At 35.5% G+C, this 144,179-nt stretch overlaps 1 protein-coding gene and 1 long non-coding RNA gene across 4 annotated transcripts; one reads left to right on the top strand and one right to left on the bottom strand.

The window, feature by feature from the left end:
- Nucleotides 1-27,444: 27,444 nt before the first annotated feature.
- On the bottom strand, nucleotides 27,445-103,383 carry LOC149532558 (ABC transporter E family member 2). Its single transcript, XM_089807419.1, has 13 exons — nucleotides 103,162-103,383; nucleotides 76,163-76,286; nucleotides 58,223-58,308; nucleotides 57,815-57,912; nucleotides 57,597-57,714; nucleotides 57,375-57,464; nucleotides 56,586-56,890; nucleotides 56,292-56,487; nucleotides 56,013-56,198; nucleotides 55,588-55,857; nucleotides 28,357-28,602; nucleotides 27,936-28,067; nucleotides 27,445-27,792 (listed from the first exon to the last, which is right to left on the bottom strand). Exons 2-12 carry the CDS (start codon nucleotides 76,263-76,265, stop codon nucleotides 27,948-27,950), a joined length of 1,818 nt encoding a protein of 605 aa, XP_089663545.1. The 5' UTR covers nucleotides 76,266-76,286; nucleotides 103,162-103,383; the 3' UTR covers nucleotides 27,445-27,792; nucleotides 27,936-27,947.
- An 11,869-nt stretch (nucleotides 103,384-115,252) lies between these two features.
- LOC149532557 (uncharacterized) lies at nucleotides 115,253-118,361 on the top strand. Of its 3 annotated transcripts, XR_016356907.1 has the most exons (3): nucleotides 115,253-115,715; nucleotides 115,807-115,942; nucleotides 118,108-118,361. It is a non-coding gene; the product is annotated as an uncharacterized LOC149532557 (long non-coding RNA). The 3 variants fall into 3 exon arrangements; XR_016356905.1 differs by lacking the exon at nucleotides 115,807-115,942; XR_016356906.1 differs by having other exon boundaries at nucleotides 115,253-115,942.
- Nucleotides 118,362-144,179: the final 25,818 nt, after the last annotated feature.

The raw sequence follows: 144,179 nt of genomic DNA, 5'->3' as shown, positions 1-144,179 counted from the left end.
TTGTATGTCTATGCTCTACTACTCTAATTTATTTTTCCTCTAAGTTAATACATTCCTCTATTGTATATCTTTCTTCCATTAATATACTATGCAATACCTTCTTTTCTTTGTGTTAATGTATTGTTTTCATTTCTCAAATTGTATGATTATATCTACTTGTCTCTTGAATGATATAAAGTGAAGTCTCTTCCTCATAGCATTCTTTTGGTTTATGATCTACATATGGTTGTTGGATTAAGAAAGGATTGAATTTTTATACTTTGAGGTTATATTGATGAACTGTGTATCCTTGCGCAGAGATAGGGTTGAACATAATATTTGGTGTATCACCTCCTTTTAGATTAGATTAGGTAGTTTTCTTTCACATATTCCTTCTCCCTTTTCCTCTCAAGAAATAGTTAGGTGCATCCTGATAGTAAGGAAGTCAGCCTTCTTTGGAGATTCAATCTCAAGTCGCAAAGTCCTACACTTTTGAGATTCTTTCCATGTCACATGAGGTTGCCTTTAGGTAAGACTTTAGGCAAAGGTGCAAGCTTTTGTGTCAATAGGAACATCAAACTTCTTAGTTTCATTATGATTCTTGTATCATATCTTTGTTATCTGCAATGTTAAGTGGTTTAGGAACAAAGGGCTTAAACCCATTTGCAACTCCTTAAAGTTGTATGTCTCAATATACTTTATTGTTGGAACAAAGAGCCAAGTAAATGCTTGATATATTTGACAGGGTTACAGGTTACATCAAAGGATATTTTATGAGATATGTCACTGATATCATGGATGTATGTTTGTGATTTGTGAAATTTCCCAATAGATAAGGCACTGATTAGTTACAGGATCAACATGTTATTTTTGTTTCATATTTGGATTTTGTTGATATTAAACTTTAATCAATTATCCATTTCCCTTTTATTTTGAAGAGCTGAAAGGATTTGCCCTCACTTAGTTTATCAAGTTCATAGGTCATGATTTTGGTTGTTTCATGTCTATTTTATTTGCATAAGCATAGAAGATTCAAGGGTTTTTATCTTCTTTGTATAGATTCAGATTGTATGCTTTGGAATTGGTACTATATGAATGAATCTATAGGTTCACCCTCCTAGGTCTTGCAGAGCTTGAAGAGTATAGCCTTATAGCTGGCCCCAATGTTTGAATTGGTATGTTGAAGATGGGAATTAGCTACCCCTAGATATATATGTCTATATCATTGGGTTATTCAAGAGCTATGAATTCAGCAGCCAACAAGATCTTCTTTGAATTTCTCTAGTTATTGATTTTATAACAAACATTATTCTTATTTTTGAAACTTATTGAACAAGCTTTATTTTCATCAAATGTTAGCCTCAGATTAAATATTTTCTTAAATTGTTCTTTCTTTTTATGCTCGATTAACATTACATCTTGTTTGGTCAACATTAGACTCAATTAACATTAAAATTTCTTGGTTGACATTACACCTTCATTTCTTCAAGTGCTTAGTGACAACTATAGTAGCTTGATTAATGTTGTATTTCTACATTCACTAGTGAAACTATCTTTCTTATACATGATTCCAACACTTAATCAAATCATGTAAAACAATCAAATGAACATTATACTATTTGATTCTAACTCATTTAAGTGCCCATTGATTTATATACACTTATCAACACTTACATCATCATACTTTCTTCAAATCCTCTTAATCAAAAAAAATACATCGCACTCTATTGAATTAGCATAATGTCTAACCAGCTAAGGCTTGACATCAATGACAACATAAAACCAGTATGACTCCTTCACATACATTAACGATATTATCAATTAGGGCTAACATGAAGACCCATTAGAGTCTATTCTTACGCTTTCCCTTGGACTTCTTGGTATGCATAATGGTTGGTATATCACTTGATTTATTTGGACACCTTTGGCTCCTTGAAAATGTGTAGATGTTTCTATAAATTTCCTAACATGATTGGGGAATTTTGGCCAATAGTAGGTTCTTCTTACTAACTCGCTAGTTTTATCAATGCCAAAGGGGTCATCGAGGTTGGCACAATATTTTTCTTTAAGGATGTTACTTCTCATTGACCATTTAAGTAGGCATATTTTTCCTCCCTTTAATAGAGACCATTCTACAAGAAATATTCAAAGAATTTAGAGTGATAAGTGTCTAAGAATTGAGAGAAAACCTTGAATGCATCACCAAAGTCTTGATCATCCTCGTAAAGGTGTTTCAATGGTTAAAGGGGAAAATCTAAATCAAGGAAAGTAAACCTAAGTCCATCACATCACCACACTTACACAACTCAAAGAGGGAGTCAACAAAATTGATCCTTTCAATCCCATTCTAAAAGACTAGATGTAGGAAGATTAGTTCTACCCAAGAGATAAAGGACCACCAATACAAAGCTAGGATCTAGTGAGTAGAAAAAGGGAAAAGATGCAAAAGTCCTTGAAAACCCTAGTTATAATTAGAGATAGGACAAGATATGTAGATATCATAAGTAGATTTGTTAAAATGACAAAGAGTATAGAAGAATCACCTTTTAGTTCTGCTTCGTTGGCTTTTGTGGTGTTCTAAACTGACAAATAAGGTCAAATTTGGGCCTAAAATGTTGAAATATAAAAAACCTAGAAATCACTGGGCAATCTGGAAGGAGTAACTTTTGTGCAAGGGTGACTATCTCCTAGAGCAGAGGTGCACTGCATCCTTGATCAACTATGTCCAACCTTGATTTAGATTTTGTAGTTCCATATAAGGAAGAAAAGGGTATCTAAATTTATAATATGTTCACCAATCCAAGATCTAAAACCTATAATAAAAAGGATTTTTTGTTTGTTGATAGGGGGTTTGCCTCAATCAGACCCCAGTTTAGGAATTGACCTTGAATTGAAATAATTTAATTGCAGAAATGTAAAGTAAATGTACAAATTCACCTTCTAATAGTAGGATCTCTCAAATTGAATGGAATGATATTTCTTTACTAATTGACTTGTGTCAAGAATACATATGAATTGATGTAGAAGATACAATAAAAGACCTTGAATGGATTGAAGGATATATTGAAGATAAACTCCTTCAATTGCTTTAATGCTTGAATCCTTGATCTTTAATGGAGGGATTTTCTTGACATATTCTTAAAGACTTGAATGCTTGAGAACTTTAATTCTTGAATGATAATGCACATAAATTCTTGAAAACTTGAGTATTTATGATATGCAAAATTGAGAAAATGGATGGTTTATAAAGGGCTCAAAATTAACTTTCTCCCAAAGGCCAACCTACCTCAAATTCTCCATTGTGGGTAAACCCAAACTTGAGATCCAAAAAGGCATCTAAAATAGGGACCATGTAGGGATGCATTGTGTCCCTAATGGGTCTATCAAATATACACTACATCCTTGATAGGAAAAGAACACAATATGTCCCTGCTAACCAAGGCCCAAAACCCTAGAAATGCCCTCAAGGTCCCAAAATATGTCCCAAATATTTCAAATTAGGTACAATTTGTGATATATGATCATTATAGAAAGAAAAATAGATTTTGAGTGATTGGATGAAGGAATTAGATGATTAGATCCTACCTTGATTTTAACACCATGAAAATAGGAGCTTTAAAGAGGATCAATTAGGTCCTACCTAAATTCCACTTAGGAGAAATGATAAGAAGAGGGAAGAAAGGAGGAGAGATGCAAAATATGATGGATCTCACATCAAAAAGGTTTTAAACCATCATTACATTAAAGTGCTTCTAATTTAAGATGGTATCTTTAGCCCCCACTTTAGGAAGAGTGTTGACTCGATCCAAACTCTTGGTAAAGTAGAGCACAAGGCATAATATTATCTTATCATAAACAAGGATACCAAGATTACATCAACCCCCTAAGGGTTTCAATCTTTGATAACACTAATATCATAGTAAGAGAGAAATCATTGACTAAAAGAAGTAGAGAGAGAAGGGGTGTGATTAATTCTCCAATGAGAAATGTACATCTCATTGTGAGTTACAGAAGAAGAAGAAATATGTGTTTTTCGTGTATGGAACTTAGCATGTAGTGATTTAATGTGTTACCTATATATGAGATCTAGAAAATTCTTATGTGTTACCCATATATAAGATTTAGCATATGTGTCTAGATTTAGTACCTATGTATAGACTTAGCAAGCATGATCATGTAATTCATGTAATCCACATACAAGATTTATCATATGTGTGTCCGAGAGAGAGAGAGAGAGAGAGAGAGAGAGAGAGAGAGAGAGAGAGAGCTAATGTCAAGGATGATCACTTCCTAAATTGAAGGTATTCATGAGGAATCCATTCCTTAAGATTGTGCATAATCCATAAAGGGATTCACAAGATGTGTGCAAAAATAAGGGATGAAGTAGTAATGCATAGATTTGAGAGTATCCTAGGAAGAATACCAAGTATCTAAAGCTAAGGTGCCCTAAACCATAATTATAATTTGTATTTACTACTCCATGATTTGAAAGTAGAATGAGTGAAGTGCATGCCCCAATGTTCAATTTATTGCTAACACTTTAGCAAGATCAATGGATTTAACGGAGTATAGATACATCTACTAATATATTTTTCCACTTTGAAATACCCCCAAGAGAAGAGAAATCAAGAGAAATGAGCACATAACATATTTAGAGAGCATAAATGGATCTACTAACTTTGGGGTCAATGTGATAATATGATAACATGTAAAATATTATATCAAGTATGAAATATCATCACTCCTCAAAGGAAGTAGAACTACACTACAATGGAAGAAAGACACGTAAGAGTTATGAAGAAAAGTCTTTTTGGACTACCATCATGGAGACCAAAAGAATTTGTGCTACAATTTCTCAAATCCAAGTAGAAAACATAAGGATATAGTTACAAACACTAGAACATGTATGACATAACATAGAACAACATATAGAATAAGTGAGATAGAAATAGAAGAATGATACAAAATTTTGATTTCTTTATCACCTTGCACAAATAGAGCAACTAAGGTCACCTAAAGAAATATAAACAAGAATATAGAAAATATAGTCTAGGATAAGCACGTCGTAATATGATAAACACACAAAATATTATTATGCTAGAGCACTGACTCAAGCACATTGCCCTCCTCCCCCATATCAGTCAATAGTATGTAGAGAAGGTGGATAACTTTCAAGAGGAGAAATGTCCAACATAGTAGGAACAATAGCTTTCTAAAAAAAGACTCCCTTGAGAGTCATTGTGTTCAAGACTAGATGTAAGAATAAGATGCATAGAAACCATGTTAGGTAAATCAACATCAAGATCAATAATCGCATGCTCATCATCATTTAAAGTATCATCTTAACTAATATTAATACTAATAGAATCCAAAATATGAATATATCATTAGTATGATTAACTTCCTCTACATGCATGGATTGATGAGAAGCATGCATACGAGCTTTAGCACAATCCTAGTGATTCTTTTGATGTTCACAAACATGTTGATTGCACTTAGTCTTACAAGAAATTTTTTGAGAAGAAGATGGATCAAAAACCATAGGTTCCTTATTAGCATTAGACGGGTTTAAAGGAGCAATAATAGGTTGAAAACTAGGAGGAACCACACTAGAAGGATCATTAGATGTAGGAGGTGGTTGCCCATGAGCAATCAAAAAATTAGAAGAAATAGGTGTAGAAGGTGTAAGCAAACTACCATGAGAGATATCCTTAGGTATACTCAAATTGGAAATATTTTGACATTTATGAGCTTGATAAGATTGAAAAAGATAATCAGGACAAGTAGGAAGTGTAGCACAACTTCGAGGCCTAGAAGGATGATAAATACCATGATTGGTCATCTCAATTTTTCCATCATTAGGAAATTTAATACACTAGTGAATAGGAGAATCAATGGCTTATATGGTATTCAACCAAGGTAAACCAAGCTTTACTTTAAACTAATTGGAAATAGGAATGACAACAAAGGTACTATTCACCGCTTTAGCATATAGCTCAATAGGAAAGGAAATGGAACCTTGAGGGAGATACAAGAAACCAGTACAAGTATAAATCCAAGTATTAGTTAAATCATAGAAATCACGATGTATTTGTTTAGCATACAAATGTTCCTCGATGATAACATTAACCATGGAAGTAGGATCAACAAGACAACTAGAAGAAAGTTACTTAGCAATCCGAGTAGCAATATAAAAAGGACCATCATGAGCCTTGAAAATATCGATCATTAAATGAAATAGAAAGGTCTCTATCAAACTTAAGGTTAGGTTTAGGTTTAGGTTGATCATGAGATTTAGATGGTGCTTGCTTCTTAGGTGGAGGTGGAGGTTAAAGTATGCATTCAATAGTGTTAACAGCACAATCATTCTCTTCCCGGAAGGTATCATGAGAAACATTCAAAACAAGAGAAGAAGAAGGTTGAACAATTGTATTAGTAGTGTGTTGAGGTAAAGGATTGGTATAGATTTGAAGGTTTTGATTAGGAGGTGCCACAAATTTGTTTCCATTATCATGACTATCAACAGATAAAACATTAGAATCAATCAAGTCTTGAATTTTATGTTTTAAAGTATAGCACACCTCAATGTCATGGTCAGGTTGATGATTATATTGAAAAAAGGCTTTAGGATTAGAGTGTAGACTTGATGTAGTAGAAGGAAGAAGTGGTTTAATAGGAGAGTGTAATAATATTAGCACTAACCAACCTTCCCATCATGGAATGTAAAGACTTAGAAAGAGGAGTAACATATGATTAAGCCAAAAATTTGAGGAAAAAGTAGTGGCACCTCGAGATGTGGTAGCTACTTGTTCATCTATAGTATTTGTGGCTTTGTTAATCTTGAAATAGTTGTTAAGTTTATGGAATTTCTTGTGATTAGGTGCAACATCACTCTTATCAATGGGTATAGGAGCCATTAGAGTGGTGCTCTCAAATTGACTCACTTGTAATTGATAATGATGAAGGGATACACAAAGTTGTGAAAGGAAAGTAAACTCAGTAAGAAGAATATTATCTCTAACATTTTTTTCTAAATTTGCAATAAATATGTGCTAAATATTAATATTAGACATAGGATAATAAATCTAATTATGTGGATACTTAAATCTACCAATAAAACTAGTAACTTTTTCCTTAGCACCTAATTTACAATGCATCAAATCAATCAAAGACACTAAAGGACAAATGTTATTTTTAAAGGAGTCAATAGAATAAGATGGCAAAGAGAAATATCATTGAAAATATTTTTTCATGAAAGGTGTGAGAAAACAAATTAGCTAAAATCCTATGATCATGATGAAATATCCCTTTACTAATTTTATATGATATTTCCAACCTCTAATCAGATTTTCAAGATCAAACAACTAATATCACAAAGATCCACCAAATTTCTCAAGAAACCCCAAATCGGGTATGCTGAAAATAGTGCCAAAAGCATCACAACTTCACAAATTATTAATAAATCTGAAAATGAAAATTTTTACAGAAATTTCAGCAGCATAAAAACCTACAAAATAAAATTTCCAGATCCGTATAGCCTTTACACAACAGTTCACAAATGTAGGACAAAAACTATGCTCATCGGGCTCCCGAAAATAGCACAAAATAGCCCAGAATCACCACAAAAACTTAATAATCTATCTCATAAGTTTAATCATGTCCCAATACATATATTCAAATCTATTTTAACATTTAAAATTCTGATATACAGCAGCAACCCAAACTGATATGAAATACTCAACTGAAAACACCAAACTCATACAAAAAACACACCCGAAAACTCACAAATCTGCACTGTTCAGCACAAAGGCAAACTCTGTATGAGCGTGCACATGGAATGGCTTCAAACTCTCATCCTTATCCTTCCTGAAAACTTGCAAAATCTCGTTCTTGGGTCTCCCTAGAAACCTGCAAACTCTCGTTCTTGGGTCTCCTTCTCCACAAGTTTGGCAGCCTCTGAAGAATAACAAAGAATGAGCAAAAATCAAGTTCTGGAATGAGCCCAAAATGCCTCCAAACCCATTAAAAGAGGGTATAACCCTAACTCACATCCAAGAGGGGTTAATGAAACATATTTTAATAATAATTTTCATCTATTAGTCCATTCGCTTCCAAAGATTATCCCCCTTTGCTAAAACTTCACCTTTTTGGGCCTGCCTGCATTAGCAAAGATTATTATTTTTAATTATTTGAAAAGGGGACATGACAAGTCCTCCCCTCCCAAATATTTCTTGTCCTCAAGCAATGGCTGAACAATAAACCAATCAATCCACCTAGATCCCAAATGTAGTCATGAACTATACTACTGCCAATTAACACAGGCTCCTGCAATATCCTCTGCAATATGACCAAGAGAAATCCATAATCAAACTGACAATTACAGCTCAACCAAACTCTAAAATCACCACTACCACAGTCAAAAACCCATGAGACACAAACTCTTAGAACATCAAAACCTAAGTAAAGTGGACAAATCAAACTACCAATACAGTAAATACCATCAACGCATCCCACTAGCCTATACGGAATGTACAATCTAACTCTGCAACAATGGTGAATGCTCTCGAATGAAACTGTACCAAGTATGGAGAATCCACACACTTTACAACTCATGCAGTCAACACAACTCTTCAAATCACCAACCACTATCTCATAACCATAACTCCCATGCACTACTGATGGTGAAAAGACATTACAAGATAAAGAGTAAGAAATGGACCCCAAACCAAATTTTCCATGAACAAGTGATATAGCCCACTGTGACTGACTACCAGCTAAGCTAGGAGATGTCATAGCCAAAGGAGTAGAATCAAAAACAACAACTGCTAAAGCATCACTCCCAAACTCCTGCTCTAAGTCATGTATTATCAAGCTGTCAACTGCAGAACCTATCACCATGTCATGCCCATCACAACTCTCATCCCGAGGCGTCAAACTGTCCCATAACTGATGACAAGCACTAGGAACCAAAGTACATCTTTGTATCATCATCTCATCAACATGGTCATCAAAGGTAAATTGATGAGCGTACCTCTTAGTGTAATGCTGATAGAATGCGCCAATCTCAGTCAGTGGCTCAGACTGTAATCCAGATGAAACTAACTACAATTGATCATTAACCATGTTGGAACTAACTACTACCTCTGAAGATATCACCAAGGGAGTAGTATTACTAGTAGGAACCATGCCAACTGCCAACTCACCGACATCACACATGATCTTTGATACATCTCTAGTCTTCGTGCCATCAGTATTAGAGGCCACCACCATGTCAGGCATACAACAATCTGCTACAACACCCAACTCAACTAAACCTGACTCTAGTGGGAATGAACCTGATATGCCAATGTTAGTATCAAGGATGGATGCATCCCCATCTCCATTGTCTCTGACAATCTCGGCCATGGACATCCTCGGATCACCAAACACCACAGCTTGTGACTATATAGAATCAGGTAAAGGTTGTAGTCGCTCTAACTCCATAGTCACCTTAGCCAAATGAAACTGTGACTCCTTGAAAGCCAACTGTGTACTCTCAAGAATCTCAGAAGTCACCTCAAGCTGCTCAGTAAGCTCACTCACCTCATCTTCCTTGGCCAACAATGCATCATATGCTGTACTACCCCACTCCATAAGATAATCTTTGTCGGCTACCAACTGCATATAATTCTGTCTCAAAATTCGAATAGCCTCCCATAAAGAGTGGATCTCTGTCAAGGAAAGATAACTGCCTTCCTGCTCATCACTAGTAGGAGAACCCCATCCATAAACTGCTAACAACTGACGAGCAGCATCAAAATGCTGGCAAGTGATAGCAATGTCTCGGTCACTAACTCTCAACTAATTAGACACATGATGGCACTAGCTTGACTGTCTCCTACAAACCTCCTCTGATGCACTGTCTAAAGGAGTATCCTCAAATTCACTAGTCTCTAGAGTATTACAATCCATATCCTGTGAATCAAATCTAAAGCTCATATCAACATACGGAGTATCAAAAATATTAGCACTGCTGTCCAACTCCTCTGTACCCAAGGAAACTAAGTCTTCAAAACTGCCCACTGCATCCTCTTGGATGTCATCAATGCCAATATGATCCTGGGACTCATCTGTACACACTGCAAAGTATGAAATATCATCAACACATTCCAGCAAGTATGGTCGACTGGATATATGAACAAAGCCCAACACCGGTGTATAAAAACTAATACCAACATCGGACAAGCTGCTGGCACAAGAAAAGACAACACCGTGCAATCTGCTAATCAAATCCATGATAGCACCCAAACAATCACTGCTACCAAAAAGTGTTAAAGATTTCCAGTCAACTGAATCCCAAATGCCAATATAACAATCTCGAGTCCATATTCGTAAACTACAATCAGCTAGTAACTCAAGCAAAATCCTCACCTGAGTAATATGACCAATACCAACTAATTCCACATACCTGTCTGGCATTATCCCTATATCCTGGATGTGAATGCAAGATGAACTCGCAACATTATCAATGTCCACATATGATCTACCATTCGCAGAAAGCGGAGTATTAGGAGTGCAAGATGAAACCAAACTCAATTCCATGCCATGCTTATCCCCATGTCTCTCCTAGTCTTGTAATGCCAATGGAGTATTCACCAAAGAAGCTCGAGTGTCCTCAAGCTCGTGAGAAAGCCTGTCCACTTCCTCCTCCTTCCTCCTCAAGGCATCTGAATAGTCTCTGACAAGGCTAAGAAGATGGTCACGATCTGATAGAAGATGTAAATAACTCAACTTCATCGTTCCCATTCCTTCCCTAATCGCTTGTAAGTCAACACAAGGAGAGTTTTCCTGAACTCCCTTATGTCTACCCTGTAACTGAATCATCTGAATGTGATCCTCTATCATATCCCGCATACTGTCATGATGAGATAATAAAGTCACAATACTATCTTTGTTCACCTTCAGCTGGCTAGACAAATCATGTGGAGTACTACCTGCCTCAACCTCATGTGATGAAGCATCTAACTGTGCCTGGTACTCTTTCTCAGCAAAGTCATGAATGCTCAATGTCTGCTCATCTCTACCAGGTATCTCACCATCCTGCACAACAACATCCTCATAATCATCATCTAAACCCACTACCTCCTGTGGCAGAGTAGAATCTAAGACCTTTGCTTGGCTATAAGCTAGTTTCTCAAAATTCTCATGCAAGTTCTTGGTAATTGTGTCATCTGCCCTATGAGAAAATTTGCCAAATAGAAATCCAGTCAACTTATCCACCTTAGCTAGGTCAGACAACATGTCATTCATTATATGGTGGTGCTCAACCAACTGTTCAGACATGTCATGGCTTATTTTCTTAAGTTTATCTCGAATGTCTAAATAACCATCCTTTCTACTGTTCTGACTCTGGATATCAATTGTCCAAGATCGTGTCCTCTGAGACTCTGTACTATACCTGTCCATTCTGGATAAAGTAGAGTGTAACCCCAATAGGTTATAACTTCTTCAAACACCAAGAACTAACATGCAATTGATTAGAAGTAGCATGCAACCATAGATTTCGACATGCAGCTGATTAGAAGCAACATGCAACCACCAAATTCACCAAGAACTGACATGCAAATGATTAGAAGTAGCATGCAACCATAGATTTTGACATGCAACTGATTAGAAGCAACATGCAACCATAAATAATGACATGCAAGATCTGGGTAATTGTCAAAACTGACATGCAAGATCTAGGTAGTTGTCAAAACTGACATGCAAGATCTACAAACCCTCAGGCTGGCAAGACCATGGCTCTGATACCACTGAAATTTCCCTTTACTGATTTTATATGATATTTCCAACCTCTAATCAGATTTTCAAGATCAAACAACTAATATCACAAAGATCCACCAAATTTCTCAAGAAACCCCAAATTGGGTATGCTGAAAATAGTGTCAAAAGCATCACAACTTCACAAATTATTAATAAATCTGAAAATGGACATTTTTACAGAAATTTTAGCAGCATAACAGCCTACAAAATGGCATTTATAGATCTGTATAGCCTTTACACAACAGTTCACAAATGTAAGACAAAAACTATGCTCATCGGGCTCCCGAAAATAGCACAAAATAGCCCAGAATCACCACAAAAACTTAATAATCTATATTAGAAGTTTAATCATGTCCCAATACATATATTCAGCTCTATTTTAAAATTTAAAAGTCTGATATACAGCAGCAACACAAACTGATATGAAATACTCAACTGAAAACACCAAACTCATACAAAAAACACACCCGAAAACCCACAAATCTGCACTGTTCAGCACAAAGGCAAACTTTGTATGAGCATGCACATGGAATGGCTTCAAACTCTCGTCCTTAGCCTTCCTGGAAACCTGCAAACTCCCGTTCTTGGGTCTCCTTCTCCACAGGTTTGGCAGCCTCTAAAGAATAACAAAGAATGAGCAAAAATCAAGTTCTTGAATGAGCCCAAAATGCCTCCAAACTCATTAAAAGAGGGAATAACCCTAACTCACGTCCAAGAGGGGTTAATGAAACATATTTTAATAATAATTTTCATTTATTAGTCCATTCGCTTCCAAAGATTATCCCCCTTTGCTGAAACTTCACCTTTTTGGGCCTGCTTGCATTAGCAAAGATTATTATTTTTAATTATTTGAAAAGGGGACATGACACATGAGGGTTGGGACTCAAAATTGAAGCCCTAATTTTGAGTACCATCCTAGAAAATCAAGCCCTATAAACACTTTTTGATGCATGTCTACACAGTTGTCCTTCCAAGACTTAAAAGGTGTTTAATATTTTTAACACCTTGCATTCATTATATCCACTCATCCTATGAAGATAAATTGTCATCCTGTGAAGTTTCATTTTGAACAATGTCCAAATCTGCATTTTTGCTTGTGTCAAATAGCGACAAGAGGTCATGTTTGCATTTGAATATCTTGCACCTAGTAATGTTTCATGACTAGTTGCTTTGGGAGTGTTTAGTATCCATATCACAGGACCTATGTTTCAAATTTTGAATTGTTTTGATATGTTTTGACTAGGTTTTGAATCCCTCAAAGTTGGTCATTTATTGTTGTCATGTTGATGCAAATTGTTTTGAATTCTGGGAGGCCCTATTTGAATTGTTATAACTTTGACCCAATTCACTAAAATGAGAAAAATCTTTTTGCATTATATTCTAGAGGTGAGAGACTTGCTATTTTTTTTATTTGAGCTTGTGAAAAATCTGTTGATCAGTTTTTCAACGCAATTCCGTATGCAATTTGTAACTTTTTACTGGTGTCATAAAGTGCAGATTGGTCGGTACCCTTGTTTGGGATGTCATAAATCAAAATTCGTGATAGGTGAGATCAAATGGATTGTACCGTTGTGTTCTTCTCTAAAAATTCTTCAAGTGTGCCAGTTTGCAAATCTTGACAAATTCATCTGCACACTTTCCTAAGTCCATTTTGTTTGCAAAAGCCACTTTTTTACAAGCGTTTCTAGTCTGCAAATTTCGAGTAACCCACTTTGACCATTCTCCAAATATGCCCAGTTATTCATCATGAGCCCTAATCACAGTTTCATATTGTCCTCATGACAGTGAACCAATGCTCCAATTTTTGTGCCCCCAAGTATTCGTTTACCCAATTTTTGAAGCCAAAACAAAACACGATTTATTGTTTTCTTGCAGGCAGTTCTGAGAGAGCAAGTTTGACAGTCAATATCTTTTGACTAGGAATTCTTCATGAGACAAGATTCAATAGGGTGCAAAAATGTGGAATAGAGAATTAGTATGATTGATTTCAGAACCTGGTTAGGTGTTTTTGTTAGTTTTTAAAGCCAGTCAAAGGACCTCTTAGCACGAAGTTGACAGTTCGCAAAAAGATGTAAAGTGAGTTTTAAAAATTTGTTTCAAATTAGAATCAGATGACTAATGGATCAGTTTGAAGGGTCAGTTGTATGAAAATAAAAAAAATGTTTAGTTGGACTTGCTTTGGGGCCGACTAAATAGAATCAGAATGGTAAGGTGTATTAAGGATTAAAGTTTTTTTAAACTGAAAGGGTTATAATGATTTTAATAATGGCACACATTTTTCAAAGTTGAAAAGGTGAAAAACCATGCTCAGAGTTTCCCACAAAGATATTTGCTAAAGTCAGTTTGCACGAGGTTGTTATTTTTGGAGTGGGTTGTTCAAGTATGTATCTTTTTCTTGGTAAGTTGTAAACTTTGTATATCGGTGTCATAAACAAAAGGAGAGAGAAAGATCTAGTTCTACCATCTAAGATTTATGAGAGAGTTTTGGAATGTTTATGTGTGCCCACAAAAGATCCTTACTATATATGGGAGCCAATAAAATATCTTTTGATAGAGCCAGTCTTGTAATGGAGGAAGGTCATTACCAAAGAGGGGCAAATGATCCAATCGACTCAAATTTTCTCACCAATGTTATTTGCAATATGTAGGAGATGGGACAAAGTTTCAAGTATGTGCTCAAGGAAAAAGCAATGTTGGAATGGATACAAGACATAGATGGCGCTTCATCAGAGAATGCGGCAAAACAGGGCAGTCAACATTGAAGCAAGGATGCCTGGGAGTCAATTTCAAAAGGAGCAGTGGGTGCTTAAGAAGGTTGCCCACGTTAAAGGAGACATTCAAAATGAATGAGATAGTGATTTGTCATGACTAAGAAGGAAATCGCACAAGGCATGAGGGAGCTGGCAAGCTAGCAAGGAATAGAATCGGCCTTAGAAGGCAAAAGTAAAGCAGTAGCAAGAATAACATAAACTTGGAAGCCCAATGGTCTCTCAATGTAAATCCACTTGAATGATCCTCCTCTCTCACCTGAGGGCACGAGCATATAGAAACCTATAAATTTAAAGGGATCTCTTAGGTTCAGAAACATGTTACAGCCAAGCACTACAACACATTCAAAAAATGGCACCCAATACTTCATTGTAAAAGTCCTTACGACACTCAATTTATCTTGCCTACAAAAATGGAAGGTGAATGATGACAGATGAGGCTACCTTATTTTCCCGCCCACCAACTAAATGGTCAAATTTGATGAAAAGGAGTAGTTCCTCCATCACCAATCTTGCAGAGCAGACAAATTAGGAGAGCAATTGCACACTTTATTTGCCTTGAATTAAGGTAGATAACAGATTGGAAGTGATACTAAGAAATCTAATTGCCTTGGAAATCTACTCCCAAGAAGAGGAAAAGCCCATTACAAGGTATGCCATTTTGATGAATGGACTGATTAACACCAATGAAGATGTGGGTTTGTTGAGGGGAGAGGACATCATCACCAGCAAGCTTAGAAGTGATGAGGAGATTGTTAAGACGCTGCTAGATGCCTAATACCACTAAAAAATGAGAGGGAAAAGAGCGATGTGGACACCTACAAAGGAAAATAGGGGAACTAATGGTTTTTAGATTATCCCACATTGCCCGTGATGAGAGATTTTCATTTGTTTAAATACAAAACCACACAATAACCTGAGTGTCTAAAAGGCAGAATTCTTTTGGAAGCTTGACCATGTGTGTGGCGCCTAGGACAGGAATGAGACACCAAAATAAATAAATTGAATGATCTTAGCAAGACGTGGTAGTTGACTAGACTTGATGGAGGAACAGGGTGGATGATCGGGCGATGGTCGCTATGTCATCAAACGAAGATGCACGAACAATAAGTATAGTGACATGGCAATCGGATGAGGTGGAAATGATAGGCATGATGATGGAGCATTGATGTGGTGGAAGACTTGGTGGTGATAATGGCGGCATGAGCAAATCAAGCGAGGACACATGGTGATGAGGCGTCGAGGTCAGACCAATGGTATAGTGCCACGTGGCACACATTTGGCGCCTGAGTAGATTTAAGATTAATAAATAAATAAAAAATTTAATATTTTATGCAATGAGTGAAATGAGCGTTCATGAAAAAAATCAAAGGTTATAATTTTAAAACCTATAGTTTATACTATAGTATTTTTAAAATTTTCACATATTTTGCATTTTAATGTGCAAAACTGAAGTTGGAGCTTGGAACTTTGAACGGCTATCAGGGTGGCATTTTTTGCCTAGAATATGGACTCCAATATATCGTTAGAATTGGTAGAAGATGAACCTTCCAACTCTAGAGTTATTTTTTGCATAGGTGGTCACTGGTGCAAGCTAAAGAGGGATTTGTAATTCCTAGGAATCCATGGTTTTTAATAGGTATTTCAGTTGCAAATATTAGTTGTGGTGACACTTGGCATGTTTAATTGTTCCAGTATCTGATATTTTGATCCTAGTTGAAATATTTGGCTTTTAATTAGCAATTTGATGTATATTTGGTGAAAAAATTGGTAATTGTTGTTTCCTGCCAAATCAATTATATTTTCCATCAAGTGCTGAAGATATTTTCAACTTGGGAGGCAAAATGATTGAGGATTTGATTTGCCAATTATTGGGAGAGATTAGAGAGATGTTTTCAACTTCTTGGGGAAGTTTTCCAAGTGGACACATGGCAGTTCTAGAGTATATCCAAGAATTATTTCCTTGTTTATATCTTTATTTTCTTCTTCCTCTATAGTTGTTGGTTGGTTTTTCTTCGTGTCTATTAAGTAGAGCTCTAGCTGTGAAGGCCAAACATCCATTCTTGTGCAGGTTTCTAGTTTCATCTCATGTATTGTTTCTCTGAGATAATGAAAATTGATGATAGATCATGTAATATATCTTGAGTTTCATTTATTTTTACCAGTTAATATATTCAATCTTTCCAAGGATAAATACACAAAGGGGATTTACAATGAATTATCTGTGTTCTCTCATTCTGTCTCCTAATTCTTCATATGTCATTAACTTTTTGATGGAATGAATAAGGTTCATTTAATTTAAGATAGCTTGGATGAGTTGTGTGTCAGATCTATTGTTTCTTTTAATTCAAGGAGTTAAGTAAAAGCTTCAATGATTTGATAGGGTTTATGGGTGTATGGAGGGGATGCTAGTAAGAATGGAGTTTGGGGACTTCAGTTGATAAACTTAATTGTAAGGCAATCAAGTTAGGTCATCTTGCTAGTAGTGACTCTATGTTGGAATGGATAAGGCACTGGTCACTAAATCAGATGCAAGCTAAGATGAGGGTCATATGCAAAAATCATTTTAATCAAATCAATTCAGTTTTTCATGTTTTGTGGTGGGTTAAAAGGAATTAACCCTCACTTAGCTTATGGGTTCATAGGTTATGATTTGTGGCTATTTCATTCCTATGTTATTGGATAAGTATCAGACGATATTTAGGGTTTTTATTTGCTTTGTCAAGATTCAAGTGTATGTTTTAGCACTAGTACCATATAAGTGAATCTAAGGTATACCCAGCTAGGTTTTGTAGAGCCTAAAGTAGAAGAAGGGTCTAGCCTTATAGTTGGCCCAAGATTGACGATCAAGTGCATCCATCATAGGAATTTTCTAGCCTTAGATGTATTGGTCTGGTTTCTTGGTTATTTTTTAAATCTATTAAATTAGGAGCCAACAATGAGCATAATCACTGCATAGAACTTGGAAAATCTTAAGATGAATCACAAGTGAACCTTTACCATTATAAGTATCAAGGGGAGGCATATCATCTCGTTGAGGAGAAGCAGTATGAATAATGTCAAAAGACAAAGGGATACAGATAACACATGTAGGCACATTAAACTTGGATTGAGTAAGGGAAGCAAGTTATTATTTCAAAGAAGAAATAGTTTGAGAAAGACTAAAGATAGTGGAATTATTAGAGGAAAAAGGTGGCATTGACACATTCGATACACTAGAAAGAGTGCATGAATTAGCTAGAATAGAAGGTTCTACGAGTGGGACACTAGGAACTGCAGTTGAAAGAATAGGATAAGTGTAAGGAACACTATCGTATGAAGGCTATGAGGTAAGAAATGAAGTAGGTGGAACACTCACACAAAAGAAAATATAGGAAGACTACTAATAGGAGGATTATACAATTGCACAAAATTAGTCACAATAGGAGCAACATAAGTAGGAATGCTAACTAGAGATAGGTGTGGAAATAGGCAATGCAGGTTTAAGAGTAGTGGCAAGAGTGATTCCTATTTCAGATGTGGCTTGAACCAAGGATTAACATGATAATGGACAAGGTGAAAGACCACACAAAATATTAACACTGTATTCATTATTACGGATCACTTTCTTAAGAGCATCAATAGTATTAGTATTGTGATTCTCTTGAAGAAGCCAATCATGTATTTTATCAATCTTAACAAGCTTATGAACTTGTTTAGGAGGAACCCTTAAAGCCTCATCCTTGTCATGAGATGAGTGAGAAGGGTCGTGCTCCATAGAAGGATTAGGATCATTAGAAACCATAGGGTCGCTAAGGTTCCTAAAGAGGGGAGAAGATGAATCTAAATCAAAATGAGTCACGAGTCTACGACTTCTCCTATGGGAATATTATAAGTAGGGTTGAAGGTAATAAAGCTCATATACTAAAGAAGGAAAGAAGACACAAAACAAGTTTTACCTTATGATATAAACTAAATCAAAAAGCAAATAGTATAATCTAATGAAATTAAATATATAAAGAATGCAAAGACAACCACAATAAAATGCAATAATCTAACTCCAAAATCAGAAGAGGAAATGTCAAAAGTCAGGTTCACCAAACAAAGATGAACACACAATACAAATAATCTCACTCTAATAAGAAAGGCACACTATGTCGGGTTCACCAAATATGTTAAGAGGAAAATGTTACATGTCAATTTTAAATGCTTCTTATAGTGTTTGTTAAATTTTCAAAATTCATCGAGGATGATGAATCACAAGGGGGAGGATATCTTACATCCCATTTTTTGGCGTCATTTGAAATGTTCATATAGCCGCTGAGGTATCATGTGAAGTCTGTTGACAAGTAAAATTAGTTACTATCATGTGAAATGATAAGATGGTTAATCGTTATAATCTCATATAAAGTTGGCATGCTAGTTAACCATTATGATGATATTTTAATGGTATTTTGGAAAGTTGGTTATTTATCATGAATTCATGGGAAGTGAAAAGGTGATGATTCATTATGATTGTTTATGATTAGTAACTTGTTATGGTAATATGATTTAACAGTGGAGAATTTCTTTGTAGGGAGCACGTCAAAGGGGTGGAAGTATTGTCAAAAAACAATTGGGCATAGGGGCACCACCATCACTTGACAAATAGGTATGAATCTTGAATCACCATGGCTAAGGGTAAACGACTAGTCAAACAAGAGTGTACGTTGGGCAATACCATGAGCTACTTGGTGAAACATAAAAAATATATATATAGCTATCATTATCAAAATTCATGTTCAGAACCATTAACTTTGTTGTTTGGTGATGTCTCCATTTTTCTTTTATCATCACCTATATATATATACACATATATATAAATATATGATACCACCAGGATACTAAAATAATATCTATAGTTCGTACTTATATATATATATATATATATATATATATATATATATATATATATATATATATATATATATATATATATATATATATATATATATATATATATATATATATATATATATATATATATAGACACACACACATCAAGAGGATATGATGTTATAATAGACCATATTCTCTGAACTACACATGTATATAGGTAAACATATTTTAATGAGTGCGAGTTTAGATACAATAATAGAATGATGGAATCATTTAAAATTTGTGTGTGTGTGTCTATATATATATATATATATATATATATATATACATATATATATATATATATGTATGTATGTATGTATGTATGTATGTATGTATGTGTGTGTGTGTGTGTGTATATATATATATATATGTATATGTATGTATGTATGTATGTATATGTAGATATGTATATATATACATATACATATATACATATACATACATACATACGTACATAGATATATATATATATATATATATATATATCTATGTACGTATGTATGTATGTATATGTATATATGTATGTATATGTATATATATACATATACATATATATATATATAGGTATATGTGTGTGTGTGTGTGTGTGTGTGTGTGTGTGTGTGTTTTTCAATGGAGTTCTTTAATAAATTCAACTTATATTTCTCCATGTGAGATGACCAAGTACACTTGGTGTCACCTCTTTATTCTTTCTTTTAAAATCTCAGTAGCTTGAAACTGATGGTCTTGTAACTATTACCTTGAGTGAGCAAGGAAATGCCATGACTTATTGAGCCATAGGGATATTATATATACATCATGGGACATTTGATTCAGACGAGGGTACTTAATTCTTTCTCAACAAATATTTCCTAATTTAGGATGTTGGCTTTTCCTCATTTTGCATCCCTTTTCATATCACAGCAAGAGTCATTTTAAGCCCCTAACAATGTTTCCCCTCTCCACAAGATGTTGGGACATGCACCAAACAAAGACAAGTTATGAATTCAAACATTTGTCGGTAATAGGTATTTTACTTTTATGATGTTTATACAAGTAGAAGATATGATGGATTGATTTATATCATTGATTTAGTTATTTCCTTTAATGAAAGTAACTTTTCTCATTAATGTAATTGGTAACTAGTTAGATCGGGTGATCTTCCAACTAAACATGGAATATATCTATATGCAAGAGATAGGTTTATCTGATGGATTGTTATTTCAATCTTTTATTTATGTGAATAATGAATATGAGTGTATCTTCTAATTGTATGTTATTGCCATAGTTAGCAATGGAAAGAGAAGGGACAATACAGTGGTATTTGATGCCCTAAATGATACAATTGTATTTGATGCCATAAATGATACAGTGGTATTTGATGCCCTAATTGATACATTGGTATTTGATGCCCTAAATGATATAGTGGTATTTGATGGTATTTGTCATTTCGATAAAGTGGTATAGTTATTTGTTCCTAAGCGGTATATATGGACTATCCTAAGTTTTACAGAAGCACCCCTAGATGGATTTCGGTTTTGAATTCTACGATATGTAGATTTTAAAGTCCTTATTAAATTCATTGATGGTCTCTTCAATTGTTAGTTATGAAATTCATGTTTAACTAATTGTAACCATTAATCTCATTCACATGAACATATATGTTATAGCTATGTTCCTATGAATATGAAGTATTAATTGCATTCTTTGATATGACTAGTTGTTAGTTAAGACCTAGTAAAAGTGGATGTTACATAAAATGTGAATCAAGGAAAGTAAGTCTAAGTTCAACACATAACCAAACTTACATGACTCAAAGGAGCATGGAAACTAATCCTTTCAATCCCAATTCTAAAATAATAAATCTAGAAATATTAGTGTTAGCCAAGTGATAAAGGAGCAACGTGTTGGCTCAATATTCGTGTAAACCTTAATTGCCACAACACTGAGTGTGGTTATAAATGAGCTCAACCCAATAGGCTCAATCAATTGGTGTATTTCCAACTAGAATTTGTCACATCACAAATGATTGATTTCTTTACTACCAATACTAAATTTTTATGTTGGGTCAATACTTGTGTAAACCTTGATTGCTACAACATTGTGGTTAGAAATGAACTCATCCTAATAGGCTCAATCTATCTATCTATTTGTAACTCAATTTTGTCACATAACAAATGCATAAGTTACTACTACTCCTAGATTTATACATACGCATCTCACAACATTCTTGACCCAAAATCCCTCAACCTTAGAACTAATTTTGATGATCCATAAATTAATATAACTATAGTTTGTTTCTCTTTTCCCAATTTGTCATCCCACTATTTTTAGCTCATTTACTTTGATTAGTGATTTTCAATGGCATGAATATTAGGTTCATATACTTCCTTTTGTCACAACAAAATTCCTCGATCCCCATCGTACAATGGAAGCTTTGATCATTTGAATCTCTAACTTAACCCTTCATTGACAAGTTTGTGGTGCCTTATTTGCAAGGAGAAAGTACATACATCTATGTACTCTCTTAACACTCTTCACACACAAATCCTTAACCTTGTAAGAAGTTTTAGCAATCCATGGGTAGTATAATCCTCTTAACACCCTTCTCATCACTCCAATTCTTTGTCCTCAAAGCTCATCTCACAATGAAAGATTCTATCATTTTACACCTTGTATTGAACTCTTGGTCAATAAGGATTGCAGTCCATTCTCTAAGAAGGAAAAATGTATACCCTTCGTCAATAAGGTTTGTGGTGCCTTCTTTGAGAAGAAAAAGGTAATACATCTTCGCAGGTGAATGAATTGCAAGATAGTAGCCTCTTGATTGATTTATGTTAGCTTATTTACATGAATTGCATAAATAAGAAGTCTCTTGATTGATTTGTGTTAGCTTTTTTTCATAGAACTATAGAGAATAATCGAGATGAAGACTTTTTGTGGCCTTCGATTGGACACTAGTCTAATGTATAGATCCAAAAGAATTATACAAATTTGATTTTAATCGATTTTAGACCATTTCAGAAGTTTGAGTATTTAGAACAAAAAATTGTTGGGTTTAAATATTTTATTCATATTTACAAACTATACTCAAGGAAATACAAATGTAACTCATAATTATATCCTCATTATACTAGAACCTAAAAGTACATGCAAAAGACACTATAACTTCATCCAATTTAACATCAATAATCTTTCATGAGCATAATAGGCAACAAATAGCATCAACTAATCCACAACCAGTGAAGCTACACTACAACATATTAAATGAGATTATCCTCTAGAGAAAGGGGTGGCATCCTCAAACCTTTAAATCAAAATGCTTTAAATTCTCACAAATTTTTCAACTTTCATCCTTAGATCTACATATTCAACATAGTTGCTAAAAAAAAATTGTAAGGAGTTTGACTAGTTGTAGATGATAATTGTAGATGAAACATTCACTTTTTCATATTGTCAACAAAAGCCATTACATACACCTACAACTCCAAATTTAAGCAATGATGGTGGGAAAGAACATATTTTAAAATTGATGATGCCAACAAATATACTATTGGAAATTGTAAGTTGGAAATCAAGAGGGAAATGGAAAATATAGGAAGCAATATCAAGGATTTAGGGTTGGCCCTATCAAACACTCAACTATAGGAAGAGACAATGAGGGTTGAGAAATGAGCATGACATTAAGGTGAGGTTTAAGTTCTAAAACAAAGAAGAGCATAGCAAATATGGAAGAAAAAGCACACTAAAACAAAATACACAATAAGTAAAAATATGGAACTAATATATACATAGACCTAGATTGATTGGAAACAAGATTGACATGTAGTTGTCGCTCTCTAAGTCGTGAATACTTTTACACTCGTATCCTTCAAGTTATACAAGTGGTCCTTGGTTGAATGGCCTACCAATTGGCACATTTATTTAACATCTTTTGTGACAGATAGCCTTTGTGTTTTCCTCTATCTTGCACTCCATTTAACTTTTTGTTTTGTTTTGTACTACACTCATTTTGTGTTTTAAGCTACCCTGATTGTAGGATCTTGTTTGGAGGGTTTAAGCTATCCAAGTTCACAATTATCACTTACATCAAAATTAGCATTCTCTTTAATTTTTTCTTATAGAAGGGAAGTACCTTTTACTTTCACTTCCAAGTGTCCATTGCTTAATTATTTCTTGATCTAGTTTACAAGTTACCTCTTTGATTTTCTAGGCAATTCCTTGAGCCTATGACTATATATTCATGTGTTCCTATATTTAATTTTTCTAATTTAAATTTCTACAACAATCTCATTGACATCCCAAAGGTTTTTTTTAGCTTTTCCCATGTATTTCAATGTGTGGGCTCAATATTCGTGTAAACCTTGATTACCACAACATTGAGTGTGGTTAGAAATGAGCTCAACCCAATAGGCTCAATCAATCGATCTATTTCCAACTAGATTTTGTCACATCACAAATGATTAATTTCTTTACTACCACTCCTAAATTTCTCTATTCATTCAATGTTTGTGTAAACCTTGATTGCCACAACACTAAATGTGGTTAGAAATAAACTCAACCTAATGGGCTCAATCTATCTATCTATTTTCGACTCAAGTTTGTCACATCACATATGACTAATTTCTACACTGCCACTCCTAAATTTTTGCATGTGCATCTCACAACATTCTTGACCCAAAAATCCTCAACCTTGGAACTGATTTTGATGATCCATAAATTAATATAACCATAAGTCCTTTTCTCTACTCCCAATTCGCCATCCCGCTATTTTTGGCTCATTTACTTTAATTAGTGATTTTCAATGGCACAAATATTATGTTCATATACTTACTTTTGTTACAACAAAATGCCTCGATCTCCAACTTACAATTGAGGCTTCAATCATTTAAAACCTATAACGTAACTATTCATCAACAAGTTTCATGGTGCCTTCTTTGCAAGGAGAAAGTCCATACATCTTTGTACTCTCTTAACACTCTTCACACACAAATCCTCAATCTTGTAAGAGATTTTAACAATCCATGGGTAGTATAATCCTCTTAACACCCTTCTCATCATTCCAATTCTTTGTCCCACTATTTTTTGGAGCACTTTCTATGATTAGTAATTTTCAATACTACAAATATTGCATGCATATACTTTTCATTCTTTCAACAGAGTCCTCAAAGCCCATCTAACAATGAAAGCTTCTATTATTTTACACCTCGTAGTGAACTCTTGGTTGATAAGGATTGTGATGTGTTCTTTGAGGAGGACAAAATTTGTACCCTTCGTCAACACGGTTTGTGGTGCCTTCTTTGAGAAGAAAAAGTTCATACATCTTCAGAGGTGAATGAATTGCAAGATAGTAGTCTCTTGATTGGTTTGTGTTGGCTTTTTTCCATAAATTGCATAAAAAAGTCTCTTGATTGATTTGTGCTAGCTTTTTTGCATCAATTGCATAGCGAAGAAGAGCCCCACCACCGCTACCTTTGCCTATTAGTCGTGGTGGGCTATAGTTTAACACTTGGATTCATGTTGGACCATCCCCCCCCCCCCCCCCCCTCCAACCTACCTTACATTTATGTTGGGCCATCTATTCCTTATGAACCAAAGATATAGCGTCTTATTTATTGTTGGAGTACAAGGCTCCATGGATGGAAATTTGACATAAACCAGTTTTGGATGCTACTACTAATAGGGTCTCAGTTTCCTCGTGTAATTTGTGTTGCCACAAATATTATGTTCATATACTTTGTATTCTTTCAACGAAGTCCTCAAAGCCCATCTCACAATGAAAGATTCTATTGTTTTACACCTCTTATTAAACTCTTTGTTAATAACCCTATGTCAATAAGGTTTGTGTTGAGAAGAAAAAGTCCATGCATACATCTTTGTAGGTGAATGAATTGCAACATAGCAATCTCTTGCTTGAGTTGTTTTAGCAATTTTTTACATGACTTGCATAGAGAAGAAGTCTCTTGATTGATTTGTGTTAGCTTTTTGCATCAATTGCAAAGTGAAGAAGAGCCCCACCACCCTTGCCTCTGCCTACTAGTCATAGGGAGGTTTTAGTTTAACATTTGGATTCTATAGCTACCTTGCATGCATGTTGGGCCATCTATTCCTTGTGAACCAAAATTATAGTGTCCTATTAATTGTTAAGAGGCAAGGCTCTGCTGATGGATATTTACTCAAACCGCTTTCACAATAGGGTCTCAATTTCCTCTAGCTAAATAACAAGAGGCTTTACTGATGATAAAATAATATCACTTAGGCCCTTTTCCACACTCCCTTTGTTTCATCATTGTTAGTTTACTTTCTTCGATTGGTAATTTTCAATGCCACACATGTTCATACACTCATTTTTTAATTTATAGCAACTAGTCCTTGAACCCCATCTTACAATGAAAGATTCAATGGTGGGAGCCAAGATCTAGTTTGTCTCGCTCTTTTACTTCAACTCCAAGTTTGTTGATAGACTTTATTCAAATAAGCTCACAAGCTACAGTACTATTGATACTGTAGAAGTCTTCCCTATCCTCTGAATTCTTGTCCTTTGCTTTGACTAGGTGTTGGTTTTATCCTAATAATCTTTTTTACTTTATGTCGTTTACCTTTTGAGGCAACAACATTCTTCGCCTCTCTTCTTCCTCAATAGCCTTCAGAGAGCGATATGCAAACTTTGACAACCGAGTCGTAACACTACCAACTGGAAAATAAATAGAAGCTAGTATAACATATCAAATGATCGTAGATGGAAAACAGTGCTTGTCAGTACATGTACAATGAAAATGATGATTTAACGACCATGTAAATACCAAACTCTGGAAATACGGGAGGCATATTTAAATTGCCCACTGGTTATCATAATCCACTTACAACTAATTCCTAGGAACCATACACAGGCCTGCAGATACTAAAAGGCAACACTTGCATGGATTCAATGTGAACAACTAGAGCAGGCATGTGGGAAAATTGGGTAAAAGCAATTACTGATACACTGTAGTACAACAATGCAACTTCACATCAATCCATGATGACAACTTTGTACCATCATATTATGTACCCTAGTCTCAACTCTTAAAAAGAGTAGCATTTTACATTAGTTTACAATCAACCAAAGCTGAGCATTTTAAATCAATATATGGCAGAAAATGGATTTACTGTTACAAGAAATGCAAAAGTTAGTTTGCCAGTTTATATCCCCACATATTTCATCAATGTTTTAGATCTCATATTAACAGTTGTACAAAATAGTGCCAACAGTGTCGGTGCGCAAATTTTGGGATGGGATTGAAGCTCATCATTGAGACTATGCATACGTCAGATCCTCGTGTCTCAAATTTCTACCATTCCCACTTGCATCTTCCCTTCAACTAACCCTAGATGCCAGAGAAAAAATTGACCAGGCATGAAAATGTGACAGCAAATAGTTAAACAAATCCATCTTTGAAATAAAAGCATTTATTCATTTTCTGAAATTCAAAATGGTGTGGAAGGTATTAGTTGTATCTCTTAAAATTTCTGTTTCTTAAGACTTCATTGTCAAAACATAAGTACATTTCAATCGGAGGGAATTAATATCTGGTTGTAATTCTTGGTTGAAGTTTGTTCATGGGTGTTGGCCCCTTCAGAATCTCCCCTTTTCCAGCCTAGGATATAAGATGGAATTCCAATCGCTACACTGCCTTTGAACAAAAAAAAAAATTTGAACCAATCACTTTTCATAGAGCACAATATAAAGATCCAAATGAAATTCGGAACAATCAGCTTTAAGGTCTATATTCAGCAGCTGTTTTTTTGAACTGTATTGGCTAAGAAGCCACATTGCATTGAATACCAAAAAGACTGAATGCAATAAGGATCGATATTAAATTCATTCACAATCATAAATAACAACCAACTTTCGAGACCACATAATCCAAACATCTCCAAAAAATATTTAACAAAACATGGGAAGTGACTTTGAAGTCAAATTGTCTTGGACTATAACGCTTTGGCTTTATGTATAATTGTTTTAAAGCCACTGAACTTGCCAATATAATTAAAATTTATTTGATAAAATGAAAAGAAATAGCGTCTTGACTGCAAAATTAATACACATGTATGCAGGGATGGTTCTAATGAGATCCCTGTTATAAGGAGCAAGCTTAAGTTATTCTCACTTGTTTACTTGTAATATAATACCAGAACAATTGAATATTAGAAACTCAGATTACAATTTCAACAGGAAATAAAAGTCTAGTGAGCCCGGTGGTGTCAATTCACTGCAAATCTTGAAAAGATCTCTTCCTTTTTTCAATTACGCCTGACACAAACAGGAGAACGAGACACCGGCCCCTCGTATCTAACTTCTTTCACTTGCAACTCCTCCGAAATTCTTGCATTAAATCCAGAACAATAAATTCAAGATAAAGTAATTAACAATTCCAATCCCACAAGCACTTCATCCAATTTATGTCCATATACCGAGTGTTGCAAATTCTGTGTGTTGTCAACCTGCAGCAGAGAATTATCCAATACCTTAAGACACCTTTAATCGTCCAGATAATAGTATGATCCTGCATTCTTCTGTTCCCTATCCTTTGTTGAATCCAATTTATTTATACGAGGCCTGTAGTTTGTTGGATCTCGCCTAAATGTAATATCCAGTTGCTGACAAGAAAAAACAAAACCATTGTAACTAATTTAAGTCAAAATTGTGCACTGAAGGGAATGAAATGATTTACATTTGAGTAGGTTAAATTCCACAAATTATTTGTAGTCTGAAAAATAAGAATGCCAAATGAAGATTCAGGCACTTTAAGCAAATCAGATAGGCCTAGAAGTGTTAACTTTAAATGTTGCCTAAAAGAATAAACTTTAAAAGTTTCAAGTGAGGCATTTACCGTAAAAACAAGTTCCTAAAAGAGTGAACTTTAAATGTTTCAAGTGAGGTATTTACCGATAAAAACAAGTTCATTCCTGTCTGCAAACTCTGTGGAGCATTTGCAGTACAATCTACAGAAGCTTGTCCCTCATAAACAATAACCCTGTCTGCCAAATATGTGGCCATGATAAAATCATGCTCAACAACAAAAGCAGTTTTCTTTGCATGAAGAATAAATCTCTTTATAACCTTTGCTGCAACAATACGCTGCTCAGAATCCAAGTATGCACTTGGCTCATCAATTAGATATATGTCTGCAGGCTGCAAAGTAACAGAGAAGCTTGTAAAGATCCAGATGAGCACTTGGTAAATAAATAGTTTCAAACAGCCTTGATTTGCATTTATAACTGTCAACGAAAGACGTAAACTGGATATGGATTGTGCATTGACAAGTGTCAAAAAAAAGACTTGAAATGACCATTTATTTCCTTCATTTTTGTGGGTACTACCGTGAGGTTAGAACCTTTGAAATTTTTCTGTTAACACATTTAAAAAATATTTGAAAGTGATCTCAGATCAGCAATTAAAAAAGATTTTTAAATGAGTTTCCAGACAGATCCAGGATTCCCTTGTGCCATGATATAGGGTAGAGATTGTGAACTGAGCATGGTCAGGCACTGCATTTTGAAAAAGCTATTGTGGCCCATACAAAGCATGTATACAGATTGCATCTGTAATGTTCCACATTCATGGTAATGCATTACTTGCAAGATAATTTGATCACAGGGCCCCTCCATTTTGTAGTACACTGCCTCGACCCCATTTTTCCTAGCTCCTAGTTATATTCACATTCATAGACCTTAATATAGCTTCTCTCATTTGTTTCCAGTTCTATAAATAATTAAACAATCAACTATTACAGACGTGTCTGCAAATTAGATAAAAGTGTTTATTATCCCTCTTCTGATATTTTCCTCTGGGAGTCTTGCTCATGTTCCACTCTTCCAATCAAGTACAGCATTGACTCCTGCAGTCTTTAACTATGGGGATTGAACTATCGGTGAATACAAACACATGAAACTGAATACTGTTATAGAAGACAAATGAAACCAGGACACGAGCAGTTTCCAACTAAAGGCAAACAGGATCCAAATAATCTTTCAGCACAATTAGAGGGAAGTAAAAGTAATCAAGAACTCCCCAACAAAGAAATATCATTTTATAAGAGCAATAGATTGAAAAGGAAAGATACAAAGGCAAGAAGAGCTGCAATATGTGCACACAAGCAGCCAAGGAGATTAATGAAAGAAGCGTAGACTTACAATCCAAAAGCACAGATGTCTCTACAAATAAATAATTGGGCAAAAACCTGCAAGATGAGCAAACAGAACTGAATTTCCATTGAGAGATGGATGAACCCTCTTTATGCTAAAGGTAGCAAATCCTCAAATTGGAATATTCAACATATATTTCAACATTTGCCGAGTGTCAGACACCATCATTGGAATATTCCTCTATAGTGGAAAAAGATATAAATATCACGGATATAACCAGTATAGCACAAATGAAATGTGGAATTACAATTTTGGGAAATGCCATTAATCAATTGTTTATAAACTGAGGTTATGCGGCAGATAATACTCAATGCCACATTTTTAATTAATTGACTGATTTGATCAGGTTGTGTCATGACTGAATGACTACTACTATGAATCACTTTGCAGCACATATACCCTAACTGGATTGTGCTCTCCGGCATTGCCAAAGTATGAGCGTACATTAAGAACACAGCAAAAGCATTTGACCTAATTCATGAGAAGGATAAGAAAGAGCCCTATTAAAAATAGAAGCTAAATGTAACCAGAAATCTCACCAAACATACTCTAAGACATAATGATCACTGTTAGCAGGGCAAATTTTTCACCTTCATTCTAGATTTAAAAATCATTTTTTGCATTTTGATATTTAATTCTTTAATTCTTTATATATTTAACATAGCGTGCAAAGTGATTAATGTTGTAGTATTAAAGATCATTTTCTGCAAATGTAATAACACTGCTATTATTTTTGGTGTTCCAAATGTAGATTTGAAGACTCATAAATATGAGGGGAGACATGTCTCATGAATGGTTAATCATCGTTACTTAACATATTAATAATATAAATAACCACATATATAATATATATTATATTATAATATAATCAATCTGACTGAAGCTACAAACTTAACACTCCCTCTTAGCTAGAGAGGGGTTTTATAGGACACAGTATGCTCTCAAGTATATGAAGAATAATCATCTCAATAAGATATTCCTAGGATGGCATACTTGAAGATATTAACATATATCCATCAACTTAGATGTTATCTTTCAATATAATCCAAAGTATGATTCAAGAAGAAATATCAATCATATGATATTCATCATACTTCTATTCTTTTGGTATGTGCACTAGTATCAAATCCTTGATGCCTACCAAAAGAATATGTTATATCCTAGTAGGATATGAGTTATCTGATTTCCAGCACTCGAGGACAACAACTTAATGAAGTCGATCAGATAACTACTAATCAACATGTCATGAACTCTATCATGACAAGTATCATGATCTCCGACACTCTGGGACAGCAAGTTAATGCAGTCTGATCATGATATGTTCGTTATCATGACTACTAGCACTCCGGGACAGCAACTTAATGTAGTTTGTCATGATAACAAGTCAAGCTATTGATAAGATTGTCACCTTACAATAGCAATCCTCTAAAAAACTATCAATGAAAGATTGCCACCTTTCATGACATAATCCACATATGCAAAATAGCAACCACCATGAACCAAGTCAGAGAGTAGAACAAGAGCTTTCACCTCAACTTCTCTCTCACAGAGAAGAATACATTACAATGAATTTCACTTCGAACTTCTCTCTCATAGAAAAGATGTCATTCACAAAGGATTGCATCTCAAAAATTCTCCCTCTGAACAATGATCCTGGGAAGTCAGGTCCTGTAGTTACTCCCTTAAGAGACTCTCTTCACCCAAGGATGCCTATCAAACTCCCTCTAAATCTGATATTAATCTTTCAACCTTCAAGGGACAAGTTATTACTTCCTTGTGATGTACATAGGAGTAGGCCCATCACAATCATGTAGTCATACACATGCATGTTAGACTTAGCCTAAATATCAATCTTCTGAGCTCCTTGTATAAGGTTGTCTTTGATGAAGTATTGAACTCCTTGATATCAAAAGATACGCATAATCTCAATCATCAAAGATATTCGTTTCTTGAGCCTCACTTTAACCAGCCAGATCTTCAGATGACAAATGAATTCTAGATCACAACTTCTTTCAAGCTACTACCATAAGATTGAGTCTGCACAATATATGGTAGCAAGTGTAAAGTACCAGTCTACTTTTCCTTTAAGATTATCCCTACACATAAAGGAAAAGATCAAGACGAATAGATTTGTGTAGTATGTATAGAATTACAAATAAGAGAGAGGCTACAATAAGTAGATAAATATAATACTCAAAGTTATAAATACTTATCTCCACCAATGAAGGCCCATATGCATCAAATCCGAAACATCCTCCATATAAGCATTTGTGAAACAATGGGAATGGAACATTGGTTATTATTCCCCCTACAATGTAAAATTCCCACTTATTCCATATAGAATTTGCAGTCACCATCTCTCTTAATAACCAAAATGTGGTGAACATTCTTCATATGAATCATCAATCATTGATTTAATGTCTCTCAATTACTTGCAATCAATTTAACTTATGAGTATGCATATATCGAATCCTTCAAATGATTAATCTTTTGACTAACTCAAATTGATTCTCCAAGCCTCCAATCATCATCATTGCATTGCTGTTGCATTTAGGTGATTTATAAAAGATAACTTATGTATGTTAGTCACTGAATATAACGAAATGTGCAGTGAAAAGGCTCTTCTTACAATTTTCTCTAGCAGATGCACCCTACCATAGATAATTTCACAGAGATTACTGAAGTTGTGACTCCCACTCAGCTCTAAGCACTATCCCTTCTTCATAAACGTTGTCACACATGGTGATGCCGATGTCTTCCTCTTCCAAATTCTTTGAGTATATATCCGTTTGAATAGGTAGTCTTTCTGATTTAAAAGAATACTTATTCATAACGCTTAGATAGCACCATTTAGTAATTGCTAGACTATGCATTCCTAAACATAATATTCTTCTTGAGGTAATTTCAGCCTTTAGCATTCGCTTTTATCAATGATTTATGATAATTATATTATCTATGTATCTCTTCATTGAGATTGACCTCTCATAAGTGTTGATCACTGAGTAACTTAATAATAATCATTATCTAACTCATTCATATGATAATCATTGGTGACTATTGATCGTTGTTTATTACACATTGATATCAACTAAAGATGATTACTAATATCGATTCAAACATTATCTTCCAGTGCCTTGGTACATGCCTTAATAGACTAAGATGATGTTTGATTTTTGAAATGTTGGTAATTGATACTTGTCAGATGCTTATCAATGCCTTCTCACAATAGAATTGTTATATAACTATCATTTGCTCAATAGATTCCTTCTTTATGAGATGAATATACTTTAATTTGTCGCAATACCAACCCTATCACAACAGTGAATGGATTGCAATATAGGAGAGTTGAACTTTGATTTAAGCATTCTTATAATCTTTAATTTCTTCTTCCAATAAATTACAAACTCTGGTGAACCTCCTGTGATGTAGGTGCCATGATGGTTCTCTTCTCCACACCTATCATCTGGTATTGACAATCCCTCAAGTAGCTCGAGGATCTTAAGGGGAATAGAGAGCCCATAGATGTCTCGCAGCAACCAGGCAAAGTGCTATTTTAGGTAAGGATGGATGTCATTAAACATCTTTTCAAATGCAAATCCAAGGCAGTTCAAAGTGAATGATGGAGTGCAAATGTGAATCAAAGATGTCAAACTAGAACCCCTGATGTTTGTTCAATTTTCCCAATATTGAGGCTAATAGTTATGCATATCCAGAGACGATATGTGATGTCTACCATGGACCTTGAATTTCAATAATCTCACTGCTAGCTGACTCCACATGTCATCTGCTAAATACTTGTCCAGTGAACATTTTGCCTTGGTGAGTGCACAAATGCTAATGACGTGTCAATTGTTGAGTTCTGCTGCTGCTAGCTAAGGAATATTCATGAAATTCTGTGTCCATGTTGAGAAGATTCGTCTCCAAAAACCATTTAGAATGGGATCACTAAACGCTGATGGAATTCTGTATTCGATAATAATACCCTGGAAATAATAGTTTATGTTCCATTATTTAGATCTCAAGTCAATACAATAATTTATTGCTTGAGATTGATGACTTCAACAGTCGATCAACTGAAAGAATAAAACCATGATAATCTCCTAGAGATATAATATAAAATATGCAATTCAGAAAATAGAGAATGTCTGCTGGGCTATATGAATCATAACGTTGGTACAATCTTTTGAAGACATGCAAAAACACCAGCCGCTACAAGTAATGACAAATTCTTCATTTTCTTGGTATCTGTTAATAATTTAACCGAAAAAATTGATCTGACCATGAACTGACAAGAGCAATATAAAATGGAATCCACAATGCCCAGATGTATATAGTAGCAGCAATTAGTGCCATTCTTTAAGCCAAGAAATATTCCACTCATGAAATTGATATTAGCACATATTATTGATTCCCATTCATTGATTTTATTCTAATCCATTAGAGTATCGAACCTTGTTCTTTATGGCTGCCTAAATATTGAATCAAATTGATGATATTCAATTACATTTCTAGTCTCAAATACTGCAAATCGGCTGCCAATCTAGCGTAACTTCTATTACTCATTTTTAAGTCCTTTGCTTGTCAACTATAAGGGAGTCAGTGTATGGAAAAGCATTTGATTGGATTCTCCTCTGTAATACGATGATTGAATCCCCCATGTTGGAGCATATATAATATTTGCATATTAATCACGCCACTTAGATAGTCAACACTAATATTTAACCATGGTCTTCATTTGATCGATTGAAATGATTTGTCTTTGTTTTACTAACTTTAGACCTGGACGTTTACTCTCTTGGATTCTCCCTATTCGATATATTTATATGAGTTTATGTATCATGATTAAATCTGCAGATGTATATTTACAACTGATGCAATGTCACTCGGGTTCTTTCAGATAAAAATGTAAGGAAGTCTTAGGTATATGTTCATCACTAAACTTCCATATATTCCTGTTCTATATTTGTCTGCAATTGCTCTCCTCTGACCAAGATATGTTAAGTCTGAAAGTACTGCCCATACTGGTATTTCTCCTGCATTTCACTCCACGCTGGTATTGTCCTTCCCTTCCTAAGCTCTTGTTAAAACTTGGAGCACTTGCATTCTGCATTTTTCCTGCATAGATTGCTTTCATCTTATCTATTTATTTTATTACATATGCATTTGCAAGAATTTATTTTCTTGAGGAGAGATTATTTTAAATACAAATTTAAACTTGAGGGAGTTGTACCTTTCAATTCAGAGGAAAGTTATTAATTCCATAATAATCAATCCAACTGTAGTGTTGCTTGTTCTTCTTTTTGGGCATTTGGAGTTGTTCTGTGCATTTATCTTTAAAGAACAATTTTGTTTACTAACAGATTTTTGACGACTCTGCTACGTAAAAGGCAAGAAGATCGATGTTTTCTTGTTTATATTCGTGTCTTTTCTGGAAATAAGTCTGGCGACTCTAAGTATTTGAAGATTTAAAAATAATGGTTCATGACAACCCAGAAAATGAATCAGTTCAAGAGGTCTCCACCAACTCTTGTACAAATAATGGCTACAGATGACTAGATACGTCATCTATTTTGCTATGCTTGTAAAGAAAGCATAAGCGAAGCCGAAAGGAGAAATTTGAATCTTTGTGAAGACCATCAATCTGCATGGTTGTTGAAGTGTGTTATTTTGTGGTGACTAATCAAGAAAGTATTGTACATACTTCATAATTCTTTGGGGCTCGAGATTTTGGGCCGACATGTAATTATTAATTATAACCTTAAAGCGGTCAAAATACTTGTATAAAAGGGTTAGGGATTTTTCATTGTGTGTGTTGCAAAAATTGCTTCTTGCGGCAGTATTGAGCTATAAGGGATTACGGATTGTAATCAAGTTGTAATCATTGGATCGTAATAATACTGGATTGTTGTTTGGTGGATGTAGCCTAGGGTTTGGGTGAACCACGTTAAATCTTGGTATCTTGTGTTCTCTTCTGTGCGATCTATTAGTTTCTAATATTGTTTATATTTGCATGTAATTGTTATTTATGTCAGTGGTTTAAGCCTAACAAGTGGTATCAGAGCGAGGTGGGTTTTTGCAGTTATCCTCTGCAAGAAAGTCTCACGGTTGAGTGGGAGTCTCACGGGGTAGTGGGAGGGATGGCAAACGAGGGTAAGTTGAGGGTTGACAAGTTTAATGGGCAAAACTTTCAGTTATGGAAGATGCAAATGGAGGACTATCTCTATCAGAAAGATTTATGGAAGTTGTTGGAAGGAAAAACTAAGTACCAAGGAACTATGACAAATGAGGACTGGGAGATTTTAGACAGGAAAGCACTTGGAAGTATTCGGTTATGCTTGGCACCATCGATGACATTTAGCATTACAAAAGCGAAGACGACGAAAGAGTTGATGGAAACTCTAGCGAAATTGTATGGAAAGCACTCTGCTTCAAATAAGGTATTTCTCATGAAGCGTTTATTTAATATGAAAATGGCAGAAGGTGGATCTGTTGCAGATCATTTAAATGAGTTTAATACTATTACTAGTCAGTTATCTTCTGTGGGTATTAATTTTGATGAAGAAATTAGGGCTCTTTTGATTTTGTGTTATTTGCCTGAAAGTTGGAATGGCTTGGTAATGGCTATGAATAATTTTGTTTCTAGATCTAATACCCTCAAATATGATGATGTGATCGGTCTTATTTTGAGTGAGGAAACTCGTAGGAAAACCTCAAATGGATATACATCAAGAAGTGCTTTGAACACACAAAGCAGAGGCAGAACGACTGAGGAAATAATTTCGAAAATCGTGAGAAATCAAGAGGAAAGTCAAAGGGGGAGAGGTCTCAATCTAGATGACCGAGAGATTGTTGGTACTGTGGGAAACTAGGGCATAAGAAGAAATATTGTTGGACTTGAAAAAACAATGAAGGAGATAAACCAGAAGGGAACAAGGAGGCAAATATGGTAAGTAACAAATTCGATGAGGATGCTTTGCTTCTGTCTTTAAAAAATGTTGATGATTCATGGGTTTTAGATTCTGGTGCTTCATTTCATGCTACACCTCATAGTGGTTATTTTATTGATTATGTCTAAGGGGATTTTTGGACTTTTTTATTTGGAGAATAATGAACCTTGTCAAATTGTTAGAAAAGGAAAAGTTAAGATTAAGTTGCAGAATGGAAATCATTGGCTACTACATGAGGTAAGACATGTTCCAAGGCTGAGTAGGAATTTAATTTCAGCAGGGCAACTCAATGATGAGGGTTGTTTAGTTACTTTTAATGATAAAAATTGGAAGGTTTCAAAAGGCTCCCTTGTAGTAGCAAAAGGTGTGAAAGTAGGCACCTTATATCTTTGTATAGGTCATATTGTTCCTTCTACTTTGATTGTTTCAGAGAAAAATGAGTGTTCAAAAATAGTTGAGCAGGGAGAACAAACAAATGTTGTAAATTTTGATACAGCGCTATGGCACAACAGACTTGGACACATAAGTGAGAAAGGTATGGAAGTACTTCATTCAAAGAAAGTTTTACTAGATTTGAAATGTGTTAATATGGATTTCTTTTAAAGTTGTGCGTATGGAAAACAAAAGAGAGTGAGTTTGTGAAGACTAGGAAGGAAAAGAAAAGTGAGAGATTAGAGCTTGTGCATACAGATGTATGGGGACCAGCTCAAGTATCTTCCCTTGGTGGCTCTCGTTATTATGTTACATTCATTGATGATGCAACTAGAAAAGTATGGGTTTATTTCCTTAGACAAAAATTTGATGTATTTCAAACTTTTAAGAAATGGAAATGCTTGGTTGAAAATAAGACTGGTAGGAAATTAAAATATCTCAAATTTGATAATGGTGGTGAGTATTGCAGTTATGAATTTGAAGATTATTGCTCCACTAATGGTATTCGTAGACAGAAAACTGTTCCAAGGACTCCACAGGAAAACGAAGTGGCTGAATGCATGAACTGGACTATAATGGAGCGTGCAAGAAGCATGAGATTGCATGCAGGGTTGCCCTTAAACATGTGAGCGGAGGCTATCAATACTACTGTATATTTGACTAATAGAGGTCCCTCTACTCCTTTGAGTTGTGGTATTCCAAAGGAAGCATGGACTGATAAGAAAGTGAGTTATTCTTTTCTCAAAACCTTCAATTGTGAAGCATTTTCTTATATAGATTCTGAAAATAGAACCAAAGCGGAAGCTAACTCAAAGAAATGTGTATTTGTTGGATATGGCAGTGATGAATTTGGTTAAAGGATTTGGGATTTTGAAAATCATAAATTTGTAAGAAGCAAGGATGTCATATTCAATGATAAAGTGTTGTACAAAGCTCTGTTACAACAACATAAGAAGAAAGAAGATGATTATGTAGTGTTGGATGATACTCCAAAAGATGATGTTCCAGCAATTCCTCATGATGTGTAACAATCACAAGAACAAATATCACACACCCCAGTGAATGTTAGACGGTCAACAAGGCTGCGTAGACCTCCAGAAAGATTTTCTCCTTCTTTGTATTCTATTTTACTTACTGATGTTGGTGAGCATGAATGTTATGATGAAGTTGTGCAGGTGGATACTAAGATTCAATGGGAGTCTACAATGAAAGATGAAATAAACTCTTTGTTGAAAAATAAGTCTTGGGATTTATGCAAGTTGCCTACAAGTAAAAGGGATTTATAGAATAAGTGGGTTTACAGGTTGAAAGAAGAGGATGGAGGTAAGAAAAGATTTAAAAGCAAGTTAGTTGTAAAATGATTTGCACGGAAAAAAGGCATTGATTTTTATGAGATATTCTCTCTTATTGTTAAAACGACTTCTATTCGTACTATTTTAAGTATTGTGGCTATTGAAAATTTGCATTTGGAGCAACTTGATGTTAAAATAGTCTTTCTTCATGGTGATTTGGATGAAGAGATCTATATGGCACAACCACATGGATTTGAGGTCAAAGGTAAGGAGAACTTAGTGTGCAAATTGAAAAAAAAGTTTATATGGCTTGAAGCAAGCACCTCCGCAATGGTATCTGAAATTTGACAATTTTATGCACGAACATGGATATAGTAGGTGTCATTCAGATCATTGTGTTTATTTTAAGAGGTTGGATAGTGACAGCTACATTATTTTATATTTATATGTTGATGATATGCTTGTAGTTGGGTCTAACATGGATCACAATAAGCAGTTAAAAGAATAGTTAGCACATTCATTTGCTATGAAGGATTTGGGGGCAGCAAAACAAATCTTTGGCATGAATATTTGTAGAGATAAGAAAAACAGGAAATTGACATTATCTTAGACTGATTATATTGCAAAGGTGTTACAATGTTTCTCTATGGAGAATGTTAAAGCTGTCAACACACCTTTACCTGGTCATTTGAAGTTGACTAAGGAGATATGTCCCAAGAAACAAGAGGATAAGATGTCTAAGGTACCTTATGCTTCAGCTGTAGGAAGCTTGATGTATGCTATAGTGTGTACAAGGCCAGATATTGCACATGCAGTGGGAGTCATTAGTAGGTATATGATTCATCCAGGGCTTGAGCATTGGAATGTTGTTAAATGGATTCTTAAATATTTGAGAGGTACATTCAGTAAGTGTTTACATTTTGGGGGCTCTACTACTAATTTATAGGGATATGTTGACTCAGATTTCACAAGGGATATTGAAACCAGGCGGAATACTACAGGTTATGTATTTACCGTTGGTAGGGCAACAATGAGCTAAGTTTTCAAATTACAAAAAGTTAATGCTTTATCCACTATAGAGGCAGAGTATGTTGCTGCTACAGAGGCAGCCAAGTGGATGATATGGCTTCAGTTCTTTCTAAAGGAATTAGGACACCCTCAGAAGGATAATTATTTGTTTACAAATAGTTAGAGTGGCATTCATCTTGCAAAGGATTCAGCTCTACATTCAAAGACAAAACACATTCAGTTGCGATACCATTTCATTCAGTCAGTTTTGGATGATAGACAATTAAAGTTGGACAAGATACATACAGATGACAATCCAACAGATATGTTTACAGAGGTAGTGACAAGGAAGAAGTTGAACTCCTCTTCAACTTCGGTTGGTCTTCTAGACTGAGCAAAATAAAAGAACAGCAGAGTCCAGGGTGGTTTGCTCCAGTGGGAGTCTCATGGAGTAGTGGCATAGCTACAAGATTAGTCTTCAAGTGGGAGATTGTTGTCTAGTGTGGAGCCTGATCAGTCCCCAAGTGGGAGATTGTTAGTTTGTGGTGACTGATCAAGGAAGTACTGTACATACTTCATCGGCCCTAGTTTATCGGGATTCTGGACTGACATGTAATTATTAATTATAACCCTAAAACAGTAAAAATACTTGTATAAAAGAGCTTAGAGTTAGGGGTTTTTCATTTTGTGTTGCAAGAATCACTTCTTGCAGCGGTATTGAGCTGTAAGAGATTACGAATTGTAATCAGGTTATAATCATTGGATCGTAATAATATTGGTTATTGTTTGGTGGACGTAGCCCAAGGTTTGGGTGAACCACGTTAAATCTTGGTGTCTTGTGTTCTCTTCTGTGCGACCTATTAGTTTCAAATATTGTTTATATTTGCATATAATTGTTATTTGTCTATGGTTTAAGCCTAACAGTGTGTGCATCAAGGATATTATGTACTGAAAGATCTTGAGCATGAGAAATATCAGATTGTGACACAAAATTTGCACAAGGCTGAAAATAAAAGATTTGAGATTCCTTTGGTATGCATGCAAACAGATGAGGCAGAACAACTATTCATTACACCCATGAAAGAAAACAACAGATGAAAATAAAAATGTCTTTGTCCCTGACGGTTTCTTGAAAGGGTCATAGGATGATTTTTGTGTGGAATTGTAGATGCAAATGGCAATATCACCGAAGTCGGGGTAGATGTATTTACTTGCAAATTTGGAGAATCAAATTAAGATATGAACGTTGATGTGTTTGAACCTTCCTTTCTTGCTACACTAGAAACTTTTGTTTTTTATATTAAAGAAAAAGAGAGAAGCTTGGAGAAAGTTTGTGATGAGTCTCTTAAAATTTGCAAATCCTAGTTCAGAAATAGAAAGTTTCATTTTTAATGATCAAGATAAAGGAAAGGTTAGAAATTTGATGGTCATAGAAGCATGTGATCAGGTAGAGTGTTGAGTGTTAAAGACCAAGCAGTCACCTTTCAAATATCTTGAGCAAGAAAATGAAGAAGATAGGTTACCCATAAAAGGTAAAATGCTCTTATACTTCTGAAAATGGTTTTTATAAGAAATCTTTTAAGGAAGGTGACAACCTTATTTGTGTAAAAGGAGAAGAAATCCCAGCAATCAAATCTGATTCCATGCTGGAAGAATGTAACTTACATCGATCACAGCAAGCCATTGCGTGTGAAAAGACGGGTGCATTATGTGTTCCTAAAGAAGAGGATCTAGCCTTTGATTACTCTACTCTATATTCCAGGGCTACAATTTTTGTTGAACAATGTCACTTTGCAGAAGTCATGCATGAAGCTGAAATTGATTCAGAGGTTTATGATGAAGAATGGCTATATGGGCAATGAATATATTTTTAAAAACTTTTGCAGGCAACCAGTCTAAAATATGAAAGCCCAAGCAGTCACCAGAGCGTTGATGTTCTTGGCTGTACTTCATGTCCATAATATGTTGCTAAGAAGTGGATCATATTTTCCCAATCTGTCAATGGTTTTGCGTAAAACCTCTAATGCTTTCTCATGGTAAGGTGTTTTACCCCTATTAATAACCGTAAATGAAATTTTGGTTTGCTTACTTTTTGGTGCGTGTGCCCAGTGTTGGTTCCGAAAACCACAGATTGGAAATCCAAGAGCTTTGTCAATTCTCCGACAGGATTCCACAATCAGTTCTGGCCAACAAACGGGAATACTTCTTGATTCCCTTGCACTCCAGGCTCCACTACACCTAGGTGGCTAAACCTTCACTTACAAACCAATCACCTAGTTCAAAGCCTTTATATAGCAAATTTTAAGTCTTGCGAGTTATAAGTTGGCAAATCTTTAAAACTTGTTCAAAGTGAAATTTGTATGAATGCTTTGATATTTGTTTTTGAAATGAACGTTATTTGAATGGAAGGAATAATTTTTATGAATTATGGATATGAGGGAATATTGAGCTTCAAGACTTCAGACATTAACCCATTTTCTTACCATAAAATGCAGCGCAGTCTCTTATTCCACCTTGGGCAAATAGAGTCAGACTTCTTCAGATCTTTATGTACAACCCTAAAAGACAGTATTTATACCATCCGCTACTTTATAGGCTAAAACTTCAATTGGCAACACAAATCCTAGTCTAATTGAATTTCATTTCTTTGGAAAACCAATTAGACAAAACTCCCATAGGCAACATTTCATATGCAAATTTTGATGATTGAAGATATTGTATTGAAATCAAACTTCTTCACCGTTAGCAGCAATTGATTTAAAATCAATAATCACAGAGGACAAATCTGAACAAAATATTTGAACTTCAATTTTCATGACGAATAAGCAAAGCAGGGCTCATGCATTAAATTTATAAAATGAGTACAAATGGTCTTTACTTATTTAAAACAATCAACATATCCAAATAACAAATAATATTTGTATTCCTCTATTTTATAATATCTCCTTCACTACTCCTTTTTCTATAATTTTCTGACTTAACTTTTTTCCGAATGTCTTCTTGTTTTTTTGTTCTCAATTATTTACATTCCTTTTATATCTCACATGTAGCTTTACATAAAAGGCCATGACCCCTCGAATTGACACATCTGACCACGGGTAACATATCTTCCAAGTGTAATCAACGTTATTTGCAGAAACTACCACCAATTTAGTTGATGGTTTGCTTAATGATAATTGCATTTCTTCATATTTTATTTTCTTTTGCAATGTTAAGTATTTTGGAATTTATTCGCTCCCGGTGGGCTCTTTGCACAACATAAAAATGCCTTATATTTGCACATCCCTATCCTTTTAATGTGCTCTGTATATTTGGCGTCAAGTAGTCTGTATACTCATGACATGATGTAAAATATATTTGAAACATCATTGCTTCCTGCAAATAGTTTTATTGGCAACATTCCTTGCATCTTTCTTTTAGAATCTTTTGTATGACACAAGCCTTTACAAACATCATTAAATGAACATTGTCGGTTTAGGCTATTATAATGTTTCGCATGGCTTCCTGAAGATATCCACCGTTGAGTAGATTGTATCCAATATTTATTCAAAATTAGGTTTCTTCAATTAAGAGTTTGCAATGCTTCTTTGTATATGCATGGGAAACAAGCTCCATAAAATTGTAGCCGTTTGGATGGATTATCGAATGATAATGAAACACTGAGTAAGCGTTATAACAACGGCTCGAGCTTCATCGGGTGAATATGATGAGGTAATTTACCAATTGATAAGGTGACCCTTAGTTCAAATCTTCCAATAAAATGATGGTCGATGAATAGTGAGGACAAATTTATTGCATTGTTAATCACTCCCCTAAATAATTTTGTTCATTCTTTTGTTATCACAAAGCCCTCTAATTTCCTGAAGGTACCACAACATTAATCTACAGCTCATTATCCCAGTCGTTCATGCCTAATGAATTGTTATTCAACATTATTCATGCTTAGAAGCCATAAATAGTGTTCGCAGCATATCATTATTGAAATTTATCACCTATATTTATTAATCCTTCATCGTTGCTCTGTGCTTTTCTAATTTCTTTGTGAGTCCATAGTTGCTATTGTCTAATGTTGCCTTTGACACTTCCATAGCATCGCAAACAGTCTTTTCTGTAGGAGTTTGATCTAAGGAAAACCTCTTGGGGGCTGGTTGAAAGGCATCAATAGGAACTGGTGCCCACTTGTTTTACATCTCTCCCTACAACACTAAGATAAGTGACGGAACCATATCCATTTAAATTGAAGTTTATTAAAAAATTCAAATCAGTCTTCGACTTCTCTTGACAATCCCTTTGCATACTTCACAACTCCTATTATCAATGCCATCTCTGCATCATTGGCTCTGAGATTGCTTCATCCTGCGCACATGTTTTATCCAATTCATTTCCCGGCGGCATACATCACATCTTTCTTTACTTTTGGAAATTATTTGACTTGAAGCAATTTATTCTTTTACTGCATTTATGTGATACTGAAGGTGAGTCTTCACCGCAGTCTCTTCATGATCACATTCAATCTATTCATATGTCTGAACTGCGACATGCGTTTGACGGCATGACTGTCTTACCCAGTGTCTTCTTTCTACAATACGTTCTCCTTTTATATTGTCGGGTTCTTCCCAAAAACATATCAAACTGTATATGAATAATCACTGCATAAGCATCTGTGTTGATTTGCGTGTCAGTGGTATCTGCTCGCTATCATTACCACTTTCTGCTTGCATTGTCTTGGTCTTCCAAATTGAATTCATTTTAAGTGTATGCTGCTTTTACCTTATCAGAAATTTTTCACTATGCAATATAATCTCCTGTTTAGTTGCTGGGTGCATATACGTGGCTCTACACATGCAAACTGATACGAATTTGTATACTTTTTTGTTTATTATTATCTTCAATATATACACTGATGCCTCATAGGAAGAGGTGCATTATTAAAAATGTTCATCTGCTTCTGATTACATATTCGCTGGTTGTCTGTGATGTGAGAGCGTACTATTCTGTTGATCAATAAAACACAGTTGCATCTTGTGTTGCAAAATTAGTTGTGGAAATGAGCTTTTCTGTAACTGCTGTTGTAAATTCTGAGCCTGTTGCTGAAGGATATGATGTTGCTGTAGCTATTGCCTAGTAAACATCTGATTGCACCCCCAGTACAGAAGAATCAGATCTCTGTTGCATGCAAGGATTCACACTCATTCCTGGGAAATTTAATGCCTGAAGAGTATGCTCTCCATTATCTCCTCGTATCCACATAACAGGTGTATTCATGCTACCATCGTCTCCCTTTATACATAGTGAATGCCTCTTTGAATGTGCTTGGATTAGATGCTTATGATAGCATATTGCCAATTGCTCACTCTATCAGCAAATATGTAAGGTAAAATATAAGATTAATCATATAATTAAGGATTAGATAGGATTAGATAGGATTCTAAAATGGAGACCCTAAATTTTGCAAAATTTAGGGCTCCATCACCCAGTGGCCCCTCTGCTCTCTGCAAGTTACTCCCAGTATTATGTCTCTTCATGGCTCTATGCCCAATGGACAAAGCATTGATCCACTTTCTGAGTTCTGGGTTTCCCTTTATTCAGAGCCTATGTTTACCCTTAAGGTTGAAACCATTTCCACTTCTAAATTTGGCTTTGATTTCCAAAGATTTGCATGATCAAAGTTTCCAACCATTCTAAAGCCCAACTACTCCTCTTTCCAATAAGCAAATCTGATAGGGTCCAATCCCCTATGCCCAAGACATACCATTTAAGCAAATTCCCGATCTTGAATAGACCAGCTTGACCATTCTGAAGGTTTTTTTTTAATCATCCAATGGACGAGCATAAACTTACATCTCTTGAAGGTTCTGCTAGGATTACTTCCAGTGTGATCTCAGCCTGTGTTGAAGTTTGTATAGGCGGGTTTGTACAAGTTGAAGCAGGAGTTGAGTTTGGTGATCACATTTGCATATATTTGCAAACTTTCCTGATTATGTGAATGAGATAGACTCCAGAAATAGAATGTGGTTCTGTAAATACAGATTCCATATTGTTCAGAGGTTTCAATTGATGTTTTTATAGAGCCCCAAGAATTCAATGCCCATATAAAATTTATCATCTGAGAGAGAACTTTTCCATGGAGAACAAATCTTATCATCCTGTGAATGGTGGCGAACTCCACAGTCATCTCAGGAGAAAGTGTATAATTTGTTTTGGGTTCAGTAATATCGGGTGATGACAGAAGTTCAAAGCTGACCACCGAACCAGACAAGAAGTTTTAAAATTTCCAGACCAAGCTACCAGCCAATTATGAAGGATGTCGGCATCTCCAAAGAGCTCTCCAAAAGTCCTTCGCATGAAAGCATAACCAGTATCGAGCTGCATACTTGTAGGTGGTTTACAATGAAGAAAGGCCACGTTGAACTACAGTCGAGTCAGTTTTACATTTATCAAAATGAGGTCCACCTGGAAGGTCCTCGGTGATAGCTCAAGGCCCCCAAAATCAATCACAGGCCTGACAATCTTAGTGAGAGCAGTACAAACCTCCTTGAAATTCATGATTCGGACTGTTGGTACTCCCGGGAACTTCATAAGGGGTTTCAGATTTTTGAATTGGCCTGACTCGCCGATAACATATCGAGCACCTTATCAAATCCTTGATTTCATGAAAAGAGTAATCTTCCGATAATGGGATGTCCAAGAATGGTACTGTGCAGCTTGTCTCGACGTTTACCATAACTGTTCCTATTCGCTAGGTTTACATTGTTGCTGGTTACGTTGTTGCCAGAAATATGAGTCCTCATGGATGCTTCAAAAAAGCAGAAATGGATGGAGTTCTCCATAGGAGGCAGAGGCGAAGCATGATGAGGAGCCTGCTGAGCGCAGTTTTTTTCACATGAAGTCCTAAATGAGATGCCATCACTGAATAAAGTTGACAATGTCAATTTCGAATATGAGGGATCATCCTTAGTATGTTGTCTTGGCCCTGCTGAAAACAAGCTCATTCCAACATGGAAACCCCTGCAGTAAGATGCTCTAGAGTTTGCCTGGGTATCAAAGAATCATCACTTAATGTGGTTGTTGCATTGGCCAGGTTGGGAGATAGAACAATAGTCATGAATGAATTAGAAGATGATTCTTTCGGACATCGGATTTTTCAGACTATGGATAAGGAGAAAGTTCAGCTTGCGGCATTAAAATTGATCCTTATGCAGTAACAGCAGTATCTTATATGAGCCTAACTCACTCAAATAGGAAAGTCAGAATAGAGTGCATCAAACAGAACATTAAAGACTGTCTCCATAAATCCTGAGATGGACATTGGCATATTGAAGAAAACTAGGAAGTTTCACTCCAATTCCATGGCTCTACTTGAACAATCTAAAACTACTCTTTCGACAATAAAATTTCTACCATCATGCCATGATGACATAAAAATTCTCATTGCAACTGAAAGAACTTTTCGGATACCCTTCTACAAACAAATATTTTTGGGCCAAGTAACAGAGACCGGATATATTGGTTGCGTAATGAAACATGTGATAGGACTGGTACTGGAGATTCTATGGTAACAGTTTTAATCAATAATCAAGCTGAATTAGAAAGGCGGATAATAGAAAAGCACAATCATCAGCACAAAATTCAGCAGGTTCTTTATGTGAACTGAAATCTAAATCTGCGTCAAGAAAGGTACAATCAGAGATTCTGGAGTTCTCTGCATCCTGGTACAGAACGCAATCCCCAGACAGAGCCAGTGTTAGCAGGGCAAACTTTTCACCTTCATTCTAGATTTAATAATTAAATTTTGCATTTCATATTTAATTCTTTTAATAAATTAAACATTTAACATAACGTGCAAACTGCAAAGTGATTAAATGTTAAACATGGGGAGGTAAAGTTGGGTTAGAATCTTCTATTTCCTCATATATTAACTCTTTCATGAATTAATTTTAATTCAAAATGTGAAAACATGTGAAATGTCGGTAAAAAGAGGGGGATGACCCCGCAGCGTGATGGTGAAGTCACGAGCCTCGTGGGATGAGATCTAGTGTTCAATTCTTGGCAGGGTTGCTGTTGTGATGTGCAGGTGGGCCGTTAAAAAGGCTAAAAAGATTTCCCTCCGCCCTTGTGTGTTCATTGGTGGCTTGTTCATGTGCGCAGTGTGTTGCAGGTGTCAGCGAGGAATGCGGAGGTCCACGGCTGTTCGACGATGTTTCCCCCGTGTCGTGTTGTGTTTGGTGGTCCCCAATACTTTCTGCCTGTGAAGGAAGCCAGTGGTAATTGGAGTTGGAGTAATAAGGGGTTTCCTGTGCTTTGAGGGGGACACCGCAAATTATTCAGGAGTTATAAGGTGTTTAGTGGCAGTCATTTCGGAAGTCATAAGGAGTGATCGGAGGAGTTTAGAGTGATAAGGTAATGGAGAAATAAGGTGAATTTGTATGGAGAGATAAGGAGGATAATGTGATTTGGAGCTAGAGTGATAAGGGTTTAAGAGATATAAGGTGTTTGGCACGGGGGTAGTGGACGGCAAAAATAGAATGCCGACAAAATATGAGGATAAGGTCCCTCAAGAATGTGGCCTCACTGGTTCAAAGCTCCAGTCAACAGCAATTATCAACCAAAAAAAAAAAGTCCATAAAAAGAGGCATTAGTGAGAAGTTAAATTCATAGAGAATCTCAGAAGAGGAAGTTGAAAAGATGGATGTTACTGTTAGAGTAATTATTTGTTACGCTTATTAATTAGAGCATGTTGATTTAATTAATTAAGACGTTTATTACTCTAGTTACTTAAGCTTTCTCTTAGGTGCATATAATTAAATATAATGCGCAAATCTAGTTTTCTTTCCCTTTAGGTGCATATAATTAAATATAATGCGCAAATCTAGTTTTCTTTCCCTTTAGGATTTCGTTCACCTTTAAGGTTGAACTCTTGTACTTTTTGTTATCATAACTTGGAATAGAATTTCACTCTCACACCGTTGAGATTTTCCAAGCTCTGCTTTTTCCTTTTCTGGTTTCTCTTCAATACAAGTTATTTGCATGCAAGTGTTCTTGGCGATCTGTGAAGTTGGTTTTCACAACTTCTACATGGTATTGGAGCGTCCCTGGTGCTTCCTAGTTTGAAGATTTTTGAAGCTACGATTTAGAGTCGGAAACCTCAACTTTTTCGAGGTTTTTTCCTCCAATCGGGAGAAGGGCATTTTTTTGGCTCACTTTACGCCAAAATAGACACTGCCATCACGCTTAGAATGCCCGGTACAGTCAAAAATAATATAAAACTTTCAATTTTTGGTCATTGTAGCTTCTGGAAAAAAAATCGTCCTCCCAGAGGGGTCGTACAAACGAAAAAAAATTTTAAAAGTAGTCGCACAGGCCACCCCGCTGCCATCGGAGCGCGGCCCGCACTCAACCGCCACTGGCTGCGCAACCGCGGCACAGCCCGCTCCCGCCAGCAACCCTCCAACCACCTCCGCCCGGCACAACCGCCGCCACCACCAGTGGCGCCACCCTGTTCAGCCACCAACACCGCTGGATTATTATTTCACCTAGATGATTTGAATGCACCCAAGGCAATGTGGGACAAGTTTTCCACCTTGTTTGGCACAATGAATCAATTTAGAGTTCTACAGATAGATGCAAAGTTCACCTCCTTGGATCCTGAATCATTCACCAGCATTGAGGATTTCCTGATGAAATTCAAGTCTCTTCGATCTATTTTACAAGCTGCTGGAAAGACAAAGTCAAATGATGAGTGTATCTTTCCGATACTCTCAAAGCTTCGAGGTCCTTATCAAATACTCTCAAAGCTTCGAGGTCCTTTATCAGATTTTCACTTCTACCTTCTACTCCACTATGGATGCTCTAGGTGCACGACATGTTATGCCCTCTTTTGAGACATTCTGTGACAAGTTAACTCGTGAGTAGTCCAAGCTCACTCAGATGGATTCACTTACAAGTTCACAGTCACAAGCATTGCTTGCCAAGTCACCTCAAGATACACAATAACCGAAGCAAATATCAGATTCCTCTTCTCAGCACTCTACTGGTTCATCATCTTCTTCTAAGAAGGACAAAAAGAAGACTGAGACTCCTACCTGTACCTATTGTCAGAAGGGACCTCATGATGAGTCACATTGTTTTCGGAAGAGATTTGATGGCTATGAGAAATAGATTGCAGATTTGCAAGCTCTTCTTCAAAAGAGCATTGTTTCATCTCCATCCTCTTCTACCTCACAGGGGTCTGCCTTTCAGTCTTCTTCCATCTCTTCGAAATCTACATCGGATTCTGGACAGGGTCATGCATTACGGGCTTCCATTGCATCCCCTTCCCAAGTCCCTTGGATACTGGATTCAAGTGCTTCTCACCATATGGCATCTTCTCAAGAGGTCTTCTCCACTATTGAGGCTTCTCCCATTCCTCATATTCTCATGGGGAATAACACTGCCTTAACAGTCTGCGAGAAAGGTTCAGCTGGCATTCAGGGTGGCACATTGAATGATGTATTGTAAGTTCCATCTCTGTCTACAAACCTTCTCTCAATTTATTAGATTATGCAATGGATCAAAGAAGACAATTGAGTTCACAGCAGATTCAGTCTTCATCCGGGATAGTACAATAGGAGGCCTTATTGCTGCGGGGACAATAGATCATACCACCCGTCTCTACACTTTTTCGTACTTTGGTCCACCATCTCTATTGTTGGAGCACAGCTCTTCTCTTTCGCAAGAGCATCATGTGCTGCAGTCAGGACACTTGAACCTTTGTATTGTTCCCAAGATCTCTATTTTAACTACCACACCACATCTAGTTGAGGTTTTTTCTCTTCAGCAAGATTCTTCTTCCGCTCTGCCAAACCCTCCAGCTCCATTCATCGAGCTTCCAAGTGCACTTGTTGAGGATTCTACAGAGGACATTCATCTCCTCCTTCATGACAGTGTCAGTGCACCTGCCTTGGGGATTCCCTTTCTGGATCCTCATGTTTTCTCCTTTGAGCATCAGTTAGGCCTTCCAGTCTTTCAGGGGTTTCCTTGTTCTGTGCCCTTGTTTCTTCCGAATTGGAGTTCCATTGGTTCGCTCATTTCTACAGGGGCTCCATCATTCTGGGGGGGCTTTGGTGTCTCTTCTCTCTCTCGTGGGGGGGTGTTGCACTTATGATTTTGAGAGTTTCTCTTGAGCCATTTATTTTTGTTGTTTTTTCATCTCTTTTTGGAGAGGAGTTTTTCCCACTGGGTTTTCTCCTTTGTCTCCGGTTTACAGAGATTTCCTTGTTTTGGGTACCTGATCAGGGCTTGTTGCCGGGACCCATTTTTTTGCTTTTATAGCTTTGCCAGGTTAGCTTACCTCTTGAGCTTCGCTTAAGGGGGAGTGTTAGATTAATTATTTATTACGCTTATTAATTAGATCATGTTGATTTAATTAATTAAGTCATTTATTACTCTAGTTACTTAAACTTTCTCTTAGGTGCATATAATTAATATTTTATATTAATTATAATGCCCAAACCTAGTTTTCTTTCCCTTTAGCGTTTCATTCACCTTTAAGGTTGAACTTTTGTACTTTTCATTATCATAACTTGGAATACAATTTCGCTCTCACACCATTGAGATTTTCCAAGCTTTGCTTTTTCCTTTTCTAGTTTCTCTTCAGTATAGGTTATTTGCATGAATTGGCAATCTGTGAAGTTGGTTTTCACAACTTCTACAGTTACGAGAAGTTAACAACTTTTTGCGGGGGAAGTTTCTTTAAAAGGGACTAATTTCATTGTAAAGGGGTTCAATTTTAGTTTTTGGAATTTTCTCTCTCGGTCTCCAGAAAAAGGAGTTATGTAACAAAATTTTCAGTTTTTCATTGAAATGAAAACTTAGTTAAGCACTTTGCTTTCTTGTGCATTTATTTCCCTCAATGGTCTTTGTCTTGATAAAGGAGAGTGATTTGTGTAGTACTATTACAGGAGATTATTGATGAACTGTGTGTTATCAATTTTTGCAATTGTGCATTTGAAGGTTCGTGGATGTGTTGCGAGACTGTGTCGTCAATATTGGCATGTCTTTTCAATGATAATATTTATCTGATGTTCTTGATTTTTAATGGACTTTGTGCCATTGATAAATATCCAAATGTTTTCCAGTTGCAAGAATTTATTTTCTTGAGAAGAGAGATTATTTTAAATACAAATTTAAACTGGAGGGAGCTGTACCTCTCAATGCAGATGAAGGTTATTAATTCCATATTAATCTAACTGTTAGTGTTGTCTGTTCTTTTTTCTGGGCATTTGGAGTCAGTTTGCACATTTATTTTTGAAGAACAAATCTGTTCACTAACAATCACATAACTTGCATAAAATTTAAACTATCTCAATCAAAACAATTGTTTAAAATGCTGCTTGACAAACATGCTGGTACCCCAAGCTATGCCCTAGAACTCCAGAAGACATGCCTAAGGACTAATCACAAGGAATAATAAAATCAGCAGTTCAAAGGTTTAGAAAAGGAACATGAAGCCCTTCCTACCCAGAGTCATGGGCAAAACATACCACCCCATTCATAAAGGCAAGTAACCTCTACTTATAAACACATCCACATAGACATTAAAATTTCTATTTCAACTTATTAATATGCATTCACCCACATAAAAATATTCATGCCAGTCCACCTTATTTTAATAAGGTAAAGCATTTGGACTTAACAGACACATCAACAGTCAAGAAGTTACATTAAAACAATCACCAGCTTTGGAAATGTTTGCCTGGTCATTAGACGATATGTGGAAGTCCTTGAACGCCACCATGGCCAGGGATAATAAAAATACCCTGCAGCCCTCAAATGGACTCTTTAATCAACTTCCCCTCTTTATGGAAGCCAGCTGCTGAAAATAAATCCATGATGGATCAAAGTCGGAAGATGTGGCATATGTAAGTAGAGCCAACTCTTTTGTTCAGGGCTACTATTCATACAAAGCAGCCATGATAAGGCTAGTTACATGAATTGGATCAAACAAGTCCCACATGGCAGTGAGACAACCATTAACAGACTCCAATGACAAGCACATCCAATGCAACCTAGAATTCATCAGGAGTTCATTTTCTAGAACTCATCAAGAATTCATTTTCAAATAACAGATATGAATATCCCTTGAAACAAAGCAGGCCCCATGCAATCATATATCCAAACCAGTCACAGCTCACTTTCTACAAGCCACGCGGATTTTATAAGATACCCAAGTCAGATGATGTGTGCATACAAACCCAGCTGCTAATAAAAGACTCATCTGTGCAGACAACTCATTTATACAAAGCGTCCATGATAAGGCTACTTGCATGGAATGCATTAAACAAGTATCACATGACAAGGAAGAAACAGTTAAACAGACCATGATAACAAGCACAGTGAATGCAATCTAGAACACATTGGGAATTCATCTTCACGTCTCAACAGATATTCCTTCATGCCAAGCATGCCCAACACCACATGCCACCCAAATTTCATAATTCTAGTTCTTTGGGAGATTGATGGCTTTGAGAGAAGCAGCAAGGTGATAGACACATGGGAGAAAACTCCTTCCCTTATATCAGTATCCAGTCAAGATCATAAAGTTTTGACCATGCCAGTTGAAGTCCATCATTAAAGCCTCAAGCTTGTGCCAATCAAGGGCCTGAGAAAAGAAAAAAAAAACTGGAAACAAATCACTTGAGATTCATTAAACATGCATAACTCAGCCTTAATGTATCTCCAAGAAACTGATAATTCAAATGACCAATCAGAAGCAGAAAATGTTAGAAGCAATCTCCTCCAGACAGCAGGTAATTTATCAACATGTAATTTCCAATAGTTTGCCTCTGAGCTTAGAACTGACTCAAGAATCAGAGGAAGAAAATTTCTTGGCAAAAACCTTGGGAGCAATTATTAACCAGGAAGGAATAGAATTAGCATCACTGGCCAACTAAAAAGACCAAAAACCCTATCTAGTTAAATTGTCACTAAAAGATCCACTTGGGAACTGATGCCTCAGCAGCTGAGTAAATAAATGATTGTCATTTAAGTACAGGAACGAAGCATATGTTTGATTCAAGTTTTTTACAATTCTCGTGATGGGCCACATGTTTTATTACTATGCTTTTTCCATTCCATGATAGAGTTTTAACAAACTTGAATTACTACTGAACCAGCTCCTTTTTGTAAGAAAAAAATGCCGTGATATAGTGATGTGAACCACTTTGGGAGCTTTGCATCAAACTCAGATAGTGATAACATCAGAATACAAGAAGTTGCACTGCCAGAAAATAAATGGTCTGAGCGCTACTCAGAATTTGGAATTTTCTACCTTTTAGCAAGACAGCATCTAACACTCAACTTTGATCTCTCAAAATAAGCTATAGAGTCTTTGTGTGCATTTGAAATAGCCACCCATGGAAATTGCCTTGTGGAGTTGCAAGTAAATGTTTAATAAGCAAGGAAAAGGTTCAGACAGGTCTTGCAGCTAGCCTTCATTTGTTGCAAGGCCTTTCATATTCCTTATGTAATTGGTTAACAAAAAATTGCAATGCTTGTTGAATTTATTAACATCATAAAAACAATAGATTCTGAATGCTGTTTAATTCAACAGGCTGTTTTGACCTTAGGATCCCAACACACCTGCATAAGATGTAAAAAGCAATTGAAAGACTGAAGCAACAATTGAGCAGAGAGCATTGGGCTAACTGCTTCTAAAACAAGATTTATCGGTCAAAACTCAACCTAAGTTACTGATGCTGATGCAGATGCAAGAATCTGATGCACGGATGTGCAGTTTTTTATTTTTATTTTGACTTTAGATGCATTTGGATATATATATATATATATATATATATATATATATATATATATATATACGGATGCAGATGTGGATGCAAGAATCAGATGCACAGATAGATTTTTATTTCTATTTTGACTTTGGATGCATTTGGATGTCTATATATATATAGGAGCAAGAAAAAATAATTAAAAGAAACAATAAAGAACATGCTGAGTTTAAGTGATTTTTGGCATGGGAATGGTCTTTTGGCCGCAGGTTCCTCTTGGATGCGCTTACTGCGAGCATCCGGGTAGAACCCAAATGCATCCACGCCTCCAGACGCATCAGCATCCTAGCGTTGGCTTAACTGATACACAAGTTGTTATTAACTCAAGGAGAGCCACGAGAGTCATGAATTATCTTATTCATCAGTTATATTGTTTGTCACTGATGTCAAACAATTGATCATTTCATGTTGTTACTATCTCAAGGAGTTTATTAGTGGAAGGAACCAAGAAGGATTAAGGAAGCACTTTATCGGGTAAGAGCTGGGATGGTAAGTGGAAACAATTTTCGGTGATGAATTATCTTATCAGAAAAGAAGATCACTATCAGAGATCAATGACTTATCAATGAAGCTATCTTTTATCGGTTAAGATGAAAAGAGAAGTTTCTAGGTTAAGTATTCTGAGATTGTTTGGGAAGTTTCTACATGGATGGAATAGATATCTTTTAGATCGTACAGTTTAGGTTTAGGGTTTGCAAGGATAAAAAGGAGAAGATAGAGGAAACGAGAGAGAGAGAATAGCAGCTGAATGAAGTAGTAGAGTTGTCGGAATAGAGAAAGAACGAAAGAAGAAGCAGTGAATGGTATGTTAAGTTGATGAACTTTATTGGATCTGATATAGCAAGTCAGTGCAAATCACAGATCATTAATATTTCTGTTACTTTCTTCCCATTGTAGCAGTCTAAATCACCCCTTGGAAGAGTGATTACCAATTCAACCCCCCACCCTCTCAGTAATCATTCCTACACCTACACTAAGAACTTAACACAACAAGAAATTCACAGACGCTGTCTGTGTTATTTCCCAGGAGACAAATGTAATGCAAGTAAAAAGTGACATTGTTACGTACCATTTGGCAGAATGAAACTGCTAGATCATTTTGGAATGGAGTATAATTTGCAAGATGTTTTCTGGTCGCTCACAATCAAAAGTGGGACTACTAAAAGTAGCTATAGATGATCAGTTATCATAAAAGAAATAGCATCCATGCATCCTACTGCAATTGGTTTTCCATCAATAACAAGATATAAATCAAATATCCATGGAACTAGTTCTCATTTAAAATTAGGAGAGAGTGAATTCTAGGATAGAGTGAATTCTAGGATAGAATTCTAAATCAGTTTTATATGAGTGTGTGCCTCTAAAAGAAACACAAACCTTTTCATTTCCTGTTTCAATACATGGTTTATAGAAGATGAAAGAGAAAAAAAAAATCTCAAATAAGTTAATAAAAAATCACAACACATACCTTGCCAAGACATAAGCACAGGGCCACTCTCTGTAATTCTCCACCAGAGAGATTGACAACTTCTTGATCCATTAGTTGCTCAATTTGAAGGGGCTTCATGACATCAGTATTAAACTGAGGGTGTGTGTATGAGTCACGAATCTTTTGGTGCAATAAATGCCTCACAGTTGACTGAAACTTTGGGCTGATCTTCTGTGGTTTATATGACACATTAAATTCAGGTATCTCCACTTCTGAATTTTCAACTACATCTGGCTTCAACAAGCCAGCCTGCCATAGGAGACAGATTACCAATGTAAAATATATATGATATAAAGACTCGTAAACTCAAAAAATAACAGCTGATGTGTTCTGGAGATCAATTTATGGTTCCACTTTGATGTCTGTTACTGAAATTAAGACACACTACAATGCAATATGCATACCAGCATGCGTATGAAAGTAGTCTTTCCTGTTCCATTTTCTCCCAACATTACAACAATTTGAGAATCTGTAAATTCTCCCTCTTTTACACTAAGCTTGAAATTACCCTGAGTTTTTGACATACTTGGGTATCTGTACCGGGCATAACTTTTTATTTCTTCAGCACTTTCTTGTGGTGTCTCTGCAACCTGAAAAGAATCAAATCTTTAATTATCTCATTGCAGAGAAAAGAGAATAAAAAAGAATATTGTAAATTTATACATATTCAAAAAAATAATCACCTTGAATGTCAGTGATTCATCTCGAAATCGAAGATTTTCTGTAGGAATAAATCCAGCCAAAAAGATATTGATGCCTTCTCTTACTGAAAATGGAAGTGTTACCACCCCATAAGCTCCAGGCTTTCCGTACAGGCAGCAAATAAAGTCTGATAAGTAATCCAGGACACTAAGGTCGTGCTCAACAACAATAACATAGCTGAAAAGTTCAACACACCCAAGCATCAATAACTGGTTTTCATGAAAAAAGCAAGCTAGCATAAGATTGTTTGGTTCGAGGATTAGAAAAAAATTGACCTGTTTGGCCTAAGCAGAGACCGGACAACTTGAGCAGCTTTAAGCCGTTGCTTTACATCAAGATAACTTGAAGGCTCGTCAAACATATATATTTCAGCATTTTGAATTGCAACTACCGCAATTGCAAACCGCTGCAATTCCCCTCCAGACAAATCACCAACATTTCGATCAATAACTTGATTTAAATCCAGATCAGCACAAAGCTCAGATTTCACATCTCTTTCATCTTTTTGGGAAAGCACTTGCCCCACATTTCCTTGCACTGCCTTTGGTATGTGATCAACATATTGAGGTTTGATTATTGCCTGCTCCAACAATGAATCCATCAGTTAACTGTATCTGATAATTCTGCTTAAAATAAACAAATAAGTAATCAATGTATCAAGGTCAACCCAGTGGTAGCAAAACATTTATGAGTAACTGCATTTTAAAAACATTTGCAAATATTATTGATAAAAAGAATGCAAGGATTTTTTTCTTAATAGCAAATTAAGAAAAAATAACATTTTAATCCCAAAAAAATGCATAACCTTGCACTTTGTGATTTACTACTCACAAGTTTATAATAAGGATCTTTCATCAGTCATATTCATATCAGCTTACACAGCGCATTTATTACCAATCCTCACTACTCTATCTAATGCCGTATTCCTCTCAGCTTACACAGCGTATTTATTGTCAATCCTCACTACTCTATCTAATGTGCAAGGCTATGTGCTATATCACAGAATATCACGTTCTTACTACAGTCAATAAAAACGGATGCAGAGCAAGCAAAGAGAGGTCAACCTTCAGATTATCTTCTAAAATGCGAGTAAAATAGTTTTGTAGCTCTGATCCTCGGAAATATGTAAGAATTTCCTGCCAGTCAGGAGGATTCTGCAGAGGCATAGAAGACAAGCCACAACAACTTTAGCTGTGACCTGGTTCAGAATAAACATCTTGAAAGAATACACAGTACATTCTAACAATTTCTACTTATAGTGACCAATTTAAGATCAAAAACCTTACTTTGAACCTGCCAAGATTGGGCTTAAGTTTTCCCGCGAGAACTTTAAGTGCAGTAGACTTCCCAATACCATTTGTTCCAACAAGTCCCAACACCTGTCCTGGTCTTGGCACAGGCAACCTGTAATACTATAGTTAGCAGTACTCGTGATTATCAATATGAAGCAATGGCCAAATATTCTACATTTCTAGATTTACAGTTATTGTCTTTTCTTGTTAACCTGTGTAGCTTGAATGTATTTGGCCCATATCGATGTGTGGTGTCCTTATCTAGATCCTTGGGGAGGTTAATGATCTGGATAGCGTCAAATGGGCATTTCTGTAACAAAATATGAAACAATTTGTTTTAAAAAATCAGTTCATACTGAATTTTTCAGAACCTCTGTGGGACCTAACCTGCTTTACACTTTACAGAGAAAAACATTTACTTTGTTGAGCTTCATAAAAAAAAGATCGTGTGAACTGAATAACTTCAAAAGGGCATTTTCTGATATAAATATGAAATAATTTGTTTTAAAACCAGTTCATGCTGAATTTTTCATAGCCTCTGTATGACCTAACCTTCTTTACAAGAATATAATTACATAGTTGAGGTTCATGTAAAAGAGATATGCAAACAAAAGTCCAACCTTAACACAGATACCACAACCAATGCACAATTCCTCTGATATAAAGGCTATTTTAGAGCCAGATGAAACCTCTATGCAGAGCTTTCCTGCAAGATACATGATTAAATATCCTTCAGTACGAGTCATATGATGAAAGTAACTCTATAATATAGCCAAGCTCCACAAGATACTAAACAAAAATTCTAATTAAACAGTTATACTGATATCCATGTACTCCTACAAAATGAGGGTCAGCAAAAAGCATAGGATATGACTCAGATATAATTCAGGGTTGGCCATGGTTAAATAATAAAAGAGATTATAATTAGAGACTTTGATACCTTCCAAAAATGTTTTTTTCCATTAAAATCAGTGTTTCTCAGAGACTTGAATATGGAAGGACAAGCTTTCAGGATGGCAAAAGAGTCTGGATTTTGTAGACAGGAAGCAAATCAATATATAAAACTAAAAAAAATTAAAATTTTATAAAATTAAAAATACCTCAAACAACTAATAAAATTAATAGAAAACAAAGTTTAAAAACATGAACGGGTAGGGAACCGCATAGGTGTCTTGAGTCAACACCAGTTGATGGATTCATGAACAATCCCTTCCTTGGGTGTCATACATTCAATGTCAGTCTGCAACAGATTCACCATTCAATTAATGATCTCCTTGTCCAAGTGGTCACCCATACTTTTTATTATTGCTCAACAAGATACCGAGTTTGCAACCTATGGGGCCCAAAACCAATTTGATAATCTTGATCTTTGTGGTGCGCACAAAATCTTCTTTGCAGTCAAAGCCTTAATTAAGAGCATAGCCCTTAACCACAAGCCAGTCTTTGTACTTGTCAATACTATCACCATCTTCCTATTTATATTTGAAGGATCCTTGGCATCCAAAAGCAAGCCTTATTTAGGAGTATAGCCCTTAATTACAAGTCATCCTTTGTAATTGACAATACGACCACCATATTTGTATTTGATTTTGAAGACTACTTTGCATCCAAAATCTTTCTTCACTACTAGAGGATCAAGTTAAGTGCTCTACCTTGTCTGGTCTATATTTTGGATCCACACCATGTTTCCGAGGTCATTACTCAAGAGCATTTGGTATAACATCACTAAGGTATTTTGTAAACAAGAGAAGAGGATTTAAATAGAGATAGATGTGTAAATAGTTACTTTAGAAACACAACCTCTTCTCAAGATTATTGTACACAATGAAAATTCTCAAGTTCCTCGTTCAATCTCAATACATTTTAGTGTTTTGTGGCTAATAAATGCTAATGAGGAAGTTATATTATGACATTTTTCCTTGTCAAAAATCATATCCCTTATGATGTTCACCTTATTTGTAGCTATAACCATAAAGCAATAGCCCTTCAACTCCTAACAATGTCCAAGAATCATCCAACATTTTCTTTTACACCTTTGGAATCCATATGAAAGCTTTAGACCCAAACACACTCAAATGTGAAATGGGAGGTTGCATCCCAATCCAAGGTTCATTAGGAATGATGTTTCCAAGCACTTTCACATGTGCCCAATACAGGTTCATAGTTGCATTTGTTGGTGTGATTAAGCATTCATCTAATTACAGTTCACTTAAGCTTACTTAGGATTATGCATAACATAGTTGTTTGCATATGAGACACTGGGAATTGCACATGGTGTATGAGAAATTCAATTTATGTGGTGATAGTTGTTATCACATTCCACTTTATGGGTTGTCTCCAACTCTAGTGCACTTATCACTTTATCATCCTCCACACGTTGCACATATTTCATTGCACAATTGAGGACGATCCACCTTTGGTCGACATATGATTCCACCTTGTGTGGGTGATAAGTTATTTCCTAGTTATAGTGTTCACCTATTACCTTGCCTACTATATAAGCAAGAACATCTACATTGCATTCAAACAAGTCAATTTCAATAATTCAATTATTGCATCATTGATAAGAATACAATTTATTCTTGTCCAGATTGTTCTCTCTTTTGTGCTATTCATTGTCCTCTAGATCTTGGGTTGTTGCTATAGGTAAATTCTTATAGCATAAACCACTTCAACCCAAAAAAACATGAACTAGATTTGAATTTTCCAACATGCATCACACCATTTCCATAACGGTTTGATTGCCTCTCCACAGCATCATTTTCTTGAGGTGTATATGTTGTGGACAATTATCATTTCATTCCATGTTGCTGAACAGTAGTTAGAAAACTCCTTCCCAACGAAGATTCCCACTAGATTTAAATAAAAAACCTTGAAAACAAATAACCTTTCTATATGTGTACGAAATTCTTTGAGTTTTCCAAATGCTTGATCTTTGCTAGTCAAAGAATCGACCTATATTATTATTTTTATATCTCCCTCAAAAAGCTATTATTAGTCATGAATATCAATAGGTCTAATTAATCCACATTAATCTGCATACACCAAATCTAGACCACTAAAAGCTCATGTTTCTACAACAAGAAAGAAGCTTCATGTTATTTCTGGAAAAAACAATTGCTTTTGTTTTCTGAGGGAAAGTCCTTACACCATGTCTCATTTACTCAATACAAGAAGATACACCAAACTAAGACGATCTAATCTTTACTAACACAAAGTAGTGGATAATTTGTTTTCATTACAAGAGTCTTGTTTTTGTGGAGATATCCAACCAGTCAACAACCTCACCAATGTGAGTCTTGTCTCAAATGAGAGAGAGTTTCTCACCATAGTATCTGTTGAGTTCAATTTTCAAATTATCCTTTGGTAATTTCCATTATAATATAAGGGTTTTTGGGAGCCTTAGAACATACAAAACCAAACAAAGTTTATACTAGGGGCGTTGGGAGCGGTAAAGAAATATCTTCCATGCATAGTGTAAAGTTTCTACAAAATTCTGTTATGAATCAGACTTAGATTATACCTTCTTTATGCTTGCTGTAGATGATCTTCAATATACAGTCTTTGAGTGATGGAGAAATATAATTCTGAAAATGATTTTATTTCTTGCAAGTCGTCTTAGGGCAGTATTGATCAAGGAACAGACTTGTTATTCTTGTGTGTCCTTAAACTTCAACCACACCCTATTAAATATAGAAATCAAGGGGCATGTCCTTACAAAGGACGTGTCCCTTTCAAAGTCAGCCTGGAATGCTCGCTCGAAACTAGCAACTTTCCAAGGAAAATATTAGTTTAATGCCTAAACTAACCAAATGGATTAGTTAGTTAAAAACCAAGTTATTCAAGAGAGATGCCGATACCTATCAAGAAGAGGAGGCTAGTATATAGACCTTAGACGGGATTTTATGCAAGAACAAGTCAGTACAATCCGTAATCAGGCCAGTATGATTTAAAGTTACAGAATTAACACTCCCTCTTAACTTGATAATCATATTGAGAGATATCATATCTAGCAAAATCAATTAAGATGAACACGCAAAGATTGATACTCTATATCTATCTAAATCTTCTTAGCATGTGGTATCATTGAACACATGATACCAAGTCATATTCCATCTTGTGATATGACTTATCACTTATACGAGCGATGTCAGTATCGCATGGAATGCAACACACAAGATAAAATCTGAAGAATGACTAAATTCTTCATTTATCCAAGTTGTGACTCATATGTACTGGTGGTCCTATATCACAACATGATCCTAAGTTTAAGATCTACTAGAACACAAGATAAAATCCAAGAATAATTAAACTCTTCATTTATCCAATTTGTGACTCATAAACATAGAAATGTCTACATCACAATGTGATCTTGAACTCATTCAAATCTTACAGTAGATCTCCATTATTCAACACATTATCTAAGAAATCGTCATTTCTCATAATGTCTTTTATAGTAGTGTTCATTATCTTAGAGATCGTCACCTTTTAAATAATGAATACAAATGGTGAAGCCCATAACAGTCAATGGCCTGACAATAAAATTATTTTATTAATAATTTAAAGAATACAAAATGTTTCATAATTCAACCATACCAAGTCTTTTCCTAAAGTGATCTATCTTCACTCAAGAAAGAAGTTTGGTAAGAATATATTTTGTCCGATCTGCAATACAAATGCATTCTAATTTTACAGTATTCCTATCTACCATATCTCTAACATAATGGTAAGAAATTTCAATATGCTTGGACCTGTCATGAAAAACTGGATCAATGAAAGCTTGATGGAACTTTGATTATCACAATGGATAATTGTAGGACTCATGGCTTGACCAAATAATCCCACAAGTAACTTTCTAAGCCAAACTACTTCACGAGAGGCCATTGTTGTTGCAATGTATTCAACTTCTGTGGAACTTTGTGCTACTGATGACTGCATATCTATGATATCATCACTGATCCTAAACTGAAACAACATCCTGAAGTACTTTTCCTATCCTTAACACTTCCACCCCAATTTGAGTTTGTGAATCCATGTAAATCCAAGTCAACTTTCTCATATTTGAGCCCACGGTTAAGAGTGCCTTGTAAGTATCTCATAATGTGTTTGACTGCAACTAGGTGAATCTCCTTTGGCTCACACATAAACTGACTTAAGGCGTTAACAGCATAGCAAATATTAGGTCTTGTATTTACCAAGTACATAAGGGACTCAATCATCTGTCTGAAGAGAGTAGAATCTATGGAAGGTGATTTTGCTGATGCTTCTTTAAGTTTATGTAGATTAGTCTCCATTGGAGATGACATAGACTTGCAGTTCCACATTCCAAATCTCTTCATGATCTAATGTATACTTTCCTTGACTAAGTATGGTGCTGTCAGAATTCTACCATACTTCTAGTCCTAGAAAGTAATGAAGGAGTCCCAAATCTTTCATCTCAAATTCTCTGATTAGATCTTTCTTGCATTGATCTATGAGATAATCATCACCTGTTATTAGTAAATCATCAACATATAGTATCAAGATTACCATATCATCTTTATCCCTTTTATAATATAGATTTACATCAGCTTCATTCCTGGAGAATCCTAAGCCTGTGAGATACTTATCAATTCTTTCATACTATGCCCTCAAAGCCTGTTTAAGTCCATCGAGAGCTTTTTTGAGCCTGCAAACAAAACCTTTAGGGTTATGAGTTTCAAATCCTTCAGGTTGCTCCAAATATACCTCTTCTGTAATCTTTCCATTTAGAAATGTTGTTTTTACATCCATCTGATGTACTTTCCATCCCTTCAATGCTGCAATAGCTAGGACTGCTCTTACAGAAGTGTATCTGGCAACAGGAGCAAAGGTTTCTTCATAATCAATCCCTTTTTTCTGAGAAAATCCCCTAGCTACGAATCTGACTTTATATTTTTCAATGCTACCAACAGCAGCATGCTTTATTTTAAATATCCACTTGGAAGAAACAACAACAGATTTTCCTTCAAGTCTTGGAACAATTTCCCAAACATCATTCTTCATAATGGATTGGTATTCTTCTAGCTAGCATCCTTCCAAGCTGTATGCTTAATAGCATCTAAAAGATTGGTTGGTTCTGATTTATACAAATCATTCATGTTTGTTGCATAACTAAAAAATCTTTTGGGTCTTTTTCTTTCTCTGACTGTTTCAAATGGTGAAGCGAAGTCTTGTGCTTCCTCTACTGGCTTAATGGCCCAAAGTGGTCTTTTCTTAGGATTTTGAGTTTCTTCAAGATTGAGATTTTGAATGTCATCTTCAATTTCTTCAATATTCTCCCTCTGAGACTCAAATTCAATATTTTCTTCAGAACTGGGTAAGGGCAGGGGATCTCCAAAACTTGGGGCTCTTTTGAATGCTACATCTTCAAAAATTACATCCCTACTAAGTTCAATATTTTTCTGACCAAATATGAAAATCCTATATGCTTTAGATGTTTCACTATACCCTACAAAAATACCTTTCCTCCCGGAGGGTTCTAACTTAGTTCTCATTTCTTTTGGAACATGTATGTATATTGGACACCCAAAAATCCTAAGATGACTTATATTAGGTTTAACCTTAGTAAAGACTTCTTTGGGAGTTTTATCTCTTAGATAGGAGTGAGGACTTTTGTTTTGAATATAGACAACAGTACAAGAGGCTTCTGCCCAAAGATAATATTCTAGACTTTGATCAAAAATCATAGCTCTTGCAGCTTCTATAATTGTCATATTCATCCTTTCTGCTACCAGTTTTGTTGTGGGTTATAAGGAACGGTATACTCCCTCTTAATTCTTGTTTCTTTACAAAACTCTTTAAATAAATTTGAGGTATATTCCCCTCCATTATCAGTCCTAAGAGTTTTAATTTTATGTCCTGATAATTTTTCAATTAAAGCTTTAAATTCTTTAAATCTCTTAAGGATTTCTTCTGATTCTTTACATTTTAAGAAGTAAATCCAAGTTTTCCTCGAGAAGTTGTTAGAATTTGTATAAAACAAATGTAACCAAAATCTAATGAAAGACATAGATTAATAAAGAGGAAATAAAATTGTCAAAATAACAATACAAAAAACAACCTCTGATGTAAATGCTCAAAGGCATAATAGCATCAATATTTCCTAATATGTAATATATAAGAGCTAGCCTGTTTATATAGGCAAGAGCTGGGAGTATACTTAGACAAGAGTAAGACAAGTGTCTCAACTTGGAGGAAGTAGACTCCTGATGGAATCAACCACCCACCATCCAACTACCATCTAGAAAGGTGGTGTCCAAATTGGAATTAATCACATGTGATATCTTAGAAGTAATTGGAGTCAAAAGGATGACTCACAATATCCTCCTACTAATAATATCCAAGAATATATAATTCCTCCTAATTTATGAGCTCACCTAAGTAAACTTAATATAAGAGTTTAATAGAAAAGAACCATTTACTCTAACACCACCCCCCCCCCCCCCCCCATAAGTGCAACTTAGGGAGTATTGTAATGCAATATATAGCTAATGGGTCTTGGCATCGAAACCATGTTAGGTACCCATGTACAACTAAAAAGCATCCTCTCATAACTAGAATAGAAGGAGAAAACCCAATGAGACAAAACTCCTCTCCAAAAGAGATTAGAAATGAAGCTAAACAACTCTAGAAAAAGACACCTGTTGCACCCCAAGCAAGGAACGTAAGTGAATGAACTTGCTCTCAGTGAAGGGTTTGGTGAAGATGTCTACACTCTAATTAGATGTTTGGCGGTACTGAAGGTCAAGGACCTTCTAATGAATCAACTCCCGGATATAGTGCATTTGAATCTCAATATACTTGGTCCTTTGATGATGGACTGGATTGCGAGAACTCTGAATAGCACTTTGATTGTCACAAAAGATGACTGTTGGCTTTTGGAAAGAAATGTCAAACACAGTAAGGATGTGTTGAGCCAAATAGCCTTACTGGTTGCATTAATTGCTCCTCGATACTCAGCCTCAGTGGATGAAAGAGAAATAACAAAATTGTTTTTTGCTCAACCAAGAAACTGGACCAAAACCAAGAGAGAAGCAATACACAGAAGTAGACTTACGATCAGAAGAATCACCTGCCCAATCTGAATTTGTATATCCCACCAAGTCAATATCCACACCTACTGCATAATGAATCCCATAACTATGAATACCCTTGATGTAATGAAGAATCCACTTAACTGCTTTCTAATGCAACTCATGTGGTTCCTGCATAAACCTAGAGACCAAGCCCACAACATATGAAATATTAGGCCTTGTGTGAGTTAAGTATATGAGGCTACCAACCAATTGATGATACAAGGTAGCATCAACCAATGGTGAAGAACAAGAAGCCTCAAGTTTGACCCCTGACAGAAATAGAGTCGGTGCAAACTTGCAATCATCCATGTGAAATCTAGATAGCATATCAAGAGCATACTTAGGCTGGCCAATAAATATACCGAAAGGTGACTGGGTGATCTCAATCCCTAAGAAGTAATGAAGAAGGCCTAAGTCAGACATTAAGAACCGATCATGAAGGACAGTTTTCACTGCCATGATGTGAGATAAGTGACTCCCTGTAATCAACAAGTTATCAACATAGAGGACAAGGAACGTGAGAGTATCATCCTTCTGTAAGATATAGACGTTCGGATCAGAATGGAGTCCCAACTGATAAAAGGAAGGAGTCCATATTGGCATACCAAGATCATGTAGCTTGTCTGAGGCCATAAAGGGACTTGCGAAGGTGGCAGACAACTGTAGGCAGACAAGTGTAGGATCCGCAATAAACCCTTGTGGCTGCTCCATATAGATCTCTTCCTGAAGGTCACCGTGAAGAAATGCACTCTTCACATCCATTTGATGAACTTCCCAATAATGGGATGCAGCAATGGCAAGGACAAGGCAGATAAATTCATCTTTGCAACTGGTGCAAAAGTCTCAGAGAAGTCAATTCCAGGAACCTCGGAGAATCCTTTGGCGACTAGGCGAGCCTTATACTTATCAACTGACCCATCTGCTGCAAATTTTATTCAATAGATCCACTTGCACCGAACAAGTTTTCTTCCCTTAGGAAGAGGGACTAAGTCCCAAGTATGATTCCTCTTTAAGAAACTAAACTCTTCTTGCATAGCAGTATCCCACTCAGGAACACCAGAAGCTTCTTGAAATGTTTGTGGATCAAAAGCTGTAGCAATAAAGAGATGTGGAGCTTGCTCAAACTGAGACCTTGTTCTTCTCTCATCTGAAGGATCACCAACCCAATCGCCTGTTGAGTCTAATGTATGTTGAGCCCAACGAGGCCCAATATCTGGAGCATGTGGAGAATCTGGAGGAGAATCATTCTCTAAATGATGACTAGAGGAAGTGGATCCCCATCATCATCATTTGAAGTAGAAGAAGATTCCTCATTTAGATCAAGAGGATCAAGAACTTCAGAAGAACTATCATCATGTAGTCACAATGTTTCCATAGGAATGAATTATGGAGAAGTGATAGAAGAAGAACTGGAGGTATCTTCCTCAAAGTGAACACTCCTCTCAATGAAAAGCTCATGTGTGGTGGGATGGAGAAGCCCATAGCCTTTGACACCATCTAGATATCCAACAAATATACAAGGCCTGCTTTGTGGTTCTATTGCCTTGCGTTTCTCGGCTGGAATACGGGCCCATGAAAGTGACCCAAACACTCAAAAGTGTTTGACTATAGGTTTTCAACCAATCCAAGCTTCAAAGGGAGTTACCCTCTTTACAACTTGATGAGGAACCCGATTCTAAATGTAACATGCATAGTTGATGGCCTCTACCCAATAATAAGGTGCCAATGATTTGGAATAGATCATACTATTGGCCATTTCCTTTAAGGACCTATTCTTCCTTTTGACAACTCCATTCTGTTGTGGACTATAGGGAACTATATGTTGAAGATCAATTCCTTCTGAGATATAGAATAGCTCAAACCTTTGGTTGACATATTCCCCTCCATTATTTGTGCGCAAGACCTTGATGAACTTCCCAATTTGTTTCTCTGCAAAAACTTTGAACTCTTGGAAATACTCAAAGATTTCAAACTTTTGTTTGAGAAAATATACAAATGTGTATCAAGAAAGATCATCAATGAATGTTAAAACATATTTGACTTTGCTGAAAGAAGGATGTGGAAATGGTTTTGTCAAATCACTATGTACTAGCTCCAAACGTTGAGTGGCTCTCCATGCTTTGCCTTTATCAATTTTTTCTTCAGGATGCTTGCCAAGAATGCATCCTTGACAAACTCCATTAGAAAATTGAATTGAAGGCAACCCTGTACCCATATCATGCTGACCAAGTTGTTGTAAATAGTGGTATTTCAAGTGGCCAAACCGTTGATGCCACAAACAACTCACTTCATCAGAGTGAGTGAGTAATGCAAGTGAAGGTGAATCAAGAATAAAATGAGAGAAGTGATACAATCTTGATTGATGTTCTGCCTTTCCCACTGCAATTGTAGACCCATTGCTCATCTCACTAATAACCATTGTATCTGGAGTAAACTCAACTCACTTGCCAGAGCCTATGTGGGTGATCTGATAAACAGGGAAATCAGTTGACAAAGATGGAACACAAAGAACATCATGAAATGTCCCTTTGCTCATGTCAACAGACCCTCTCCCATGTACTTCAGCAAGAGTGTCATCACCCAAAAGAATGGATGGCATAGAACATGACTCTAATGAGGAAAAACACTCTTTTGATGAAGCCATGTAGTGTGATGCACCGAATCAATAATCCATGAATTTGGTTGTGAGGTAACAGCTATCAGGGCCTTACCTTTTCCTTTATTGATTCCTTGGAAGATTCTTGGGATGAAGTTGTTTTGACTAAATCAGGTACTTTGATATTGTTCCTTTTAAGATGATGGAACAAGTGATCAATTTGCTTCTTCATGCATTTACGTTCATCATGACCAAGTTTCTTACAATAGGAACATGTTGTTCTCTCCTTCTTGGGCTTATTTCTTTTTGAAGAAGATGCATCATTTACTACTCTTGGAGTAGAAAACTTATTTTCTTGATTACTTTCTACTTGGTACTTTTGTTTCTTTTCTTGCTTAGGAGGCCCTCTTTGCTCTCTTGTGCCCTAATTTGCAATCAAAGCATTAGACTTAGATGGCTTGACCGTGCCCATATGGATCAACTTATCTTGCTCCTTTGTGAGTTCATTTGCAAACTCATCAAGAGAAGGCATTCTGTATTTGTTTCCTAAGGCACTTTTAGTAACATAGAAGGTAGAAACAAACACATAATAGGTAGGACCAAGCTTAGAAAGAATACTTAAGATCAGTTGTGAATCTTTCTTCTCAATTTTACATTCTTTTAACTGCAATCTTAAAGCATTCAACTTAGTGAAGAAGTCTTGAATAGTATCAAAGTTGCATGGATTTAATCCTATCAATTCATTCTCTAATTGATGCCCTCTCAATTCATCTTGCTTTCCAAATTATCCTTTTAATGTTGTAGATGATTCCACATGACAGAGAAGCTCTGGAGATATAGCCATGCACAAGGTACCATAAGCTTCATCACATTTGTTTTGTCATTTAGGCTTTTCTAAAAGTAATGTTGGTTCAAATTCAAGACCCATTGTCACTCTATACAACCCTAACTTCTTAAGATAGATTGTTATTTTAGACTTTCACTCATAGTAGTTACAAGGTGTGAGTAATGGTATTGTTGAATGATCCATTTTAGTGCAGAAATAAAGATTATTTTGCAAAATGAAAGAGAAGCAAGGTTAACACGAGAGTAATGAGAGTATAAGAAAGTACAAATGAGACTACCCCCCCCCCCTTTTAGTAGATCAAAAATCACCCCCCAAGATGTAATGATATTGGCACTTTATATATCAGTGCATGTACAATAGCCACTTTTGCAAAACATGGATCAAAGTGGACTTCATTTTGCAATTAAAACTTCCAGTCTGAAGCAAATGAAGACTTATACAAAGAGTTCCTATGAATCCAAAACATTACAAGTGCCAATTTTTGGCCAAAGGCTGAAAGTAGAAATTTTTGTCCAAACAAGACTATCTTTTTATAGAATATTTGGATTCTTCTCAAAAATCAGACACTTTCTTTCAAAAAAAAAGGGCACTCGAAAATTTGTGCGTATGAGCCCATACGATGCTCTAGAAGTTGCAAAATGTAGGATTACACAAGTACAGTTATGAAAACCTGCAATTTCGGATTACCATTTGCATCCAAAAATCAAAACTAACACCACTATTGCATTGTTTGGAGAATTCTACCCCAAATCAAAAAAAAAATTGCATCTAATTTGGGGACCGGATGACCAAGTTATGGTCATTTAAAGTTAGACTACCAAAATAAAAATGCAGTTTAAGAAGGGTAATTCAGAAATCTGTGCAATTAAACTTGATGGGCTAGTGGACGTCACGGCAGAGCAAAAATGACTCACAAAGACGGGCATATGGATGTCAAATTTAACTTCACGTGGTTATGCGAAATATATTTGTAATTGATGCAAAATAACTCCATTTTGGATTAATGAAAAGTCGTTTTTGACTTTCTCGAGCCTTCTAAATGCAATGGTAAAGTCTATTTGGCCTAAATATGCTCCATTTTGCGTGCCCACCTCCAGATTTGAGCTACAAGTATGCATTTGTAACTTATGCAAACGAACTCCAATTTGGATGAAACAAAAGCCAATCTTGAATTTCTCGAACCCTCTAGATGCAATGGAACTGTCAAAAATGCTCTAAGAATCCTCCACATTGCTGCAATCAACAGATTAAGAAAAAACACATATATGCAAAAGAGGGATTACTAAGTCTTCATAAATCCTTTCTGATTCTCGATTTCATATAGAAACGCAAGAGAAGAGCATAGAGGATTTTCCAATACCTCTGAAAAAAAATCTATTCGATTCTCCAATTCATATAGAAACGCAAGAGAAGAGCATAGAGGATTTTCCAAGACCTTTGAAAAAAATCTATTCTTTCAAACTTGCTCTGATATTATGGTAGAGTTTGTATAATACAAATATACCCAGACTCTAATGAAAGACATAAATTAATAAAGAGGAAATAAAATTGTCTAAATAACAATACAAAAAACAATCTTTGGTGTAAATGCTTAGAGGCATAATAGCAGCAATATTTCCTAATATGTAATACATGAGAGCTAGCCTGTTTATATAGGCAAGAGTTAGGAGGATACTTGGACAAGAGTGAGACAAGTGTCTCAACTTGGAGAAAGTAGAGTCCTAATGGAATCAACCACCTACCCTTTAGAAGGGTGGTGCCCAAATTGGAATTAACCACATGTGATATCTTAGGAGTAGTTGGAGTCAAAAGGATTATTCACAATATCCTCCTAATAATAATATCCAAGAATATATAATTCCTCATAATTTATGAGCTCACCTAAGTAAACTTAATATAAGAGTTTAATGGAAAAGAACCATTTACTCTAAGAGAAGTCATCTATAAAAAGTATATAGTACCAGAATCCTCCAAGAGAAGCAACAGACATAGGTCCACATAAATCTGAGTGAATTAATTCCAAAAAATTGTTAGTTTTTCTAGTGCTATCATGAAATGGACTTTTGATGTTCTTACACAGAAGGCATCCTTTGCATATGCTTGAATGATCTTTATTTAACTTAGGTAAACCAGTAAGCATCTTCTCCATGGTAGATAAGGTTTTGAAATTTAGATGTCCTAATCTTCGGTGCCACATTTCGTTTATATCAGCAGCTTATGGGTTGACTAGGTTCTGAATTTAATTCATACAAGTACCTCTTTCTTTGACCAATCAATTTTGCTTTCTTAAATGAGGGGTACTCAGCCCAGGTCATTACTTTACCTTACATGAATGCAACATTATGTCCATCATCTCAAGTGTTGTAACTGAGATTAGATTCTTTTTTATTCCTGGTACGTAGAGTATTCCTTTGAGATGTAGAGAACTACCTTAATTTAGTTTCAAGGTGCAATTCCCAATTCCTTTGACTGAGTAAGCGGAATTATCACCGATGGTAACTTCGCCATCAACTTTTTCAAATGTAGAGTCTAGTGTTTCTTTGTATCTAGTAATATGCCTGGGTGATCCACTATCAATCACCCATGCCTTACTTGAGACTTCATTTGATAGTGCCGAATACAATACACAATTCTCAAGATCATAGTCATCTTCTTTCCTACTAATGTTTGTACAATTTACTTGTTTAAAATTCTCAGGGCAATTAGATTTGTAGTGTCCAAACTTTTTGCATTTGAAGCATTTTATTTTGGATAGATCTTTCTTAAGTTTGTCATTCTTTTGATTACCCTTTTTCTTCTTTAAGTGCTTCTTCTTGCCTTTATAGGAATTTGTGTTAAGAACATGAAGTTCTTCATCTTCAGTTTTCAACTTTCCCCCTTACTTAAGTTTTCTAAATTCTTCCTGAAGACAATCTCTCTTAAATCTATTGAAGTCAGGAAGATTGTCTCTAGCACTTACTCCTTGTGCAAATGTTTCCCATGAATCCGGCAATCCATCTATAGCCATCAGTGTTAGTTTCGTGTCATTAATTATGGTTCCTATACTTGCAAGTTCATCTCTTAGACTGGCAACCCTTAGGAAGTAAGAATTCATCGATTCTCCCTTCTTTATTTGTATATGATTTAGTTGCCATTTTAGTGCAAGGACTCTAGTTGCATTGTTAACCTCATATGCATCTAATAATGCATTCATCATATCAAATGTTGTTTGATATTTCGTTAGGATGGATACTATTTCATTTTTCACTCCATCTAATATGATCTGTATGGCTTTCCTGTTTCCTTTACTCCAGATAGTTTTATTAGGTTCAACAGTAGGTTGTTTGGATGTTGAATCAACAAACTGTGTTATATCATTTTCTTCAAGAATCATCATGATTCTGAATTTCCAAGCATCGAAGTGTTCTTTCCCATCAAACCTGTCCAAGGGTCTGATTGTGTATGTCATTGAAGATAGAAGACTGATGCTAGATATGTAAAGTCCGATTGTTTAATTTGTAGAGCCTAGGTTCGACTACCAGAGCTCTAATACCATGTAAAGTTTCTACAAAATTCTGTTATGGATCAAACTTAGATTATACCTTCTTTATGCTTGCTGCAGATGATCTTCAATATACAGTCTTCGAGTGAATGGAGAAATATAATTCTGGAAATGATTTTATTTTCTGCAAGTCGTCTTAGGGCAGTATTGATCAAGGAGTAGACTTGTTATTCTTTTGTGTCCTTAAACTTCAACCACACCCTATTAAATATAGAAATCAAGGGGCATGTCCTTACAAAGGACATGTCCCTTCCAAAGTCTGCCTGGAATGCTCTCTCAAAACCGGCAACTTTCCAGGAAAAATATTAGTTTAATGCCTAAACTAACCAAATAGATTAGTTAGTTAAAAATCAAGTTATCCAAGAGAGACGCCAATACCTATCAAGAAGAGAAGACAAGTATATAGACCTTAGAAGGGATCTTATGCAAGAACAGATCAGTACGATCTGTAATCAGACCAGTATGATTTAAAGTTACAGAATTAACATTTTTGGGTGCTGCACTGGTGCGCCCAGGAAGCTATTAGTTCAATTTACTTTTAAATCTAAACGCGAAAAAAAAGCATTGCAGAATCATCGTGGACGTAGCACACAACAGGTGTGATTTGCAAAAACACACGTTTCAGAATGAAAATGCAGAAAAAAACAGGCATCCAAGGCTGTCATTGGCTTCACAGGTGCAGACAATGACTTTGCACAGGCCCAAAATAACAGTGCCAAGGTCAATGTGGACTGAAATCACAGAGACAGCTGCAAAAAAAAAATGCAACCAAACCCTGGGCATTGCAATTGCCACACAAAACGCATTTTTTCTTTACAAACTGGGGATGTAAATACAACTAAAAACTAAGATACCGGTCTGTCTGGGTAATTGTATATTATAATTTTTGTCACTTTGTGTTTGTGGAGTTTGAAGTTGAACTATCAATCGTGAAGTATCATGGTATGGAATGGTTTATTTTTGTATATTTCTTGCATTTCTTTCAAATCATAGTGTGTGTGTGTATTTATATTGAAAAATTATATATATATATATATATATATATATACACACACACACGCACACACAGTTGCATCCAAACACCCAAAATCAAAAAAAAAAGCACACCAGAATACCGCACCTGCATCAGCATCAGAACTAGAATCGGTAACTTTGCCAAAAATGGTGTTACCCAGATGGTGGACCAATAGATTCAAAAAGGAGTCGGGTGACTAGGTCAGAAATAAAGGATATTTAGTATGGGACCCCTTGGCTGAACTTGCCAGCCTGGTCGAACATATGTTTTTTTTTCAGTTTCTTTTTGTTTCTTGTACCCAGGTGTATCCTACAGGTTGGTTTTTCGGCTCTTACATTTTGCTTTTATGTCTTTTTGTCTTCGTCCAGCTTATCTATGCCTATAATGTAAAAGTGCTCTAAAATTTCTGGCAGGGTACTACTAAGAACTCTGAATTATTTATCACAAAGAAAAAAATCATGTAGTTGAAGGTCTAGAATTGAGCTTAATTTACATTATAACTGTCACTAATAAAAAAATAGTAAGTTAAAATTTCCAACTCATAATCTGTGGCGTAGCCAATAGAGACTAATTTTACAGACATATAATTTGTTATCAAAGTTTTACATTATATTTATGCTTAAGGATTATATTTATGCTTAAAGGACCATAAGCATTAATTTGTAACTTGATGTTGATTGTTAGATTATAGTTATATGCTAGTACTTGTGAACTAGGTAAATATGTCATCCTAGTTGGTGAGTTACAGTGTTCATCTCAAACCCTTGCATCATATGCCCAGCATGCACAGCATACATGTGGTAGACGACATGAATGCTAAAAACTAACCTTGTTTTGGGACACTCTCCCTACTCTATAGGAGTTCACTAGCTCCCATTCATTTATATGACCAAACAATGTGGCAATATAAGATTGTGTGTCACTAAGAATTATGTCACATGTTTTAATAGGGCTCATCTTTCATGAAAGGAGAATGACCTTTAACAACTGCAGAACGGACGCTACATTGCCTTTTCCTTAAGAGATCAAAGAAAGAACGCTACAAAGTCTCTTCTCTCTTCAAGAGTAAATTAGTAACACTTCTAAATAAACAAAAAATTATAAAAAAAAACATTTCCACAACATCTTCTAAAATTTCAAACCCCCCACAATATAAAAAATTGGTTCAGTTTTTAATTTATATTATGGACACACAGAAACTAAAAGAAATAAAACAAAGATGACTATTGATAAATAGAAGATTTTTCCACAGCAAGTCAAATTGTGGTATTGCTATTAGGATTCAACTGTGTAGATTTTTAGTCAAACTCATTGACCCATGTTTCATGGGTAGTGGTTCACAAGAACCCATCTCTCATAAGAATGAATGGAGCGATTAGGACTCAATGGATTTAGGTGATGCTCACAGAGGTGGTGCACCAGAACTTCCCAGGAGGCCACCCATTCCATTACTATTCCAGCTTGAGTGCAGTTAACTACTCATGAAACAGTGGTCAATGAGTTTGATTCAAAAACTACACAGTTGAATGCTGATAGCAATATCACAAAGATGACAATGTTTGGTCGCATTCATTACTTCCAATCCATACTAACATGACTCTAAAATATAAAACTAATAAATGAAAAAGTTTGAACCTAATGGAGCAACTCCTAGTTATGTAAACTATAAGTCATTGTTGAGCAGAAGCTTTAATTAGCTTTGCAGAAAACTGGTCCACAAATATCAGATTGAAGCCAAAGCATCACCACAATCATCTAACTCTATCTAAGAATAAATGAATTAAATCATTTGTTAAATGGCACAAACTACCAGTTACAAAAGAATTGGAGGTTTTAAATTGAGACACAGTTGATCACTGGAAAAAAACATTAAAAATGTGTTATAGTAAAACAACTCATCCACAACATGCAGTATTCAAAGAGGCTAGTTGCAAATCCAAAGTGATATGAGAAAAGAGTTGTCCCTGTGTCATTACATTTAAGCCAATATTTTGTTTCCTGAAAGTCCAAAAATATTGATCAAACACACATCTGCAACCAATATAAATACTAAGCAATGCAATACTTAGCTCCTAGGAAACAAGCACTTGGAAATTACTACCAGAAGCCAAACGGTTTTAAAAATATTACTCTAAATTATTTTATAATTTAACTAAAGCAACTAAGTTGTTTAACTATAAAACAGGAAGAAAGCTTAAAAAACCCATGTGCTCATCTAATCTGTATTGACGGAAGAGATACCCTTTTGTCGTTAATGTATGCCAAGGGCTAATTTATGAATTACAAAACAATGCGTTGTTAAATTATCTTTCTATCTGGATAATGCAACTGGAATGTTTATGTGTAGTAATTCCAGATATCTAAGCACCACAACTAAACCAGGTTTCTGATGCACAGTTCACTGTAATAAAATAAGGGTCATGTAAGGAAGCAACCCTGTAAAAGAAGAAAGAAAAAAAGTGAACCTGTTTTGACAACAGGGCAGCTCTTTTTACACTCCTGCCTACATTTCTTGGGCTTACAGCGGTCCGAGTTAACAATAGCAATCCTTGTAAGCCTATCCGACATATTGTCTGCTCAAATTCCTCACTGTTAATCAAACATAGAGGCTCAGTAAGAATCATACAATCACCTTCAGCATGGTAATAATAACATATATTTGCTTGACAACATTCCCAAAAAATTTGATTAAATTCTTACATTAAGAAATCCTCTGGTTCTTGGTTCAAGGTAATAATATAAATGATCACTTAAAAGTAAGCCTGCTACGTTCAAAAAATAAATGCACACCAATCCATATCATATGGCCTGTGTTTAATCACAAGACTATTATTTATTGCTCTTCTAAAAGACCCTTAGATCATTATGTTTTAGTATATTTGAAGGAAGGGGTTTTACCATTCATGGAAAATTTTCAAGACAGTGACAGTTAGATTATATTCAGTCAATAATTTAAACTGCTGGCGGTGACGAAGACGGAATTTTGAGGAGGGGTGTATGATGGTGTTATGTAACAGATTTTGATATAAATTTGGAAAGGACACGTCTTGATGGCGCAACAGCCAAGGGAATGAAAGTAGCATCGAGTTGTGAATTGGCGACGGTTGAAGGCAAAGGGCATTACACTGCATTTATGAGATTTTGACTAAAAGAGATTGTTTTTTATGTAAAGGACAGATATTGATGATGCCCTCTGCCTGAAGATTGTGTACAAAAGGAAATTATTGAATGTCTTCACCACATTTGCTCTGGTGGTGGTGACTGAATTACGAGCAGCATTGGCAACAATGGAGGCCAATTTCAGTTTCCAGGCTTTGAACCAAAAGATATCACTTTGGGGGTGTGTTTCAAATGAAATTTTGAAGATTGTGTTTACTACACATGACCCCTTCTTTTTGGTTATGGTCAGAGGATTGCTTGGAATAGATTACCTGATTGCAGAATATAAATTCTGCACCAACACAGGCATTTCTTCAATGTTTTGTGTTTCGGGTTTGGAGGTCAGTAGTGAGGAACCAGACAAGTGCTCCATAGATGTGTGAGGCCAGAGTGGACAGTGTGTTTGAAGGCCTTGCTGCCACCAAATCAGAACAAAGCTTCATAACGGATATTGGGGACTGGGTACATGTCCCGGGCAATCCTGGCATAGTCCACCCTTTTATTCTGTGTAAAGCTGGTGCGAATCGGGAGGAAAGGAGGGTAGAAGGGAGAAGAATGTAGAAGATTTTGTGTGACTACACTACAGATTGGAAGCTGGTAAACCATGCTGGTAGGGAAAATAGGAATTTGACCAAACCAGGCTCAGGTTCCAACTTGCAGACAATTGGAGAGGAAATGGTGGTCTCTATGCAGCTACTCAGGTGAACAAGGAAAAGAGGATTGGAAAGAACAATAGGAAAAGGTGGATGCAAAGGCGAAGGAGTGGCAAAGGTTGAGGAGCTAGCAACATCATGGCTTGTAATTGCAGTCATTGAAGAGGAAGTGTCATACATCATGTCCCTGGAGGAGCTGCAGGGGAAGTTCAAGAGGGAGGCCAAGGATAACATGCCCTCCTGTTTTTATTTGAGGTTTGTTTTTGGTTTCTCGGGTTTTATGCAGAAAGTTTTCATTTTTGTAATTGATATGAAAATACAAACTGAGTTTTGCCCTGACACTGTTTGTTGCAACTGAACGGAGTACTCATTTTTTATTTCCTTATATTTGATTCTTTGTGAATGCAGGTCACAATGCATGCAATAATGTATATTCACAGATGCATATTTCAGGGGTGATGATAGGACTGGTATCTAAACTTTTGTGTAGCAAGCTGGGTAGCTTTTGAAATTGGGTACATGTTCTCTATATGAACTCTGTTTTAAATTAATGTAAAGCAACATTTACAGAGAAAAAATAAATACATAATTTAAAGTAACCTATACATATATAAATAAATAAATAATTTAAACTAAATATATGTATTGCTCCATGTATACCAAAAAACTGATATCCATCTTCCAACTATTCATATTTGAAAGATGTTATTCCATGCCATGTCTCAATTAAGTAGTGAAAATCGTTTACAGAAGCAAACAATATACATAAATCAACAAATTGATACATCTCATGTCAGTTTTATAAATTTCCCATTTACCAATCCTTAATCCTTCAAAGCAATTTCTGTAGACCCCTGTAGAAGGCAATCTTGTTGCAAAACTTTGATAATGTAATATATCAAAACAACGGAGATAAAGTCTCCTTATATAGATTTACAAAGACAAAGCTTCTAACCAAAACAATCGGTAACTATAAACGAAAAAATAGAAACTAACAAATCGACTAACTAGAATGGCATCAAGGGCCCATTTGGTTGCTGGAATAGGATTTGAAAATTAGAATAGAAAAATGGAATGGAAATGGAAATAGGGAATGGGAATAGAAAAGGGCAATTCCAATCCTGTTTGGTTCACTTGGAATTCAATTGAAAATATGTTAATCCGTTGTTTGGTTGTACAAAAATGGAATAGGAATAAAGTTAAGTTTTGTATTTTTAAAAATATTTCCCTTAAATTTTTTTGTTTTTAATTTATTATTTTTTGGTTAATTTTTTCGATAATGGTAAAAAGGTTAAATTATTTTCATTTTTTTAAAAAAATAGATATAATAAAAAAATGTTATTAAAAAAATGTTGAAAAAAAATTTCAAAAAAAAAATTCAAAAAAAAACAAAAAATTAAAATCAGATTGGGAATAGGAATGGCCTATTCCAGTTCCAACTTTTTTTTTAGCATAGACATAAGCTCATTGTAGGGGCAAAATTGGAATATGTCTTCCTATTCCCAATTCCGATTAAGCGTACCAAACAACAAATATAAAACATATTCTATTTTTCTCTTCCTATTCCAGTCCTATTCCAGCAACCAAACGGGCCCTAAAGAAAAATCTCAATATCCTAATACACCCCCTTAATGGTCATCATGTAACTACCCTGCAGAACATTGTGCATGCCATGTGGTCATGAATTTGTCAAAACATTTTGCTGCTGCTGAGAACCTCCTTGGATCTGCAGAATGTGAATAACCAAGATTAGCCAAACCCATCCAGAAAAAATAGAAAAGGCTGCTCAATGCTTCCGAATGCTCTACAACAAGAGATAAGAGCCTGTCACTGACTCTGCCACCGAGATGACTCTGCCACTAACCCTCCCAAAATATGCAAAAATTTAGCCTAGCAATCATCACAAAATGTCCAACCTCATGTTGGATAAGAGAGTTGTTGTCCCTCCCTATAGGCAAAGGGACACACTGAGAATAGCTACCAAGATTCCGAGGAAAATTTGGCAAACAGATAAGAACACCCCAGAACAGACTGCAAAAAGTCACAACTTTTGAGGAAAAAAATGCCAAACCCAAGATGACAAATCATCTTTTTAGGAAAAAATGGTAAACCCCACAAAGAAACTTGTAACTTTGTGAATTATAAAACCCAAAAACGATTTTTGAGGATAAAATCCCAAAACCAGACAGACAACTGGCACAAGATTAAGACAGATATTAATATACAAAAGATCATTTTAAAGGAAAAAAGGGTAAAACCTTTCTAAAAACCAAATAGCCCTCCCAAGCTGTAGAAGCCTTAGCCAGGGCTTACAAAAGGAAACCCTTAATGTTCGAGGAAAAATTTATAAGCCCTCCCAAAGGCAAAAAATTACAAAACCCTAACTAGGACTGTAAAAAGCAGAAAGGACCTGACAAAATGGTTCAAAAACTCTAATCCCCCAAATCACAACTTCTACCACACCGGGCAACAAAATCAAGCCCTAAACAGTCACATTCAAAAATAAAGAAAAGGTCGCACATACTGAAAACGAAACATGAAAAAATTGCGAATCTCGACTAAGAAACCCTCACCAAGTGGGAAGAACATGTCCCAAGTAGAGAAAAATAAAAATGGCATCCAAAATGCATACTCAAGCCTTCAAAATGTGGAAGGAGACCCAAGGATTCAGCACAAATCAATAAGAACTGGGCCGATGCAGGTTCAAAAACATAACAAAACCCATCACAAGGCCATCGCAAGTTTTTAGCAAACCCATTGCAAATGCCCACAGAGACGGGTGAATGCAAACAAGCTATCGTTAAAGCAAGAGAAATGTCCTAAGTTTGGATGCCCAAAAAAAAAGTCAGACACCCCTCATGATTTGCAAAAAAAATGGCTCACGCAAAGAAATGAATTTTCAAAACAAGAATGAAAATTAAAACCACAACTTTTTAGAAGAATCTCCAACAATACAAAATCAAAAGCAAATCTATCGAAAAAATCCAAATTAAAAGAGGCACATCAATTTTTTAATAAAAAAATTCTCCAAATTCTGAAAAACTCCATCGGTTCTAATACCATGTTACAAAACTTCATAGTTTGATATGTTAAACAATAGTGACAAAGTTTTCTTATATAGATTTACAAACACGAAGTTTCTCAACAAAACAATCGGTAACTTAAATAAAAAATGGAAACTAAGATGCAATATGCGATTGTTTCATTGGCTAACCTTTCAAGATTATCACATACCACTGAATTATTAATGGAAGATAGAAAACGATTTACCATATTTCCTCTACAAATATTTATTATAAATATAGGAGAAATTTCTACCTGTAAGATTAACAAAGAAGTTCCAAATTATGTAGTCAAATTTTCTGGTGATTCAAATTCCCATCCGTTCAAAAGCATAAAAATCATGCTTTCACCTACCTACAAGTTTTCCTAGCCTAGAATCAATCCACCTTTGTGTTTCACAAAAACATTTATTACGACTAAGGGCATCATATATTTTCAAAAGACCTTAAATATTCATAAAGATAATCCAAAATTCTGCCTGTTGGGGATCTTCTGGCTCAGATGCTCCATGGAAGGAATTGGATATGGTGGTTTAGCAATTCAACATTTAACATTAATTAAGTACAATATTTCCTGTCAGATTCAGTTAGGAGCTGTATCTGACATTATTAGATGGCCTATGCTATTGAAAATTAACATTTGTATATTTAAGCAAGATCGGCTTGGCAATTTATTCGATTTTGCTTTCAATATTTCACGCTTAAGTGAATCAAATATACCTTTAAAGAACTGGATAGACTAACTTTCCTTATTGAACATTCAAATTTGTATATGTGCCTAGTTATTACCTGATTCAGCAGTCAATGTTCGTATATTTAGACATTTCTCATGGAGATTTAATCACAGATCTCATTAATAAAACCTTGATGATTTACTGCTAGAGCTCGTTTGATGTGAAATGCAACTCAATGATTTCACATGTAAGGCTCACTTATGTCACAATTCAAAAAAAAAAAACCAAGGTTACCAGAAGACAGGGAGAAAGGGAGACTTGGAGATCTCCCGTACTGTTACTAGTATGACCATTTTTCAAAAATGGGAGACAGGGGAACTTGGAGACAGCAAATTTTTTTAATAGTTTAAAGAGTCTAATACTAAATACAAAATAGTAAAATTGTAAAACTAAAAGATTGAAGTGTTAATTCCATATAACTCTGATCATCATGACTGATCTGAACTACAGATCATCAGATCTTGTAAAGCTTGTAGATCCTTAGAGAGGATCAGCCTCTTAAATACCTTCTATATATGAACTAATCAGCGTCTTCAATGGGAGTATTTATTAATGTTATATTTGCATAGTATAGTTAGCTTACTAACTAATTCTAATATCCTTAAAGACGCCAATCTTGGGAATATATTGTTTAGTTTATAAGTAGGGCCGACTTGAGTTATGTCCTTCTAAGGACATGCCTTTTGGTTACCATATAAATAAAGGGGCAAGGATGTGGATAAAGGACACATAGAAAATACAAGTCTGCTCCTTTAACATCTACAGCCTTATACGATTTGTAGCATGTATAAGATATTTGCAGAATAATTATCATACTCCAAATAAAACTTCATATATAGGTCTGATATATTCAAGACCACCTTCAGCAAGACAGAAAGGCATTGTATCAGTAGGGCTGTTCAGTATTTGCAGAATCTTTACATGGTATCAAAGCTCTAATAGTCGAACCTAGGCTCTGCAAATTGAATCTAGCAAACTCTTTCCACCTTCAATGGCTAGCACAATCAGACCCGAAGATAGGTTTGATGGAAAAGAACACTTCGTTGCTTGGAAATCTAGAATTATGATGATTCTTGAAGACAATGATGTAATATAGTTTGTTGATAAGGAATCCAAGCTACCTGATGCTGATCCTCATAAAACTATTTGGCGTAAAGGAAATAGGAAAGCCATGCAAATCATATCAGATGGAGTTAAAAATGAAATAGTACCTATGCTAATGAAACATCAGACATCATTTAATATGATGAATACATTATTAAATGCATATGAGGTTAACAATGCAACTAGAACCCTTGCACTAAAAAGGCAACTAAATCATATACAGATAAAGAAGGGAGAATCTATGAATTCATACTTCCTAAGAGTGGCTAGTCTAAGAGATGAACTTGCAAGTATAAGGACCATAATTGAAGACAAAGAGCTAACACTCATGACTATGGATGGGTTATCGGATTCATGGGAAACAATCTCACAAGGAGTAAGTGCTAGAGACAATCTTTCAAACTTCAATAAACTTAAAGGAGATTGTCTTCAAGAAGAATCTAGGAAACTTAAGAAAAGAGAAAAATTGAAAACTGAAGATGAAGAACTTCATGTTCTCAACACAAATTCCTATAAAGGTAAGATGAAGCACTTCAAGAAGAAGAAGGGTAATCAAAGAAATGACAAATCTAAAAGAGATTAATCCAAAATAAAATACTTCAAATGTGAAAAATTTGGACACTAGAGATCTATTTGCCCTGAGAATACAAAGCAGCAAGTAAATTGTACAAACGTTACTAGGAAAGAAGAAAACTATGATCCTGAGAAACGTGTATTGTATTTTGCACTATCAAATGAAGTATCAAGCACAACATGGGTAATTGATAGTAGACCATCTCGACAGATTACAGGATACCAAGAAGTACTAGACTCAATATCAGAAGAAGTTAATGGCAAAGTTACCATAGGTGATAATTCCACTCACTCAGTCAAAGGAATTGGGAACTGCACCTTGAAACTGAAGTTGGGAATTTCTCTCCATCTCAAAAGAGTACTCTATGTACCAAGAATAAAGAGGAATATAATCTTTGTTACAACACTTGAAGATGATGTACATAATGTTGCATTCATGGATGGTAGAATAATGACCTGGTCTAAAAACTCCTCATTTAAGAAATCAAAGTTGATTTGTCAAAGAAAGGGATACTTGTATGAATTACACATAGAACCTATTCAAGCCTTAATTCATGAAGCTGCTGATATAAACGAAATGTGGCATAGAACGTTAGGACATCTAAACTGGTTACTGGTTTGCCTAAGTTGAATAAAGATCATTCAAGCATATGCAAAGGATGCACTCTAGGTAAGAACACCAAAAGTTCATTTCATGACAGCACTAGAAAAACTAACTACTGTTTTGGAATTAGTCCACGCAGATTTATGTGGACATATGTTTGTTCCTTCTCTTGGAGGATTCTAGTACTATATACTTTTTATTGAGGATTTCTCTAGGAAAACATGGATTTACTTCTTAAAATGTAAAGAATCTGAAGAAATCCTTAAGAGATTTAAAGAATTCAAAACCTTAACTGAAAACTTATCAAAACACAAAATTAAAACTCTTAGCACTAATAATGGAGGGGAATATACTTCAGATTTGTTTAAAGATTTTTGTAAAGAAGCAGGAATTAAAAGGGAGTCTACTGTTCCTTATAACTCACAGCAAAATGGGGTAGCAGAAAGGAAGAATAGAACAATTATAGAAGCAGCAAGAGCTATGATATTTGATAAAAATTTAGAATATTGTCTTTGGGCAGAAGCCTCATGTACTGTTGTCTATATTCAAAACAAAAGTCCTCACTCCTGCCTTAGAGACAAAACTCTTGAAGAAGTATTTTCTAAGGTTAAACCAAATATAAGCCATCTTAGGATATTTGGGTGCCCAATATACATACATGTTCCAAAAGAAAAGAGAATTAAGTTAGAACCCTCTAGGAGGAAAGGTATTTTTTTCAGGTATAGTGAAACATCCAAAGCATATAGAATTTTCATACATCGTCAAAAAAACAATGAACTTAGTAGGGATGTTATATTTGAAGAAGATTTAGCATTCAAAAGAGCCCTTAGTTCTGAAGATCCCACACATTTACCTAGTTCTGAAAAAAATCATGAATTTGAGTTTCAGCGGAAGAACACTAAAGAAATTGAAGATGAAATTCAAAATCTTAATCTTGAGGAAACTCAAAATTCTAAGAAAAGACCACTTTGAGCTATTAAGATTGTAGAGGAAGCACAAGACTTCACTACACCCTCTAGAACAGTCAGAGAAAGCATAAGACCCAAAAGATTTTCTAGTTATGCAGCAAACCTGAGTGATTTATCTAAATCAGAACCAACCAATGTTTCAGATGCTATTAACCATACAGCTTGGAAGGATGCTATGACAGAAGAATACCAATCCATTATCAAGAATGATGTTTGGGAAATTGTTCCAAGACCTGAAAAAAAATCTATTGTTTCTTCTAAGTGGATATTTAAAATCAAGTATGTTGCTGATAGTAGCATTGAAAAATATAAAGCTAGATTCATAGCCAGAGGATTCTCTCAGAAGGAAGGAATTGATTATGAAGAAATCTTTGCTCCAATTGCCAAATACACCTCTGTAAGGGTAGTCCTAGCTATTACAGCATCAAAGGGATCGAAAGTATATCAGATAGATGTGAAAACAGCATTTCTGAATGGAAAGATTACAGAAGAGGTATATTTGGAACAACCCAAAGGATTTGAAACTCATAACCCTTAAATCTTTGTTTGCAGGCTCAAGAAAGCTCTCTATGGGCTTAAAGAGGCTCCAAGGGCATGGTATGAAAGAATTGATAAGTATCTCTTCCGCTTAGGATTCTCCAAAAATGAAGCTGATCCAAATCTCTATTATAAAAAAGATAAAGATGATATGATAATTTTGATACTATATGTTGATGATTTACTAATAACAGGTGATGATCATCTTATAGATCAATCCAAGAAAGATCTAATCAGAGAATTTGAAATGAATGATTTAGGACTCCATTACTTCCTAGGACTGGAAGTATGGCAAAACTCTGATAGCATCATACTTAATCAAGGAAAGTATACATTAGACATCTTGAAGAGACTTGGAATGTGGAAATACAAACCTATGTCTTCTCCTATGGAGACTAATCTACACAAACTTAACAAAGTAGCAACAAAATCACCCTCCATAGATTCTACTCTTTACAGACAAATGATTGAGTCTCTTATGTACTTGGTATATACAAGACTTGATATTTGCTATGTTGTTAATGCTTTAAGTCTGTTTATGTGTGAGCCAAAGGATATTCAACTAGTTGTAGTCAAACACATCATGAGATACTTACAAGGCACTCCTAACCTTGGGCTCAAGTATGAGAAAGTTGACATGGACTTACATGGGTACACAAACTCAGATTGGGTTGGAAGTGTTACTGATAGGAAAAGCACTTCAGGATATTGTTTTAGTTTAGGCTCAAAAATGATATCATAGATATGCAGAAAGCAGGCATCAATAGTAGCACAGAGTTGTGTGGCTTAGAAAATTACTTGTGGGATTATTTGGTCAGCCCATGAATCCTACTATTATTCACTGTGATAATCCGAGTTCCATCAAGCTTTCTGTGAATCCAGTTTTTCATGAGAAGTCTAAGCATATTGAAATTCCTTACCATTATGTAAGAGATATGGTAGACAGAAATACTGTAAAGCTGGAATACATTTGCACTGCAAATCAGATAGCAGATATTCTTACCAAACCTCTCTCGCGAGTGAAGATAGATCACTTCAGAAAAAGACTTGGTATGGTTGAATTATAATACATTTGTATTTTTTAGTTTTTAATTAAATAATTTTGAGTTAAAATTATCATTGTCAGTTATGGGCTTCACCATTTGTATTTATTATCTAAGAGGTGACGATCTTTGAGATAATGAACACTTGTATAAAAGACATTATGAGAGATGACGATCTCTCAGATAATGTACTAAACAGTAGAGAACTACTGTCAGCTCAGGGTGAGTTCAAGATCATATTGTGATGTAGACATTTCTATGCCTATGAGTCACAACTTGGATAAAGGAAGAATTATCATTTTCTGGATTTTATCCTGTGCACTAGTAGATCTTAACTCAAGATCATATTGTGATATAGGTCTGTCAGTCCCTATGAGTCACAACTTGGATAAAGGAAGAATTATCATTTTCTGGATTTTATCCTGTGCACTAGTAGATCTTAACTCAAGATCATATTGTGATATAGGTCTGTCAGTCCCTATGAGTCACAACTTGGATAAACGAAGAATTTAATCATTCTCCAAATTTTATCCTGTATGTTGTATTCCATGCAATATTGTTATCTCAGATAATGTACTGAATAGTAGAGAACTACTATCAGCTCTGGATGAGTTCAAGATCATATTGTGATGTAGACATTTCTATGCCTATAATTGACTACTTGGATAGAGGAAGAATTTAATCATTTTCTGGATTTTATCCTGTGCACTGGTAGATCTTAACTCAAGATCATATGGTGATATAGGTCTGCCAGTACCTATGAGTCACAACTTGGATAAAGGAAGAATTTAATCATTCTCCAAATTTTATCCTGTATGTTGCATTCCATGCAATACTGTTATCACTAGTATAAGTGACAACTCATATCACACGGATAGTAATATGACTAGTAATATGACATAGTATCATGTGTTCAATGATACCACATATTTGGAAGATTCAAATAGATATAGAGTATCAATCTATGCTTATTCATCTTGATTGATAGTGCTAGATATGTTATCTCTCAGTATGATTATCAAGTTAAGAGGGAGTGTTAATTCCATATAACTCTGATAATCATGACTGGTCTAAACTACAGAAATGATCTTATAAAGCTTGTAGATCCTTAGAGAGGATAGGCCTCTTAGATACCTTCTATATATGACCTAATCGGCATCTTCAATAGGAGCATTTATTAATGTTATATTTGCATAGTATAGTTAGTTTACTAACTAATTCTAATATCCTTAAAGATGCCGATCTTGGGAATATATTGTTTAGTTTATAAGTAGGGCCGACTTGAGTCATGTCCTTTCTAAGGACATGCCTCTTGGTTGCCATATAAATAAAGAAGCAAGGATGTGGATAAAGGACACACAGAAAATACAAGTCTGCTCCTCTAGCATCTACAACCTTATACGATTTGTAGCAGGTATAAGATATTTGCAGAATTATCATACTCCAAATAACACTTCATATACAGGTCTGATATATTCAAGACCATCTTCAGCAAGATAGAAAGACATTATATCAGTTTGGTTGTTCAGTATTTGCAGAATCTTAACATAAAGTAAATACTAATAGTAATGTCACATTAATATAGAGTCAAATAGTTCAATACTCGCATAATCACATTATTGTATCTCATATTCATATCTGATTTCTGAATAACAAATACACATCATCATATCAGATTAATAATTGCTGAGATTATCATTACATATACAAATTTTAAATTCAAAAAAATATAGTTTGAAGCTAAATCGCTGAAATGCAAACAAAAATACAAAAACTCAGTACTCTAAACAAAAATCAGAAATCTATCTAGTATCGAGTATGAAGATGATACTATCATTGTTACATCCCAAAATTTTGACTTGATTAAAAATAAGTTATAGCCATTGAGATGATTAGATAAAACCATCATTTTCTTCATTGTGTGAAAAGGGAAGTTATAGTTAACCGTTTATTTCATGTGGAAATGATTGTTATAATGGAGTCAATTAATAGTTATTATGTTTACTTGCTTATTGAAAATGATATTAGCTGTTGCTTTATTAGGAAGTTATAGTTAACCGTTTATTTCATGTGGAAATGATTGTTATAATGGAGTCAATTAATAGTTATTATGTTTACTTGCTTATTGAAAATGATATTAGCTGTTGCTTTATTATATTTAATTGTTAATTGATAATGGTAGTTAACCATTGTTACAATTATCTGTGATATATTCTAATATTGATTTAAATGGAAGAACATGTTATTAATGTGGAAATGTTGTACAGGTGGTTGTAGGAGCAGACAAAAGGGAGAAAGCATTGCTAAACGAAATTCGAGGAACCAGGTACTATTCTAGTCCATTTGTCCGATCGTCAGGTATGACCTCTAACTACCTTGCTAAGGATTTAGCAACTTCACAATAGGGTACATACATTGGACATGCATGAGCTACTTGGACAAACATATATATATATATAATAATCAAATCCATGATCAAAGATATTATCTTCATTGTTTTGTGATGTCATCTCCATTTTTATTATATATGTGTGTGTGTGTGTGTGTGAATGAATGATACCACTAGGATATTAAAGTAATATCTATAGTTTGTACTTATTAATATATGTATATACATATACATGTGCATACATCAAAGAGGATATGATATTATTAAAAATTACGCATGTATATAGTTATACACATTTTAATGAGTGCAACTATAGATATGATATTAGCATGATGGGATCATTTTGAAATTATATATATATATGTTTCCAAAGGGGCTTCTTTTAATAAATCAACTCGTATTTCCCCTTGATAGGCAACCATAAACACTTGAGGCCATTTTTTGTTTTAAAATCGGTGATCTTGTAACCAATGGTCTTGTTTTGAAACTACCACCTTGAGCCACGGCTCGCTTGAGCCTAAAAAAGATCTAAAAATATCACGTCTAGCTAGTGACGGCATTCTATTCTACTTCTCTCTTACTATTTCTTTGCACCAAGCATAATCCCTCTTAATTGAAGCATGGGTTTTCCCTCAGCCGATTATCGCATTGCATTTACAATTGTGTTAGCTTGAGCCATACGGTGGAGACATCACTAAATCTCACAAGGACTCTCGATCAGGTTATGTCAGTGTTAAACACTCCATTCTTTATATTTCTAAATCGATGCAACAATTCTTAGATGGATTTTGCATCAGCTGTACAAACAAAATCCATATGCTTGGCTTATGTTTTGTCGACCTTCCTGATTGAGAATTCTGAAAATATGAATGGGGCTGATATGTTGTTTGAGAATTCATCACTAAGAACAAGTTCTTCCTCTATGTGTTTACATCTATGATCTTGCCCTTTTCTTTACCATGTGTGTACTGAAATGTAAGATAAGCATGTTGCCTGAATTGAATTATATCTTTATATCAGTTTGTTAACCGTGGTGTACTGCCAATGGATAGGAATCCATGGATACTTAAGATGATCTATACCAAGGACTCACCCTAGCTAGTAATGGCCAATGAAAGGGGGTGAAGAGGAAAAGAAATTCCTGCAAGGAAAAGAACAGATATCATAACTTCCTTATATAAAATCATGAGAAACTTTAAATAAATATCTACAAAGTATCCAAGTAAGCTAATGTTTGTCCAATATATATATATATATATATATATATATATATATATACCCCCTGTTGTCAAGTCAAGCTGTGGTGATCGAGTAATAGAAGCTCATCTAAATCCTTAGCCAAGGTCATTTGGAGGCATGCTTGCCTTTCATTTGACCACATGATGTTGGTGGTGCCAATTAATCAAGCATGTCCACCTATTACTGAGAGGACATTCTAAACACCGGTATGCTCGGATGGTTGGACTATGGTCCCCCAAGCCTAACCCCAGGGTAAGGAGGGTCTTTCTTATTAAAAGATTGTGTGGAAATTTATAAGGTTCGTGGTTGAGAGGTTAGGCCTATGTCAATGCTTCTCCTCTTACCAAAAAGCGGAGGCTTACACAACATCTTCAGATACCCCAGCTAGTTTTTGTACGTTTCTTCTACACTCTATCTTGCAAGTTCATTTCTTGTAATTATTTAAATCGTGGAATATATGGAAATGATTTCGTTTCTCTTGAATTATTATGGTTATCCGTTAGTTATTTCAGTTATGATAGATTTATGTTGTACATTCACATGAAAAGGATAGTAAGGTGTAAATGATGTTTACTTCGATAATATGGTTATGTGATTTACTTTCCTAACCGTTTTACATTTCCTTCGGTTATTTGGATCTAGTTACGAATTTCAGAATTAAGTATCTATTTTTCAGTCTATAAAATTGGTATGTTACATATGATATCAGAGCATTGGGTTCAACACTAAACCTCAAGCACATCACCTAGCAAAATTAGTAAACCTGAAATTCAAATGTAACAGGATGTATACAAGAAAGAATCCTCGCAAGAAGGCACGGCATCCCATCTTCCCATACTTGATTACGAACATGCCAAACTATGATTACTCCTATTGTTCCATGCCTCGGGACAACAAAACTTTAAAACAAGCTCTACAACGAATGAGGAAGGAATGGGTCGAATGTACTCCTACCAAGAAGGCAACTTATAGAAATAAACTCATTCAAGTTAGGAAAGCCCGCCGAGCTAACCCTCTTATGCACTTCCATAGAGCTTAGATGGTACAAGATATGTATAAAACTGAAACTAGAACTGAACAAGAACTCAAAAATTAGATTTCAAAGTGATTGAATCTATAATCTAAATGTAGCACCCTCAAAAGAGGAAATTTTGTAAATAAAGGTTGTTGTAAATGTAGCTGAATAAATAAAGTACTCGAAATCCTATCTATTCTTGTGTTATTCCTTCTTCTCTTCTCAAAAAAATATATATATATATAATTACATGCATATAAACTGGAAAAAAAAAATTGACTTAAAGAACTTGTATTTAATTTTAGGCCAAAATAATTAAGAAACATGAACAACAATGGGAATGTCATAGACCACAAAATGGCCCATGAGAACAATCCACTTCCCCCAACTGATCTGCTACTTGAGGTTTTGCAAGAGATGCAAATGAAGTCAGAAAATATGGAGAAAAGGATGAACGAATTGTCAGCTCAGATTGGGCAAAATCAAGAGGAAATGTAATCCTCGCCCCCTCCCAGAACAAAACCTGAAATCTCTAAGCACAGTGAGAGAAACGCTCAAGCCTCACTTACCCAAACTTTGAAACAGAAGAAACATGAAATAGTTAGTGACTTATCCGCGGACATTAAAAAGATCAAACCACCCAAGTTCTCTGATTCCAAATCCGAAGAGGATGCAAAGGCCTAGTTAACGGAAATAGAACAATATTTTGAGATTAAGAATTTCTCGGAAACCTCAAAGGTAGTTTGGGGAATATACCATTTTTCAAGGGAAGTTGCTACTTGGTGGGGAAACACCAAAGTTGAATTGAATATTAAGACCACTAAAATTACCTAAGAAAAGCTTGTGGCCATCTTTAAGAATCGTTGGTTAACCCAAACTTTTTACAATCAAAAGTTGTTGGACTTCCAGAACCTTAGGCAAGGGGATATGTTTGTACACAAATATTGGGAGAAATTCACCCATTTGCTGAAGTACGTAGCAAGATAGGAATCTGAAGGTGAGAAAGTTTACCATGGGACTAAAAAATAGGAATCGGAGGAGCAATTGATGTTCTCACTCCCCGAACCATGGAAGAAGCGCTAGAAAAGGCTATTCAACAAGAACATAAAATTAAAAGGGATGATTCTATCTGAGATAATAAAAGGAAAATAATTGGAATTCAGAAGGGACATATACCGGATCTCACAAGAAACAATTCAAGGACTACAACCCCAACAAACTAGAGCCAAGAGGAAATGGCAACAAGGATTTCAAAAGTGACCCCAATACAAATAAGATGGCAAGGGCAATGAAAGGAAAGGACCACCAGTAGGGTGCTATAATTGTGGTGGGGATCACTATGCTAACAAATGTCCTCGTAAGGCAACCACCAACCAACCACATCAACCACCATTACCACAGTAGCATGTCTACCAGCAAAGGATTCACGCAGCACTAGACAATCAACAGGCAGAACAACAACTGGGTTCAATTGAAACTTCCTAGATTACCTCCATCTAGAGCTTTTGATTTTACAATAGATTTAGTACTAGGGGCAGAACTTATATCCCAAGCTCCTTATCGGATGACCACCACTGAATTGATGGAACTACAATTGCAATTGCAGGATATGTTAGACAAGAAACTTATTAGACCAAGTGTCTCACCTTGGGGAGCCCCGGTATTGTTTGTCAAGAAGAAGGATGGAATCATGGGACTGTGTATAGATTATAGGATGCTCAATAAGGTTACTATCCAGAACCGGTACCCACTTCCTAGACTCGACGATTTGTTCAATCAAATGGAAGGTGCTTCAATATTCTCAAAAATTGACTTACAGTCAGGATACCATCAACTCTGCATCAAGGATGAAGATATCCACAAGACTTCGTTTAGGACTAGATATGGGCATTATGAGTTTACGCTACTACCCTTGGGGTTAACTAACACCCTGACAGCCTTCATGAACCTAATGAATAGCATTTTTCAAGATTATTTGGATAAGTTTGTATTGGTCTTTTTAGATGATATTCTGATTTACTCAAGAAACAAAAAAGAACATCTCGAAAAGGTTCTACAGAGATTGAGAGAACATAAGCAATACAGGAAGTTGTCTAAGTGTGCCTTTTTATCAAAAGGAGATCCAGTATCTAGGACATGTCATATCAGCTAAAGGGATAGCTATAGATCCTTCAAAAATCAAAGCAATCAAGGAATGGCACATACCTAGAAATGTGGCAAAAATCAGAAGCTTCATGGGCCTAGCAAGATTCTATAGGAAGTTTATTAGAGATTTTTCCAAGATAGCTTACCCGATCACTTCACTATAGAAGGGGAAAAGGTTTATTTGAACTGAGAAGTGTCAGACAACCTTTGAGTACCTGAAGGAGAAATTAACTACTGCACCTATACTAAGAGTACCAAACCCCAAAAAGAGTTTGTGGTTATAACCAATGCATCCGGGGAGCGATTAGGAGGTGTACTAATGCAAGAAGAGCAAGTTGTTGCATATGAGTCAAGGAAGTTAAAGAACTACAAACAAAACTATGCTCCTCATGATCTGGAACTAGTCACCATTGTGCATGCCCTCCAAATGTGGAGGCACTACTTGATAGGGAAGCCTTTTGAACTTCGATCAAATCACCATGGCCTAAAGTACATCTTTACTCAACCCAACCTTAACGCCAAGCAAAGGAGATGGTTGGAATTTCTAGCAAATTACGACTTTGACATTAGCTATATTAAAGGTAAAGAGAATAAGGTAGCAGATGCCTTGAGCTGACGAAGGCATATTTCCACTATGGCCATCATAAATATTAGATTAAGGGATCAAGTATTACAGCATCTAAAGCAAGATGAATTCTATGCAAAGATTAGTCACACACTCCTCAGGGATCCGCAAGACCCCAAATACAAGGACTTCAAAATTAAAGAAGATGGATTATTAAGGTATGGTGGTAGGATGCACATTCCCAAAGCACCAGAAATCTGAAGAATGAATTTAGAAGAATTCCACTTAGCTCCCCATTTAGGACACCTCGAGGTGACCAAAATGATGGCAGATATAAAACCGCTATATTTTTGGAAAGGGATGAAAAGAGAAATAATGGACTATGTGGCAAGATGTCTAGAATGCCAGAGAGTCAAGGCAAAACATCGCTATCCAACTGGCCTCCTATACCCAAACAAAGTACCAGAATGGATGTGGCGGACAATTACCATGGATTTCATACAAGGACTACCCATGACTTGAAGCAAACACAACACCATTGTAGTAGTGGTAGACAAACTAACCAAGGTGGCTCACTTCATACCTTGTAACCTAACCGATGGAGCACCGGAAATTGCTCACAAGTTCATGAGAGAGATTTTCAAACTCCATGGAGTCCCAAAGAAGATTATTTTGGAGAGGGATGCCAGGATAACCTCCAGATTTTTGCAAACACTATTCTCGGCTTTAGGGACTAAGTTAAATTTAGTTCAGCTTATCATTCTGAGACTGATGGTTAGACAAAGAGGGTAAACCAGGTGTTGGAAGATCTTCTAAGAGTTTATTGTATGGATTGGCAATACCAATGGGAAATGTATCTACCCTTGGTGGAATTTGCTTATAATAATTCTTATCAATCCGCCCTTAAGATGGCACCCTTTAAGGCCCTATATGGTCGCAAATGCAAAACCCCTGTAAGATGGAACCGTGTTGAGGACAAAATTGTCGTTGGACCAAAGAAATGGAAGAACGGATAATTCAATCAACGATTGAAAGAAGCAAATGTAGACAGAAAAGTTATGCAGACGCAAAAAGAATACCTATTGAATTCTTAGGAGAAAAAGTACTATTAAAAGTAAAACCCCAAAAAAAGCACCATTAAGTTTAGCACGAATGCCAAGTTAGCCCTAAGATATGTGGGACCCTTTGGGGTGTTGGAAGTTGTGAACCCAGTAGCCTACAAAATCGCACTGCCTCCAACCCTTGCCAGGATGCATGACATCATTCATGTGTCATATCTTAAAAAATACATCAGTCATCATGAGCATATAATTGATTATAACCTATTACAGGTACGAGACCCAAGGGTGGTGGAAATAGAACCACTCAGAATACTCGAGGTGCGTAAGCTACACTTACAAAATCAAGACATAACTCAATGCAAGGTCCAATGGGACTAGTACACAAAAGACAATGCTACATGGGAGGATTATAATGAAATCTTTTGGAAATACCATCATCTTTTCTTCAGGACCGGAGCCTAATCCTTTTCTTTTATTCTTCTCTCTTTTATGAGGATAAAAACATTATGTATTTGCATTAATACTGCTTTTAAATTTTGAGTGAATTTCATCAAGGATGATGAAAACATAAGGAGGGTATGTTGCATCCCAAAATTTTGACTTGATTAAAAATAAGTTATAGCCATTAAGATGATTAGTTAAAACCATCATTTTCTTGATCATGTTAAAAGGGAAGTTATAGTTAACCGTTTATTTCATGTGGAAATGGTTGTTATAATGGAGTCGATTACAATTATTATGTTTACTTGCTTATTGAAAATGATAGTTAGTCGTTGCTTTATTATATTTACTTGTTAATTGATAATGGTAGTTAACCATTGTTACAGTTATTTGTGATATATTCTAATATTGATTTAAATGGAAGAACTTGTTATTATTGTGGAAATGTTGCACGAGTGGTTGTAGGAGTAGACGAAGGGGAGAAAGCATTGCTAAACGGAATTCGAGGAATGGGGCACTATTCTAGTCCATTTGTCTAATCGCTAGGTATGACCTCTAACTACCTTGGTACGGATTTAGCAACTTCACAATAGGGTACATACATTGGACAAGCATGAGCTACTTGGACAAACATATATATATATACATATATATATACATATATATATATACATATATATATACATATATATATATATATATATATACATATATATATATATATATATACATATACATATATATATATATATATATACATATATATATATATATATATATATATACATATATATATATATATATATATATATATATATAATCAAATCCCTGATCAAAGCCATTACTTCCGTTGTTTTGTGATGTCATCTCCATTTTTTTTTCTTTTATCATCACCTATATATATATATATGAATGAATGATACCGCCAGGATATTAAAGTAATGTCTATAGTTTGTACTTATTAATATATGTATCTCTTGAACTATTATATGGAAATGATTTGCGACTATCGGTACAATAATAGCATGATGGGATCATTTAGAAATTATAATTATATATATATATATATATATATATATATATATATATATATATAAATGTTTCCAAAGGGGCTTCTTTTAACAAATCAACTCATATTTCCCCTTGATAGGCAACCATAAACACTTGGCGCCATCTTTTCTTTTAAAATCAGTAACCTTGTAACCAATGGTCTTGTTTTGAAACTGCCACCTTGAGTCGTGGCTCACTTGAGCCTACGAAAGATTTAAAAATATCACGTCTGGCTAGAGACAGCATTCTATTCTCCTTCTCTCCTCTTACTATTTCTCTGCACCAAGCATAATCCCTCTTAATTGAAGCATGGGTTTTCCCTCAGCTGATTATCGCATTACATTTACAGTTGTATTGGCTTGAGTCGTACGGTGGAGACATCACTGAATCTCACAAGGGCTCTCGACCAAGTTATGTCAATGTTACACACTCCATTATTTATATTTCTAAATCGATGCAACAATTCTTAGATGGATTTTCTATGCATCCGACATTTATAGTTTATGCATCAGCTGTATGATCAAAGTCAATATGCTTGGCTTATGTTCCATCAACCTTCCTAATTGAGAATATTGAAAATATGATGGGGTCGATATGTTGTTTGAAAATTCATCACTAAGAACAAGTTCTTCCTCTATGTGTTTACGTCTATGACCTTGTCCTTTGCTTTACCATGTGTATATTGAAATGTAAGAACAGCATGTTGCCTGAATTAAATTACATCTTTATATCAGTTTGTTAATCGTGGTGTACTGCCAATGGATAGGAATCCATGAATACTCAAGATGATCTATACCAAGGACTCACCCTGGCTAGTAATAGACAATGAAAGGGAGTGAAGAGGAAAAGAAATCCCTGCAAGGGAAAGAACAGAAATCAAAACTTCCTTGTATGAAATTATGATAAACTTTTAATAAATATCTATTTTATATATATATATATATATATATACCCTGTTGTCAAATCGAGCGATGGTGATCGAATAATATATGCCCATCTAAATCCTTGGCCAAGGTCGTTTAAAGGCATGCTTGTCTTTCATTTGATCACATGATATCAGTGGTGCCAGTTAATCAGGCATGTCTGCCTATTACTGAGCGGACATTCTAAACACCGGTATGCTTGGATGGGTGGACCATGGTGCCCCAAGCCTAACCCCAAGGTAGAAAGGGCCTTTCTTGTTAAAAGATTGTGTGGGGATTTATAAGGTCTGTGATTGGGAGGTTAAGCCTATGTCAATGCTTCTCCTCTTACCAGAAAGCCAAGGCTTGCACAACACCTTCAGATATCCCAACTAGTTTTTGTATGTTTCTTCTAGACTCTATCTTGCAAGTTCATTTCTTGTAATTATTTAAATCATGGAATATATGGAAATGATTTTGTTTCTTGAACTATTATGGTTATCCGTTAGTTAGTTATTTCAGTTATCATATATTTATGTTGCACATTCACATGAAATGGATAGCAAGGTGCAAATGATGTGTACTTCAGTAATATGGTTATGTGATTTACTTTCCTAACTGTTTTACATTTCTTTCGGTTATTTGGATCTAGTTACGAATTTGAGAATTAAGTATCTATTTTTCAGTCTAGAAAATTGGTATGTTACAATCATCTACTCCACAAGGTTGTGAACATCCATCTCAAGGTCCTCAGCTATCATGCTCTCCAAAAAATCATCACTCATCATGTTGGATTCCATGTTATTATCTAAATAGAATTTTAAATATTTCTAATTACTGCTGGTCGGGTTGGATTCTAGAATAAAAATAAAAAATATTAAAAGTGTTTCTAATATTTTTTAAGTTAATAAAATTTTTAAATGACTAAATCATTTAAATTGTCATAGTTTTTTATTTTTGCATCAAAAACATTAGAATGAGGGCCAAATACATAAAATAACTTAATACTATATTTTTTTTATTTATTTATTTATTTTATCAAGAGACTTCGCTTTTGGATTCATGAAGTCTCCAACCTTTTTTGAGGTCTCTGGAGACACAAATTGTCTTTAAGACGTGTCTCCATCTCCGAAACGAGTCTCCCCGTAACACTGGAAAAAACTGTGTTAAATACAAGATAAGAACAAAGAACAACCAAACTAAGAATCTCAAAAAAAATTAAACAAACCAGAAGAAACAATGTGATTAAAGACATGACATAGTCCTAATTTTAAGCTACTTTCAAACCAGAAGAAACATTGTGATTAAAGACATGACATAGTCCTAATTTTAAGCTACTTTTGTTGGTGAGACAACTGTAATTAATTACTAATATTTATGGTTTCAAAGTTATAACTGGTTTCAATTGGAGTGATATTTGTAACTTAGGTGCTCAGGGCTTCATGTTTAGCCATCCAAATATTGGATATCAGGTTTGGAGTATAATATTTTTCCTTTTATCTTCAAGGTCTGACATTATTAATCTAATGATTACTGTCTGATGGTGCATTTTTTTGGATTGTTGAAACAGACTCACAAGCAAGGGTAAGTGACAAATGAAGTGTATGGATGCAAATAAATGATAAGAGATACCAGACCATAAGGATTCAATGGAACAAACCAAATAAGCTACAATGGTGCAGAAGCACATAAGCATCTAAGAACCATGATGTCAACATGAAATAGTATGAGTTCTTGAGTCATTATTGATGTAAAAAGAGCCATTCAAGTCATTTTGATGTAGTTGATAAAGCAATGTAATTGTTTTGTGCAATGTTGCTCATTTTGTTCAAATAGGTCCTTATACGGTTAATCTTGGTCAAGAGGGTCAAAATGTGGAATAAGAACCAAGGAAGAAGTTTTGAGTGTAATTGGTCATGTTTGGTCCATTTAAACTGGTTCTAGGTGCCTATGTCAAGTTTGGAGTTAGTTTTGTCAAAAATGCAAAAGTTGTCCAAAATGCATAAAAAGTTGCGTGTAATCATTCCAAAAAAGTTGCAAAACCAATGTAAAGAGGAAGCAGCTCGGTCATGGTGTAGTGGGCCAGTTAAGGAACTGAAATAATTGGCACCATCTGTAGTGCAACTTATATGCACCGGTTTGCAATGAAAATATAAGAGAAATATAAGGGACTTAGACTATTAACACTGCCAACCAGTGCATATAAGTTGCCCCGTAGCCACTGCCAAAATAATCTTATCAATGTCATGGAATGGTTGAAATTAGAGCAGTGGCTTAAGTCCTCTAACTGTCACCAAAATGCTGCGGGTTTGGGACAGTCAAGTGTGTGTCCATCATTTGTAATACAAATACACTTTGAGAAGTGATTGTAGGAGTAAGAAGGGAGAAATTTATTATGAAGATCATTCGGAATGTACTTCTGATTGAAGATCTAATGAATGACAGTAAGGTTTTGTTCATTCTTCTTGACACTACAGTCATGTTTTATGTTGTTCTGTGAACATTTTTTATTAGTAGAAGGATTATATGAATGTAGAAACCTATTGGAACGTGAAGCATAGTGAATCTACTTCTTTCTGAACTTGGTTTGGACTTTAGGTGTGACACAAAGGAGAATGAATGAGTTTTTTAAAACTTCTCTCAAACCCTCCATAACAAGATAGGTCATGAGAGTTTACAACTAAGTTACCATATTCGCTCAGTCTAAGGCAAATTTGAAAGTCGTTTCTGCATAAAGTCTGGTTCAATTCTCATTCGCTGTAAATTCACCACCAGTCTGAGGAATTCGTGGCAAATTCGCTCAGTGGAACCCTGGTCGAATTTGTCATGAATTTAGCAGGCATTCGTTTGTCTTTCATGAGCCCAGGACAACTTTGGGATGACATCAGTGAATTTCAAATCGATTTGATGTCGCAATAATATCTTTTTTTCTTTTTTTTCTTTTTTACTTGTCGTGTCAGCTGTAAAACGACGGGACATGACACAAAAAAAAATTAAAATTAATAAGACCAAGGACTTTAATAGACGGAAAGGTTGAATGCTGGAGCATTCACAGAAAGGTTGAATGCTGGAACATTCACGCGGCAGTATGCAGAAGTATAAGGTTGAGCCTGGAGTATAACTGTTCACTGGAGCCTGGAGTATCCGTTCGGTGGAAACTCAAGCACAACACTCACACAAGACAAAGTTCGAACTGGAAACTGGAACTCATGACACAACAGGGAAATAGAAAACTGGAATTTTTGTTAAATGGTTAATATATGTCCAGTGGTGTATTTCTGCTGAACTGTTTTAATATTAGCATAGTGGTGTCTGAATTTATTTGCTGCAGCATATTTGCATATATTAATATTTATTTATTTTTAAATCTTCTACGGACAAACCGAAAACGAAGCCAAACCCAGCCCAAAAAATTTTGAGCGAATTTTGAACCCGAATGTCGAACCCACATACAAACCAGAATCCAAAACGGCAAATTAGGTTTACAAATATCTTAGAGTTGAACTATTGGAAAAATATATAACTTTGGGATAATTATGTTGCATTCACAGGCATTTCTATTGCACTGGGTTTCAGATTGAATGGTTATGTATGGTGCAAGAATTTTGATACCCTAGTGGCAAAACAATAGAAATTTCAGAATTAATTTATGACAGTATAAATGCTCTTTGTATGAGGGCTATAACTCTTCAACCAACCGTTGGATGTTTCTCAGTGTTTGATATGTTTCACTTTACCTAATTATGCAAACTTCCACCGAAGCGATTTCCATAATTCAGCCTGTGTTGAAAGATATGAATGTCCGAGTATGGGTCTATAAACCTGCAGTATGACAGTTTTGTGATTTACTTAAGGATTAATGTTTATGATCAGTACATGGAATGAATGTCGAAAATGGAATTAGCGGATTAGATTATGTTGCATGTAAGGTGGTAAGGGTATCTTTGGTCCATGAATTTATTGCTATTTCTTATGGTTTATCATTGTAACTAATGCTTGTGTGCAGACAGTATGGTGTAAGCAGCGAGGTATACTAAAAGTGTGATCAGCATATAAAGACTTTGGGAAGTTGAACGATAATGTTCTTGGATAATGCATGGATGCAATGTGATGGTAAAGGTTGTGATTCAAATGATGATTCCCTTCTATTGAGTTGAATGGTTCCTTGAAATCAGAAAATTAGACGTTGTTTGTGTCCATGTTAAGTTGTTGATTTGGTATGGCTGAATGCAGTGATGAAAGAGATGTCTTGGATCCTAGAATGCTTAAGGCTCCTAATGAAGATTTCATAATGGTTATGTTGAGATGACGAAAGGGGATTGTTTGATTGATTATTCTTCTAAATATGTTGAATATGCAAGTTCAAGTTGAGTTAATTGCCTAATCCTCATGGTTGATTTGGGGATTGAGGTTTTGTTTCATGATGCTCTGCATCATACAATTCAATGCAAAAAATTGCATTTCCATATACGCTGTGTGAAACAAGATCAAGACCCATTAATAATGTTTGTCAATAAAGGTCAGACCAAATTCTCCAGTACACATTAAAACCCTTCTACATGTTCCTATTTTGGTGAGGGATTTGAATCTAGTTTACCATGACAGAACTATCTGCCATTATAATAACACCAGGATTTCTCGGATAAGTACAATTACTATAAAGATTCCTCTAGCGAAAAATTAGAGCATCCATTTATTAGGATAAAGATAAAGATGAAAGCTTAGATTGATTATCAAACAAAAATGCAGTATTGAGCTTCTACTTTGTTCATTAGCCTCATAAGGAATGCAGTGACCAGAGAAAAACAAGTAAGAGCAAAAGGTTTTATGAGAACATAAGAAATAGGGTGACTGACATGCCACAAGTTCCATGTGAGACATGCCTATAATCTATATTGCATGCCGTGCTATAAACCATTCCTGGAAAACCAGCATTTTTGGTTCATTTTTATGCTGCAATAAATAACAATCCAAATCAGAAATAAAGGCATTATAAGGGTTCAAAAACTATTTATGTCCAATATACAGAACTATTTCACTGTCTATGATCCGTCCATGATGATTTTATCTTCTAATGTAGAACTCAAGATTTGTCGGAAGGTAGAATTTTATTCATTAAGACTCCTATAGAGATGCTTCACAGTTTTAAAGTTTTCTGTTGCATTTTTTGGAAGTTTATACTCGAACCGAATGCTGTCATCTGGTGAATCTAAAATTATGCAGCAATTGAGGCTCTTCTATTGTATTGCTGATATTGAAACTTAGGACACCTGCATAAAGCCTTAATTGCGAAGTTTGAGAGGCAGGGAATTTCATGAATAATAGCAACAATAATAGTTGGCTTGCGTTCTCCCTCTCACCCCACTCAACACTTACCAATAGAAAATAAGTCCATCGTGATCCTCCTCAAAGTCCCCTGCCCAGTCAGCTCCCACCAGCTTCTGTAATTTGCAGGCATCCTCCTAGGAGCATCTTTCAGCTATTACTTGTCACATCTATAGAGAAAGTGGGTTGGGAGGGCGGGTGGGGGCGGGGGGGTTGGGGGGCGCGGCAATTTTGCAATACTAATCTTGAGGTCTGATGGCTATCTCCGTATCATGAGTATCCTCAGCAGACCCCCGACAGAAGGTAAGGAAACCGTGGTCAAGATAAACAGTTCTTCTTAAAACGAAAAGGAAGTAGTTCATATCCAAATCAAAGGGATATCTTTATGAATAATTAACAAACATAGCTAGTCGAAGTAGACAACCTGAACGTATCCTCTGAAGAATCCTATTCCATTGTGATAACACCGAACCAGAACCCTTCTCACAACTGGGGGGATGAGAACATGAGAGGCAGGAAGCCGAAGACACCCAGCGGACTAGGCGTCCTAAACTATCAAACCAATCCCTCAAAACAAAACTTGCCACCGCCACAGCCTCCACAAGCCCGCCGTAGAACGTCTACCGCCTAAAGTAAAGATCTTGCATAGAAAATCGTAGCTCTCCGAGGAGATTTATCCTACAAGCGGCTAATAATTCTCGACACACAGAAGGATATCAATAGATAAACAAAGTGGGCGATCAAAAAATATTTCACTAGTGCTTGGCGGAGACGAACTCCAAAATAAAGAGCGCCAACAACAGAACTGTAGAATAAAATCAAACACAACAACAATGACCCGGCCGTCTATGAAATCCCTAAATAAAGCACATTGAAACCCTGGCGGGGGACTTACCTCAATCTTGTGCTTTCAACGTGCCGATGAGAGAAATGCGCAGAGTTGGCCTGGAAAAATGATACGAAACTCTGTCGAAGCAGAATTTTATTTTCAATGAGATGAAGCTAAAACCAATCTCCCTGACCAAGCTGAAGAGGGCGTAAAGGGTTTTGCCTTTTGTGACGAATATTAGAATAATCTACACTTGGTAAAGGTGACAGATTTTAAGCCCAAGGGCTTGTTACACAACATTGGAAATAAATTTTGTTATAGATGTTCCATGTAGTTGAGAGTGCATAATCTTGATTGTTAGGTCATTAGAAAAAAATAATGTTGTTTGTGCAATGCAGGTAACAATGATTATGGCAGGTTAGTGAAGTCTTTTGTTTTGTGATATCGTGCTTAATGTATTGGTAATGTCATTTCATGTGTTATTTGTTGTATAATGACATCTTAATTTAACTTGTAACTATCACTTACAATATTAAAAAAAAATTGGTATAATGTTGATTTAATTAATGTCTTATGTAAAAGTTTGTGATGTTTACATTATTGAACTTGTCAAAGTATATTAAGGTTGTTGAACACACTACAAGATTAGGGTGAATTAATCTTATAAACTTATAATTCAAATTCACAATCAACTAATCGTTCTTATGTGTAGTAGTATAAAGGAGATAGGGCAATGAACATTAGGCATGAGAGAACATCAAATTTATGTGTAACCCAAAAATAGAAAAACCACAATAAGAGTTACAATATATGAATCAATTATTACAATGTTTATTTTATGTCCACTACCAAGGAAGTAAACAGCTTCCTGAATTTGCACACTAAGGCACAATGCCCTTAGAACAATATACAAAAGGACTTAGATGCTAAGATGCACTAACTCGGGACAATATACAAGACTTGCAAGAAGATGCACTGTCTTTGAGCAAGGTACATTACCATGCAAATCAAGATGGACAAGCTTTTAAAGCATTACTTCCAACAAATCTCCAAACATGGAGTTCTCCTTCAATTTCTACCTAAAGAAACAAGCTTTGTAATGCCATTGTCATCCATTGTTTTTTTCATAAATCCATATCTCCTTATCGTGTAATATTCCATCTAATCCACATAGCTTCCACAATATCAACATCAATATGATATTCTATATGTAGCATATTCTTTATTGCAAACTTCAACTGGGTTAGCCAAAGACGAGGATGTAATCACCCAAAAATGGTCATCTAGACTATGAGCCCCCTTTCTAATATTTTTGCTTAATTTATCTTTGATCAAATCCTCAAAAATCAATTTATTCGATTATAATTACACCGAAGGTGTTTCTTTTTTGGAGTTGCAAAACTTCAATTACAAATCAACATTCTAAAATCCTTCAAATGCAGTGCAAGACAATTGAAAGAAGCAACACCCTTAGATTTTCTTGATTTGCTTTTTTAAAATTTCAAATATTCTCAAGTTTTATTGGTTCACGTACCATTTTATATACATCCCCATAATGTCTTATTCTAAATGGTATTAATAAAGTATGGAAAGGATTTTTTAATTATTGTTAATACATGTGTATTATCAATATACATATGTTTGTTATTTTCCAAATTATACATTAGTACTTTTGCTTTTAATTTGATATATAAAAATTGATTATTGTTATTTTCAAATATATATTTTGAAATAATTTCATGTTACTAATTTTATTTTTATTTTTAGTTTGCATGTTTTTTAATAAATATAACAATGAAAAATATTTTAAAATTTGTTTCATATTTATTTAGAACAAATATTACTTATTATTATTGTTTATATGAAATAATTATTTTTATAATTATTATTTTTTTCACTTATTTATGATAATCTTATAAGTATATTTAAAATGATAAAGTTGATTTAAAATATAATTATAATATTTGATCTTATAATATTCAAAAATAAAAACAAGTTTCGTGGTGGCCTTCGTTGCCTAGATCTAAACCCTCCATCAAAATAAAATAGAAAATAAAAATAAACCTCACATTTATTTATTTATATTAGTCAATTTATTTGATAATGTATTGTATAATATAACAATTTTAAAACTATTGATGTATACAATTATAGTTTCAAAATAATATTAATCATTTTATGTTACTTGTTAATATCATGCTTCAGGTTAAGATAAGATTTAGAGTTTGGGATATGATCTTCTTTTGGATTAGGGTTCAACATTTGGGTTATGGTAGGGTTAGCACTAGAATTAGAGTTAGGGTTGTCAATAAGATATAAGAGTTGTGATTAAGGAGTTAATCATAGTGAGCATTATGATTAGGGTTACAATTTATGATTATGGAACATGTTGAGATAATGCTTGAGATTACTGTTGTCACTTAGGTTTGCACCCTTGTCCAGAGCCTATGCATGAGGACAACCTAGTGAAACATGGAAACAACCTCCAAGCTGTGGGACTTGAACTGTGAGGTTGAGTCTCCGGAGAAGGCCGGCTTCCTCTTACTATTAGGGTGCACCTAACTACTCTTGGAGGGGAAAAGGGAGAAGGAGAGCATGAAAAAAATCTACCTAGCCTAATCTAAAGAGGCGATGCACCAAAATAGAGTGTTTGGACCAATCTCTGCCCATATACGCACTATTGAACCAGAATGAAACTAAGGATATACACATTCAAACTTGCTTTAATCAAATAACCACATGCAGATCAAGATGAATGTCACAAGGAAAGAGAGATTCACTTATATACCATTCACAAGCCAACAGAGATACAGTCATCCAAATTATGGACTTTCACAAAACAATGGCGAAGGCAAAGAGTTCTTGCACTTTCATACCAATGGTTGAAGGAGATAAAATAGAGAATCATACAGTTTAGAGGCATGGGGGAATTTACACTAGAATTGCATAGCAACAACAGAGAAAAGCCAGAGAAAGGTCCAACCGCAACAAAATTTACAAAATTTGCCTTTATAGTTCAGGCATAACTGAGATCTCTTCTAGCTGAAGCGACTTCGCAGCTACCTGTCATTAAGTTCTGTAGAGAACAAACAAGGGGAAATCTGATCTGGATGCAGATCCAGACACAATGATTTGGAATAGGGCCCTGAGAAGATAGAAACGACGCCATAACTATGCTCTGACCCAGTAGATGGATCAAAAAATGGGTGGTGGAGTGTTCTTCTCATTCTGCATTCATTTCATGGTAGTTGGAATCGATCATGAAGATCAGATCGCGCAACAAAACCGATTACCTTCAATTTTATTTGGGTTGTGAATCAATAGAGTCAGTGAGTCAACCTGTTTCTGTAAGCAAGATGGACCACGTGGACCAACAGCCTCTTTTTATTTTGCCACCTTGCGGAAGTCCTACATAGTTGACCATCTCTTCATCACTAACTGCGCCAACTCCTCAAACTCCAGCTGCGACGATTACACTAACTGCCAGCCGTTAACTATCAACCTTGGCCGAGCCTGCGAGACAGGTGTCACCAAGGCGCTATGTCACTATGGTTAAAATTCTCATAGTTCTCCATAGCGAGATAGCGCCCATCGTTGATCTTTCTTAATATGACGATCGTAAAGACTCGTCATGTTTCGCGCTTTACTTTTCAATTTCTGGGCCCACGAAACGATGTCAGCACACCTGGTATCTACCTGGCATCATCCTTGAGGTTCACGAGATAACACGGGCCTACCTTGCATGTGTCACTGAGGTGCTATGTCGCTATGGTATATAGTGTGCAACTTTCAATAGCGCGATAACGCCAACCATCGATCTTCCTGAAATCTGACGGTCATGAAGACTCGTCGTAATACTACACTTGTTCCTACCCGGGCCCATCATACCTGGCGCCATCTCGGCAACTGCACCACACTCGAATGACACCTGGCAATCCTTGGCACACATATCTTGGCGAGACCTGGCCCCCTGATCCACGTGGCGAAAGGGTGCTATGTCGCTATGGTTGAAATTCTCGCAGTTCTCCATAGTGAGATAGCGCCTACTGTAGATCTGCCTTAGATCTACAGTGGTCCACAAAATTGTACAACTGCGTCTCGAGCTGGCTAAATGGACCAATGAAAAAATGCCACTATATTCTGACCTGTCTAACAACTACCACTGAGGATGAGATGTACTATCACTCTGAAGAAGGGCGGGCCCATTACGTCATCTATGCCACACGTTGTCAAGGCGTTATGTCGCTATGGGTATCTATTGTTCAACTCTCAATAGTGACATGACGCCAACCGTGGATCAAATTCACATCTACGGCGCTCAAACTCTTTGTAGGACTGCATACCTAGGACCCACCGGACACGTGGCAAAAGGGCGCTATGTCGCTAACGGTGAGAAGCTCAAATTTTTTGATAGTGCCATGGCGCCTACCGTGGAACTGGCAAAACTCGGCACCAGAGAAACAATTGAGAAAAAGGGGACCCACCAGACACGCGGCAGAAGGGCGCTATGTCGATAACATATCCACCGTGCAACCTCCCATGGCGAGATAGCGCCAACTGAATATTCTTTAGATCTAACGATGGAAGACTTACGGGCCGCATAACATATTATAAGGTTTGATCGGGTATTTAAAATAATATTAACTCTGCACACTAGCCGTTGGCGGGTAAAACACTTGAAATTTGAATCTTGGCGGGGCGTAAAAAATGATAACAATTACATTTAGAAATATGGTTAGTTTTATTGTTAAAGTTAGAATTTTATTGTTAAGGTTATGTTTACAATTTGACTTATGATATTGTATTAAAGAAAAAACTACCTTTATTTCTCTAAATATATCTTCAGTGTACCTATTGCACCTTATAAGGTACAATTGCTAGTCTATAGTTTGACCACCTTATCCTAAGTCTTTTATTTAAGTAAAAGAACTTGCTTCAGTTTAATTAAATAAAATTCTTGAAGTCCCACTTATCCTAAGTGTACACACATAAAGCATTATTCCTAGTTTAAAATTAAGAGGAAAATGTATATTTGTCTACACATAAATGAACAATTTTCTATGTGAGAGAAATCTTTTATTTTCAAAATACCTTTAATTCTCCTCCACACATATTTTTCCTCTTAAAGTCAACCATTGGTATTGCTTAGGTGAGATTCTTGTGCACATAGATCACTCAAGATGCATTCTCCACCCTTGATTGTGCCTCGTTCACCTCTTAATCTCAATCGTCCATTTTTCTTTAAAAGGGAGGGCTCTCTCTTCATTCTCAAACCTTGTGATTTTGTACTAACATTACGTTGTAAGATTTCCAAGTGACTTTGAAGCTTTGAAGAGCTTGAAGCATTCTTGCATTCTAGTCTAGCTTTCATTTTACTTGCATCATAGCTTCATGTCATTCTTAGTTTAGCTTTCTTTTATACTCTAGAATAACACACTTAGCTTAAATAGGAGGCTTTGTAACTATTAATTCTCATTAGTTTGCATCTTGCATATCATCTTAGTTTAGATTGCATTGCATTTCATTCATATTTGATTCTTGGATAATAGCATCCTTGCTTTTGTCTTTGAATCTCTCATTTTATGGTGCACCTTGCAAGGGTTTGCATAAGCTAAGTTCATTTGAGAGTCACCATCTCATAGCTCTTACACGTCATAGATAGGAAGCTATAAGCCACCTCTTGAGATGCTCTTCATCATGGGTATTCTTGAGAATAAGGGTTTATAAAAGTGTATTCTCTTTTCAGTATATATTTTTTGCACCCATCATGGGGCTAAACAGCCCTGTCTAGCTCTATTTTTTGCATTTTTGTCATTTTTCAGCTTGTTGGTTTGGATTTTATTTTTATAGACAAAATTATCATATGATGCTTTATCGGTGATTATATGATACCTTATGTGAGGCGATGTGATACAGAGCTAGTTAAACCATCCTACTAGTATTTTGTACTCTATCGTATTCCAACTATGTACAGTGTTGTATTGTTTGATACCAAGTATCTACTAGATAGAACTATCGTCTGGGCATATTGGCAAGTATTGTACGATACAGTTACAACCATAACTATCGTCTAGCATGTTTCAGCTAGCTAATTTGGTTTGTAGTTTGCATTTTTCATTTCCAAGATTTTCCATTTCAGTTTTCTAGTTTTCTAACAACTCCTAACAAGTGGTTTTGAAGGGTTATTTTTTGCTTTTGCTAATTATTTGGTACCCTAACCCTTGTTTGTTTTGAAGGGGCTTGTTGCTTTCTTGCTAAGGAAATTACTAAATAAAAAAGGGCTACTAACATTGTTGCAGGGTTGCCCAATCCAAAAAAAAATAAAAATTGTTTGTCTTCTATTTCATTTTCATGTGTGGCATATACTAGTTGTCTATTTTCTTAGGCACACAAAACTCACAAGTAAGGATTCATTATTGGTAGGAAAAGTATGTTCTTCACCTTTTAGGTGAATCATAAATCTTGACCCTTCATTGATTCAAGAAAGTGGGTATGATACTCTACTCTTTAGTGGTTTAATGTAATATGCTCGATGTGTTTGGGGGAAACATTAGGGAGTAGGAAAGTATACTCTTCACCTCTTGGTAAGTTAGAACTCTTGACCTCCTTAGTGTGTATCTATTTTGTTAATCTCCTAGTCAAATTCATATGTATAAAGGGCCTACTATTGCTGGAAAGATACCAATAGGAACGACTCGAAGTGGGAACAAGTGAAACCCCGTTGATTCGACCCAATATAATTACAAACCTCTTAACAAAGGTGAAAGCCTTGGGGGGCGTAACACTTGAATTCACTTGGTGAGATTATTTGTGTGATTAGGACCATGGGGAAATCACTGAGTGGGTATTCTTAAGGTACCCTTATGGCTATAAGGTCTATTATTAAGTCTTGCATTAGGAACAAGGGGGTGTTGCGAATGAAACCCTTACTAGACACCTTAGGATTAGAGGTCACCCTTTTTAACCATTCAGTATCTCGATGCAAGGATTGATCCTAGTGGACTACCCAGATCACCCCAAGATTTGACTCACCGTATGTGTTCCTTTAGACATGGATGGCCAATATCTATTGTGGGCAACCACTTTGTGTGAGGTGAGGGAGCATCCAGTTGTGGGCCAAGGTATTAAGTAATGAACCATGTCCTTTAGGTAGATATTACTTGATGTGTCTTCATTTGTGTTAAACTTGTGGAAATCATTTGAACATACACATGACAATAGGTTTTATAGATTTTTTTCTTTAAAACCTCCCAAGTGTTTATATTGGCAAGAGTTGCTTTGTCCCTTGTCTAATTCCTTGAAGATGTGTGGTTGTGCCACAATTGCTTTCAAAAAAACTACATTATTGTTACAAATTGAAACACACTCTGCTACAATTGCTTCATTGCTCAAACAAGTAGAGAATTGAGTCAAAACATAGGTCCCTTAGGCACAAAGTCACAAAATTTGTCTCTACCAAACTTTTATCGCACTACCTTTTTGAGAAGTATCATACAATACTTCTGGATTCTGAAAACTATCATTTTGCCTTTTGGAAACCTTCATATTATTATACTAGACCCTATCATACTATCTTAGGGATGCTATTATATTGGCCTAAACTATTGGACTGCTTCCTGCAAAGTATCATACAAAACTTGTTCCCAAACTTCTATTGTATTACTTCTTGTACTCTATCATCTGAACCTATTGCTCTGTCAAATTTGACTTTGATTGCATTCTAGATGATTTAGGGGTGTCCATACTTGATCATATTGCATTCTTAGGCTAAAATATGCATGTTTGGCTATGTTATAGGCTTAAAGAAGATCACCTTGGCTCTTTGGATACACACTTGATTTGAGAGATTATTCACTTGTCATTTTTGCTCACTCTATCTATTTTGTTATTTGGGCTTCTTGCCTAGCTCTCAACTCAAGTCACCAGTGTCATATTTGCTTGGACACTTTTGACAAGCTATTTCCATTTGATACCCTTTTCTCTTGACAAGTGGACATCTTGATCTTCCAAGTTTTGGACTCCAAGTGCTTTGCATTATCTTGCTAGGCTATGAGCTAAGCTCTTACATGTTAGTCACAACTAGGCTTCAATTTGGTCAAGGTAGTCATCCTTCTTTTAGCTTTGATTAATTGTCTTCTCCTACTAGGCATCCACTTAAGTAACTGTTTGAATATGAACCTTTTTTTGACAAGGTTGAGGAAGATAAGTTTGCCACTTGGTACGATCCACTTAGCCATTTTGGTAGATATTTTGATACCCCGCTTGATACTCCTAGAAATGAAAACAATGTATCTTTCACCATGAATCTAGAAGAGAGAAATCGTCACTTAGATAGTTACTTTGCATATAGGAGAGAAGAAATTAAGAAGGGAAAGAGAGCTTATTATGATGAACAAGCAAGGTTAGAACAAAAGGCTTAAACAAGTGAGACACACAACTTCTAGAGTTACTCACCATATCTTTGATGGAAAAAATGCTCATGGTTTTGGAGGCCATCACATAACAACTTTCAAGAATCAAAATGCTAACGTCATTTATAGAAATCCTTTTGTAGCATATGCTAACTTTGGAAACAATGGAAACAATAACCCTTCAAGAACCCAAAGATCACATGTTGAGGGATATGTATCACCACCTAGATGCTCCCATCAAGGACAACCTTCACATTATGAGAGTGACATAGAGAATGAAGTGACTAGTGAAGAGCTCATCGAGTTTCAACAAGATGATTACTATCAAAGACTTATGCTTAATGCCTTGGAACAAAATCCATATCAATATTTCCTATACATGACCTCTAAAGATTGGGAATTACCCCATTACTTCAATGTCCACGGGATCATTTGAAAGAGAGAACCCACAAAAAGTGAGATCTTGAAGAAAGAAGTCCAAGACTTATGAAATGAGTTTGCATGCATGAAGATGGAAAAGGAGAAACTTAAACTTTATTTATTTAAACCATATATCTGCTACTTTTTAACAAAAGTCTTTACATGATGCCTTTTCCAAGGGATGTGGAAATTCCCAAATATGAAAAGTATGATGGCAATAGGGATTCACGCGATCGTGTTAGACAATTTTACATGCTTAGCATGGACTTCATGCATGAAGACACATACCTCATGAGGCTCTTTCCAAGAAGCTTGAATGGACAACTCATGGAGTGATTCACAAAAATATCTCCTCCTCTTAGGTCATTTGATGAGCTTGCAAAATTATTTATTCAACATTACTCATACAACATACAACACCCTGTCACTATCCTTGACTTATGCAACATTAAGAAAAAGCAAGGGGAGTCTTTTGTCACGTACTTGCAAAGATGGAGAAGATTACACTCTAGGTATCCTCCACAAATCCTCTAAAATGAGAGAATAGATATATTCATTAGTACTCTCGTATTCAACCTATATTATGATCTTAGGAAACAAATGTTCCTCACATTCATTGACATGATTGAGAGTGTGTATCATATCGAAACATTGTTGTTAATAAGGGTGATATAGTCCTAAAAATGGATAAAAATGACAATGAAAATGGTAAGGACAAAGGCAAACCTTAGAGTAAGAATAAGTATGTTATTAACGATGGGGTAGTTGATGCAACTAAGACCAAGGAGCTTGCTTTCAACTTCACTAATGCTATCTTAGCTACCAAACAATAAGAGGCTACAAAAATGAATGATTCAAGCAAATCCCAAGCTTATGATAAACCTAAGTTCACTTGGCCTCCTAAGCCTAGCATAACTTCACTCCATTAGTTGATTCATATGATGTGATCTTGAACACGTTGCTTGATAATAAGATAATTGTTTTTCTAGACAACTCAAGACTCTACAACCCCACAGCTAAACCTTCATGGTGAAGAGATGGTCACTTTTTCAACAATCATAGGAACAAGGGCCAAAATAATGATAATTATCTTAAGCTTAAGGACACCATACACGATCTTATTAATAAACAAAAGGTTAGCCTAGATGGGTTGGTTAAGAATTCGGATCACAAAGCTTTTAAACAACCTCTTTCTATGTATGAACAAGCAGATACATCCAATGCAAATAACAAAAACAGTGACACAAAGATAAACTACACATACACAAATGTTCACAATGTTATACATATGCTTGAACCCATTGGTAAAGAAAAAATCTACACAATGGGCCCTAAATTTGATGAGGAACCTAACTATGATACTAATGATGAATGGCCTTAAGTGATCTTGAAAACTATTGACTCTTTTGAATGCTCTGATGAAAATACACATATGGCTTTTCTTAGGGTTACAGATTCATCTTCTTCCTATGGTGAAAGGCTAAACATTGTTACTAGGGGTCAATCCAAGGTTGTCCTTAAAGTCATAGATAATTTGAAACAAGCTAGTGCTAAACAAGTGGGATCCTCCTCAAATGTTAAGTATGCCTATGATCTTATAAACCAATTGCAACACACTCTTGCTCAAAATTCTATTTTTTGAGTTGCTAGAGTTATCTCCTTTACATAAGGAGATCCTAGAAAAGGCTTTACGTGCAGCTAGTGTTCCCACCAACATTGATGTAGATAAGTTCCTAGCTATGGTTAATCACATTTATACTCCACATTACCTAATATTTTTGGAATAAGATGATAAATAACTTATTTACCCCCACAACCTTGTATTGCATAGTGAAGTTCAAATCTATCATACTTGAGTTAGACAAGTGTTGATAATATTGGTACTATTGTCAATCAGGATTGTGCCTATAGCAAGATGTAGAATCTAGCCATCTTGTTGAAAGAAGGAAACTCTCTTGGGTGGTGGGTTATCCTAAAATGAGAGATGAATCTCTGGAAGCTAGGTTGGTTCCTAAATAGTGATCACCTAATCCTAAATTATATGCGAGATAAGGGGTGAGAAGTGAATGACAAATAATGAATACTAACCTAAATGAGGTGATGCACATATGGTTTTGAATGTAACTTTAATCAAATCAACACAAATTATGAAAGACACCATTGATTCACAATACTCAGACAACCATGCAACCACAAAAGTGTTTCTATGCAAGGATTGGGATCTTCTGCTTTGAGAGGAAAACCTAGGTTTTACCAATTTTTTGCAAAAAGAACAATGATCATAAACAAAGAACTATAATCGCAAGTATCAAGATTCAAATATGCAATAAGGAATGTAACTTAAATGAAGGCAAACACAACATTAAAGTAAAAAAAAGTTAACAATATTGCACAAGAATCAATGAGAAGGAACTGTTGAATCTCCATAACCAATGCTAAAAAAATCTCTGCTACAAATTTGCTCTTACAATCAACTCAAAATCTGTAATGTGCAAAAATCTAAATTTGAAAGAATATCCTCATAATGAGGTGAATGTACAATATATAGAACTCATAACCCTAATTCAGATTCCAAGATCATGCTTAGAAAAAATCAATAAAAAATGATAAAAACTATGAAGAAGCCTCTGAAAACTGCCATCAACCACCTACCCAACTGATAGATAACTGGAAAACTACCTCTAGCCCCTCGAAATCATGCATAAAACCCTAACTCGGATCCCTCAAATACACCAAAAATATAGCATGTAGAACTCCTCATAATTATGCAAAATATGCATAAAACAGGCTCTCATCATGAATTGCATGCAAAACTAGCCTTAATTGCTCCATAAATCACCAAAAATACTCAACTCTATAATTGCATGCAACGTTCAGTTATCTCAAATAGTCCATATTTGCTAAAATAGAACTCATCTTTGCATGAAAGAGTTAACTGAATGTTCTTGTGGAGTTCAAAAATACCCACTCAACTCTCCTTGCATTTAGTATTTTAAAAGTGCTAACTCATCTTAACTCCCCTTTTTTCTTTTATTATTATTATTATTGCATTTATTTTAACATTAACAAATTAATTTATAAATATCAATTCATTAATATTAATTACATGATTTATGCGAATAATAATAATAATAATATTTTGTTCAAAGTATAAATTACTATTAACTAATTGATAAATCAATTAATTTAATAATAATTCACATCTCTATTTTTAGAACAAAAAACAAAAGTAAAGCTATTTATTGACACTAAACTTTTAGCAAGCAAAGCTTTGACATGTTAATAAATATAACTCTTAAAAAATTCCTACCATGAGCAGACCTAAAAATCATATAAAATATGGCCAAAGGCAAGAAAAGGGTCAAATTGTTTTGTTTGATTCATTTGGTGTCTTCATTTGTGCAAGGAAGGAGAGGAATGGGATTTTTTCAAACCCTAGCCGCCATGGTTCTCTACTACGATTTCTTGTCTGCTAGTCATTTTGGATGCCATTATCTGCTAAAGTTTGGATGTCGACTCGTTTTATGGTTATCTTGGATGCCATGCTTTGAGTTTGGGTTTCATTTTGGATGGGCATCATTTTTTATTGTGTGAGTTGTTGTTTTCTTTGGGCAACTTTTGTTACACACCCATATCTGCACCTGATTCATGGCCATCTCTGTTATTTGTTGGAGTATTTGACTTTATATGGCTCGAATTTGAGCAAAAAATATGGATTTCTTTACTGGTCTTACTGAACACGGGTCATTGTTGAGCTTCTTCCATGGTCGTGAGCTACAAGTATTTGCTGTGAGTTTCTTGCTAGCTACGGATTTTTTTGGCTTAAGCTTGCCATTTTCATGATGGATGAGTTTCATCTACTGTTTACTCCATTGTTAAGGGTTTAATGTGCTGGACGGTTTCTCCCTTTAGCTCGACTTTACCATTTCAGATCTTCATTGGATGCCATATTTTGTTGGGTTCTTTCCAGCTGTGGACATCATGCTTATTTATCTCCCACACTACATATTTATGAGGTTTGGATTTACATTTTATGCTATGTTAAACACCATATTCCTTTTCTTTCATTACTATTTGGAAATTGATATAACAATAAACACATACTCCTTCCAAATTTCTTCATTGGTTCTTGGTAGAAAATAGTAATTATAGATACCATACTTCTTCAAAAAATTCGAATGACTAGTGTGTGTGTGTGTGTATAAACGTGACCTTTTGTTCCATGTGCTAGCATATAATCACGCTCCATCTCTCCAAATTTAATCCTTCCATGATGTTTTCTATTAGCAACCAGTTGTCATGTTAAAGAGTGTATTGGACCACGATTCCAATATTTCATTTTGTCTTCAGCCATATAGATGAGCCTTTGATAGTATGTAGTGCCAATGCAATTTATACCCTATCTGCCCATTTTACATATGCTCTTTACCGCATTGTTTGAAGCCATACCTATGAAGCTATTCAGTAATGAATTCAATGGTGATAGGACTGAAATAAGGCACATTCAAAAAACTACCCAGGTGTTTATCTTGAAGGAAATGCATGTGGATTTATGATAAGATCTGGAATAATACTGTCTAATATAAAAAGCATATTTTCTTGCTCTTCAATAAACCTTATCACTCCTTTTGACCATGCATACTTGAAAACTTATCTCCAAGAGCTGGAGATCTTGCTTCTCTCAACCTCACCTTTGCCATGAAATATTTGAAAGGGCTACAACTTTTCTTGAAGTTTTCAAATTGTTGTCTGGATATGCATAACCTTTTATTTTTCACAATAAAAAGTGGTCTCAAAACTCTTCCTTATAACACTCCATAAAAATTTATAGCTTTGACTGATGACTACATTATCACGATGATTGCACTTCTAATCACCAAATTTATTTTTGTTATGGAATAACTGTCATGAGTATTTGCTGCTATAAATCATGAGAGTTCTTGTTATGTTTTTGATGGCATGATCTATTTTATGGGCAGATCCATTTAGATTCAGACTCCATATTGTGAGCGTTATTGGTATTAGCTAGCCAAATTTGAAATGGGTTTTATTAGATGCCATACCTATTATTACTCTTTCATGTTGTTTCAATAGAAGCCATACTTGGTATTTTCATGTTTTTACACATATTTCTATGGTATTAGAGGCTTCGTTTGTTGTAGCTGAAATAAACTTTCTTTATCTATTGAATATGATTGTTTGGTGGTTCCAAATATTTCTGCCATGAATGAAAATATGCACATTGGTTTAGAATATTCCTAAAATCTTTATGTTATGCACATGAACTGAGTATCTGATTTAACAAGATTGTATGCATTTTATCCATTTATGTTATAGATGTGATTTATCAAGACTGCTAGTCTGAACTCCTTTTCATGTCTGATTAATGTTCACTGCTATAAAAATATATCTCCATTTTCAGCATTCCCTTATTGCATTAATTGTTGTAGCTTTATTCAGTTTCATTACATATCCCAAATATTTCCATAAAATCTCTGTTGTTTGACACCCTTTTTCATTTTCTGCCCGCATACTTGTAAAGATCCAATTCCATTAACCTTTAGACTAAGAATACCATATGCCCTCCATGATTTGACTGAAAGGTTTCATACTGGTAACACATGTACATCCCTTTAACAATCTCCTCATGTCTTCAATCTCCTGCTATGGTTCAACTAGAAGGTCCCATACTTGTAATTTACGTATGCCCCCTCGACAGTCTCCCCATGTCTTTAGTCTTCGCCTCTGCATGATTCATCCAGAAGGTTTCACGCTTGTAATTTATGCATGTCCCTTCGATAGCCTCCTCAGTCCTTTAATCAACTACTTTGGTTTAATTGGAAGGTCCCATACCTAAAATTTGTGTATGCCCCCTCAACAGTCTCCCCAAAATCTTATGTCTCTTCTTCAACAAATTCAACTAGAAGGCTTCATGCATGTAATTTACACATGATCCTTCCATAGCCTCGAGTCCTCATACCTATATCTGCACATGGAAAAAACCTGATTAGTATAAAAAACCAATTGTTTTATGCTCTTTTCTTCATTGTCTCCTTGTATCTCTTAATGCTCTTTCTGAATTCACATGTTGTACTTGGATGACATGTAGTAGAGATAGATAGAAAAGTCTTCATTGCTCAGTTCTTGTGAATTGACCCCTCTCTTATCATATTTTTTGCAGGCTATATCTGAGCTGGATGTAGGCCCGAGTCTTCATCAAAGTTCAGCTTACCAGCCTCGTGCTCAGGCAATGGAGGCTTTTCCCTTTATCTTTTCTCCATTTCATGCATGTATAATGTGTTTATTTAGATCTATATGTTTTATGCCACCATAGGTTGTATGGATTCTGAATGCATTATAAAATTCTATATATGAAATATGAACACTTTGTATATTTGTTGAACACTTTTATACTATTTTATATTTGTATATCAATTTTGAATTGATAGTGATCAAATTTACATAACATCAGCACTTCGGTAGTTACATTTTAGCATTCAAATAACTCTGTAATGTATAATATCTACAATTCAAAACATAGAGTTTAATCCACAAATGAACTTTGTACTTAGCAATTTAGGTGTAGGCTAAATTGGTAATAGGTACATGGTTAAATATTGTTTCTTTCAATATTGTTCAACAATTGTGTCTCTTTGAATTTTCTATTGACCCTAGATGCAAGATTAGAATCAAAGCATACGATGAAGTTTAATGCTTCTCTAAGGGTCTCATTGTGCTTCCTATTTGAGTTGGTTCTATGGAAAAAGATGTGGTATTCCAAGTTCTTGACATTCTACTTGCATACAACATTTTGTTAGGGAGACCTTGGATACATGACACGCAAGTTGTTCCATGAACTTTCCATCAATGCATTAAGTTCCCCTTCAATGGTACTAAAGTCTTGATTCTTGGGGATAATTCTGTGTTGATAAACACACTCATTAATGTTGAATCCCTAGTTCCAAATAAAAAATTTGCTAATGAATCTAGATCCTCACTTGTTGACTATGAGAAAAAAGCTAAAAATAATGAGCATTGGTGCATGAGAGTATACCTTGGATTCTATTATTGTGTTGCCAATTTCTCCACACTCTTATGGGAAATCATCTAAACACATGAAGCCCTCGTCCTTAGCTATGACTATATATGGTACATTTACCCAATCCTCAATCCCATTAGAAGATAGAAAGGAAGAACAAACTATTAGGGATTGGATATAAAGAGAGGAAGACCCAATTAATGAGGTTACACTTACTACACCCATTTCTACTAAGAGGTATGGAAAAGGCTATCAATTTCTTAAAAAGATGGGTTACCCTAGATATGGACCTTTGAATGATGAAATATGCACTCTTGTTAAACCCATGAGTCATACCAATGGTCAACGAAGTAGAGACAGAATTGACTTGGGCTATGGTGTTGATGACAGTCTTCCTATTTATGATTAAGAACTCCCTTTCAGATGATGAGATTCCACCTATAACTATTATCGTTCTAGATAAGGATTTTATCCCTTCTAGTTCCATCCTTCAGGGATAAAATGAGCTACCTATTAATCACACTATTGAGGCTTCCATTTCTAGACAACTCAAGTTTGATGAGTCCAACATAAAGAACCCTAATAGAGAATGAATTAGGGGATATATTGCTTGTCTCATAGCTCATAATCAAACTTCTAACTCAAATTAATATGAGTGGGATTCTCTTTTTGTTGCATCTCACAAAGTTGGAATAGATGTGGTACACACCTATACTAATCAAACTGACGTAGTTGACAAGTCTTTCATAGGGTTTGAAGATTTTAAATCTTAACTTTCTTTAGTGGACCACATAGATTCTCCTAATTTTTATCCTAATTTGGGTACCTTTGAAGATATCTCTTTAGGTCCTAACTCTCTTGTTACTAGAGATGATTACATCCATATCAATAACCTAGAACCTTCCACTTTGCTAGCCCTCATGCACCTTGATCTCATTGATTGGTCTATACAAAATCAAAGACCTGACCTACCATCTTTTGAAAATGACTATGATATTTCCTTCTACCTAAATTCTATTGAGCTCATAGCCTCTTCCACTAATGAGCCATCTATTAACATGACTAAGTCAGATATCAAATACCTTAGTCACAAATTGAAAAGAAAAATGAAGAAAAAGATCTCTAATGGCGAAAACCACTTCATGGTGATGTCAAAGCCAAAAAATAGTAAAATAAAGATGTATTTTAGGGTAAAAATCTCTTTGAGGTGCCCGAAGATGAGGTACTTGGTAGTTTGCCTAGTTATTTTCAAGATACGACATCAATGTTGATTGAGCCTACGTAACTCATCAACCTTGGCATAGAGGCATCTCCAAAGATTATACATCTAGCTCAATCACTATCAGATGAAGAAAAAGATTTGTTCACTCAATTTTTCCATGAAAAGAAAATCAACTTCACCTGGACATATGCAAACATGCCCGATCTTGACATTGATTTAATCATGCATCATCTTTCTATAGCTCCTAGTGTCAAACCTATTAAGAAAAATTGAGGAAAATACATCCACATGTTGCCCTATTAGTGAAAGTCAAATTATTGAAGGTCATAAGCACTAAATTTATAAGAGCTATTGATAATGTTGAATGGATATCCAACATTGTGCATGTTTCAAAGCATGAAAAATCCATTTGAGTTTGCATCGACTTAGGAGATCTAAATAAAGCTTGTCCTGAGGATGATTTTCCACTCCCACACATTGATATGATAGTGGACATGACTATGGGTTATCAAATATGTTCTTTGATGGATGGATTCTTGGGGTATAACCAAATTAAATAGCTCCCAAAGATCAGGAAAAGACTGCTTTTACTTGCACATGGGGTACATTTTGCTAGAATGTCATGTCATTTGAGCTTAAGAATGCTAGTGCTACTTATCAATGAGCTACAAAAACCATTTTCCATGATATTATGCACAAAAATATGGAAGATTATGTAGGCAACACCTTAGTTGAATATAAATAAATAAATGCTCATTTGGATGACTTGAGTATGATATTGGACTGTATGGAATAATTTGAGCTTAGGTTCAATCGCAAGAAATGTGCTTTTAGTGTCACCTATAGAAAATTGATAGGCTAAATTAAATTTGCTAAGGGTTTTGAAGTTGATCATGAGAAAGTATAAGCTATCATGGAAATTTCACCTCCTCAAAACATAAGTCACTTAGGAAGTCTTCAAGGACGTCTGCAATCTATAAGGAGGTGATGGGGAAAGATCCTTCACACACTTATCCCTCTCTCTTCTAGTACTTCACAAGGATATATCTAATCCTTCTTAGGGTTCACTATATGACCCCCTATTAGGAGAATTCCTATCTCAATTATCCTTCATTTCTACAGATCTTCCTACCAACATACTCCTCGGAAACAAACTCCATAAATTGAGATTCTAACTCCTGATTCCACTCACCAAAGTCTTTCTCATGGCCATGAAAGGGTGTAAGGCTCCTTCCTCGATCAATTTGACTAGGTTAGGTGTGATCTTGATTAAGGTTTTCATTATTCTTCTACCAATCTCATGAAACCCTCTCAATAGGGCTAGCAGCTTTTGTGCCTAATTAGGTCTCGTAATTAGTTCTTTTTTCAATACCTTCCAAAAATCCTTAATGAGGCCCTAAAAAAATTAGGGTTGTAGATACCCTTTTGGGAGAGCCTTGGTATTTTCTAGGTTTCAAGTATTCAATTCATCTGTACACTTTGATTTCCCAAAATACCGTTATTTTCAAGGATTTGTGAACAGTCTGTCTTTGCAAGTGATCAAATGGTCTTGATTTCTGACTAAATCTTGAAATGAGGACCTTTATGAAATTATCTACAAACTCCCACTCTTGATTGTCACAAATCAATCCACTCATCCCTTCATTGTCCTCTACAATTCCTTTAAGCACTTAGTTAGGTACAACAAACTTGCTTAAGGCTTGATCTTAAAAATAGAAAACCAACTCAAAGTGAACCCAAAAAACATATTTAAAATATATGTACACTATTATACTTGATTCCAAGTGTCCATGGCCATACAACCATTGGAATTCAAGTAAGAGCCATTTCTTGCTAAACTACCCTGTACAGGATAGTGAATAGGTCACTATGATGAAATTTACCAAACACCTATCAAAACTAAAAAACTTAAAGATCAAATAGAAGATGAAGAAACTAGAAAGAAAATTAGATCTAGTCATGCAACAAACATTTCCAAGTCAGTCCATTGGCATGTGGATGCTTGGCTTGTAAATGAATTGAGAACACAAAATTATGTTATAACTGATTGCTTCAAATAGTAAGATTGTATAATATGACCTCCAAACCTTTACATAGGTCTAAAATGAGATCATATAGCTCTAGTTCATGTGTGGAAATGATTGGTATGACCCTCCAACTAATTTTAGGAAAGTTTCTCTTGTTTTGATAATGTTGTCATGACAATTTTGCAAAGTCGCAAAGTTGTCATGAGCAACTTTTACAACTTTTGCATTTCAATGCACTATAGACTCAAATTCACTTCCAATGAGCCAAATTTGGTTTAAAACAACCATTTAACACCTTTTAATAACATATTTTCAATCATTTTGGAGTCAATTTCAACATTTGACCACCTTTGACCTATCTAGACAACTTGTGCAATTAAAACTTACATTGACAACTCATTGAGAAACCTTGTGCCAATGACCTATTGAAATTATAAACAACCAAAACATACACACTTAGGAGTATCAACCATCCCTTATTCACTTGTGGTATGGGCAGGACCACTACAAGCCAAAATTTCACTAGAGTTTGACCAAGTCTCTAGGTGCTCCTACATCATTCTTCCCTTGCAACAAAGAAGTCAAGTTGGATATAGGGTTAAGAGTCCCTTTATGATTCCCATATTCTTGAAGTCACTCTCTACTACCCAAGTAGCTTCATATTTTGGTTAGTGCTTCCATTTGACTAAATGCTCCATATAAACACCATCTCTAGTTTTCTTCTTCACTCTAGAATCTAGGATCTGACCAGCTTGGGGTTTTGTTGGTGTAGGTACTTTGAGCTTCTTCATGAAGTCTTCTAAATTTGTATTGTGCTCTTCTTCCTTGGTCTCAGGTCCTTTATATTTGATGTGGTCTTGTACATTGAAAACAAGAGAGATGGATAACTCCTTTGGAAGGTCCATCGCCCATTTTTGGCTAGGATTTTGCACGGTCCCACTCTTCTCATTTCCAACTTGCTTGCCAAACCTATTTGGATCCTAGCCTTATTGAGATGTACCATCACCCAATCACCTAATTCAAACAAAAGTTCTTTCCTCCTCTCATCTACTTTGGGTTTAAGTTTTTGGTTAACTTCCATCAATATCTTTTTCAATTGTTCATGCACCTCCCTCATTGATTGTGCAAAATCATCTACATGACCACTGATTCCTTCTTGATTCTTCAACTCTCTAAGATTAAAAACACCTCTAGGATGTACACCATATACCACTTTAAATGGGATTTTTCTAGTAGTTTTGTTTACACTGTCATTGTAAGAAAAATTAGCTTGAGGAATTATTTGATCCAATACTTGCCCATATTCTTTAGTCAAGCATCTAAGAAGATTTCCCAATACTTTATTGATTACCTTAGTCTGACCATCAGTTTGGAAATGGTAGGCTGATCCAAAGGCTAGGTTTTCTCCCAATATTTTCCATGGGGTCTTCTAAAAATGACCCATGAATTTGACATCCTTGTTTGAGACTATGCTCATTGGCAACCCATGAATTCTAACCACTTCCTTGAAGAAAAGATGGTCAATATAGTTGGCATCATGTGTGGTTTCGCAAGGTATAAAATGCTCATTTTACTGAATCTATCCACTGCTACAAATACATTGTCAAACCTAGTTTTTGTCCTTGACAAACATACTATGAAATCCATGCTCAAATACTCTCAAGGTTTGGTATAAATTGGAAAAGGTTGATACAATCTAGCATTAGAAGATGTACCTTTAGCTTTCTGGCAAACAACACATTGCTCCACATACCTCCTGATATCTTTTTGCATCTTGGGCTAGTAGTAGAACCTTGTCACAAGTTCCAATGTCTTATTCATACCAAAATATTCACTCAAACTATCATTGTGATTCTTTTGAATGAGGCTTTCCCTCATAGAACCTCTTGGCACACATACCTGATTGTCCCTAAACAATAAATCATTATGCAATGTATAGTTAGCAAAATTACTATGAAAAATCTCAAACCCATAGTGTACATTAGAGGATTCTGCAAAATTTTCATCTCCTTCATAGAAGTATTTAAACCCTTCTATTCCAATGCTTTTTAGTTGGATCTATTGCACTGTGAGTAGTAATCCACTCAATGCATTTGCCACCTTGTTACTCTGCCCCTTTTTGTGTTTGATGGTAAATGTGTAAGCTTGTATAAACTCCATCCATTTGATGTGTCTAAGATTTAATTTATTCTATTTATTAATGAAACTCAAGGCTTGGTTATTAATATAGACCACAAACTCTTTTGGAAAAAGGTAATGCCTCCACTTCCTAAGGACTTAGACCAATGCATAGAGCTCTAAATCATAAGATGAGTACCTTGATTTGGCTTCATTCAACCTCTCACTATAAAATTCTACTAGTCTTCCTTCCTAACTTAGAGTTGCCCCTATTGCAATATTGCTTGCATCACATTCCACTATGAAGAATTTGTCAAAACTAGGCAACACCAATAGTCCATTTGAACTTGGTTTTATGACCACCTTTTATAGTGTCCAACATGGGTGAAAGTATCTCACTAAAACCTCTAATGAACTTCTTATAAAACTAAGCCAACCCATGGAAACTTCTCACAATCTGTCTTTGTTTTAAGAGTAGGATAGTTAATGATAGCTTCTACTTTATTAGGATCTGTTTTCAAATCACCTTGTAATATGACAAAGCCTAGGTACACTAGTTCTTTCCTTAAGAACACACTTTTCTCCAAGTTGATAGTCAAATTTTTCTCCTGAAACTTTCTTTACACTATCTCAAAATGTTTCATATGCTCCTTAGTTTTTCTAAAAATGAGGATGTCATCAAAGTGCACTTCTACAAAACAACCTATATAGTCTCTCAACACCTCATTCATTAATCTCATAAAGGTACTTGGTACATTTGTAAGACCAAAATGCGTGACTAGCCATTCATAGAGACCCCCTATGGTTTTAAAGGTTGTCTTCTACTCATCCCCCTCTTTCATCCTAATTTGGTGATAACCACTCATAAGATCAATTTTAGAGAATTATATAAATCCCCAAGGCAATCCATTAAGTTCTCTATTCTATGAATAGGAAATCTATATCTAATAGTAATCTTATTTATTTCCCTAGAATCTGGATGCATTCTCCACTTACCTCCTTTCTTTGGTGCCAATATAATCGGGACTGCACACAAGCTAATGCTCTTCTTGATTAGACCTTGATCCAATAGTTCTTGAATCTGTCTTGCTATCTCCTTGTTTTGATTAGGTGTCATTTTGAATGCATATTTATTAGGCAATGATGCCTGTGGTCTGAAATCTATCTGATGGTTGATTTTTCTTTGAGGTGTTAATGTAGTTGGGGTCCCATCACATATGATGTCTTTAAACTCTTATATTAGTTATTTCACTTCAGCAAGTATAGATGGCTATTTTGGAGTGCCTTCCTCTATAAGTGTCACCACAATTGAAAACCCCATTCCTTTACCATGCTTGATGTCATCGAGGAACTCTTTCCCACTCATTAATAACACATTAGGTTCCACTATTTTGTTAGATTTTCATCAACTGTGCACTGAATCTTGTATGTGACTCCATTATTCTTGAAAGTATATAAGTTCTTCTTACCTTGGTGGACTACATCCCTGACATATTGCTATGGTCTTCCCAACAAAAAATGGCAAGAATCCATAGGCACTACATCACAAAGTACCTCATCTTGATACTCACCTATAGCAAATTCAACCCATACATGTTCATTCATAAGCACATTATGCCCTTTGTTCAACCAAGTAACTCTAAATTGATGAGTATGAGGTATCTTGATAAGTTTTAACTTCTATACTGCTTCTTATGAGATGATTTTATCAGTGGATCCTGAATCTATGATCAACTTACACACTTTTCCAAGTATCTTACATTCGATTCCAAACAATGTTCTCCTCTACTTAGGTTCCTCCTTGCTTGGTTCTTTGATCAACACCCTCCTAAACATGAGGTTCTTTCCACACTCTGAATCAAGACTCACCTCAGGAAACTTTATACTGCTCACTTCTTCTTACATATAAGCAATCATGTTATTCCCTTTCGGTGATAAGGCCTTATCAGGACATCAATAAGCAATATGACCCAAGTGCTCACAATTATAACATTTCATGTTTGCAAAGTGTGAGTTTCTCCCAAAGCTTCCAAATCTACCTCGTCCTCCACTATTGAAACCTCTTCCTCTATTGTAGTTACCTCTTCCACTTGTATCACTACTCTACTAAGTGAGTTTGGAGTCTCCCTGATTCTTTGTTTCATTACTCCTTGCACAATACCCACCCCTATGAGTATCTCTTGAATCTCTCTCTCCACCTTTGCCTCTTGAGTTTGTATTATGCATCTTCTTACTCTTCTCTTCCACCTTGAGGGCCAATTGAAAATATTCGTGGACACTAGTAGGGGTCCATAAACTGATCTCCTCTTGGATGCTCCATCTTAGTCCTCCCAAGTATCTTGCCACCTTAATACTCTCCTCTTCTTGAACTTTAGATCTCAAACATAGTTTTTGAAATTCTTTAGTATAGGAGGCAACATCCATGTCTTTTTGTTTCAAGCTTTGTCTTTTCTTATGCAATTGAATCTCATAATCTTCAAGAAGATAGTTCTATTTGAATTTAGCCACAATAGCGTTCCAATTAGCTAAAGCGTATTTGCTTCTCTTTCCCTCTCTTCTTGGAGGAATTTCCACCAAGTTAGGTCTGGTCCCCTCAATTTTGATTTAGCAACTTTCACTTTTTGAACCTCTTGTTGGCTCCTGATTTAATAGTTTTGAAAATGACCAAGCAACCGGACCAATGCATCTAAGGCTAACAAATTCCTATGATGGATACACTCGATTGCAATCTTGGGCCAACTATAAGGCATAACTCCTTCTTTACTTTAGGCTCTGCAAGACCTAGGCAGGTTAACCTTGAGGTTTTGATATATGGTACCAATGCAATTAAAACATAAATCTGAACCTGTTAACAACAGATGCAACCCTTTTATCTTCTGATACTTATGCAATGACATGGAAATGAGATACCTACAAATCATAACCTATGAATCCATAAGCTAAGACAGGGTCAATTCTTTTCAGCCCACTACAAAACATGAAAACTGAATTGATTTGATTAAAATGATTTGTGCAAATAACCTTCATATTAGCTTGCATCTGATTTAGTGATCAGTGCCTTATCCATTGCAACATAAGTCATTACCAGTAGGATGACCTAACTTGATTGCCTTACAATTAAGTTTGTCAACTGAAATCCTCAAATCCCATTCTTACGAAATATCTCCTTCATACACCCAGAAACCCTATCAGAACACTAAAGCATTTACTTAACTCCTTAAGTCAAAAGCAACAATGATCTAACATACAACTCATCCAAGCTGCCTTAAATTGAATAAACCTTATTCATTCAATTACAAATTCAATAGCATATGAAGAATCAAGAGGTAGGATAAGAAAACCCAGATAATTCATTGTAAATCCCCTTTATATTCATCCTTGGAAAGACTAAATACATAAATTGGTAAAACTAAATGAAACTCTAGACATGTCACATAATCTATCATCAATTTTCAATGTCTCAAAATAACAACACATAAAATGAACTGAAAATCTACACAAGAGCGGATGTGTGGCCTTCACTACTAGAGCTTTGCTCAATTAGATAGGAAGTAAAACCATCTACAACCTGGTCTCACAGTAGAAACTGGAACCTTGCTAGTTTTCCCAGAGAAAACTGCCAACAACCACAAAAGAGAAGAAGACAGAATGATATAAGAGGAAAGAAATCCTGAATCGGTTATGCAACTGACATGTGTCCACTCATAATTCTTTCCCAAGAAGTTAAAAAACCTCTCTCTACCTTCTCTCTGTAACTGTATATCAAATCCTTGATCATTTTGTCCTCAAAAGGCAAGAAATATCTGAGATACTTGATTGAAAATCATAACTAATTTTGATGCCCAATTTGAACTCAAGGAAAAGGTGAAAAATTAGCTAAATGGCCTCTCAAATGCAATATAATCTTTTCAAATTTGTTTTTTCCACGTTTAGGCCCCAATAAGTCTTCATATCTGCCTTCTAACCAATTTGGATGCTTCATGATGAAATTTGCTTGTTCTGTTGAGAATGCCCCAAAATTTACAAATTCACTTATAGATTGAACCAATGAGAACCTATGCATAAACTAACTCCATATCTAGATTCCTCGTCTCAAGACCTTTCCAACGGCATATGATACTTGGTATTTTGGATAAAAACAACCCCTCCGGTGATCATTTGAAGTTTCAAGCTCCCATCTAGAGTTCCACATTAAAATGCCAAAAAAATGAATTTTTTAAAAAAAGTACTATAGTCTAAACTATAGATTATTCATTTTTTGAAACAAAAATATTTTCAATTTTTGAACTGAAAGTGACAGAGGATATCATTATTTTAATTAATTTTTTTATATCCCTTTGATGAGACCAAAATTTGCCTTTATTTTATGATAGTTTCAAGATACTTTATTCATACTCTATTTTATCTTTGTCAAAAAAAATTTGGACCTATGTTTACCGAACCTATGATAAACCTATGGGTAGAAACTATGCCATCTTTTGCTAATATTATATATAGTATGCAGTATTTCATATAGTTATCAAAATGAGTGCTCTTATATTTGAATTTAATTTGATAAATGTTTATTTGCAAACATGTCTTTATATTGAAACTAACCTGTTAATGAAGACTGAAAGATGATTGGAGGAATTCAAAAATTAAAGAGCCAACAACATTCAAGGAGAAGAGAACGCTAAGGAGCAGCCATGATGAATGAAAGTTGCAACAGTTCTAGAAGACAAGACATCAAGTAAGGAGGAGCTATGAAGACTTATTACCTTCTCTGCATTTATTCTTTGGTGAGAAAATGTTCAGACTTTATTATTCCCACCTTAAGCCGTTATTCCCTCTTCCTGCCCTCAGTTGTTATCCTCCTATTTTCTCTCTTGCGGATTTAAAGCTAGGTCATTTACTTTTCTGTTATGGAATAAGTGTTGATTTCCTATATATATATAGGAATCAACCCAAGTGTGTTAAGTTTTTAACAAGTTAGAAGAAATAGTTTAAGAAACAGACTATTAACTTTTATAGTTGTGTTTTTATAGTTCTGTGTTATGTAACAAACTTTTGAAATCTAATGAAATAGTTTTTGGCTTTTATCTTGTGTTAGTAGTTTAGTGAAGCCAACCAAGGGGACCCACTTGGAAGGTGGATTAGATTAGGATAAGATAGATTTACTTCCAAGAATTCTTAGTTTCGTAATTAGAAGTTGTAAGTTCCTTCCTATAGCATCACACTTTGTGAATGTTCCTGCAACATATGTGAGAACAGTTATTATCGATGAACTGAGTTGGAATATTTGTTATCCTTTCATTGTATTTCCAACATTCATAGAGTTAAGTGTGTTAGTTTCCTGCAGCAATAGTGTAAGCTCTTTTCCTTGCATTTTACTTTCCTACAACATAAGCTTAGTGACTCATTAAGAGACCTAGTACACATACTGTGCCGACCATTTCAAGTATAAGTCCTTGGGTTGACAAGATTAAATGCACCTCATAGCAGGAAAAATAGTCCTTAGTTTGAATATATTATTCCTAAGCATGGCCTAGAGCATGACTATGATAAACCTATTGTGAGGCTAACACTGTCGCCCGGGATGGTGTCAAGCTAGGAGCATTTTTGAGTCAAATCTTAGATAAAGTTTTTTTTTAGAAATCTCCAGTTTGAAGTTTCTTTCACCAGTGTGAAAAGTTTAATTGCATGCATCGAAGAGGAAGATGACGAGATGAATATGGCAGATTTCTTCCACGGGAGTTTGTTAATTTGAACGAAGAAATTGAAGAAGAAGAAGTTGAGTTACATTTTGAAGAGGAAGTTGGGATGAGATGCAAGCTCTGTTTCTAGATAAATATAAAGAATATTGCAAAGCATCTGGTTCAAGAGGGGATGATATCTTCAAGATATCATAGAAGGAAGAACAAACATTGGAAGATTGTGTTTCACATTTCTCATAGACACTGCAGAAGAACCCTCAGCACACGTTGTCCAAAAATTCACAAAAGCTAGTTTTTCTGAGAGGTGTGAATGATGGCTGTTTAGAAGCATTGGACCTGATGGCTGGTGGTGACATACACCAAGCTTCTTGGGATGATCTCAAGAAGATCTATCAGAACTATTCAAGGTCAATAATGAAGAAAGGCTGAGGACCTCGTTCCACAGTCACTAAAGGAATCAATCAAGGCATTTCAAAGCTTGAGATATCTAACCTATTGTTAGATTTCAAACAAGATATCATCAATGATGTCGCTACACATTTGGACACAATGACTACAAGGAAGAAGCAAGTTGAAGCTGAGTTACAACTAGCTGAATACCGCCCTCATTGTCGGAAGCAAAAGAAGGATTGCCAATGTAAACTGGTCGCAAGCTTGGAAAACCAACATCTTCCAACTAAGTATGACAAGATAGATGGAGATGATGAACAAGTATTCTTTGTTGCTCAACACCAACCATGGGCCCAACGTCAAGGTATGCCTTAGGATCCCTTGTAAAATTCAAATTCATATGGTAATTAATGGAAAAATTGTAATCCCCAAGGTCCTCCACAAAATCAACCCAATTGGAACAATGTTGGGCAAAATAATCAGCAACAATCCCAATGGCCTCAGAATTCCTAATCACCTTGACCTAACCAACATAGTAACCAATGGAAAAACCAACAAAACTACTTGCAAAACCAACAGAACCAATGGCAACCACCCCAAGGGAATTGGCAGTCTACAAACCAATGAAGGGTATCTCAACAATGGCCTAACTAAAATACTGGTGCTCCACAATTACCATCTCCAGTTCAACAGCCTGCTCTAATGCCCCCACCTAAAAATCTTGGACCTCAAAAGAAAACACAATTACCTACACAACCTCAACCAAATCCAAATAGCCAATAACCACAATAGCCCATGTATAATGTTGATGCTCAACAGTATCCTGTTTATAACCTGAATGTTGTTGATATACATATGAGATCTGGTACAACTTTACCAACACCTAAATTGCCTCTTATAACTGAAATACCAGACTCTCTTGCAACATTAGAACCCTCAATTGCTGAAATTGTTGACTCAACCAATGTTACTATGTCAACCCCAGCTCAACTAGCAGCAAAACCTCCTTTTCCAGAAAAGCTGATACAGAAGAAACATGAACAAACAAAGGAACAACCTTTTAATACTGTTGATCAGTTGAAAAACATGCATGTCCAAATACCTCTATTTCAAACCATTAAAGATGTTCCAGTTTATGGAAAATCTATTAGGGAAGCCTGCTTGAAGAAACCCATAAGGAAGAAAAAGGACCCCACCATAGTCCATGTTGTGGGACAACTGGCTGACATCATGCTAGAGAAATTAATTACTCCAAAATATTCTGATCCAGGAAGTCCAGTAGTGAATGTCAGTATAAATGGTCAGTTTGTTAAAAATGCTTTAATAGATCTTGGAGCTACTATAAATGTTATGACCAAGGATACCATGAAGAAGTTGAAAACAGAAGGACTAAGGGCTACACCAACAATTCTACAACTTGTAGATAGTTCTACTATTACCCCTGATGGGATGATAGAAAACATAGTTGTAACTTTAGATTCTTTAGAATACCCTACAGACTTCATGATTTTGTCCCCCAAAGTTAATCTATCTGGTTACCCTGTCATCTTAGGTAGACCATGGTCAACCATAGCTTATGCAAACATAAGTTGCAGATCAGGGAATATGACGATATCAAATGGCCAAGCAACAAAGAAATTTGATTTATATCCTACAACCCAACCATTACCAGATCTAAGTATATATGTTTGACCAGATTTAGGGGATGAAGAAGAAGAGTTAAACTCTATAGCACAACTCATGATGTTGCATAGACAGTCTTTTCTAAAATTGCAAGAGGAAGATTGAATACTTCAGAGTATCCTCACTAACAGTTGTGTGGTAGAAAAAGATATATCTGAAAGTTTTATATTGGAATTAATAACATACTAGAAATGTGATAAGAATTGTACTTTTCTCAAAGAACCTAAAATTCTTTATCCACTTTTACCCTGTGAATTAGAAGCAAGTCCAATCTCTGAAGTTGCTATGATAGAGTCCACCACTACTGTTGAACTGACTAAAGGTCATAATCTCCATGTTAATCCTAAGTTAACACACACACAGATGGAACAATTAAAAGAATTACTTCAAAAGCATGAAAAGGCCTTTGCATGGGATTATAGTGATATGAAAGGGTTGAGTCCTACACTGTGCACTCATATGATATACATCAATGAAGGCTGTCGACCACTCCATCAACCCCAAAGAAGATAAATCCAAGCCTTAGAGAGATAGTTAAAACTGAGTTGCAAAAATTACTTGATGCTAGTTTTATTTATCCTATATCTGATAGTAGATGGGTGTCACCCCTAGTCCTAGTGCCTAAAAAGGGAGAAAAATGGAGAATTTGTGTAGATTATAGAGAGTTGAACAAAGCTACCAAAAAGGATCACTTTCCTTTACCATTCATAGATCAAGTTTTGGACACACTAGCTAGAAAGAAGTATTTCTCTTTTCTAGATGGGTATAGTGGCTATAATCAAATTAGTATTGCTCCTGAAGATCAAGACAAAACCATATTTACATGTCCATGGGGTACTTTTGCATACTCTATTTTACCATTTAGTCTATGTAATGCTCTTGCAACTTTCCAAAGAGTTGTTATTAGCATCTTTACTGATATATCACATGATTGTATGGAAATCTACATGGATGACTTCACAACATTTGGAGTCACTTTTGAAGAAGCAATGACGAATCTTGAAAAGGTTTTGGATAGATGTCAAGAACATAATTTGGCACTTAACAGTGAAAAGTGTTTTATGCTTATGCAAGAAGGTGTAGTACTTGGTCATTTCATATCCATTGTAGGAGTACAAGTGGATCCAACTAAGATAGAGGTAATTCAAACATTGCCCATACCTACAAAGTGAAAAGATGTACAATCTTTTCTAGGTCATGCTGGATATTATAGATGTTTCATAAAAGATTTCAGCAAAATAGCTAGTCCTTTGTATAAGTTACTCACAAAAGAAACTGAATTTAGTTGGACATCCGAATGTGATGAAGCCTTCCTGTAGCTTAAGAAACTTCTGACTATAGCTTTAGTTTTACAAGGCCCTGATTGGAATTTACCTTTTCATATGTATACAGATGCTTCTAATTATGCCATAGGTGCAGTCCTAGCACAACAATCCCAAAATCTTGAAAATGTAATCTATTATATCAGTAAGAGCCTTCATGGACCAGAGCTGAACTACTCTGTGACTGAAAAAGAATTGCTAGTAGTAGTTTATGCCCTCAACAAATTTTGGCATTAAATAATTGGCTATTCCATATTTTTTCATTCTGATCATGTAGCAATTAAATATCTCATGAACAAACTTGCTATAATAGGTAGGCTAGCAAGATGGTTACTATTGTTGCAAGAGTTTGATATAACTATTGTTGATAAGCCTAGAAAAGCCAATGTTGTAGTTGATTATTTATCAAGAATCCATCATGATGATATTAACACTACTTTGGTAGATGATGCATTTTTGGATGAGCATTTGTTTCATATTGCTGTTCAAACTCCATAGTATGTAGACATTGCTAACTACATTGCAACTAATAAGATACCAACACATTTTTCTTACAAGGCAAAGAAGCTTCTTGTGGAGAAAAGTTTCCATTTTTCTTGGATAGATAATCTCTTGTTTTACACTGGACTTGATCAAGTTATGAGAAGATGAGACATATGACATTCTACATGCATGTCATAATGAACCATGCAGAGGATATTTTGCAGCAAAAAAAATAGCTTTCAAAATCTTGACAACTGGTTATTGTTGACCTACACTTCACAAGGATGCAGTCAACTATACAAGGAAATGTGACAAGTGTCAAAGGATGGGCCGACCGACAAGAATAGATGAAATGCTCTTAATCTTCAGATGGCATTAGCGCCATTTGAAAAATGGGACATGGACTTCATTGGACCAATTGATCCTCCATCTAATGGGAAATCCTATATTCTTGTCTGCACTGATTACATGACAAAATGGGTTGAAGTTAAGGCTATGAAGCATGCTCATGATGAAAAAGTTGCTGAATTTCTGTATGAAGAGATTTTTACTTGCTATGGTGTACCGAAGGAGCTAGTCACTAACCAAGGTACACAATTCACCTCTAATATGATCTCAGAGTTGATGAAACAGTATAATATTAGGCACCAAAAATCCAATCCTTATCACCCTCAAGCTAATTGACAAGTAGAGGTCACAAATCGTGAGCTGGAGAACATCTTAACGAAAATAGTCCATTTGCACCGTAGGGATTGGACCAACAAATTACAAGAAGTTGTTTGGGCTTACAGAACAACCTGGAAGACTACTATAGGATTCACACCATTTGAGCTCTTATATGGTAAGGTAGCAATGCTTCCAATTAAATTTGAACATAAAACTCTAAGGACAACATTGACATTGGATATTGAACTTCTTGTAGCACAAAGGGAATGTCTCCTACATCTTAACTCTTTGGATGAGATGCGCAAAGTTGCTTTGAACATACTAAACTAATAAAAAAACAAAGGAAATAATGGCATGATTCTCATATTATCAGTAAATAATTTCAAGTTGGTGACTGGGCACTGCTATATGATTCCAAATTCAAAGATATGCCAAGAAAGCTATAGACAAGATGGTTGGGACCATATGAAATTAGTCACGTCTTTGATAATGGAGCTATTCAACTCACTACCATTGATTTGGTACCCTTCAAACTATTAGTCAATGGTCACAGATTGAAATTATACAAGTGGCCCCAAGAAAAAGTGGACTTCTTGTAGCAGTTTCAACATTTGGATTCAAATACAAATGAAGCAACTCTTCCTGCAGCCGAAGGTGTCAACCTTCCAACTGCCACTCTTCAACATTAGTCTCTTTGTTCATGCTCATAATAAAGACTTTATGTTCACATAAAGTTCATTTTTCTATTCACTTTCTCTTTCCATCTCATCTCTCTACCTTCCACCCATCCACCTCATCTCATTTCTTTATCTTCCATCCATCCACTTTCCACATCATCAATTTTTCATGCTTTCAATAAACACCGCAAGATGCTGAAGTATGTTGCTGATGATGATATCACTTTTGCCACCTTTTTGGTTTGTACAATAATCACATCAACATATATAACATTTTCAAATTATTATTCACTTATAGTTCGCAGATTTCGTTAATTATATTTAATATTGCATAGTTTATATGATGGTGGCGTTATGCCAGTCCCTTACCCGTACTTGGTCTAACAAGTGAGGACACTTGTCCAAATTTAGCAGGGGGTAGGGAAGGTCACTAATATCCAATGGCATTTCTATTTATTTGTAAAGATTTTTCCAAATCTTCGCATTCCTTTCTTTAATGAAAATTAATTGCCATAAGTACACAAGTGAGGTGTCGTACTTCCTATTTTTTGAATGATTTTTTGTGTCAAGCTGTGATGTGACTTATGTTTAAATTTTATGTGATTTGAACCTTGTTTTCGAACAATTCTCACACATATTCATGATTTTCCTTCATTAAAAGTCATATTATTGTGCATAACAGTTTGTTATGACATTAATTGCATGATTAAAACAAAAGAAGTGTGAGTTGAGTCTGTAAAACAATGAAGTAGTTTGAAGCTTGAATTCAAAAGGGGGAAAACAGAGTAAATAGAGGAAGTGTTAAGAGAATGGGTGGATAGTTGTAGAGGAGAGAACTAGTGGAACACACTATGTTACTCTTAGATGTAGAAGCCATGAGAAGGTTTAATGCATGCAGATGTCTAGGGTATTTTTTGAGTTTAACCACATTTGATGAGGAGGCAGCCGCAACATTTACAAGGAATTCGACGAGGGTGAAGCTTCCGTTTGGGGTTTAAAGGTGATTACAATAAAGGAATGCATTGCTAAAGTGACTAGGTTGCCTGCAGTTGGAGAACATTACCCCAATACACATGATGCGAGGTTAGCAAGAGCTCAATTCACTAGGCCACCTGACCCTCAAATGGACATTACAAAGCAAGGTTGCAAGAGAATGTCACTACCACCACCATACAATGAATTAGCCATGCACATAATCGGGTATTTTACGTGCGAAGGAAGATTCTCATACTTGCATGCACACCATTTCAAATTACTTAGTTGTGTAAGGCATAATCTTGCTGTAAATATTCCAAATTTCTTACATAATATGCTTTGTATTAGTGTGGAAGAGACTCAGAAAGGAAAAGATAATTCTGTTACTCATCATGCTTTAATCAACTTATTGATAGAGAGGTCGTTTAGGGTTGTATCTCCCATGACATGGGAAGAATTTCTGCAAGCCAAAACTTTGCAACCCCAAGTTGCCCCTAGTGAACAACCTGGTGAGGAAAATGTAGCTCCCACTAGTGAGTCTACTGAACAAAATACCCAAGAGGCTGAAGCCAAAAATACCCAATAAAATGTGCAAGAAACTATCCCTAATCAATAAAATGTGCCTTCACTTGTGTAAGAGACTCCAAAACTTACTACTAGTAGAGCTAAGAGGAAACAAAAACCGCAGGAAGAAATCTCTGTTTAGGAAAAGGAAGAGCCGAACCCTACAATTATAAGACAAAAGAGAACAAAGAAAAGTCCTGTAGCAACCACTCCTACAATAGAGACACTCAAAGGGAAAAGTAGGCAAAAGGGCATGATACAAGAGGAAACCCTTGTAAGGAGAAGCCTTAGGATGAGAGGGCAAGTTTCTAAAGATTCTACGTTGTCTAAAGCATTCACCAAGGAATCCCCTGTGCAAATTGTTTCTGATCACTCTCCTCGCCATCCTGAGATTACAAGTATTCCCAAAAATCCTACTAAGGAATGTAGGGATGAAATTAAAGAAAATCTAGATGATACCCCAGCAGACCTACCAGGTACTTCCAGCTGCAGGGATGAAACAATTCCTGAATATGTTGATTCAAACACTGTCCTTTTCCCCCATAGATCAACATGGATTACTAGTTTTGTAGAATATTTATGGTAGGAACAGAGAAAAAGGAAAAGTGATCATGAAGAAGATAGTGGTTCTATCATATTGCAGAAACTCCTTTTTTAGTTGTATGGACAACATCTGTTGGCTGAAGCCTTGTGGAAAGAAGAGAAGAAAAAGATGAATAAGATTATAGTATCTCAAGGTGATGAAATTGCAGATTTAAAGGAACAATTAGTAAGCCAACATCAACGAATGGACCATGCCCTCAAGCTAGTTGATCAAGCCCTTGCTTATAGACCACCACCAAGAGTTTATGCACTCTATTTGAAAGAACAATTTCTTTTGTTTCAATTAATGTTAACTGTTAAGAATATTAATGTAGAGTTCAAATCAACACAAGAATTTTATGGACTATATCAGACTTTGCCACCTTGGCAGCAAAATTTACTTTGTAAATTATGTGTTCATAATTTTGTTATCCCTTTAGAGACTCAATGGAATCCCTTGCTTTACATAGGGGATATACACTTAAGAGCTCTCATGTCCTGGATGTCCAATGAAGCAAATTATGATAGGCAGCTGAATAATTACAGGGATAAGGAAAGGACAGAACCTTTGCCTTTAAGAGTAGAGAGTAGCAAGCCAAATGAAGTGCTTAGGGATTGGTTCACATTAACCTATGGAAAGAAGAATCCAAAAGTAAGGGATAGGATCTTTTCTACCAGAGTTAAAGTTTATGCTAATTATGAAAATCTACCCTACTTTGCTTTTTAGAGAGCTATGACTGGTGCTAGGAGTAGATGGGCCAGGCTGCCTAAATCTCTTAAAAAGTCAGAACCACATAGTCCCATTAACTTGGAGGCAACACTTCATAGGGTTCAAAAATATTTAGAGTTAGGGAAGCAGGTTAGGCCAGAGTTGTGGTATCCCTTAACCATGTAGTCTCCAATGCTCCCGTGGCCTTTATATGACATCAATGTTGATAGACTCGAAAAGCTTTAGGAAGATCACAGAAAGGAAGTGTGGGAGAGAACTAGAGGATTTTACTACACTTTGAAGAGCAACAAAAAAGGAATGACAAAGATTGGAGAATTCATATCGTTAACGAGAAAGTGCAATGCTTGAGGACAAGCATTAGTTTAGCAGGGGCAGATGATGAGACCAAAATTTACCTTTATTTTATGATAGTTTTAAGATGCTTTATTGATACTTTGTTTAATCTTTGTCAAAACATTTGTGGACCTATGTTTACCGAACCTATGATAAACCTATGGGTAGAAACTATGCCATCTTTTGCTAATATTATATATAGTATGTAGTATTTCATATAGTTATCAAAATGTGCATTCTTATATTTGAATTTAATTTGATAAATGTTTATTTGCAAACATGTCTTTATATTGAAACTAACCTGTTAATGAAGACTGAAAGATGATTGGAGGAATTTAAAAGTTAAAGTGCCAACAACATTCAAGGAGAAGAGAACACTAAGGAGTAGCCACGATGAACGAAAGTTGCAACAATTCTAGAAGACATGACAACGAGTAAGGAGGAGCTATGAAGACTTATTACCTTCTCTGCATTTATTCTTTGGCGAGCGGATGTTCAAACTTTATTATTCCCACCTTAAGCCGTTATTCCCTCTTCTCGCCTTCAGTTGTTATCCTCCTATTTTCTCTCTTGTAGATTTAAAGCTAGGTCATTTACTTTTCTGTTATGGAATAAGTGTTGATTTCCTATATATAGGAATTGGCCCAAGTGTGTTAAGTTTTTAACCAGTTAGAAGAAATAGTTTAAGAGAACAAACTGTTAACTTTTATAGTTGTGTTTTTACAGTTCTGTGTTATGTAATGAATTTCTAAAATCTAATGAAATAGTTTTTGGCTTCTATCTTGTGTTAGTAGTTTAGTGAAGCCAACCAAGGGGGGCCACTTGGAAGGTGGATTTGATTAGGATATGATAGATTTACTTCCAAGCATTCTTAGTTTCATAATTAGAAGTTGTAAGTTCCTTCCTGTAGCATCACACTTTGTGAATGTTCCTGTAGCATATGTGAGAACACTTATTGTGGATGAACCGAGTTGGAATATTTGTTATCCTTTCATTGTATTTCTAGCATTCATAGAGTTAAGTGTGTTAGTTTCCTGCAGCAATAGTGTAAGCTCTTTTCCTTGCATTTTACTTTCCTGCATCATAAACTTAGTGATTCATTAAGAGACCTAGTGCACATATTGTGCCGACCGGTTCAAGTATAAGTCTTTGGGTTGACAAGATTAAATGCACCTCATAGTAGGAAAAATAGTCCTTAGTTTGAATATATTATTCCTAAGCATGGCCAAGAGCATGACTATGATATGCCTATTGTGAGGTGGATCACCCTTATATCCCCTCAACCTCTCAAATAGTGCCATGTGTCACTTTGTGATAGGCCCCTCCAACCGCTACGGGTCCCACATCTCATTCTGTCAGATTTCTAATTTTTTTGGCAAGTTGCCATGTCACTTGCTAGAAAATCCTCTTTTTTTTAGTGGTGACATGGCGACCACAGGATTCTAGTCACATTTTTTGGCATACTGCTCTGCTCATCGATGTCATGTCAGTGCCATGTCATTTCCCTCAACCTCTCAAATAGTGCCATGTGTCACTCTATGATAGGCCCCCACATCTCATTCTGTCAAATTTTTGATTTTTTCGACAAGTCGCCATGTTGCTTGCCAGAAAATCCTATTTTTTTGGTGGTGACATGGCGACCACCAAATTTTGGTCACATTTTTTGGCATACTACTTTGCTCACCGATGCCACATCAGTACCATATCATTGCCACCTCACTATGCCACCTAGGCAGTTACTATGTCGCTATGGTTATCACGTGAGCAACTCCACTTGGCGATATAGTGATAGCCACAAGATCCTCCACATGGAAACATCTTGTTCTTCGGATTCCATGTCACATCTATCATTTGCATGGATTTTTGTAGGTTCGTTTAAAATTTATGACATCATTATCCGGCTGGCCAACCACGGGCCCCACCTACGAGTACATGGCTCACAAAAGCGTATGTCTTTAAGACACTTAGTCATTGTATGTTGTTATATTTAAGTAACATGAGAGACCCACACACAACGAATGTGGGACAAATTTTTTTTATTAGTTTTTACACACTCTCCTCTGCCTACTACTGACGTAAGTTACCTCCTTTGTTGTGGCCTTAACTATTGTCATGCCCTCTTCATCGTGTGGGCATCCTCTTTTTCCTATAGATTTCTAACCTGCGGCTTGGATTTATCTGCATTCAGTAGCTTGTTCTTTCCAACCATGGAGTCCAATCTCACACCTTCCTTGAACTAGTGACTTCTTTTCACATGTCGCTACTTTCTTTCCAAGCGGAAATCTCCTTTGCCACATTGAGGGTAAAGAGACTTGTTTGATTGAATCTAGAAATTCTATAACAATTTTTTTGTTGTGGTACCTTTACCATGTAATTACGAGTTTCTTTAGCTTTTAACTCGATTATGCATTCTTCTGTCTATATTATGCTACATAAATACAATTGTTGCCACTATATAAGATTTTTCTCACATTTAAATTCTTCTTCTAACTGACCTATTTTGAACACTCTATCAAGGAACATGAAATTATTCACTTAGTGGAATATAAAATTATTTTTGTAGAGATTTCCTACTAGTGGTTCTGTGAAGCAAGGATCAACAACAAGTCCTTGCTTACAATCTTAAAAATTTCAGGTTGTCATCTCCCTATACATGGCTGCCTCCAAATGGATTCCTCATAATAAAGCGATCAACATAGGCAATTTGTTCAACTGCCTTATTCACCCTCCCCTCATGCATGTACGAATACTCCAAATCCTCAAAGCACTTTTGCAAGGATGAAAGAGGCTCATTAAAATAGACAGGAAAATACACATTGGTGAGGCTTTTTCCAATGTTATCTTTAATCATTAACCACAGACTCACTCCTTTCTTTGGCAATTTTGTTCTTCTTATGACTGACATCTCATTAAACTTTCCCCTTTTTAAATCATGGAACCCCTGCTATGTTCTATGCGTGGGCTTCTTCCTTGCTGCTATGGCTTGGTTTTCATGCCACAGGCTACTTTAATTCTATGCTTCCATTCAACATGGGGTTCATTCAAATTTCCAACAATTACCACTACTAATAGCTGCAAGAATCCAATATTATGATTCTATGTTTTCCCTGTCATATCTTGATTTTTAGATTGCTTGTTACTAGATTGTGGAGGTAGGATACATACTAACTTCTTTCTACTCTGTGATTTAGACTATTGAAGAAGATACTCATTATCTATTTCTTTTGGAATTTTCCATAACGCTTTAGATTGCTCTAAAATGTGGCTCCCTCTATTGCATTGCCGACCCCTTCTTTATGATTATTAATGCCAAATTGAATTAGCCAGCATTTGATGACTTTTTGCATATCTTAAATCATTTGATTTAATGGCTTCTCAAAACATAGTAATTTCTTTTGCTGTTGCATTATAGATGAAGTTCCCTTTTTTATTTACTTTTTAAACTTACAAGTAACCCACACGGGGATTTAAAATATCCCTCCCCTTCTAAATGATGGAATCTCTTGAAGGAAAATTTATGCATTTTTTAAAACAAAAAGGGGGAATGATATTTGGCTCAATCTAAACTTGTCCTTTTCTGATATGATTTGATCACGAAGAGAGCATTAAAAGACTACACCCTATTACTGGGCCTCTTTTATACATAATAGTATTAGATCACTTTAGATTGATTGTCTAATAATCTATACATTCATCAATGTATAAAATTTATCATTCTCAAATGAATGCTATCTTATCCATATTTCCCCTTTTAACATTTTTTTAATATGTTTGATTCCATTTTACTTTCACCTTCTGAATCTTACTTGCTCAATGGAATTAGCCGGCCCCTAAAGTCGGTCCGGCTAAAAAAAATTTCATTTTCAAACACCTGCAAATTGTGAATTTGTGTTTGGAGGCCCGCCAATTGGCCTTAAAAATTGATTCAATCAAGTAACTAGGCCACAAAAATCAGCATGAGTGTTCAATCCTACATGCTCTACCATACTGCAAATTCTTAGCCCATGATGAATTCCTAGTCAAAATAGTTTAACTATCGAACATCCATACTTCAATTATCTTGCAAGCAAATAGTTTTAAAAAAGATAAACTGGGCTCGGGTTCAGTATTATAAACTGGGTTATTGATCACTTGGGGTTCTGAAAACCAGGATATATGTTCTTTTCCATTCAAAGGATAAGAATCCATAATTAGGGTTTATGATAGATAACATGACGAATTTGGTGAATTTATGAAAACAGGCAGTTGGAAATTTTAAACTGGGAAATGTGTCAAAGTAATTTTTTTGCAAACGGACGGACATAAGAAAGTATGCAGATGGATTTTTTATGACTTGGAAATTGGCATACTTCAAGGATTTCCAAGAAATAATGCAATGGTACAATCCATTTAGGCTAACCAATCATGGGATTAAAGGTATAACATGTTGAACATTGGTACGGATCAATCTGGATACCTTAGTCATAACAAAACAATACAAACTAGGTTTTTAATCATGTTAGCAAACTGATCAAACAAATTCGTCATGATCTCAAAATTGGAAAATATGAAGTGTCTAACCCCTAGAACACAATGCAAAAATAATTTCTTCATTTGGGTCAACTGGGTCAAAGATATCATTGGTCGAATAGGGCTTCCTAGAATTGTGAATAACTACACAAATGCATGAAACAGTAAATAACCAACTTTGAGGGGTTCAAAACCTAGAAAGATTCAAAATGGGCTGAAATTTGAAAAACATGTTCTTTGATATGCACACTAAACATCCCCAAAGTGGCGGATCATGACACATTCCTGGGTAAAATATATTCAAAGACAAACTGGGCCTCCTGTTGCTATTTGACACTTGGGCAGAATTGCGAGTTTTGACACTAGCTCAAAATGGGACTTCATGAAATGGCTTGAAATGGAAATTTATCATCATGGGATGTGTGAATATGCTAAATGGAAGGTGTTAGAAACATTAAACACCTCTTATGCGTCAAATGGGCAACCGGGTACACATGCATCAAAAGGCATTTATAATGCTTAATTTCTCACTGGTACTCAAAATTAGGGCTACAATTTTGAACACCAAAACCTCTATGATTCCTTCACACTCAATATGGTTTTCTATTCCCTTTATCCATTCCATTACCAACCTTATATATATCTTGCTAGTAAACAAGGGTATTCCCTCAAGAGCTTTTCCACCCAATGCTTTGATGGACTTAAGGAAGGGTTCTTCTTGCAACAAAGGATCAAGTTTAGGAATTATATCCTCTTCATCCAATTCCTTTCCCTTGTCTTCACCATCTTCCAATTTCTCTATCACCTTGTCAGTTGCCTTTGCAACTTCATTGAGTTTAGTCTTCATAGCCTCTAGGGCTTCCTCTAGGAGTCTATTCTTCTCCCTCTATTCTGTCACTTCTCTATCTAGCTTTGCATTTGTCACCATGGTTGTTTATCCAACTAACTCACTACCAAATTCTGACATATATAATGTCCTATCCCAAATCTTTCACTATTCTAATACCAATTTGATGGGGAAAGATCCTTCACAGACTAGTCCCTCTCTCTTCTAGGACTTGACAAGGATTTATCTAAACCTTCTTAGGGTTCACTCCATGATCCCTACTAGGATAATTCCTATCTCAATTCTCCTTCCTTTCTAACGATCTCCCTACTGACTTACTCCTTGGAATCTAACTCCACAACTCGAGATTCTAACTCCTCATTCCACTCACCAAAGTCTTTCTCGTGGCCATGA

This window comes from Cupressus sempervirens, chromosome 10 (genome assembly GCF_028749045.1).
Source record: "Cupressus sempervirens isolate cs-2001-9-10 chromosome 10, ASM2874904v1, whole genome shotgun sequence".
NCBI classification, from domain to species: Eukaryota; Viridiplantae; Streptophyta; class Pinopsida; order Cupressales; family Cupressaceae; genus Cupressus; species Cupressus sempervirens.
This window is presented reverse-complemented; position numbering and strand designations above follow the sequence as displayed.

What these genes read in the sequence shown, in the direction of transcription:
- LOC149532558 (XM_089807419.1), bottom strand. Translation starts at nt 76,265, where the DNA reads ATGTCGGATAGGCTTACAAGGATTGCTATTGTTAACTCGGACCGCTGT. An exon ending in ATGAATCACTGACATTCAAG is followed by an intron (nt 56,199 to 56,291) that starts GTGATTATTTTT and finishes GATTCTTTTCAG; the next exon opens with GTTGCAGAGACACCACAAGA. An exon ending in TGTGCTTATGTCTTGGCAAG is followed by an intron (nt 28,603 to 55,587) that starts GTATGTGTTGTG and finishes GTTACTTTGCAG; the next exon opens with CCTGCAGACATATATCTAAT.